General features: G+C 39.7%; 2 protein-coding genes across 15 annotated transcripts in view; one reads left to right on the top strand and one right to left on the bottom strand.

The window, feature by feature from the left end:
- Positions 1-41,813: 41,813 nt before the first annotated feature.
- On the top strand, positions 41,814-110,796 carry meis2a (Meis homeobox 2a). Of its 12 annotated transcripts, none has more exons than XM_083545585.1 (15): positions 41,814-42,528; positions 42,762-42,810; positions 43,178-44,052; positions 44,597-44,829; positions 45,488-45,629; positions 45,976-46,026; positions 46,597-46,647; positions 47,195-47,344; positions 54,394-54,508; positions 70,619-70,761; positions 89,193-89,269; positions 104,653-104,711; positions 105,823-105,933; positions 106,253-106,350; positions 108,997-110,796. In XM_083545585.1, the coding sequence occupies exons 3-14, from the start codon at positions 44,041-44,043 to the stop codon at positions 106,309-106,311; spliced, it is 1,203 nt and encodes a 400-aa protein (XP_083401711.1). In that variant the 5' UTR covers positions 41,814-42,528; positions 42,762-42,810; positions 43,178-44,040; the 3' UTR covers positions 106,312-106,350; positions 108,997-110,796. The 12 variants fall into 12 exon arrangements, with proteins under 12 accessions (XP_083401711.1, XP_083401720.1, XP_083401718.1 ...); XM_083545593.1 differs by lacking the exon at positions 41,814-42,528 and adding an exon at positions 58,925-58,957 and having other exon boundaries at positions 42,583-42,810; positions 70,616-70,761; XM_083545594.1 differs by having other exon boundaries at positions 41,814-42,810; positions 70,616-70,761.
- Positions 110,797-124,580: 13,784 nt separating this feature from the next.
- Positions 124,581-144,179, bottom strand: part of cdin1 (CDAN1 interacting nuclease 1) — a 69,614-nt gene continuing 50,015 nt past the window's right edge. For all 3 annotated transcript variants that reach the window (XM_083545615.1, XM_083545613.1, XM_083545614.1), the window contains exon 12: positions 124,581-125,248. In XM_083545615.1, the coding sequence (XP_083401741.1) occupies positions 125,113-125,248 (136 nt within the window). In that variant the 3' untranslated portion in view covers positions 124,581-125,112. The remainder of the gene's footprint in view (positions 125,249-144,179) is intronic.

Here is a 144,179-nt window from a genome sequence, read left to right as displayed (position 1 = left end):
AATAATGCTTGGTTTAAATGCAGTTAATCAGGAAGAGAGATCAGGGTAAGGTAGCTGACTGTTTTTGCCAGCAACATGGAGTGCCAACTTCTGTTATCACGTTATGTAGAATCGGCTTTATTAAAGACTCGTTAAGTAATTTGGCACTCAATCAATTACATCATCAACATCAATTAACACTTAATAGGCGCATGTAAAAATTGTATCAATAGAACTTTTGTATCACTGAAGGATGCCACAAATACTGTTGTTATGAATTCACTAATATTTAATAAGAATATATAATGAAATCAAATTCAGAAATCAAATAATATATATATATATATATATATATATATATATATATATATATATATATATATATATATATATATATATATATATATATATATATATATATCCAATTGACCCTGACACTTTTTCCATTGACTACAGTGGCTTAACATTTTTTAAATTTATTTTTATTTGTTGAGTTTTTATATATATATATATATATATATATATATATATATATATATATATATATATATATATATATATATATATATATATATATATAAAAACTCAACAAATAAAAATAAATTTAAAAAATGTTAAGCCACTGTAGTCAATGGAAAAAGTGTCAGGGTCAATTGGATTGATGTACACTGATGGCCCAGATTAACTGAGAGTGTTAAATAGTTAAAAGATTGGATGACGCATAACTTTCTGTTGTTAAATTCTGATAAGACAGAGATTTTGCTCATCAGCCCAAAAACCAGTACACAGAAGCTCCAGCATTTAAACTTTTAGAAGGATGTACTGTTACTACTAATTCAACAGTAAAAGACCTGCGTGTTATTTTAGACAGCATTTTAAATGCATAATGCTAGCAGGATGTCCCCATTAATAAACAAGCTACCTGTTAAGAATCAAATCTACTACAAACTATTGCTACCAACCTACAAAGCCCTAAATGGTTTATCTCCCATATATCTATACAGTCGTCTAACACGCTACAATCCGTCACACTCTTTGAGATCTTAAAACTCTGGACTTCTAGTAGTTCCTAGAATAGCAAAGTCCACAAAAAGGTGGTAGAGCATTCTCACATTTAGCTCCTAAACCTTGGAATAGTCTTTCTGACAGTGTTCATGGCTCAGACACACTATTCCAGTTTAAGCGCAGATTAAGACGTATCTTTTTAGCAAGTCCTACACATAACACACATCATATATCATAACCTTGTGCTCCAGTACATCTGATCACATGCACATTATCAACTTGTGCTTGTTAATATTATGAACATCAGCTACACTAATTCCTCTCCACTGCTTCTCTCACTTCACCATCCTGAGGCATCGTGAGGTTGCGCCAGCTCCAGTCGTGTCCCACCTCATAAAAATTATAGACCTTCAAAGAAGTAAATGCCGACCCCGCAAACATCCCGAACCATCTAGAGACGTACCAGCGCCATTTAAATCACACTTCATGTAGAGTTTGGCATTTGACCTTTTCGAATTTTTTAAAACTCTGGCATGGAGAAGCTGGTGTTGGATCTATAATTATCTCAAATGTTGAGCTATTTTATGAGTTGCTCAGTAGCTCCTGGTTCCACAACATCAACTGACTGTATAAGACTGTAGAAAGGACATTACTCATAATCACACACACTCATAATAGTTCTCACTCTCTGGTGTTTTGTATTGTTTTAAGATAATCACACCCTTGATATCACCCAAATGAGGATGGGTTCATTAGGAATAAATACATGTAATTCTTTTATTTTTAAATTCTATAAAGCTGCTTTGATACAATGTCCATTGTAAAAAAAAAGCGCTATAGAATTAAATTGGAACTTGAACTTGAACGCTTAATTGTCATTACATTTAGCAAAGAAACCCATGTGCAATTGGAGCAGTGAGATAGCACACAGCCGTAACTCGATCTTGATGAGGCATTTTATAGACTAAAACTTACAGCTAGAGGACTTTTGACCTGAAATTGAAATGAAGCAAAAAAGCATTTGATAGGATTGGTTACATTTGCAACCAACCTTACATTTGGCTACTGACAGTTAGCTTATTTCACTATTATCGTATTATAGTATACGATAGGTGTCACTTTGACTACTGAGTCTTATATACCTATGTGCCTATATTATATTTTGCCTTGCTATCTGGCAATACAGAAATGAAATGTGTATAGCAAGATACCTATATGAATGCATATTAGTATAGTAATTTTGGACTGAATGAAAAGAGAGAGCGAGAGTGGGAGAGAAAGAAGGCAATTTCAACAGGTAAAAAAGAACAGCTGATCAACCCGTGGTTAACATTGCTAATATTGCTAATATTGTTAGCGCATTCTGAGAAGAATAGTATTTAATATCTACTTTTTTTCCACTTATTTTGCTTCAGCAATTTCTTTTTTATACTTTTCATGTGAACCTGGAGAAGTGATTCCTTAGTGAACTAGATTCAAGTGTTTTGCATCAAAGTGAGCAGATTGCTCAATGCACCGACATGCAAAAAGGGAGATCCTGCAGCTATGCACTGACACAACACACAAAATTGATTATCATAATATCCAGGGTTTCATTAAGACTAAAGGGTGTTAATAAGAATCACAAATAATGAGGACAAGAAATAATATAAACTGTACATAAAGTTTTATTAACTTTTCATAATATTTCAATGGCCTTGTTTTCTGTGGATTGTGTGGTATTTCTTTATATTTAAAGATGAATATTCCAGGGTGCAGTTCTGTGCTGACTGTCAGGTCAGATTAGACAGCAAGGCTGTACAGAGACAGCCTTCGTATAGTATCAATATTGTGACGGTTGAGGAGTCACCCTCCCATACGTCTCCTTCAAGTGCACAGACAATTGGAAAGACGAGCGTCACAAGCCTGACACCACCGTCACTTCAAGGAATCCCTTTCAAGAACAAGTCAAACCCCAGCTGACAAAGCAAAGCTATGGCACAGCAAAAGTAAATAGCATCAAACACTGCGGGTATTCCCCCTTTGAATAAAAAAATCCACTGTATGGATAAAAATCTGACGCTGTGGACATTTTTTATCTTTGGGGTAAGAAATTTTTTTATTCTTTGTAGTTGGACGTGTGTGATTTAATATTATCCATAAATCAACTTTGAACTGCAAGGATTGCTGACAAGAGCGCTGTGGTGTTCTTTTTAGTCAGCTTTTCTTGTAGTGAAACCTGTAAGCCAAATAAAAGTAAGTAAGTAAATAAATAAATAAATAAATAAATAAATAAATAAATAAATAAATAAATAAATAAATAAATGAAAGTGGGGGGAAAAATGTATGTTACAACATATCATCAAGTGACACTATTCGCAAAATAAGGCTGAACTGACATTTCAAAGCGGGTTGCCCCCTTTGATTGATTTAGTCTCTTTTTTCTCTCCACATACCCACTCTACACTTGATGGCCCTTATTTTAAACAATACCCCCACTGCTTTCACTACTGAAGTGCACACTTATTTTGACATCTAATTTGGCCCCGCTGCTTGTGAAGCCCCTGGATGGCTGACCTGCAGTGTGTGCGCATCAAGGCCTGGATTAAAGACAGCACGATGCAAACACAGGGGGCATTGTTTGTGAGGCCACTTAAGACCTCCTTATACATGCTAAAGGTCCAGACAATAAAAACAGACCAGAGGGAGAAAAATGCATGGCCCGAACCCTGTGGTGATTACTAGATTAGCATGGCTTTGTACAATTACCATCACTTTGAATTTTAAATGGCCATTTAAAGGGCAGTGGAGCATCTTGGAAAATTAGGCTGGAGCCTAATTAGCACACTCCAACATGACAACCGCTGAGCTTTCAGCCTGGGTAAGCAGCCTAGTCAAGCAAGAGGAAGTGAGTGAAGGACTGGAGAGCATGGCACCCTCTCTACTTATTTGTGTCTTACTGTCATACAATCTTATTTTTTTCTCTAAATATCACATACCGATATAAATACAGAGAGACTCACTTGTTTGCAAATTCTGTTATCTTAGCAGTAATTGTCAATACATTCTGTGTATAGTTTTATTGCAATACTTTAATCAAAGTAGAGCTTCATCTAGTTGCGGCATTCTAATCTTTTTATATAAACTTATGATTGAAATACCGATAGAAAAACATGCTGCTCTAGACTCTGGTAGTTGAGAAAGACAAAAAACACACACTGAGCCACTTCCCAGGTCTCTGACTACAGTTCATTCACAACTTCTGCACTCATTCTGCCAGTAAGATCGAAACTCTAAAATAACAACAAACTACTAAAACAGGGAAGCATCCATGGTGCTGAAGAGATTTCATCAGTGTGGGTATCTTTCTGTGCACTTTGAGAGACATAGAACACAGTCTTACAACCATGAGTCTCCATTATGGCCAGACAAAAGGCATTAATTCAATTTTACCAAAATGTGAAAGAGGGGGATTTCAAACGTCATTCAGGCCTTGACAATCGTACTGGATTTAATTAACCTAAATAATCTCATTGTAGCTGATGACAAAGAGGTCTGAGAATGAATCATTCATGGGTCATTGTTCTGTGAGCTCATTCTGTGCAGCTCAGTCAACGTCTGAGCCGAACTGTCAATTGAGAATAGAGAAGTAAATGTCTGACTTGCAATGACAGCATTTTACAAGCACCTGAAAATAAAATTCCTGTCTGTCAGGTCAGAGAGCCAAATGTATAGCTACATTAAATGAAGGCATCTGTTGTACCTTTGAGTTTCTCATGACATAATGATTATCACGACTTCAGATCACTTAGAATGTGCTTTATACAGTAAAGGCACCGTCACGATAAACACAAAGTTTTAGGCACAGTTTCAAACATTAACCAGCACTCAATTCTTACTCTATAGCAATCTTCTCATGAGACCTTGCTTTATCTAAGAAGACAAGATCTCATATTGTGGCACTTGCTGTAATTGACAAAGCCCAGGCGCACTTGGGCATAGCGCATTGAGCTGCTGTCGCAGCAAAGAATACAAATTCGTTCCATATCTGAAGCCCTCCAACAAAACTTTCCAACCAATTATTTGGCTCCTTGTAAATGATAACTCCGCAGTCACTCAGGCATAAAACAAGAAGATGAAGATGAGTCTCATTCTCACATCATTCCATTCCATTTAATTGACAAGCTCTCAGTCCGCTGTTAAATTTAGAAGATTACAAATATGAGCTGAATCTCGAGCACCCAATCCACCAACCATAATCACATGCAGCACTGGTCACAAATTAATCTGCATATTTTAATAAGCCGGGTGTTACGGGGGAAGGTATATGCAGACATTTAACGGATTATCATACGCTGTCCCTGGTGTTCAAAAATTGAATAAATATCTGTAAAGCAAATGCATAGGAATTTGCCATGATAGCACTGAGCTTTGCTCCATTCTTTATTACCACACTCCCACTCCCCTTGGATCTCTTTTTCTGTTTCATTCACTCCCTTAATTCTTTTTACCCAATGTGCAGCTGGGATCCAAGTAGTTTGGAGCAGAAACCATGAGCACTGCTGGTTCATCTTTTCTAATGCTGATTAACAGTCCGTGCACTAATCAGAGCAAAACCTCTCACTTCTGAAGCTTCTAATGCTCATGGGCATTCACTTTCTTTTCTTGCTTGTAATCTTAGCTATTACTTTATTCCCTAAAAGGAAGTTGAACTTATTTCACAAAAAAAAAAAAAAAATTGTAGAAAAGAAAGGAGGACAGGAAAACACAAGTAAAGTAGTTCTGTAACTAATGTCAGAGAAAAAATATATAAACCTACAATTTTATATGGTGTCCTACATTATTATATGAAAATTATTTACCAGAAATATTATACATTCTGACAAGCCACTCAAATAGGAGTTCAGTATTAGCTGACAGAACTGAAACCTGCTGTGGCCTTATGCTGCATCACATAGCGCTTCATGAGATATACACGTTAAAATGCTTTTCTGATTACCGTGGTTGCAAGAAGTGGTTACTAGAGAATCATAGCTTCATGTCAGTTTGAATCCGTCTGGCATGTCCTACCACAGAACATCAGCTCACTTGATGTTTATAGTTGTGTTTTACACACCATACACTGTAAACTTTCAAGATTGCTGTGAATGAAAGACCCACAAGATCAGCATTTTCTGAAATACTTAAACCAGCCTGTCTGGAACCAACAAATCAACAAGCAGTCAAATTTACTGAGACTTAAGTTCTTGACCTATATCTACATGCTTTTATGCTTTGCCTTATTGCTGTATGATTGGAATGAATGTGCAGCAGTACTGGTGATCATTAAAGTCACTAAGGTTAATAAAGTAACTTGTGCTAAATGGTAAAATAGATATAAACAACAACTTTTTGCTGTAATTAGTTAAAAACTACATTACCTTTACAATTAATATTTTTTAAATTTGATCTAAAAACCTGCCTTTAAACAAGGGTATGTAAAGAAAGCCAGTTCTATGATGAAGTGATTTGTCAGTCTACTGTGTTGCCACTCTCCCTTCCTTTACACTGATAGGATAGATACAATGAGAGAGTGAGATGTGGCTCGTAGAGACAGCGCTGATGGACAGACCGCAGACATGATGGTGTGTCTGGAGCTCTTGCATTAGCTGCAGGAGGAGATAAGGGTAGCTGTATGTGTAAGCTAGGATGTAAATGGAAAGAAAGGTCAGCAGAAGGCATCAGATATTATCAGTGGCCACTGCTGGGTTTACCACCTCTTTAACACCAGACGCAAGCCAACTCCTGACCCAAGGATGAACCTGTGTGTGTTTTAGCAAAAAAAAAAAAAAAAAAGCAAAAATACACCCATATAGACACATTAATTATCAATATATATATATATATATATATATATATATATATATATATATATATATATATATATATATATATATATATTTATGTATATAACTGTGTTAACTGTAATGAGGTGCTCAATTATTGCAATAAAAAGAGTACTACAATCCTAACACAGAGTTTTAACATTTTACCTCTATCTCAAAACAAATAGTGTCAAATGGCTTAGAAGGAAGTGAAAAGTATTTTTATCAGCACTCCACCACCTAACATAAAGTGTATCTCTTTCTTGAAGTGGACTCACACAGTGAAGAATTCCTTAATCTGATTTCCTTCTGAAAGCAACCACACATTTGTGGTAGATTTGTGTGGCTTGGGTTTTTAATTCTTTTTTATCTCCCTCAATCTTATTATTTGGTTTAATACAAAAGCAGGTGGTCTTAAGTGTGTGTGTGTGTGTGTGTGTGTGTGTGTGTGTGTGTGTGTGTGTGTGTGTGTGTGTGTGTGTGTGTGTGTGTGTGCAAAACAACAACTTCAATTTAAATGGACATATAGTCTGGCTTTACTATCTATTTTTAACAGTGTTGCAAATATGTTGCCAATAATAAAGGTAGGAATTGTTTAGTAATGCTGTTATCCAGGGACATTACTGGCTCAGTCTCATAGTAAAGCTGTTTGGGCTCCTTGATAGAGTGTGCGTTCCAGACAAAGTAATTTGGAGTTAAATCACATTAACAAAATGACTAATGATAAATGAGGTAGAAGAAGAAGAAAAGATTAGTTTTTAATTGAGGAGCCTTAAGATTACACTACAAATCTTGTAGATTACACTACTCAGGCAGCCTACTTAGAAAAATGATCAACACCTTGAAGTAAATAAGAATAATGAGTAGAAATAATAAAAAAAAAGACTGGCATTTAGACTACAGTTACCCATATCTTGATGTTCACCTTCCTGTTCACCCACTTCACTTCAAGAACTACTACCAGTTTACCCCATAAGCTCTCATCTGTGTTTAATGGAAGAATCAACTGTGCAAGTTTTCTAGTAAATAGCAGGTACCTGTACATGTCTATGAGTGTGGGATACATTTGGAGAACCAGTCTCAGTGTGTGGATATGAAGGCTGTTAAGTCTGACTGCGTTAGCTGTGGCATGGTGGGGAGCTGATAGGATTGACTTCCTGCCCTGTGAGATTGTCTTCGCAGTCTCAAAGGCCATTAGAGGCAGCTGTAAAGCTCTACAACTCTGACATCCTGATATTACTTCAAAACTGTGTCACAGCCTGTCCACACCTATCTATAAGTACAGGCTGAATGAGGTCATGCGATAAACAGAGGCCATTTGGACAGTACGAGAACTCCAGCAGGAGATTTCCAAGTGCTATGGATTTTTTTAACAGGACGTAAGCCATTCACAGCTGTGGCAAATAAACTAAAATCAAAAGCAAATAAAAGTCTTGAAATGACAGATAAACCTCATTCATCTTAAAAACAAGACAAAATCAAATGTTACTGAGAGTGGTCCAAAATAAACTCCACATAAGTGGCAGTCAAAGCAAGGGAGTTGCACATAGAACATAGACATAGCCATGTGTTTTTTTTTCAAGAAGATACATAAACTATTAGGGGTCAGACATTGTGATGTATGCTGTAGAGTAGAGAACTTTTAAAGCATAATGTTAGGGTGAAAAAAAGAAGAGAAGAAAGCTTGAGCTATTATCACGATCATTGAGTGGAATAATGGGACAACAAAAAGCTGGGTGGGTGGGTTAGAGACACACTGACAGAAAGAACTGCCTAATCGACTAAGCCTGTCCAATCTCTGTCAGTGACCCAGAAGTCTGTGTTCCCCACGCGCCCTTTTACCCCCCAATGAGCAAACCAGGCAAGCATTAAACACTCAAACATGTCCGTAATCGCCATCTTAAATGCCTGTAGTGCCTTTTTAAAATGCCTGTTCTAACAACAAGGAATCTGTGCAGCAAGGTGAAAGAAATGTGTTCTTTGTACTATTATGGTTAAAATAAAAACCGTGGCACTATATTCAGACCATTTTGTGACAAGCTATTGAATCACATTGTCTTACACTCATAATATGAAACAATATCAAATATTGAAAAAAGAAATTCCAGGTTGTAAATTCCTGAATGCATAAATTTTGTAAGATTAAATACTCCATTCGCAATGTCAGCTACATTTACTGTACATGCGCAACACACACATCTCTATTTAAATACATTTTTCTTTTTTTTCTATTCATGCACATATAAATAGAGCTTGAACACCTGTGGTGACCTATTTCTGTGTGGTGATTGTCTCAGGAGGGGCAGAGCCTCAAGCCAAGCAGAAGCCATCTAAATTTATTAGCTGAATTGTTTCCACACAATTAACATGATCACATCAACATAGTCGCAGTCATCTGTAATACACTATCAGAAGCGAGAGTGGACCTTTCAGAAGTATTAAGTAAGGTGTAGTGCTAAATTCAAACTTGATTTGAATTTAGCCATCATGTAGCCAAGGCCTCAACTGTAAATACAATCAAACATTTTTGTGAGAATAATAAGATTGTCTACAATAAATGACTAATTTAAGTGGCTTGAAGAGGAATTTTGTCTAGGTGCTATTGACAAACCAGGTCCCTGATGTTTCTACTCAATAAAATACAGGCAATTTCAGAACTTTTAATCTGAACTACACCCAGGTAATTTTAATTACTTATCCAATTATTCTAAAAGAGTTGTTTAGAAAAGCATCTGTATAGCACCTGTATAAACAGACACTATTATAAATATATCAAATATTTAAAACAATTGAATTTTGCTTACATACATAAATTTCAATTTCAAATAAGTCACAAATTCCTCACAAATTCAATCCATACATAAACGAATAACATCAAGAATATCCTTTTATTGGCTGTTTTATGTTTCCTAAGCAATAAGAAGAGTTAAGTACAGTATAAATAACCCTGCACTTGTTCAGACAATTCAGGAGGAAGCTGCTATCTGTACAGTATTGAATAATACTGAGTGAGTCGCCACTGATTTATGTGCCCACATTCTCCTACTGTGCTTTTTAATTATGGTGGAGGAACATGGAGGTGAGTTGCGGAGAGCCATGTGGGTGGCTGGGCCATAGTGAAACAGTGTTATCATATAAATACCCCTGCACTTTTGACTCCAGGAAGCGGCTTCCTGAGAAGTGGGCCTGAGTCACAGAGAGGTCTAATTTACAGTAAATGGGATGGGTGGACATGCCTCTCACACATTTCTCCCTCCTCCTCTTTCTTTCCTCGCCTCCATCCCTGCCATGCATACACACGGTTCCTACTCTAATTTTAGGTCGGATATCTCACTCCTTGACATGTTTCAAGGCTGATTTACACCTCGGCCACAGGCACAGCTGTCCCCACTATCACGAGATGTTCCCTTCCAATGAAAAGTATCATTATCCTGCTCCATTAAAAAAAATCAGCCACAAAAGTGTAATAATTCAGGCAACGCAGCAGTTGCACATGAAAAGATACAGCACTTAACTAGTTTATTCTTACATGTGTTGGTTTAAATTATACCTCCTCATACCACATGAAGAAAATAAATTCAAAAAGAAATTTTGCACAGAGCAATTCATCTGACAACCTTCCAAAACAATTAGAGTTAAAAGACAATAACAACACTTTCAATGCATTCAAAAAACTAAAGAAAGACAAAAATGGTCTTGTCAATCAAAAGGCCTGTATTGCTGAAAAGGGGAGAAAACTGAGTTTGGAATCAATAGATTAAAACAAAGGCTCTCTCGTCCACCGCTTTCTGCCTACATCTTCACAAACACTGCAATTACACTGTACTCCTATAAGATAATGCAGAAAATTAGACCCTGAACCTATTATTCATATATTTTTTTTGTTTAGAATACTCAAGCATTAAACCTTCCAAAGTAAAAAAAAAAAATAGCACGATATAGTCAGTAAGCAGACAAACATTTCAATTTTAAAATTGAAAGTCTTTAATGCTTAAACTTTCTGTGTCGGCAAAAAACAGAAGTCGCATTACCATTCAAATGCAACACTGCTTTTCCAGTGGAAGTGGATAATCCCTTGTTTCCCCTAGTGACTTCTCTGCACCCGCACTGCTGCTAATTTATTACAAGAGCATGTGTGATTAGAAAAACCCTCCTAGATTACTGGATCACACAAATGGTATAATTAAATTAATATTGGATGTAATAATTACTTGGTGGATTCAAATTTTTTATACATGCAGTTACTATTGTTGCTAAAACCATTAACATTTGTCTGCTGCAATTAGCGATTTCTTTAATGAGATTCCTCTGTGTGTGTGTGTGTGTGTGTGTGTGTGTGTGTGTGTGTGTGTGTGTGTGTGTGTGTGTGTGTGTGTGTGTGTGTATGTATGTGTGTGAATGACATACAATGAGAAAGAAAAAGCAAAGATTAAAGAAAATATATATAAAATGTGCAGTTTATAGACTATGCTGTTACTTATTTACTGAATATGAAAATAAGGAAGAATAGGTAGGCTGTGGGTTAGCGCTAACACTGAGATATAGGTGGTGCTTCATGGTCTCTCCAAATAAGAAAAAAAAAAAGTTTTCTTTTCTTTCTTTTCTCTTATGCCTCATTGTAAAAAATGTGATGTAAAAAAATGGATTGTGAAGTGGCAATTAGACATAACAAAAATGTGTGTAACCCCAGACTTGAGGTTGAAGTCCCAATAGTGCAATATTATTGGTTCAAAAAACTGTTTAATCTTATTATGATAGTGTAGCATTATCTCATTGTGGCCATATTTACCACTCATTGACACAGTTTCTGCACAATGCATGCTGAGCTAAGCCGGTTATTATGAGAAGACCAGGTGTCAGTACTAAAACACATTTGACTGGCAGGTGCTGTAGAATGGGCTCGCATAGAGAAACAGAGAAAGAGGGGAAAAAACTCTTTCTCCTTTTCTAAACCCCATCTAAACAAACCCGGAGCTGGCGGTGAGATAGAGGCACTCTCACACCCACTCCTCTGTCAGACGGGATGGAAATGTTCCTGCTTTATCGAGGAGTGTAATTGCTGTCTTGTTTGGTTAAGAGATTAGGAGACTGAAACTCTTTGTGTGGTCTTGCTGATTGGACAAACAGCGAACAGAAAAACTCCAGAGGAACTGTTCCTCAGGCTCCATGCCCAGGAGAAAGAGAGAAAGCGAATTAGAGAGAGGGAGTGAGTTCAACCACAGGAGGGCTTCACAACCATTTTGAACAAATTTCCTTTCAGAGCTTTCCAATGTATACTCTCTTCTCTAATTTCAGTATTTCCTTCACAAGCCTTGGACACACACACACACACACACACACACACACACACACACACACACACACACACACACACACACACACACACACACACACACACACACACACACATAGAAGCTGTCTTGTCACTGCGCCTGCAATCACTGTGGCAAAGCTCAGGGATCATGTTTGATATTGTCAGATGGCCTGGAAAATTAAAAACCCAATTAAAGGAGCTGTGCAGGGGTCGACTTCTCTGCATATCAAAAGCCCTCCTCTGGCTATTCGGCACAAATTATATCCCTTAACAGCTCACTTTGCCCAGGATGCAACCCCACAGCACTTAGGGAGTAATAAGTGCTTTCCAGCTCAAGACTTGCTTCAAATATAAACCTCTTCTGAGGCAGTGAGAAAAAAGGAAGGTCGTAATCAAACTGTCATTTTTAGCACTTTTCTACCAGCTAACCTCTTACAAAGGTCTTGTGGGAAAGAATTAATTTAGGAAATCTGATGGAATAAGAAATGAGAAAGCAGTGTATTTGTTCTGTGCCACCGCAATGACTCTTTTTTCCGTCTACGGAGAAATATGACGTTTGGTCATTTATTCATTTGTCAAGCTAAATTTTAAAAAATCACTAAAAATCTCTCTTGTCCACTAGCTTTTTTCCCTCTTGTGTGTTACCCACATTTCATTAATTCTTGTACAGTGGTGAGAAAGGACAGAGAGAAATGACCAGTCAGGCTTAATGGTATTCGTCTCGCTGTGGGACATTAATATTCAGCCTAATGTTTCTGATAACAGGGCTTCAGGCCATAAAGAGCTGGCAGGCCAGACAGCCTTATTAAGCTGCTGGAGTGGAATGATGCTCGCTCATGTTGGGGATCAAATGCTAGAATACACAAGCTGCTTTCTTTTTATGGCAGCCTCACACATCAGGCTCAGGCACCAAATAATACTGTACCATGTTTTTCAGTTTGGAGTGTTTAAGCATGTCTGCATATTTAAATTTTCACCAGGTCATTGTTTTCTGTTACATTTTGTGGTGCTTTAATATATATATATATATATATATATATATATATATATATATATATATATATATATATATATATATATATATATATATATATAAGACTGGTATATGCTACTGCATACGCAACACAATAAAAAAAAGAAAAGTGTCTTAAGGGCTATCGCCATGGCTCTCTGTCTTTTCACTGCTTTGTGTATCTTTTCAAGCAAGTCACAAGTCTTCAACTTCAGGCCTTTTAGCTCCATCTCATTTACATCTAATGACATGATAATACACATTAGTGGACTATTTTAAATAATTACATCCTTACAATTGTTCCCCTCTCAACCTTCTTGACTAAACGTCCTGTTACGTGTCTTTTTTCCCCCTGAACTTTCATATTTTTTATGGTAATAATATGAGAATGCTTTTTCTAAGGAAACAATATATAATAATATGTCACGGAGGGAGAAAAAAAAAATGGAGCAATTTTCGAATGGTGACAGGGGTGAATAGGACATTAAGTTCTTTTCTCTGGTGCTGGTGGGTATTTTTATCTGTCAGATGACAGGGTTAGCTTTGAGCAGGTGGAATCTAAAGGCCGACTCAAAGAGATATGGAGTGACAGCTCACCTGTCAAGAGTGCTCCAGCCTTTTAAAATAAGATTTATTTAATTCTGCTAAATTCTAAAGATCCAAGTCATGTGAGGAGACAAGGGCAGAAATCTGGCTACATTGCCAAAACCTCTGTATATGAGTAGAGCATTCCCTTATTTACTTGGTAAAGAAAAGGACTGACTGAGAAATGGGGGTGCGAAAGACAGAAAGTGTAAAGGAGGGGTTCAGTAGTGAAGAGACAGAGAGGAAGAGTGAAGGACAGATAGACAGAGATAGACAGGGAGAAAGAGAAGCTTGTTGACAGAGGCAAGTGCTTGACAGTATGCTGATCGCTGAGAGGGACATGAACCTTGTTAAACAAATTCATGCATAGCTAAGGTGCATATCAGAAATGGTGTTGTCAAGATAAGGACAATACAGTAAATATATCTAAATTCGAAGAAAAGTAACAACTTTAGGTTGTTATTTGGACTGACTCAAAAAAATGTAAGAGTAAAAAAATTGCATTCGGTAAAATTAAAGCATAAAGTACACATTTCTAAGTAAATATTGCATTATTTTGAGTACACTAGATACCAACAACTTTGCCCTATTAGTAGGAGAAAGGCAGCAAGACTGCAAGTGCAAATAAACACACAGAATAATATGACGACCTATTTAAATCGTTGGAAATGTTTGTCATACGCACCAGTCGAGACTGCGGATGTGACTGTGTACGGCAGGTGTGTATGAGCAAATGTTCATAAATAAAATCAGGATTTTTATACTGTCACTATTGTTCATTTTCTCAGGGTAATATTTAGAGGGAAAGTCGCCCATCTGGAAGAGTAAGCAGCTCTCCCCCCTGAGCCTTTCTGAATCTATTCCTCACAGTTGCACAGTACTGGTCAAACAAATTCAATTACTGCAGCAGTATGTAAGTAATTTTATGTAAATTATAGTGTTAATGTTCTGCATCGCCCTGCTGCCGGCAATGGGTTGCTCTCTCTCTCTCTCTCTCTCTCTCTCTCTCTCTCTCTCTCTCTCTCTCTCTCTCTCTCTCTCTCTTCTTTCTGTTCTGGTGCTTCCTTGTCTGCACTCTAGCAGTCACCATCTGTAATGAACATGTACATTTTAAGAGACTAGACTAAAATCTATTCCGCTCTCCTTTCTTCTTCTTCTCCTTCTCTCAACATGCTAATAAGTATTCACCCACTCGGACGGTTTGGCTCAGGGTTAGATGTTGTGGGGAACACAATAGTAGGAGGAGTTCAAGATGTATAGTCACAATAATGTGAACTCTCATACTGCCAGGCTGAAGCAGGATATTACTGTAGCTTGTGGCATGTTAACATCCCAGTTCACTAGCAAATTTAACATTGGCTTTGTCCAGTAGGAGTCATTTCTAAATGCATTAGAGTTTAACTTTTATTATAATTACTGTAATCATTTTATGCTTTGGGTCAAATTGCACTGGCAAATATGTTGAGATATTTTGTAGGCAGTGTAAAATGCATTTGCAAGCTAAGTATTGATGAGCCAGACATTTTTGGTGACGCTGAAACACTTACATCATTCAGCATCCTTTCTGGAATCACCTTTTTGTCATGCTTATTGAAATTTACACTTGCCTTTTTGTAATCTGTAAAACTGAGCAGTGTATCCTTGCATTTCATTAACTCTCAGCTAATGACATTAGTGACTTTCCCTAAAGAGGCTAATGATGGAGTGGTCCTGGTTATGGTGCAGAAATTAATTTTGTAGGGTTAAACGCTGGAACTAACTCATGTTTCAACAAAAGCCCCTACCCAGCAGTTACATTAAGTGGCATAAATACTTTCAGATCTGTCTCGATTTTACGGCTTTCAAATCCGGCAAATCCTCCATCAGCATGGCGCATTCTTTTTCTCTCCCTTTTCTATCGCTTTGCTTTATTTTATTTTCAGCACTATCCCAGTTCAACTCATCCACTATAAATGCAACAGAAAAAAGAATCAATATTTGTTTTAGATAATGTGCTAAATGCATATCTGGAAGGATTGTGCTGTAACATCCTATGAGGGATAGATTTAAAGAGTAGAGTGTTTAAAAAGAAATGTTGTGTGTGTGGAAGAGACAGCTGTTGAAGACCTGTACTTCATTATAAGAAGTGCAGATAGTGAAATTCTTTTAAATGTCTGATCGGCGTTTTCCACCGCAAGAAGAGCAAGAACTGAAGCGCTGCAGTGATAAAAGGTTTGATACATTTACTGCCAAAAAAATTATATCATGTTAATGAGGTGGCTTCTAGGGCTCGTGCATTTTCGAACAGGCATTTCCTATGTATTAGTTTAATTACCAGTGATGAGAAAACTAACTGAATTTTCTATCGTGAGTTCATTTGAGCTCAGTGAAATTACACCACATGTGAGAGAGGAAATTACCCAGTCTTCCAGAGAGGGCTCATGCCTGATTTGATCACAGCTGCTAATTGGATGATCATTTTCATAAAGCCTTTCAAATGGCTGACAGTGTCTGTCCTTCACTTCCCTCTTTCTTTCTCTGTCCATATATGTTTTTTTTTGTTTTTTGTTTTTTAGAAAATGCACTCTGTCAATGATAAAAAAAAACAAAAAACAGATAGAGGTAGTGTGCAAAAAAAATAAAAAAATTCGAAGGATATTTTAAACCAAAAATCCACAGGTGTAAGCGACTCATTTTCAAGCAGTGCTTGTCCCCCTAATTAGCCCCCTCAAGTTGTAACAAGGACCCTAACGAGAGTGCCTTTTTCCCAATAATAATCGCCATGGATACCTGCAGGGTGAGATCTCACCACTGTTCCTCATCCTGTCAGCCAAACTGTGGAGCACTGGGGCTTAATGAACCTGAAAACAAGACTGGGGGTGAGCACACCAGCCAGCCCTGTGTGTATGTGTGTGTGTTCTGTGTGCTGAGATTTTTGCATACATGTGTGTGTATGTGTGTGTGTGTGTGTGTGTGTGTGTGTGTGTTCCTCTCTCTTAATCGAACTCCATGTGTGTGCACAGCTGGATCAAACAGCATAACAGAGTGTAACATAAAATGAAAACTCAGCAATAAGGCTTGAAACCATACAATAGCAAAATGTTCTAGCATAAAGATTTAAAGCATAAGGCCATTTATTTCCAAGGTTTTACTGCAACACTCTACCCAGTTTGTTTAAATGTTATATTAAAAACGTTTCTTGTGCTTTTTTATTCTGAAACCTCAGCTAATTGTGTCATTTTCAAAGATAAACACATGAAGCATATTTAATTTATGTGTTTACATGTACAGGTTCGCATGGGTGTATGATGTATAAAGTAAACAGTCATACTTCAATAAAAGTACAGATAACATTCTTTGACATGTTTAACCAAAAAAATGTAATCTGCTTGAGGACATTCACATGTACAGAGCATATGGCAGATGCCCTTAATGCCTAGTCATCTACCTGCTAGGTTACTAGATCATGCACTAAGTGTTCTAGCAGTCTACAAGGGGAGGTTAGTACAGTATGAAACACACACACACACACACACACACACACACACACACACACACACACACACACACACACACACACACACACACAAACACACACACACACACACACACACAAACACACACATAATGCCAAAGTACTAATTTAAGTATTAGGTGAAGAAGTACAAAATCATAAAAGTATGAAGTCTAAAAAAAAATAAAAATAAAAAGGAAAGGAAAGGAAATCCATTGCTAATCATAACTTTATGTACAGTTATATGCATGTCTTACAGCTCAACATTTGTACTGATGGTTTTGGTTTCTCTGGGTGGAGCCTACACCGAAATGTCTATTCTATAACACTGTTTCATCTGGACATCTAAGTGAACACAGCATGAGCGAATTTCTAACAGCTTTCCTTTAATCCCGGGCCAGATGTTTGAGTGACATGGTGATTTGATTACATATTATATATTTATTTGATGAAAACTGCAATTATTATGGCTAACATGGTGGTGCAGTGGGTAGTTGTGTCACAGCTCCAGGGTTGAAACTTAGCTCGGGTTACTGTTTGTGTGGAATCTCTCATGTTCTCCACATGTTCGTGTGGGTTTCCTCGTTGTGCTCCATTTTCCTTTCTCTACACAAAAACATTCAGGTAGTTGGATTGTCTACTGTAAATTGCCTCTAGGTGTAAATCAATGTGTGTATGTGTGTCTAATAGACTTGTCTTACCTAGAGTGTATTTCCATCTCATGCCCAGTGTTCCTGGGATAGGCTCTTATAAACATGAGACTTAAACAATTCAAAATATAAGACTTCAAACCAGGTGTAGCAGTCATTATAGTGGAATTATAATTTAATCAGGATGTGAGACTGCACCCTTTGGTTTACTTTCTTCTTCCTTTGGGGTCAGTAACACACCAGTAGGTGATGTAAACTAAGATCATTTGGTTATTGCTGGAAGTATTTTAAATGCAGATGACTAAGACTTTAGTGTAAAAATGATCCTGGTATCTCACTGATATTAGCTTTTTATATAGATTTATATAAATCCAGCATCTAACCAAGTTAATAAATGTACAAAAAATCTATCAAGAAGCATGCTAATTTATCTAATACAGTGACTTTCATTCTCTATAATGTAGTTAGCACAATAGCTGTCTATGTGTGCCTAAATATGGATGATCCAATGCACTGCAGTAAGCACCCCTGGCCCTAACTTAGTAAAAATAGCTGGAATAACCACAGACCCATAAACTATAGTGTTTGGCTCCCTTGAAGGCATAAAATCCAAATAATTTGAAAAGCATATCAAGGTAAGTTTTACAAATTTTCCATTGTTAAGTGTCTAGATTAAACTATGTTTAGCTGTTTTCTTTGCTGATGAGAGCTTTGACTCATAATGATTCCAGTAGCTAACAACATGGGTAGGTAGCAATTCAAATTCTAGCTAACAGTAAATAGGTTCAAGGTTCAAAGTTCTTTATTTGACACATAAATATTACAAACATATGATGTAATGTAGTGAAATGTACTTCTCTATTTCCTCATCCGACAGTGCAACAATAAACAGAGCCAACAACAAACTAAGGACATATACACACATAATAAAGGCATAAAATATTGTATGTATTTTCCTTTTCACACATTCTTTAGCAAAATACATAAGAATTGTCATGTATACAAGCAGCTTGCATAGTTGTTTATAAAAAAAATTTGTTAATGGGTACTTTGAAATGTGTACTTTTATTTTTTCAACTCACATTTTAATACTTCAAATACTTTAGTACTTTTTCAAATAGCAACTTTTTTGATTTTGCTTCACTACATTTCTGGCTAGGTACTTACTTATTTAACTGCATAAGATTTTTTCATATTATCAATGCTTTTACTTAGCATAGAACCATGGCAAACCGGTTTTTATAAAGAACTAATCGCTTAAGCTTTCAATGCAACGTGAGCTTGTTATAACTATGCTAATATTAACTAATCTATTTCAAGACAGATGTTATTATCTACCTACCATATTAATGTAGCCGAATGAATTAGCCATTTATAAATTTATTTGATTTGTGATAACTAAAGAATTTTAGCTCAGGTGCATCCCATTTGTCTGGATCATCTTTGTTTCAACACTTTGATTAGAGTCCACCTGGGCAAGTTTTGACATATTTTGGAAGGATACACATGTTTTAATAAGGTCTAACAGCTGAAAAGGCATATCAGAGCCAAAAGCAAGCAACAACCATGAGGTCAAAGAAATTGCTCAGTGGATTGCAGGTTCAATAGATTCTGTTGAGACAGAGATCTGCAGAAGGAAACAAACCATTTCTGCTGCATTAAATGTTCCCAAAAGCACATTGGCCTCCATAATTCTTAAATTGAAGAAAATTGGGACACCCATGACCCAGGTTTTAGAGTCAAACTGAGCAATGGAGGTAGAAAGGCCTTGGTAAGAGAAGTGACTGAGAACCCGAATAGTTGAGCTCTAGACATATGTGGAGATGGGACAAACGAATAAGGTCAACCATCACTGTAACACTCCATTAATCTGCACTTTATAGTATAATGGCCAGAGGGAAGATGGAAAAACTATAAGCATTTTAACACATAGCACAAGAGCCAAATGTGGGGAAAAAATAAATAGAGTCTTCTAAGATGCAGTTTACTAACTCGCTCATTGGACAGGATTTGTCTGAAAGGGTTTGCAAAATATACAAAATAATACAAAATCAGTTCAATTGTAATCATTGATTACAAACCAGATCCGATGATGCTAGCGTACAGCTTGCAGAAATGTGTGCCTTTTTCTGGCATCACTACTGTATCACTTATAAAGCAACTATATTAATAAGTTGCATGATTGTACTGATACATGCATTTTAGAAATGATTTTCATAAACACATGAAACAATATCAACTTGGGACTAATTTTATCATCTTTAGAAAGATGTAAATGAACGTGTTTTTATGATAAGAAAAGGCTAATACAAGTTTACCATTAGCTTGAAAAAATAAAAGGTGAGTAATAATAATACAATATTATTAATAATAGAGAGTAAAAGTGGACAATTTTTTTTTTTAAATATAGTAAAGTTAAAGTTTTCCTCGAACAGTTATCTCCAAAAAACTCACACAAAAAGAAGAAAATCTTTCTGCAAAGTCCACAAACTAAAATGGCTCTTATAGAGAAAATCTTATAGAGCTCTAAATGTAAATCATGACCTGGAAGATTATTTCATAATATAACAAAAGTGTTAAGCCAGTTATAGCAGGAAGATATGTGGCAGCGATGTTTCATCTGAGTGATGCACAGACTGAAGGATGGAATGGATATAGGCATGAAGAGATACTGAGAGAAGAGAGAACAAGAGAAGCACAGATGTGGCTGAGCCCCAGGCGAAAAGAGTCATTATTGGGCAAATTGCTCTAGTGGATATGTATGGAGAGGGGTCCTTATGCTGGGGTGTCACTGATATACTGAAAGAAAAAATGCAGAGAACATCTGGATATGTGCCACTCTCTTCTCTGACAACAACCCACCCAAGCTGGGCTTCTCTTTTATCTAACTAGCTTCTGCACACTCCATTCTGCACTGCTGAGGAGGATAAAGAGGGATAAGGCATGCTCTCTAAATTATGCTCTCTGTAGGATTAAGTGCTTAAGTAAACAGTGAATATGCAGAGTTAAAACAGAGGCTGCTAAATGCACATGGCTCATCTTCATTCTCCCTATCATTGCCTCACAGTTGCTGGATTTACTAAACAGTGAACAAATTGGAGGATTTCATGCAACTTAACAGTGACAAAGACAAACAAAATCAGTAGCATGCCACCCTTTCTGTGTCAGAGGTTATTTAAAGATTTTTTTATTTCATCATAAAGCTTTTCCATGTGATGTGATGTCAAATAAAAAAGTGGAAGAACAGAAGTGCTTCATGAATTCAGATCTAACGCAAAAGACTATATTTAGGGTCTGGGGATTTCATGGTAGAATTTTATTTCTTGCTGACATTTAGCATTAAAAAACAATTAACAACAAATCAACGAAAAACAATCAGGAAATGCAAATGTCTAATCGGAATTTATTTTACACGAAGGCAAAACCAGCGCTCTGAAATTGGTCTCTATCATACATTAATGGTTATTATCTGTTATGAGGAGAGAAAAAAAATTTGTGGGTGCTAAGTATCAACCATCTGGCTCCAACCCAAGCTAGCGTGCCACAGAACAATTGCATTCATTAGGTTAATTTATCATGGTGGTAAGCTCAATTTACTTTTGCCTCTGTGAGACTAACTCATTAACATTCTGCGCAGCATTTCCTCAGGCCCACTTGTGATCATTCACACTAAGTTCAAGCTTAAGGATTCATAGATAGCAGGCAGTCAGTGGGTTATCTGCCTGCTCTAAACTATCTAAATGGAGGAGGCAAAAAGGGGACGGATTACAGCAGTAAATGAGTGAGAACAAGAGATTTGAAAATGCCCTTGGAGGAAGAGAGGAGAAAGAGCGAGTAAAAGAGAGAGGAACGGGCTCCCAACTGACATAATAGAGGAGCAGGGGCCGAGCCGAGGGGCACGTGACTAAATGTATTCTGATAACAGAGCAGCAGATGTCTTGCATGGAGGCCCTTTGTTGCCTGAGCAGCAGGAACCTGCACTTCTGTGGGTTCACTTCACACTGAATTCATTTGCCTGCCAGCTGCCAATTTAGAGAGAGCACACGGCGACTTCCCAGCCTCTCCTTCGGCATGTCTCAGAAAATCCCAGAGAACGTTGTAGTCATCGTGCCGCACAACTCGTCTCACAGTAAATACTGAAGGGACCAAAAGTTCACCAACTGTCTTTTCCAGGTTAAAATAACCTGCAGTCATGAATCAAATTCAATATTAGATTATAGTACATAGCTCATATAAAAGTTAATTAAATAAATGCAGGAAAATACTGTATGTGACCTATACAGTGTGTCTGTTTCAGCATATGTCTTAGTAGTTTTGAAGTCTCAAATGTTATTTGCATTGATCTGCTTCTTAAGAATAGTAAAAGTAACTAAAAAGTTTTTCTGATCTTTGACAAACATCCAACCAATATCCCTTGATTCCAGGAGGTTCAAGTAACTCACTGCTTATTACGTTTCTCCTGCTATAATGACTCCTGTTTCCAATGATTCATCACTGTTAGTTGAAAATACTTCAGTTTCGACACTATTAATATCGTCAATCAGAGGCCAAAGTCAGTAGACGATGCAGTCAGTGTAAATGGTCCAATGTTTGACAGAGTAAACCGACAGTGTGACTCATACAGTCACACACGCACTGTACTGACACAATCAAGTCAACTGCGGTCTTTGAATCCAGTTGAGCTCTGCACTTGCTGCCATCAATTCATTATCACCTTGATGGAAATAAATTCACAACCCAGTCATAGTCTGTTAGCTGCCTTAACATAGCTTGCTGAATCTAAAAGCCTCCTTTAGTAGCTCAGTTCTGCCTTCATGTTCACTGATAATCAGATGACAACAATCTCAGACTGAAAATATGTTTAGGATATATTAGAGGTAGGAGCAGAAAACTTGTGAAACGGTTAACTGAAGAAGTTTTGTTTAAATTTTCTTAGCATGTTCTTCTATTAGCCCAATTTCTCACAGCATGCTGAGAAAATTGACTGGAGTGTAAGGGCATTTGCAAAGAGTCAGGCGCTCATTACTGTGCTTGTGTAACACATCAAGATGGGGGCTTTGTTCGTTTCTGGAGAAGAGGATAATGCTTGTAACAGCAGAGATGAGCTGACTTTGCTAAATTGTTCTGGCTTTTTCTAGAACAAAAGCAAAAGCATACCCCTCCATCTCATTTTGACTTACAAGCAGAGAATATGAATATCCCATTTTGCAAGTTGGTGAATGATAAAGAAAACAGTTTTTGATTAAGGCGAGGGATGTTCTCTATTTCTCACACATACGAAAGCAGTGCATGGAGGGCAAGGGGATTAATCTTAAGGCATTCTTTTTACTGCCGCTCAGTGTTGCTGTCGTCCTCGTGCCTTGTGAATAAGTGGTGCCCTGTGAATAATGGTGTGTCCATCAGGCAAGAGCCCAGATGCAGATTGGGATTTTCTTGGGGGATAATGCAAGCAAGGGACAATGGATGATTCATAATGTACAGTTTTAGCCAAGCAATTTTAACTCTTGTAAGACGTAGGGTATTAGAGCAATCCTATACCGCAGCACAGGGACATGACAGCAGCTATTGTCACACTGTGTCTCCGAGGAGAACTATCCTCAGGTTATAAATAAACGCACAATGACTTTGAGACGCCTTATGTTCAAACACTTACATCAGGATTTCGGAAATGGTTTTCATGCCACGAATTACATATTTAACAAAATTTCCATTTTGCTAACATATTGCTTGGATCTGCAGAGCATGTAGGGTAACTTGGTTGAGTATGCTAGGAGTACTTATTAGGTTGTCTGTGTGTGTGCATGTGGTTTCATGATATTATATCTGTGCTGAACAGATAATACCACCACTTACAGTGTTGTCTGGTTTGCAGTCATGTAAGCAGCATTTGTCTGTGGGATTTAATGTTGAGCGTCATCCATCAGTGGTTCAATTTGATATTTAATTTAGACTTTTATGGACTGAAACCATTTCCCTGTCATCCATCAGTCCATAGGGAGGAGTCATAAATTTTCTCTGATTGTAGCACAGCTCTAATCTAGATCTAGAGAGTATTCTGGACAGTGGCCTTGATCCTGACTTGGTCTGTGTTGGCACCGCCATTGTCTGTAAAATGTCAACTTGAATTTGGCTTATAATGAAATTTGATTTAAAAAGCTCACTGTATATTTCTTCTCTGAGAGAGGAATTTAACAACTAATTCTGATACATAGCCTAGGTTACAGTGTGTTTAGTGCCAAACTAATAAACACCATCCTAGTGAATGTCATCACGAATAACAAAAAGTTAGCTTGATCAATTAACCTGAACTTAATCATACGCTTCCGAAATATTATGCGAAATCATTTGGATGTCTGTAATTTATGGTTGTAGAAAGATCTGCAATATTCACTAAGGGTAATTTTTAAGGACCAGCACATAGCTTTATAAACTAATAATCTCCTAATAGTCCCTTTTAGTGTAATTTATAGGCTCTTGCATTAGCCTTTTTGTATTAGTAATTATTTCTAAAATACCAAAGAGCCATCTTTTCCTTCTTGGTCTTTCTCTGCTACTGATTTATAGCTCGTTTTTTAGCCTGGTACTGTCTTGTCGAGGTGTGACATTTCAAAATATTTATAGCTCTGGAACATTAAAGGCCTGACTCTGAAGGTGACCGGCTCCTCTTCCTTGGCTCCTTAATTAATGGAATCCACTGCTTGCTCTTTCTGCCTTATTTACCCGCTTGCTACTAATAGACAGGGTGACAGACATGCTGTTAGCCAAAAATGTCTCAAAAACACACAAGTTTGCCATGCAGCAGGATACTAAAGCCCATTCCACACTGAAGTACCCAAGCTTTAATATTTTATTGATCCGAAACTAAGCCTCCTGCCCAAAGTGGCAATTAAAATTCAATTAAACTGACTGAAAGCATCATATTAAATTTTAGCTCTTTACGAGCTCCCAGAAAAATGCCTCAGGACAAATTTCAAATATAATCACACCCTTTTCAAATGACATCTTTCCAGTACAGTCTCCATAAAAGTGACACATTTGGGTATACTTCCAATATTTTTAAGTATAACCTTCTAATGAACAAAGTTTATAGCCTTTAAATCAATTATTATTGGATTTTTAGCACAAGCCTTTGCTTTTCATACTGCAATAGAATTTCTTAATATTTTGTGCTTTTACTCATTTCATATTCACAGAAAACTACTCCCTCATGAAGAGTTAGCATGGACTGTACTTGCAGTTGCCTAACTAGAGTAGAGTTTGCAATACTCAAGTATTGTAATTATTATGTACTTTTTTGTTTCATTTACGGATATTTCAGATTATACTGCTTCAGGTGTGTATACAGTAAATGGAAGCTACACTTGAGCTTCATCATTAAAGTGTCTCATTCACATCTGATCTTAATATGGAAATGATATACAATCAGTGATTCATTTTAACACCTGTGAGTCACTGAGGTTAATGTATCTTTCAGTTTCTTTTAAAACTCATTTTCAGCGGTCTGTACCAGCTTGCGTTAATTTAGTGTAATTACAAAATAATTTATGAAGCTCTTGATATTTCCTTCACTTAAGGGAAGCATGAACATGAACGTATAATCGTAATGTTCCAAAACATGATATATAATTATGATCTAATAACATGTTTTGATAGATGATTGTATCGAAAATGGGTTCTGAACTCTTCAGGTAAGCTGCCAGTTTAAGCCATATGATATCAAAACATTACCAGTATTCTATGGTGTTTGTGCAGTATGCCTGCTCTCCATGCTAGAGCTATATGTACTGTATATACTGCTTAACACATGGAAATGAGAGGTCATTATTGAAGAACATTTTTGTCAATGCTCCAGATCCATAGATATTCCCAGCTCTTCCAGCAGCCCAACAGTCCTCATGGAACCATAAACACATTAATTTATTCATGTATACAAATGTGGCAGTCTACTTTAATTTGGTTTGCAATGATTTGATGTGGAAAATTCTGAAGGTGAACAGAAAGAATAGGCAACTAACAAATATATTATACACAAGTGCTTCTGAAATTTCAGATCTGATTGGTGAAAAGGCTTTCAAGGTGAATGTTTTTGTATAACTACATGGCTTAGACAGTAAATTCATTTGTATGCAAACAAAGTTTTTTTTATTAATGTGCTTGCACTAACGTTATCTTTTCTGTAGTAACAGGGAATTGTATAACAGATAATCCGCTCTGTCTATGAGTATTAATATACAGTATAATTGTTGATGTGTGTGTGTGTGTGTGTGTGTGTGTGTGTGCGTGCGTGCGTGCGTGCGTGCGTGCGTGCGTGTGTTTGTTTGTTTTATAGTTAGGAGACATTTATTTAACATCCATGGAAGGAGCTTTGGTGGTCTGAGCTTTGTAATGGCCATAGTTTTTTTTGCTAGTTTTCCCTCATGGTATTAATAGAATTACACATTTCTTTTCACTAGGCTATGTCATACCCTCCTTTAATCCAGTCAGAGAAACACCAAATGGATCAAACGGCAAATAAATTGGTTTTTAGCCACTCAGTCTGTCACTTTTTTGATTATGAAGCCACTATAGTGTTAATGATCTATTTAAATCAGAATATATTTGGCAAAATATTGGCCCATTGTGCACCATCTATGATGGTCTGAAAACAATAATTACATTTTCTAAATAGTGCACTAAATGTATTATATTGTGTATTATATGTTCTTGAAATCAGTGGACAACCTCCTAAACTAAATCAGTGAATATGATCATGGTTAAGATCATCAAGTGTTTCTTAGATGGTATTCATGTGGCTGATATTATTTCCGTTCTTTATATCTAGCAAAGATGAATTTATGTAATTTGTTATTTGACTGTTATGTCTGAACATTAATATTAATTATTTACTAGCAGCATCAATGCATTCTTCCATATTTTCTGAGGTTTTGAAGTTACGTGTATATTAAAAAGCCTAGAGAATGTCTTGTGAAATGTCTTACTAAAAAGAGATTTGGTTTTGCATTTGTGGCACAACCAAGACTTGACTTGAGAGAGATATGAATGAAAAAACTTGCAATGCAAGATTATAACTGCTCCTTTCAGGCAGCCAGGGTTTGGCAATTCCTTCTAGGCACCTTAATAGTTAAAAGGGGTGAAATGAGATGTGTGCAGCTTCTTGTTTCTCCTCGTCACATCTCCAGCCCTGTCTCTATCTCCTCTCCCTTTAATTTTGTTTGAGTATATGGCTCAGTCATCTTGGGTTTTATTGACTCAATCTCAGGGAGCACTGTCGCTCTCTATAATGCAGTCACCACGGCTGCACATCAGGCGCATTCTTGATTCTGTACTCAGTAATTTAAAGCCGTTATGGAATTGCAATTTCAGGGCTCAGTGCTTGTTTTTCTAAAATGTACTCAAGGAATTAGTAAGTCTGGCCACAAATCAGCTGAATTTATGCACAGTTGTAACACAGACTATGGCCTTGTGGTATATCGCTTCAGAAACAGCAGATGTGAAATTATGATAAATATAACGAGGGATTTTTTCCCCCTCTTCCTGGATGATCTGCTGAAGTAGAAAGGGTCATGGAGCGTGTTTACTTACCCTGTACAATACATTTAATGTCTCAGTCAGGGCCACTGACAAAACCTGATTAATGCCTTTCTCCCTTTCATTACAGATAAGAGTGGGACTGCAGTCAGGAGATAGAAAGCATGCCATAAATCTTGGCTAAAATGAGCAGTCAAATGATCACTCATCAGAAATGAAATCTACATACATTAACACTAACAGCCAGCCTCGTGTGGTCATAAACACGAGAGGTGAGTCTAATGTAGCTGGTGTGTGTATGAGGAGGGGGGTGATCTAGCATGTCGGGAGGCTCATTTCAGATATGCTATTGGATAAGGTTAAGGGTGTTGTGTATGTGTGTGTGTGCATGTGTGTGTGTGTGTGTGTGAGTGTGTGTGTGTGTGTGTGTGTGTGTGTGTGTGTGTGTGTGTGAGTGTGTGTGTGTGTGTGTGTGTGTGTGTGTGTGTGTGTGGGAGGGGGGCTTGGAAGGGGGGGGGGGGGGGTTCTCCCTTAACCTGGGGAGGGCACACACATGTTCCCTGCTCACCAGACGGCCCATCATTACTATAAGAACGATGAGCTGGGTGGAGGGGCACAGACAATTAAGAGGCACCATGGAAGGACATAATGTTGATCCATTCGTACAATTAATCAATGTATGTATTAGACAGCGGTGGCTAAAAACCACGTGCCTCTGACAAAATGATATTTCATTGCGTGTTTGGGAGCAGTAATATGCCTCTGAGGCTGTGCCGCAGAACCCTGTCATTTATTCTGTCTGGGGATTTGACAGCCTCCAACCTGGCCTCAGTGAAGCAAGAACATTATCTGTGCTCCTGAGTCGTTTTGCACCGGGGCTAAGCTTATGAATGACGATAATAGGCAGGCAGAAATGTAAGACTATGATAATGTTCTTGGTCTCTCCCTTTCTGTCTCACTCTCCCAGCAACAGCATCTCTTTTCTTTTCTTCCCCTCATTCTCACTTATAACTCCTCTCTTTTAAAAGCATGTTCTGAGATAAAAAAAAAAAAACATGCATGGGAAATTAAAAAATAAACACATAGTTTAATTGCTCTTTGTTTTGGAACTAAGGGGGAACAATTATATCTTCATAATGCAATGAAGCATTTTAAACAGATTTTTTTCTCTGTCGCTCTTCCTCTCACAGCTTGGCATATGGCAAGAACAGGATGAGCAGTCAACTTTGAAACGGAAATGAGACAACAGGATTTGAATTCTCTATAAAAGTACAAATTTGAAACACTCAAGACGGACGAGCCTTCAACTACAAGAAAGGCAAAATAACACAAAGACATCAGTTCTAACTTTTTCCTCTTTTGCATTTTTTTTTTCAGATGGAGACTGACAATGAAATTATAATAAATAGTATATAAAAACATTTTATTTGTTAGAGACCAAGTTTTCTTATGCACACGCACTGCCCAAATGCAGTACGTCAGTCATTGCAAATGCAGTGCAATCATTGACACTTCTGATCCACCTGCACTGTGTCCAGCTGTATAGAAAAAGTACTACTGTCCTGATTTTAAATGAAGGCACAATATGTTCACTGTTATTCTGACATCATTTGCATGCAGGCCTTTGCAATGAAGTCATCAGCTTTGGCTAAAGCTCATTTGCTCTCAATATGCTCTCATATTCTCTCTGATCACAACCAGGAACTATAACAAAGTAATGATAATTATGGACACCTTATGGCGAATCGACTCATTAGTGGATTTGTCTCAATAATATTCTGGGCTTTTTAAACAGAGCGCATGTAGAAATTGGAAAATTGAATGGGGAAATTCACTGTACGCCTCATTGAAATAGAAGGTGCTGGATGATCCTTGGACTCTCGAACAGCAGTGATTTTACGCTGTGTTGATTTCAAGGGGAAATACATGAATAAAAGTGAAAAATATGAATGCATTGCTCTGTTACTTGGCTCCTGTAACAGAAAATTCATTAGCAATTGTGTGGCACATCTTCAGTTGATAGTTATTATTTGAAGAGTGGCTGTAAGACAATAGGAGAATTTAGGTCTGGGAAACTAATGCCATGGTAGATGAAAGAGGATTGGGAAACTAATGCCATGGTAGATGAAAGAGGATTATGAGGAAGATGGCATAGGGATGGAGAGCAAAAGAATTTGATATGGAAATCATGGAGTTAAGTATTGGATATTAAAATAGGAGCTTTACATGTGGCATGTTTGTAATAAAACTAGTTTATTTACTTTTATTTAACCATAGCTGAGGATGCTATATAAATAGTCTTAAATATCACTATGTACGTATAGATCATCCAGAAATCTCTATTTAATATATACATAATCAATAGGCTTTAATCATTTGCGCAGCATCTACCAAACCAGATTTCAGTGGTTTAGCTAATTGCATTGTTTAAGACTTTTCTTACGACTTCTTACGACGAGGTCAAAAGTAGCTGTCAGAGTTATTTTTCTTCAGAAACATGTATTGTAAATGCATGTATGTATGTATGTATGTATGTAAGTATGTATTTATGCATGTATGTATGTATGTATGTATGTATGTATGTATGTATGTATGTATGTATGTATGTATGTATGTATGTATTTATGTATGTATGTGTGTATGCATGTATGCATAATAGGGGTATGATTTTTAATGTTACTGTCACTTATATTATGGTTAATAATGCCCATATAAATATTTATGTCTATTAGTAGATGGTCATTAATAGCATTGGCCATTACTCACCTTTTAAAATGGCATCCAGTGAAACAGATCCTCAGTGTGTGAATGGGACACTGTTCTGCTACTTCAACACTAGGCTATTTATACTTGCATTTTGCTAATTTCAAGAAACCTTTGCAGTGTCACCCGACCTAAATTAGTAAATTTGTCATTTTCTATTGATGGCAAGATGGAGAGAGAGAGAGAGAGATCCTTAGGGTTCGAGTGAGTTACGTCACACCACTAAAGCACCTTGAGGAAAGACATGTTGTCAGAGTGCATTAATCTTTCCACCATCTAATAGAGTTTCCTTTCATAAGCAATTTCACTCATTAGGGAGAGTGTGCACACAGAGCAGCAACCACAAATTAACAAGGTGAAAATATTCAAAGTTCAAAGTAGATTAAAGACAGATCCTCCATCCTACTCTACACAAAAGTGCACCCCAGTGAGCATTTATATCACCTGTAGATTATCACATTAGGTTACATATTTATAATAATAATATAATCTATTTATCATTTATTTTATGTTCCTAATAAATTAATTGATCATGGTTTGCTAGGCAGCTTAAAATGAAGAATATCGTCTTTTAGTCTAACTATCATACATTGTGAGGGATTCTCTTTTGCAGAGAAGTTGAATTTATTTTGTATCATATAAGTGTATTATTTCAATATATGGCTTTGTTTTATTTATGTATGTCATTATAACCGTTGTGCCAGTAATAAAAAATATGTTTTGTTACAACATGTTGTACAACATGTTGTGTAACATACTGTAATAGAAGCTGAATTTTTGGAGTCTGCTGGATCTATTTATCCAACGCCAAACATTTGTGCCATATTTAAAACAATAACATTAACCATTTGAAATAAATATGTATTATCAAGCTGTAAGATGCTCAATGTTCCTCCATCCGCGCTGACTGTCTAACCTGAGCAGTAGGTCAGTAGGCTTGGTGGTTTCTTATAAAGGCCTCTGTTGGGGTTACTCTGAGGGATTAGCTGGATCACCTAGGCCTTTGAAGCCATTTATTCTGCCGCTGGCTGTGCCCTTGCTGAAGAGAGTTGCAGGCCAGCCTAGGGTCACAAACAAAACATTTTACACCTTCATAGAGAAGAGAGGTACTAAACAGAACAGGCCCTGCCTCTGAAAGCAGTTCCATGACCACAGAGGAAGCATCAAGGTTACTGGTTAATTTTGATCTTTACACATCCCCTGTAGGTTTACAGTGTTTGCTCAAAGTGGATTTTGTGTCTCTATGGAGAAATTGAGAGACTGACTACATGTGCATGATTCTTTTCTTTTCTTTTTTTTTGGCATCTTCTCTCAGGTTTCCCATCCTGCTCACACACGAGAAGTCATTTTGCAGTTCAATCAGGCTTTCTAATAAACTGACCTGTGCTTTAATGACTAATTCATTGTCTCCTTTATTACCTTCATGGGCATAAACTGGATTAATGGCTTGAGCAAGGTTAAAAACAGAACCACTCTGCTTTTCCACTATCCATTATCAATCATTCCTTAGCTTCTTCAAAGGAAAAAAGCAGCGGAAATTGAAAGAAAATTAGTCAGCTCCTTGATAGAGGTAGGTGGGTGAATATCCTGTAGATAAGGAGAGAATATCCTTGGGTTTTACCATGGATTAAGCCAATAAGCAGCTTTTTTTTTGCAGCGCATTGAGCTTGTAACTGCAGGTCAGTAAGAGATTACCCATGTACAATGGCCATTTTAAACCCATACAATCCTCATATTTTCATTCAGTATCAAATGCGAATAAGGATATGCATGTTCAGTACTGTGCAGGTGAAAATATGTCATGGCATTGAATCCTTGAACCTTTCAGGAGGAAGCCCACAAAAGAAAAAACTATATATATATATATATATATATATATATAGATAGATAGATAGATAGATAGATAGATAGATAGATAGATAGATAGATAGATAGATAGATAGATAGATAGATAGATAGACATTGTATATAGACATTGTATATATATTGTATGTATTAAGTTTTTGCTTTTGTGTAAATATACAGTTTTTATATATATATATATACACACACACACACACACACACACATAAAGTTAGAATTTTATTGAAACCTGAAAGGAATGCCAACAACAACGCCACAAAGTTTTTCTTCTTTTTCTATCCACAACAAGACAGGGATAGAAAGCTGAATTTAATATTGCATCTAAACTTTTTTATCTGGATGTTTGACAGTTACTGTAGTGTCCCTTATCCTGCAACTCTAGTATTTTATTCATCAATTGCAAAGAGAGAGTGAGGCACAGTAAGAGGAGAAAGAAGGAAGAAAACATGAAGTAATGAAGTGAGAAAGGCTAAGCTTAAATTGTTCTGAATTTTCTGCACACACACACACACACACACACACACACACACACACACACACAAACACACACACACACACACACACACACACACACACACACACACACAATGTGTGTATATATATATATATATATATATATATATATATATATATATATATATATATATATATATATATATATATATAAATATATATATATATATATATATATATATATATATATATATATATATATATATATATATATATATATATATATATATATGTATATATACTGCACAATCCATGGGCCTTCTCTCTAGCAAAGTCATTTCTGACACAGTTAATGATTCACTGTACTGCATGCCATGCCAGATGATTGGTGACAAGCAGGATGGTTGAATAGGGGAGCACCAGGCATCTTTCTGAGGGGAGTGTCTGGGATTCTGCAACGCCTTGAAGATAGAAATTCATTATATTTAAGACAGGTATGACATCCTTCTTCAAGGAAACAGCACCCATACGTATCGAAAGGGGATGATTTTTTTTTGTGGTCATAGCAGGGAGGGGTATGGGAGTACAAAGGAATGCCTGGCTGTTTTTTGGAGATGACATAAAGATAGGAAGGCAGGGAAATGGTGGCGGGAGGCTGCAAAATAATGGGTAATGGAAGAATTTAGCCTGAGGCTATATGCCTGCTTTGCCTACTTCTGTATAACTAGTATATTTATAATTCAAATACATACCTTTAATAATTAACAAACCATTGAATATTAAAGGAGAATACAAGATATCACGAAGAGACATAGTTGGGAGAGAATGCATTAAATTTAAATTCGGACTGCATGAAGGAACAAAGAGATAACGGGGCGCAAAAGTTGACAACTGTTTTCGCCAATTTTACACTCTCAGGCAGGACGGACAAGCAGAAAATCATATGGCCTACAATTATTCTGAGCTATGCCATTTAAAATGAGGATTCACTATCATGGCACTATGCAATATGACAGCACACTGACATGCTTGCTTAATTTTGCACCATTCTTATGCTGCGATTAGCATTCACCGGACACTGTATTTCTGATGAGCTGTATGCTCAGGCTGAGCTTGCTATACAGTGGATAAGCAACAACAATAATCAATATCATCTAATCAGTTTTTGTTGGTTCAGTTTTCTTTTGGAGTTGGTTTTGACTTTTAGTGGAACCAACATCAGCTCAGCTTTGTTTAATGCTTAACAATAGGTGTGTGATCAACACATGATATCAATTCCAGAATTTCCCAAAGCATGACTTTTATGTAGTGTTTAGTTTGATAAAGCTTAAAGCTTACCAAAGAGCCTGTGGTGGCATTAAATTGGGATTGCAGGGAAAAAGGTACTAATATTTTAGTAATATTTTTATTTAAGTAAATGTTTTGAATGATCTTACTAGGAAATAATTAGATGCAGTCTATACTGAGCTTTGCTATCAAACATCTGTAGTTTAGGATTTCTTAATTCTCAAAGGATCCCATTGTGCTTTCTCTGACTTTTACAAATGCAATGGAATTAAAGAGACAGAAAAATGTTGAGCATGCAATGAGACCAAACTGCAGACACTGATATGTTTACCTGTAAGAAGAAATCCTATGGATCATGTTTACGAATTTATCCAAAAACCAATGACCAAATCTTTATCTGATACTGGTTTTCTTGCCATGCAAAGTCACACCTACAGATTAGAATGGCTTTTATTATATCTTATATTTCCAGATCACTTTTCACAGTAAAGTAAAATCTCAATTAATTAAGACAGATGCGCCTTATTCTATTTCCAAACCTGTCATAAAAATATTGAGAAGAGATTTTTAAAAATATGTTTTAATTTGCTTAGTACAGGACTGGATGGAAATTTCAGTGTGTGTGTGTGTGTGTGTGTGTGTGTGTGTGTGTGTGTGTGTGTGTGTGTGTGTGTGTGTGTGGTCCGATTATAAAATTCATTTTACCTAATGAAATGATTTCAGATTGGCATCAATTTTCATATGTGCAATAAAAAAACAAAGCTAGGTTTTACAGGCTACATTACATGATCATCCTTTCTGATGTAACTCATGCTATTGATCCACGAGTTAAATCACAGTAATTGTTTTTTCATAGAGTAAATTTCCACCTTCATTTTGCATGTATTTCTTTAGTCTTGCATTCTGTCCCCAAATGTGTCTTTTCTTAAGTAGCTTAGAAAATCCTCTATTTTATGTATGTATAAAAAGAGAAATTAATTAGTAAAATATCATTCATAGAATGAATACACAGATACATTTTATGTATGTAAAAAAATAATTTTATTGTCAACATATATGTTACCAGACTTTTTTTGTGCAATCGTTTACTCTGTATTTAATTGGTGAGCATACCATTTTGAAGACTCTCCAAAACTTTGCATTCAATAACTTTTAAAAAATCATGGAGGAGAAAAAAAAAAGCATGCTCTTCAGGGGGATTTTTTTTGCATGAGATTCCACATATCTTAGTTCTTGCGAGTTCTTTAGGTTTTAGGCATTGTTACATCTAAAGCACAGTTCTCATTTACGGGACATTCCAATCACACCGGTGTGTGAGTGCACTCCTTCAAGGGCTGATTCACTGACAGGCTCCACGGCACACCCGGAAGTCAAACTCCTTGTGCTCTTAAGTGCCACCTTTCTAGTGTCTCCACTTGAGTCCTATCACCTTGTGACAACCTGTCAAGAGCTCAGCCACAGGCCATAATGTAACAAAGACGATGGGTGCCAGAATGCAGCTTGGCTGGCCATACATGGGGAAAGTTCAACTCAAAACTTTTGACAAGTATGAAAGTCTTTGGCCATATGGATTCATATAGCACATAGATTCATGTAGGCGTCAATGCCAAGCTTTTGTCTTTGAATACTCAATGACATCTCAGTCAGCTCATCCATGAATGTTTTATTCATGTTATCTCTTGGTATATCTTTAACACTGATATTAACAGGTACACCAGGGACACATTGAACATTACATTTGGAAAAAACAATTCATAGTGGGTTTACCCCAAAAACACACACACACACACACACACACACACACACACACACACACACACACACACACATGTATATATATATATATATATATATATATATATATATATATATATATATATATATATATATATATATATATATATATATATATATATATATACATATGTGGGGTTTTTTTTTTGGGGTAAACCCACTATGAATTGTTTTTTCCAAATGTAATGTTCAATGTGTCCCTGGTATATATAACAATATATATATTATTCAATCATGGTTCAATAAGCTTACCTATTTTCAGAAGAATAAATATATGGAGTAGACAAGCTATTTTATGGCTGTTTTCATCATCTCATCATCATCATCATTATAGACAGAAACCATTTTTTAAGTTTTTAAAAATCACATCCATTAACTGAATATGAAAACAATGTTAGATTGCTGTTTGATTGTGCTCCTGGTGAAAAAAAATATATATATTTTTTTTTTTCGGCTAGCAGTAAACCTGACCTGTGATCTGAAAACCCCAAAACTCGAACAATATTACACTGAAAGTCCACCATTTTGTTTCCTCCTAGCTAATTCCCAGACTATTTGAAAAATCCTTCAAGTTCATCTTCAGCCTCATCTAATGAGATATCAGATGCATGTGTTTAACTCTGAAGTATTACACTTCTTTTTGGGTCTTAATAATTAATGATCTGGCTTTTTTCCTGACTGAATATTTACATGTAAAATAGTCCTTGGAGCTGTCTGTAAGCTGGAGGGAGGGAAAGTGTATTTAGAATGTTAAACTCTCACACATTCTTGGAGGCCAGATTTTGCCTCCAACCATTTCACACACCAGCCACAAGCGTGTTTCTTTCATTGCATCATTATCTTACATCTTAAAGTAAGATAAACAAGATCAAGCCATTATATCTCATTATATCAAGCCTTATATCTCATATATTTGCATCTAAGTAAATATCCCAAGTTAAAATAGTGAAAATAATGATGTATGGTAACTTTGTTTGGTACAGTAAATCTTCATAGAATTCAAAGTTTTTGATCTTCCATATCATGAGCAATCAACGAGAAAACAATCAAATAACTCTTAACTCTTAACAGGGAAAAAAGCTCTTGTGAAGTTTGTAAGATCCTGAACATTATAGTTTGTGGTATATACTTACCATATTTCCGGCATAATAGTTTTTACACCCTAATATTTTTCTGTATTCATCTTCATCTGATAATGTGACCGATTTTAACAATCACAACAGTTACAAAATAGAAAAATTGGTCAACTAAATGTATTTTTTTCAACTGCTTTACATGCAATGTTTTTACTGATATTAAAACCACATTTCATTCGACAGTGATATTCATAGTGCTGTATATACAAGCTGAGGTGAGACTCTGCACCTACGTAAGGGCAGTGCAACACTTCTGTGTGCAAAACATTGTTGTGTGTAATATTCGTAGTAAGGAGTCTGAGCATGTTGTTATCAGAGGCTGTGTGAGTGTCCCTGTGGCAGTCGTCTCATTGCTGTCTCCTGTGTGGATAAGTACCTGGCTGCAAAGGGAACACCGTTTCTTTGATATATCACTCCTCATTTGAATCAGCAGCCCCTTTACTTTTTGCCTTTATTTGACAATGTACGGTAATTACCTGGGTAAGATTGCTTGATCTTGCAAATGCATCCAGGACCAAGGGGGAAATGCTGAGACAGGAAGAAAACATGGCGAACAAAACACAGAGAAACATAGCAACAGCATTTGTTTGGATACATTTCAAATGAGTATGTGGGACTCAAGCTTTTATTTTGATCTGCATGAAACAAAGACAATCGCATGTTGTTCAGATGTAAAAGTGTGGGTTGAAATCTTGCACCAAGGGCTGTTTGTTTAATAAATAGAGAGGTCAGGAAACATAATAGGAGATTATGGGCGTCTCTGGTATTGACTGACCAGCCCTGGATGTCGCAAATGAAATTTACATCCGTTACTTACATCCAAAAAGACTCCTTTAGGTCTAAAAAAAGGATGGCACATGAAAATCTTTTGTACAATTAGTATACAGTTATGATCATGTACACTGCAGCTTATTTGTTTCTTGACACATTTTTATGTATCTGTTTCTTAATACAGTTTTATAATAACATCTTTGGTCCCACATTTGTATACAATGATAATAAGAAAAAGCTTGCAGTTGGAGTATCCAAATTCATTAATCGCCTTTCCAAGACCATGTTTTTCTTTTGTTAACGTTTTGTTTTCTTTCCATTACAATTGCCAGCACACAAAAAAAAACAATTGTAAACAAATTGTAGAGGGGAAAAAAGTTATTTCAACCTATAAGTCATTTCAGTCACCTTGCTGTGTGATATGGCCTTTTATATAATGTTTTAGAAGACAAAAAAACATACAAAGAAAATATTTGCAAGTATTTTATTCTTTAAGGAATAATGTACATGATCATTCCAAAAAATATACAGGTTTATTTCAGTCAGCAATGCACAAACAGACATACAACTTCAATATCATTTAATTCTGAATTTACAGTGGACATAAACGATTCTACAGTACATTTAAGTGATAGGTAAAGGATAGCAACATTCAGCTCGGATTTATAGATACATATACACAAAAATATTGTGTGCCCTATTTCAAATATTTCAACTATACACACACACACACACACACACACACACACACACACACACACACACACACACACACACACACACACACACACACACACACACACTGTCTCACGTATAGGAGATAATATTCCCCAGCTATGGCTATGCGAATTCTCACGTGTGCACGCATTGAAAATGATGGTTATTATGGTGTTTCAAATAGAAAAATCTCATTTCAATAGTGTCCATTTCGAGTGTAAGACGAGACCGCAGTTAACAGCGCGCACTGAGCCGTAGATGAAAAGGCGCTAAATCCACACAGGATCGGTGTTTTGCTCTGATCAGCAGGGGAGGAACTTCACCGCGCCGGGGTTTTGACGCAAAAAAAAAAAATCCGCATTAAGGTCACGGATGCGCTGTTCAGCTCAAATGTGGGCAAGATAAGAAGCAAGGTGGTGTGTAATAAAATCAGACTGATATTAGTGCTTTAAACACCGTTAGCTCAGTAAATGCTGGGCGACAGAAAGGGTCAGTGCAGTGATGTGCTCTCTATCTCGACCCCTCTCACACACTCCGGCCAATTACACGCAGTAAAGAGTGAATGCGCTCACTGAAAATGCCTGATAATGGTCCATCCAGACCAGTAAGGGGTTTTTATAGCCACTTGTTTCCACAAATCAGCCAACATTTATTTACAGATGGATCAGCTATAACAAAACCTTATTCCGTGGCACATCATTGACCAAAACGCGCGCTATTGAAAGCCATATAACTCTTTTTTTTTTTTTTATTTATTTATTTTTTTTATCACAAAATGAACAGAATATTAAAAAGGTGATTGTTTGAGATGATAAATAATTTCGCTAAAGTTTGTTTGCTTGCCTTATTTTTTTTTCCTGAACCCGAAGGACCAAAATGAATGTAATCCATTAAACGGTTTAAAGCGCTTTATTGAAATCCACTGAGCGTAGCGTCATTTAAATCAATTTTTGCTTCTCGCAGTGAGCTCTTTATTATTATTATTATTATTATTATTATTATTATTATTATTATTATTATTATTATTATTATTATTAAGAAAGAAATATTACAAACCTTAGAAAAAAAAACTAACGTTTTGAACGAAACTGCGAAAATAATAATAATAATAATTATTATTATTATTATTATTATTATTATAATAAATAATAATAATCATAATAATCATCATCATAATTTGTTTTCAGAAAAATTATAATAATAAAGTTGTGTTCTTATAATGATCATCATCATCATTATTGTCGTCATCATCACAATAATAATGGCTTGAAAATGGCACAAAAATAAAAACGCTTTACGCTGTAAACGCCTAAATAAATTATTTACTTTGTAAACACTGACATTTATACTTTTCTAAATTAAACTGAAATTTTGTTAGGTTCGAAATACTGTGCTCGTGTTGGGGTATACTCTGCAAAAGAGGAAAAAAACAAAGATTTATTGCAGAGGTTTGAAAAACACTACATTTCTTTCCGATTAACAAAAAGCCCTCTGCATTTTTGCCTTGCAGCTGTTATTGTGCATTTTACTGCACGAAACAACAAACGAAAAAACGCATTTTTAGGCTGACATATAACAATTTTAGGAACTCTGTAATAATCGTTTATTGCAATATCTCTTGCACAATAAAATTATTTTTTTTACTTTTTTTTTGCTTTAATTTTTATTATTTTAGTATTAATTTAAATATTTTATTATGGGTTTTTTATTGCCTTTGGAATGCATACTAAAGAATTTGATTAAACTCGGGTTTTAAGCGTGCAAATAAAAGTTGAGAAAATGGATGCCGCTGCGAGCCGCCAGATGGCGCTAAAGAGTTGCCTATTTTACACAGCGGGCCAGGCAAAAGACACAAAAAGATCTTTAACATTTCCATGGGAATGCCTAGGTTACAGTTTGCGCCCCCCACCCTACCACACACACACACACACACACACACACACACACACACACACACACACACACACTTTTCAAATCCATGCACTACGAGCGAAAGGAAAATACTCCATTCAGGCTGAAGAATTTACAGTTAGCCGCGAAACTTTTACAAGTATTTGAGTTGCACAGTCTACTTGCAAAGAAACTAGTCACATTTCACTTGAGGTCAAAGAAAGTTCATCCTGATGAGGTCATTTAGATCATTGCATGATATAAAATATCAAAATAAAAATAAAAACACATTTTTATAAAATGATTCACTTTGATAATAGTTTAAAAACATGGTTTGACATCAACCTGTGGTGGACATCACTCTGTGCGTGTGTGTGTGTGTGTGTGTGTGTGTGTTTTATACATATAAAAAAAATCTTAACCCCGATCGATCTCTTTGTATTATCCGCATATTAAAAATCATAAATAAAATATTATTCTATTATAATGCGTTAAAAAATTATTACATACTTTTATATCTATATCATATTCGCCTTTATTAAATTGAACACTCTTTGCACAACCCAAACCCGGTGATTTGGGCTACATTTATGCGCCAAATTTCAATCATATAATTGATGTTAATGGGAGAAAAAATTGGGGTTGAAAATTTAAATATCGGAGTTGGGACTTTGAGTCTTATTGAGAAGTACAGTTGTTTGTTCCAGCACGGAACACATGCGGGATATGCGCGGTTCCGTAGGCTCGTGATTGTCTCACTGTTTTGCTTGAAATGGATCCCATGCCTCTAATGAATCCAAACGCAGCTGGCCATGTCCCACACGGACACCGATAGCTTTAACCCTAAACTGACCTCAATTTGACACCACGAGATGAACATCTACCGCCCGGTAATGTCCTCTTCTGCGATCTGCATGTTTTCCCGTCAAACTGCGTGTGTTTATTTTAGCTCTCAAGAGGCTTAGACTCTCTACTGTATCCCAAATCAGCCTCGATAGCAATGTCCTAATAATCTCTTAAAAGTCAAAGAAAAATGTGTCTTAATCTTTAACGCTTTAATGCAAATAAAAGGCGATTTTTGTCCAAAAGGTTGTAATAAAAATATACATAATTTTATACATAATTTGTCGGGAAAATTATTCTTAGTATATAGGAAATATAGACTCCCAGCTAATAGAATTTATATATAGAATTTATAGAATATATATAGTTTTACCATAATTAGTTTCAGTAGACGAATTGAAATTCGAAACTAATAACCTGTCATAATTAAACCGAATTACAACACCGTTCCTATTTGCAAGGTGAATGCAAAACGCTTGAAAACAATCCGAACACTTAATTCCCGATTAATTCGAATCAGCAAGCATCCCAGAAATGTTCTGCGAGCTCCCACATCTCATCTTCAGTAAGATTTCAACTGTTTAGTAAACAATCAGCGCTGTGACTGGACTCGCCTCAGCTGGCATCTAACGCACAGATCGCATTTTCCCCCCACACCTGAATCCGGATTAATTCTAGTACAAGCGAATAGAAGGGATATGCACTCACCAAACCTTTTTTTTCTCCGAGAAAAAGCCCGACAGGCGTGTGTGTGTGTGTTTGTGTGTGTGTGTGTGTGTGTGTGTGTGTGTGTGTGTGTGTGTGTGTGTGTGGGAGAGAGAGAGAGAGAGAGAGAGAGAGAGAGTGAGGAGAGAGAGAGAGAGAGAGAGAGAGAGAGAGAGAGAGAGAGAGAGAGAGAGAGAGAGAGTGCTGTGTGCGTTGCAGTGCTCTGATCGCGGTGTGGAGGGAGAGGGTCGGCCGCTGGAGTTTTCCCCCCGTCTAGCGCGTGAGATCCGCACAACACACTTCGCCCGGCTTCCACTTTTCCCTTTGCGCTTCTCTCATCTTTCTATTCGCAGAATCTTTTTTGTTGTTGTTGTTGTTGCTAATGTTCTCTTTTTTGTTTGTTTTTGGCGAGAACATTCTAAAAACTTATCTCCCTCATCTTGCAGTCCCACAGCCTATAAAAGCCACACAAGTGACGCGTCTTTAAGGCATTTTATTGAACCGAATTCATCCTACACTCCTACATGAGCGGCTTCTCTCCCTCTTCTATAAGCGGTGCAATTGTTAATTCGGAAACAAAACATGTCACGGAGCTTTAAATGTAGCCGCTTAGATGCAAAAGCCCCTATCAATAAGGCGATGATGTCACGAGCGCGCGCGCGCGGCGGTGTGGAGGCTATTGTCACTGATGTGGCTAAATATTAAAAAAAGGGATGGATGACCTCTTTGGTTTTTGAGCCCCCCCCCCAAAAAAAAAAAAAAAAACCGTGCTTGGCATTAGGGAAAAGGGCCAGCAGTATTGCAATCGATGTCCCAGTCATTGCTCCTCCTCTTAACTTTCAAGCCTGCCTCGTGATTGATGATCTTTGGGGCGCTTTGATAATTGACTACTCCGAGGTAAGGCACAGATTTCTATCCTGAGATGTGATTGGACGAAAGACACATTTAAACACTTTCCCTATAAAAACATTTTTTTCCTGCCTGGGAAAGTTCATTTTTACTTAAAAAGGGGTGCTCACTATGTCCTAACAAACAAATACCTCATACTTAGAAGAGCAACTGGATATTAAGCATTTAAGTCATTTACATTTTGACTCGGAAACTGAAGTTATTTTTTATTTTTTTGCAAGAATCCTGGAAGACAGACTCGGCAAAGTGCACGGGGTTTGCAGTGAATTTGTAAGTTATATTTTATGCAAACTATTTTTTTTTCTTTCTTTAATACAGCCTTACTAAAGAATCTTGCAATGGGTATAAACTGCGTGAAGTTTACAGCATGCATCAATTATTTATTATTAATGAATAAAATAATAATAATAATAATAATAATAATAATAATAATAATAATAATAATAATAATAATTCTCTTCAAAGCCGTTAGGCAATACGTGAATTTTATCTTATTATGTTAATCTTTTTATTTTTCATTTGACACATCTATTCTGTAGTCGAATCAGATGTCAAAGAAGTGTGGACTAAAATGCAATGCAGATTAACGCGCAAAACGAGTTTGAGTGGTTTTTTTCTATCTTTCTTTTCTTCCCAGATACTTCAGTCCACTGTGTGTGTGTGTGTGTGTGTGTGTGTGTGTGTGTGTGTGTGTGTGTGTGTGTGCTGTTGTTGTTTGGCTCCCCCCGTGCGGAGTTGAAGCCGTCCTCTCGTGCGCGCGCTGCGTATCGCAGGGTTTGGTCTGTTCTCTGCGCGCGCCGCGGGGACTGGCTGTGGCCGGCGCTACTTCCGGGTTCCGTCATTCCACTGCGCGCCGCTCCGCGCTGTGAACTCACTCTGTTCTATAAGCGCGCCAGCAGCCAACCTGCCAACACTCGCTGACACTCACTCATCCTCAGACCGCGCCGTAGACGAAATACCTGCCGGGGGGAAAGCAGAGATCTTGCAATGGCAATCTTTTAATTTTTTTTTTTCCTCGCTGATTTTTCCGTCTTTTCCTTTTCCACAGCCCTCATAAAACAAGAAAACGAAGCGGAGGCGTGGGGCAGAACGCGGAGTTGCTGGATGAAAACGGACTAAAAAACATTTCGTCCCCTCTTTTGAACATCATCACCGACCATCATTCATTCATTACCTTGACAACCTCTGGCTTTGATTGACAGCCGGAGTGGCAAAAAGCCATGAGACACGACAGTTTAGTTACATGCAGGTTGTTGATGGGCCGATTGTAACCTTCAGTTTGCTTCTTGACATTTTTTTCGACTTTTTTGGGGGGCGAGGAGGAAAACAAGAAAAATTGCCAAACTCTTCCCGATGCCTGTGCTCGGTCTGAACTGTATTGGAGAATAGGCGAATTCACGAAGTTGGTTAAAAAAGGGAATCTTACCACTAAATCACGTTCTTACAGGACTGGGATATTAAATATACGACACGTCCCGGAGTTTATTGGAGCGCAGCCTGATGGCGCAGAGGGTAGGTTTTAAATCTCACACTCACCTATACACACATTCACTATAGGAAGGGCCGAGTGTATCCTTCTCTTCTCCACTTTGACGGCTAATATTGCAACTGCTCCTATATAAGGATTTTTTATTTTAATTCACATTTTCCACGAATCTCCACGACTCGCCCCGTGACAGCCCCGCGGTGTAGCGGTGTAGCGGTGGGCTCCGAGCCTTTCTGCAGCAGTGTTGAAGACAACCTTAAACTCAAAGCTCCAGCTAGAAGTAGCTCAACACTGAACTTTACCATGTTTCTGGTAATCCACAGAATAATTATGATCAGTATTTTTTTGTTTTTTTTTACACTTTTTGCGCTTTAAAAAAAAAACAACACTTCCACCACGCACAGCGCGTGCGAACAATTTTACACTTCTTCCTTTAAAGCCGTTCTTTCAGTTTTCTTTTCTATTTTATTCACACACGTGACTTTCTTTCTCTTCAGGTTGTGCATTTCTTTTATATTACTTGTACGTGACTTTTCTGTTCGTTTGTTTGTTTGTTTATCTTAATTCTAGTACGATGAGTTGGCCCATTACGGCGGTATGGACGGGGTCGGAGTTCCGGCGTCTATGTACGGGGACCCGCACGCGCCTCGGCCGCTGACCCAAGTGCACCATCTGAACCACGGGCCGCCGCTGCACGCGAGCCAGCACTACGGCGCCCATGCCCCGCATCCCAACGTAATGCCCACCAGTATGGGCTCAGCTGTCAACGACGTTTTAAAGCGGGATAAAGATCAAATTTATGGGTGAGTGAAATATTAATATCGCGCATTACCCGCCGCTTATTTTTGTTGCTGATCAGAGTTCAGTAAAAAACAAAACAAAGTATTGTGTTGCTGAAGCCGCATTTTTCCATCGTCCTGCATTCACTTATTTACAACTGAGTGTAAAATTAATAGAAAACGGTGCGTTTGGAGTGTGCATTGTTTTTTTCGTTAAATGATGAATAAAATAATGACAAAAAAATATAGTTAAAAAATAATTAAGTATATTTCCATTCGGTATTTTATAATAAAATATTTGCTTTTGTGCTTGGAAAATTTACACTGCATTAGTTACAAAAAAGTTACAAAACTTAAGAGCATTTTATGGATTATAGGCGAAAACAAAACTCTCGGTAGTACAAAGAAAATAAACAAACAAGGCTATTGGTTGAGAACAGATGATCTTTGGTGTCTGTTTGTATCTTTGCACGGTTCTGACATGAGTTTATAGGATATTGCTCCCCGCGCGCTTCAGAGCAAACGCTAAAGGCCGAATAATAGCTACAAGTACGCGTTTAAGCTCCAGTGTAAACAGGCAGGAAAAGCACGGGGAAAACTTTATCACAGCCGGTTGCGGCCAGTTACTTTGAGGTATTGTGTTTAGACTTGTATTTACGCTCGTTTTCCCTTCTCTTGGCAGTCACCCGCTTTTCCCTCTGCTCGCGCTGGTGTTTGAGAAGTGCGAGCTGGCGACGTGCACGCCCAGAGAACCAGGAGTCGCGGGAGGAGACGTGTGTTCCTCCGACTCCTTCAACGAGGACATCGCCGTCTTCGCCAAACAGGTCACTACTCACCACCAGTCCATGTCCAGTTTCTTTACTTTATGTCACCTGTCAATGAGTTTCAAATAAGTGAGAAAACAATTCATAGATGAAAAAATTGCACTGCATTAATTATGGAGCAAATGCATGCAAATTTTAATATATTTTTATTATATAAAAATTATTGTGTTTGTGCTGATTTTTTTTATGATTAAATAATGCATGTTATGTTATAATGACCGTGTGTGTAATGTAATTAATAGCCGACAGCTGCCAAAGTGACAATTAGTGTAAAAAAAAAAATGTAAAGGGAATAAAATGAAAGGTGGCATGCAATTAATTAATTATAAATTTAATGTTTTTTTAGGTTCGCGCGGAAAAACCTTTATTTTCTTCAAATCCAGAGCTGGACAATTTGGTAAGTTGTCGTTTTTTGTGAATTGTTTTCTAGTTCGGCTGTTTTGTTTGCTGGTGTGCTGATGAGTCCCGTGGATATTATTGTGCAGGTTAGCAAAGTAAATACGAGGGGATTTTTGATTCAAAAGCACAACCCTGATGCTGGACAGCTTTTTCTTTGAAGTGAATAAGAGGGGAAGCTCCAAGAGGTCTCGAGTGGCAGAGCATTAGGCTACCACAGGAGGCCGTGAAGGAAATCACTGATTATGCGCCTCGACTCCACACTGATTCCACCAAAAGCCTAATCACGATTATCTGAAGTGGAGTGTAATTTGCTGCTATAGACCACTGCCCTCATATCAAGCACACAGTCGTTTCCCAGTGCACACGGCCATATCACAGCGCACACACACATGCATTTGGGATTTTTTTTTATTATTATTAATTTATTAATTTGTATTTCCTTTAGGATATTCATATTATTGCGTTAGAATAATTTTCACCTATTTCACTATTATTGCACGCCATTCAAACACTTCGTGCATATTGATTCTGATGAAAAATAAACTGATACCTTTTTCATTTTTCGCAGATGATACAGGCGATCCAAGTATTACGGTTTCACCTTCTGGAGTTAGAAAAGGTAATTTCTGCTTTTACTGAATGCATTTGCAGGCTTATGATTTGTAGGTTTAAATTGATTGTGATTAGGAAATTATTAGACACCGTGGTCTTTTTTTTTGTTAGAAGAAAAATAATAGTTTGGCGTCCATGCGGAAAATGCGCAACATGTACTATTTCAACGTTGTGTATTATTTTATCAATATATATATTTTTTTAATTTATTATAATATCTATTTTATATAATATATTATAATAATGCACGACGGCGGCAGAACACACATTTAGTCAAGTCGACACAAATGCAATAGTTGTATTTATTTTCCTGTATTATTATTATTATTATTATTATTATTATTATTATTATTATTATTATTATTTGTTTAACTTGTTGCTCTGGTCCCCATGAGAATATTAAGCGACGCAACTATTCCACTATTGTTTCCTTGCCCTGGTGCGATCGTGTCCATTACTGCGGGTTATTTTTATCCTGGCTGTAAAGTTTTTCCATTATGCAGGGGGGGGAAAAAAACACAACTTGAAAATATATCTGTTCATGTCTGCTTTAGGTGCACGAGCTCTGCGACAATTTTTGCCACCGGTACATCAGTTGCTTAAAAGGAAAAATGCCTATAGATCTGGTCATCGACGAGCGGGACGGCAGCTCGAAATCGGACCACGAGGAACTCTCGGGATCTTCCACCAATTTAGCCGATCATGTAAGTAACATGGTTTTTTATTTGTCCTCTTCGACGTTATTGTGTAAAGGATAATGCGCTGGAGTGCCCCTTCACTGCCCCCCAGCCTATAAAACCGGTGCTGTCTGAGCCCAACAGGCTGCTCGAAAATGCCTTGAACTAATATGGAGCCAAGTTGTTATTGTCTGACGCGGTTGCTGAACTTTCGTTCACCTTTTCCTGTGAATAATAGCACGGTCAGAACATGAGGAGATTTTTTTTTCTTTCTGCCAGAATTGACGCAGGAGTATGTGTTGTGCGCGTAATATCTTTTTGTCGTTGTGCAATTTTTTATGCACGTAAAGAAGTTTTGCTTTGGCCTACTTGGAAATGCTGGCGTCCACGCAAATCTGTGTTGTGCATTTTTTGTGTAATAGCATTTAGAAGTGGGATTGTGTACTTTGTGAAGATACTGGACACGTGATTAAAGACCATTCACTATCATCTTGCAGATAGTCTTGAACTGCGTGCATGCTTGCTCAAATGATTGTAGGACACTAGAAATGAAAGTTAAGAGATGAACGTGTGTAGGACACTGAAAAAAAGTTAGGAAATAATCGTGTGTGTGTGTGTGTGTGTGTGTGTGTGTGTGTGTGTGTGTGTGTTCCCATGGCGACACTGACCATCAGGTTCATAATGTTTGATCTGCTTCATGGTTTGGCAGCGGTCTTGATGGTAATGTCTTTAATTGTTTTTTATTGATCGCCTTGTGGTTTCCTCTCACGCTTTGCGCCCGGTTTACGGCCTTTAGGCTGCGCTATATCCTGCCTTCCATTTATGTGCACCTGAAGTGTAGTAGCACTGAATTTGGAAATCGATGTCGTGGTTTAAGCGCGTTTATTCGGCGGTAATAAACGCGGCGCGCGCGGTGAGAAATGTTGCGCGGTGTGTTTCGCGTGCGTTAATGCGTTTTTATGCCTTCGGTACAATGAAGCAAAGTAAAGTTGCCGCATCGGGGGGAATGCTTAATATGTATCAGCACAAGCCTATTAGCAGCTCGAGCAGATCGGGGTGGGCTGGAAAGTCAGTGCAGTGCATCTGTCGGGGTCTGGCGTCTTTTTTTTTTAGGTGAATGTACACAATGGTGTATCAGGGGTATAAGCTAAAGGAATGGTGAAGGTCGGTGGGTTCCAGGATGGAAATTGAAAAGAAAAGGGAAAAAAAAGTGGGAACTTACTTGGAGAAGAAGTGTAGAAATGAGGCATGCTGTTGTTTATACCGAGGAGATTAGATAAACTAGGCGCTTTGGCTTCACGGCGGCAGATGGCTGATAGTCCCTCTCTCTTACTTACACACACACACACACACACACACACACTGAGCCTGTGGCACTGGGCTACTTATTAGGGATATAGTTTTGATAATTAGGAACATAGGTTTATAAGACAGATCGCTCAGTCTGTGGTCATTTACACCGACCACCTCATTACTTGTTTTAGTTCTGAGCGATTTATTTCTTTCCTTTGGCAGGAGTGGCGTTTTACAACTGCTAAATTGAGCGCTTAGCATTATTAAACCTGAAGTTTTCAATGTGTTTTAAAGTTGTATTTTATTTTTTTAAAGCTAAGACAGTTATATTAAAGACACGAATACAAACACGATTAAATTAGTATGTAACATGACTTTGTTTATTCTTGTATCATATACTGCAATCTTAGGTGGCATTTATATTAGCATGCTAACTACTAATGTAAGCATGCATCATCTTAGAGGAGCATATTATTTTCTCAAATTTTGTTAAAATAGATAAAAATGAGATACGTTGCCTTCAGCTAATTTTCTTACAATGTACAGTAGGAAAATGTCAAAATGTCAGGTTAAGAAAAAGAGTTAAAAAAATAGAGTTAGTGTGTGTGTGTATGTGTGTGTGTATGTATGTGTATGTATATATATATATATATATATATATATATATATATATATATATATATATATACACACAGCAAAAGTACCCAGTTGCTTTTTGATTAACTCATGTCATTAAAAATGGTGTGCATTTTTGTTTTTTTTTCCATTCATTCTTATTCCTCTTTTTTTTTTTCTTTTTTTTTTTTTTCTTTTTTTTTTTGACTAGAGAGGGACAGGCAATTTTATAGTTAGATATGCTAATTTATTTAGGTAGAATCTCTCACGTCCATTTTTCTTTGCTTTGCTATGCATTTTTAATATATAGCCCAAGGCTACATCTCATTTGGCAAAAGCTGGGGATGATGAGGCTCTTCACCATGAAGAAGACAGCCCGCTGTAATAGTCGCACTCCTTCTGCAGCTCTCTCGCTCTTCCATCTACCTGACACAGGCACTAATAAGCAAACTATTTTTTCACACCCAAATGCTATTCTTCTGCTTAGTGGATTGTAGAGTTGTGAGCGCAGATAAGGCCAATTTTAATTTCTTGAGCTTGCTTAAAGAAATTTCCTGTCAGTCTTCGCCCACCAAAAACACCCTAAGCAACGTTCTTAGCACCCTAACTTCTCACCAGAAAAAAGGAATGTAGTCAGTTTTATAGGCTTCATGAAAAGTGAATGTAAAAGGGGTAAGCCAGTCGGCTTCAGTAATCAGGCCGCTGCTATTAGTCATCAGACTTTTGTGTTTTAATTACTACAATGTAATTTCACTCTCCTGTATGCTGCGTCTAATTAATATGGATGAAATGCATTAATGCTTTCTAAGTATAATCTGTGCTAATTAATTTGTCTTTGCGTCTGCTGCTAAGATTTTTTTTTAAATATTAATATCATAGCAGTGTTCCCTCCCATTGCTCCTGAAATCATTTCAATATTAGTGTGTAGTTAGAGATTGCTGAATGGAAATATTTCAATGTGTGTTTTGAGGCTTACTCGTTCACTCACACTTGTGCTTCCCGCCGTGGTTATAGTATATCTTAATCAAATGCATGCACATTCCTTAAAATCTGCATTTCTCTCGTGTGTACTGGAGTGAATTATGTGTGGAGCAATAATATTTCAGCTCATCTCATGCAGTGAATTTCAATCAATTCATAAATCAATTAAAAGTGCCATACTTCTCTTTTATGGAGGCTATTTACATGGTCCTTGCTCTGTGATCGACTAGTTCAGGCCGCCGTGTTTGCATACATATAGCCTACAGGGCTTCTAAAGTCAGTGAACCGTGCATTTACTTAGTTCTAGGGGTCTTCTAAATTAAGCAGCACGTGCAGATGTACTCCAATAGGATTTCCCCCTTTCAAGTAACATGTTGCACGATAGCATTCACCACCCCTCACAATTGTTTTGTGATGGGATGATGTCTGGCTCTACATATCCTATTTGATTAGTGTAAGAGAGCTCAGGCCTGTTGGCAGGCCTCCCCTATGAGCCCCATAAGAAGAGATGGCTGCGTTTAACTTGTTGCTGTGTAACCTAAAATGCCACTTTATTTTCAAAGATCTGTTTGTGCAATATAAAGGATGTTTTTAAAATCCAGGCTTATTTTTGTGCTATCTAAAACTATTGCCGAGCATGGTGTTTTGTCCTGGTATATGTACATTTAGCTTTTTAGGTTTAAATCCACTGATCCTAGAGGTTCTGATCTAACATTCGTACAATACCTCGGAAAATGAACCTTGCAAATAGTCACTAATGAACCATTATCTGTCAGTTATTTGATGCACAATTGATACTTTATTTTTATACTTTTAAGTTAATTGATGGTCTTGTAAATACACCATGGTTGCAGTCAACCATTTGTTTAACATCTTTCAAAGCACCTGTATAATTATGTGTTAAATTCTACAAAAGTATGCTAGGAGATCTAAGCGCAAGATGCATTTGGAAATGTCAGGGCCTGAGGATTTATAGGGTGATATGTTTCATGCGTGTCAGCATGCTTGGTGATGTAGCTGTGATTCCTTTCAGCAATAGTATGCGTTCTTTTACATAGCACTCGTCGTTCTCAGCCTGTCCTGTCCCTACATGCATTTTTCTGTAAGTACATCAGGTTTTCTAAGAATCGGTACATAATCCACCGACAGTGCTAAATCAATTTTATTTGAAATTTTAAGGGATATTGAGAGGAAAGCCAGCAGAGTGAGTTGATAGGCAGGACAGGTGTGTGTCAGTGAGAAACAGCAGATAGCGACGGTATCAGACGTTCTCCTGTGGCCTGGGCCTCTACAAGCTTTCCCCCATATTGTCTCCTGCTTTTATATTAATTACAAGTTACATTATCAGCCATGAGTCGGTAACCTTGGCAAATAGAAAAGGCCGCCCCTAGAGACAGGCCTTCCTTGTATCTTATTTTTCATCTACTCCTATTGTGCTGCACCTCAGTGTTTGCTGGCTGCTACACTTCTCTTCCTGGTAACAGTGCTCTTTAACACAATTAGGGAAAAGCACGGTGTGAACCATGTTTGACTCCTAATTATACCAAACTACAGGGAATAGTCACATGAGCTTTTTTTTCCCTCTAAAAGATGGAGGGGGGGTGCTTCCGTAGTGAGATTGACGAGGGCCGTTTGGGTGATGCTCTCGCTCTCTTATTCTCTCTTCTTTTTTTTTTTTTACAGCTTGTTTGAACTTTAATGGACTCTGGGGAGTCCTGACAACTGTTTTGTTGTGTTGCAAGGCCTGTATCTGTTGAGCAGCCCTCTGACTGTGGCACAGACAGAGAGAGAGAGAAAGAGATAGAGAGAGAAAAGAGAGAGAGAGAGAGAAAGAGAGAGAGAGAAAGAGAGAGAGAGAGAGAAAGAGAGAGAGAGAGAGAGAGAGAGAGAGAGAGAGAGAGAGAGAGAGAGAGAGAGAGAGAGAGAGAGAGACCACTGCATTATTCATTCCAGAGGAGAAATACTGTTGCTTAAGTTGCAGAGCTGAATGAAGAAAGTTATCGCTGCCTGGTATGACTGTTTTTATATTGGTTGTGTTTTTCAGGACATGCATAGTGGAAATGTGTCTGTCTTGTTTGTTTGGGTTAAAGACCATGTGCTGTCTGTGTATTGAAGTCTGTTTGGTGCTTAGACGGCACAGTCATGCTGCTTGTTGTCTTACTTAATTTGGAGACTTATAACAGGCCCAAGATTCTCTACTCTGTTTAACTCTTAATTATGAAAGCATCATGTTGCACAGTTTTGTAAAGTATGCTTGTTGAACAGTGTAGTAAATTAGAAATGTTAAGATTTCTGTTGTTTAAACATATTTAATGCAACAGTTTGACATTGTATGGTTTGGACTGTATTTTTGAGGCCTGTCTTGCCGACAGTGGGTGTTTCACCACCAGGAAGTGGAACCCAGTCATTTTCTTTCCTTAAAACAACAAGGCCCATTCTAAGTACATAAGTCTGGCTTAGCTGAACGACATTATACATAGTAATAGGTTTTTTTTTTCAGTCTTTACTGTCTCTTTTCTTCAGCCCTTTTATGGCATTTATTCTAGAGACATGATGGAAATGTTATGACCAAATAATTGACATTTTTGCTGCTCTGATGTCACTGAGAATGACTAAAAGTGTGACTTAGGATAAAGGCCATGTTTTTGGAAAGGTTTCTTTTAACACTTGTTTTAGTTAAATAGACTGATATTTTGTCGTTGGATACTAGTATGTGCTACAATTGTCTTTTTCTGTAGCTAGACATTTGTAAACGTGTGAACTCTTCCTGTTAAACAGCCTATGTTGTGCCACAGTCCAGGCATGTAGTCATGCCTCGGATGCACAGGATAATCTTGAGTGTAGCTAAAAAAAACAACATGGGCAACTGCTGGTCAACAAATGCCTTAGCCCTTTTTCTTTCTCTGTGTGTTTCACGTTTGTGCAGTCAGCTAGACATGCGCTTGATCGCTTTCAGATTAAGAGTTCAGCTCTGACTGTAATGAGCTTACACCACATTGCAGCTCTGTATCTGCAGACACTTTGCAGAAATGTTTTTATTACTGAAGAGTATGTATTTGTGGTGCTGTGTCTGCATGCAAAGGAGTGACACATGGGATAAAAGAGAGCAAAAGAGTGGGCTGAGGTTTGCGGAAAGCCTTGATGCAGGCCTGAGTTTGTTTGGCTTGGGTTCTTTTCAAGGGGGCTGCTCTGTGGCGCAAAGAAAAAAAGTCAGACTGCTCTTTGACTTTTTGGTTCATCCAGTGCAGGTGATATGTTGACTGCAAACTACCATGTGTTTTCCGTGCATTTGTAATATATTGGTGGTGTGTGTGCTGTGAGGTGACGTGGTCAGCAAGTCCCTCTCCGGTTTGAGTGGCAGAGGAAATTCCACCTCTGGTCTGCCTTCGTTTTTGCACAGATAAAGCTTTTCCTGTACAGTACAAATCCTGTTTCCCTGTGCCGAGCACTCAGGCAAAGAGAACGACCAGGAAGGGTGAGGAGGAGAGGCCACTCAGAAATGACAAACTCGCCATTTTACTTGTTCGTCCACCTCTCATAGTGTGTGTGTGTGTGTTTGTGTGTGTGTGTGTGTGTGTGTGTGTGTGTGTGTGTGTGTTTGCTGGCATCTTTGTTCATGAAGAATCTTTTTGCCAGATTAGAGAGAGAGAGCCTCTCATATCTTATTTTCACTCCTGACAGTGCTAAAGATAAATGGAGCTTGTGGTGTACATCAGCTTTTTAGCCCTATATATTTCTCACTTGACACGGAAGTCTCAATTGGTTACGGTATAAACTAACTTGACATTTTTCCGCCGCATGTGTTTAGACAGTTCTTTTGAGCTTGCTCAGGATAGGACGCTACATTAAATACAGTGGTGATGGACTCTTAGGCTGTAATTAAGCTGTTAGGCTCATAGTGTTTGAAGTGAGTGCCTGCCAGCCTGGGATAGAAGTAAATATGAGCATGGAGCTGTCGATTTGGCATGTTTGTTTGAGCGCCGTACTTGTCGAGAGCAAAAGGAGAGCTAAAACAGGCAGACCAGAGATCCGCATAGCACTCCAGAGCCTCACTCATGTCCCTCTCACATTTCCAGTGTGTTCATGTGGTTTTTCTCTCTCCTTCTCCATTCATTCCTGTGCTCTGCTCCTGGTTTGCGGTTTGGATGGGGAACGTGGATGGATGGATCCCTTCTGTTGGACCCCAGAACCCAGCTTCCTGGAGAGACCACGATGACGCCACCTCCACACATTCGGCAGGCACGCCAGGGCCCTCCAGCGGAGGACATGCCTCACAGAGCGGAGACAACAGCAGCGAACAAGGTGAGCACGCATAGTGTGCTGATAAACACACACAGCATACACACATGGATATGCTATTTAATGCCTAATTAAGCACACACAATCACATGCATGTGATTTATTTTTAGACTACTTTTTACATTTTAAATAAATAAGTGAATTGACTAATAGTAGCTTGTATGGAAGTCCAGTGTATTAGATTTTCGGGTCATAAATTTAAGCATTTAAAAAAATGTGAACATTCATTCTGGATTTTATTTACTTTCACTCCTTTAATAATTTATGGGATTTACTAGAAAATAAATTTTAATGCTCAGCATTTACACCCACTCACTCACACAACAACAGTACACATCCACGGACGAGAGCATGTTAATAGCTTGAACCTGTAACTGTTCCAAAGCACAGAGTAACCCTTATGATTAATTGCATTTTTCTGCCAGCTCTTAGTAAAGTGTAAAAAATATTAACTCTGCTCAGCTCTGAAGCAATAACAAACAGGCTTGTGTTTTCATTAAGCACCAAACTGGCCAAGTCAGAGTAAGCATTCAGATGACTTTATGGCTACTTTTTTCTCCTGTCTTACGCATTGCACTCAACCTAAACGCCAGCACTAACTGGAAATAAACAGTTTTTTTTTCCTTCCGTTCATCAAAAATTATATTATGTTTTTTAGATTTGTTTAGTCTTTGTTGATGAACAATGAATGATTACTCCTTCTCTGCATCGGCCAGCAAACCGTGTGCCTTTTGCACTGAATTTCATCACAGACGTGTCTGGATTCTTTACACTTTCCGACACTGATTTCACGTCCAATTGCAGTCAGAGTCTCACCAATGAGCCATTGCAGTTATTGATGGAGCTCTCTACATCATAGAGGTTTAAAGTCCACTCTCCAGAGGGATGGGTGTTTTAAAACCTACACCAAACCACAGTGCCACATTCACTACTGTCTCTGTGGTTCACTCATGTCAAGTGCAGTAGCATCACTGCTTAACCATCTTGTTCATCAATGATGCAGCTTTTACATGTTTTCCAAAGTGTTTTAGAGACCAAAATAATATTCCACTCCTGTCAGCAATTAATCATGTGTCTAAATATACTGCCTTACATTGTCATATATCTTCCTGACTAATTGTAGCACACAGGGCTTGTAAGCTAAAGAGCGAATAATATATCAGAATGCAAATAGCACAGTGGTGCAATGTAAGAGCAAATATTGGTCTCCTTATTTGTTTCTTCTCAGTCAGGGCAGGGAGAGAAATGCACTGCCTATTGATTATCTTACACACATAAGTACAAGTGACCTGTAATCTACAGAGCACTTATCGACTCCTGTGCACCAGATCCAGTAACGGCTGATCGATACAGGCCAAGATGGCTACGGAACGGTGTAAAGTGCTCAGGCCGGACTCGACCCAGCCGAGCCCAAAGGCACTTCAGCATGAAAGCACACCTTCTTTTCTTCTGAATGATAGAAAAAAGAGAAAAAGAGGGGGGGGAAAGAGGGCAGCTGATTTACTGCTCTAATGAGGCTGTCCCTGCAGCCAGTTGTTTTGTGTGAGGCTCGCTATGACCTTTCGCTCCGCTCAGGAGCCCTGCCGCCTCATTTTTCACATTCTTGCAATTACGTTAACGCTTGAAGCACTCACTGACTCTCAGCTCCTGCCCGGGCCTGGCTGGACGTAGCTCCATTGCACTAAACGGCTCCGGCTGCTTCCCAGCGGCCCGTGTTACTCATCAGTGAAGAGTTTCCACACACTGCTGAAAACAGGCCAATGGTACATTAGGAGAACAAAAATGAAGAGAAATAGCTAGGTAGAACAAAATGTATGATTTCATAAAAAATAAATAAATAAATAAAGCTTAGACTTCATAGAAATAGGTCAATAGACACAGACGCTTCATGACACTTGGACTGTTTCCATCAAACCAATCGTCATTTTAATAATATTTTCACTAAACTGGGATTCCTATGGTTTTAAGCAAACCTATTTTTTAAATAAAAAATCTTGGTAAAAATGTAGTAAGTTAATATTAGTCAAACAGGTAAAGTTTTCAAACCACCTACAGCATTTTCTCTGAGATCTCTGAGACAAACTCCCAGAAAATGTACTGAGTCTACTGGTGCATTTTTCCTAAGACAGGAGAATCAAATTCAGTTTGATGCTGTTTACTGTTTTTTTTTACAGATTTTTTTATACATAAAATATTTGTAATAATTGTAATTAATGCATTACTGTACAAAATTTTTTGGGTGCCTAAAACCTTTTCACAGCACTGTATAATGCACACATATACACACATATATGTAGTGGCAATTAGCTAATACATTTGATATTGTAGGGTTGTAATCGGTCATTCTGTTTGCTGTCAAATACTTTCAGTGATTCAGATAATTTCAATGAATAAATGTAACATTACTTAAAAGAGCATATCTGCTGACAAGTTATTTCTAATTGGAATAATTGGCATTAACAAATGTGGCTACTGAACATGCAGCCCTTTTAGTTTTCCTTTTTCGCAAATCTTGAGTTTGTAATAGTATGAAATAAATTGACAAAATGTTGAACTGTTGAGAGCACCAGCTAGCAGGCTCTACTGTAGTTATTAGATATAAATATATAAACTTAAATAGAAGCACACTTTGCAGATTTTTTTCAGCAATTGAGCATCCCTGATGACAAGGCGAGCGCACCGATTGTAGAAGCGCTGTGTGGGTGCATGATTGCACTTGGGCTGCTGAGTGCGTGGCAGGCCTCTCCTGGCCTAAGGCCCCTCTCTGCAGGGTCAAAGTTTCTTATAAGTAGTTATTCCTGATGAGGGCACAACTCCCAGTGTTAACTGGGCCTGTTGATTTGGCCTGTTTCTAGGAAGAGAGTGCATTTGCCCTGTTCTCTTTTGCAGCAAGCTTCCAACGTCTGTGCCACAGAATGTAAGAGGGCAGAACAGGAGAGGAAAACATAGAAAGGATTCCAGCTTCATTAAAAATCAAGATGGAGGCTGTGTTGTGTGTTTGTTGTTGCCCCTGGCTCACAATGAAATCTGTTAGGTGTGTGTGTGTGTGTGTGTGTGTGTGTGTGTGTGTGTGTGTGTGTGTGTGTGTGTGTGTTGCTGCCTGTCCCTCCATGCCTGTTAAGAGTATAATTTAGGGGAATAATTAAAACCGAATACTGCCCCATAAACAAAAGATAAACTATAAAGCGGCAACATTGCCTGCTGTTTCATGGCCGTCACTCCCAGCTGTTGGAGGACTGATCATTTTTACACAGTGCCCAAGCTCAGTACAGCCCAATGGTCCAGCAAAGTCTAAAGCCTTAATCACAGTGTGCAATGCCCTGCTAGGCAATATACAGTCTCTCATGCACAAAAGGGCTTTGCATGGAACAGGTGTTTGGAGAATAGCTTATATTTGAGCCAAATGTGGCCCATTTACATCAACTACACTAATTATCTCAACTGATATTTGATTACAAAGTTTGTTTTGTGATTGACCATACTGTCTTTTGATTTAGAGCGGACTCAAAACATCACATGATGCTATAGATCCCTGTCCATTGAGTTATATGTATAAGCAATACAGTAACTTGGAGAACATTGAGTAAGGATGGGCTGGTTGGGGGGGAACAACATAGCGGATACTTTCAGACTCCCATTAGCATAAAACTGAGTAAATTATTCATGATGAATGCTTAATCTTAAGGGAAAGCTCTAGTTAATGTAGATAGTGCTTTGAGAGCGTGTTTCTTGCTGGATTCAGCATTCATAGGTGCTTACGGGAAAAGGCCTCACCACTCAGTCCTCTCTGTTCCCAGCTGTTTCAAGGGTCTGCTCTTTGAGGCTCTCTTCCATTCCCACTTACATGCTTTGCTCTGTCTCCTCTACCCCCCTCTAATAGACTCTGGCCTTTTTCCAGAGAGCGATTAAACGAAATGATCATCTCTCTCTCTCGTTCTCTCTCATGCTCTATGACTCTCTCTTGATCACTCTACATGTATGCCTGATTAGTGTATTAGAACAAAAACACAATTAAAGGCAAAGAAAGCAGAGTACTGTTAACGCTTTCCAGTATGTTAGTGAGAGTATTTCTAATAACACCATCCTTCCTTCTCCACCCACTTTTACCTATTTGTCACACCCTGTCTTTTGTTTTTTTCCCCCCTCAGGCTCTCTCTCTCTCTCTCTCTCTCTCTCTCTCTCTCTCTCTCTCTCTCTCTCTCTCTCTCTCTCTCTCTTTCTCTCTCTCTCACTCTCTTGCTCTCTCTCTCCCTGTATGGAAGGCCCTAATTGTGGCAAGCCGGTACATTTTGAAATTGTCCAGTCCAAAGTGCACATTTAAAGAATAGCTGTAGTTATTTTAACTATTGGCTACATATGAATAAATGTTGTGCACAGTTGGAAATTTCTTTTTTATCATTCATACATTTTTTTTTACAGCAGGACAAGACAAGAAGAAACTACACAAAAAAAGTAAGCAGAAAATGGACAGTGAAAAGCTGGTATATGTAGAAATTGCACCATTTAGCCCCTTCATATCCTGGTGGTGATTTTGAACACACAAAACCTGATGTAATATGGCTAAAAGGCATTTGAGACCACACCTCCGAGGGCTTCGGTGTGCACCATTAAAGCCACTGTATTTTTTACAAGCATGACAGTCTGCTGGCCCTTTAAAAAGACACCAGTTTGCACTGGAATTTCTTCAGTCTTGTTTTGGCAAGCCATGCCTGAGGGGGTCAGCTAAGAAGTCATTCATAAGGGGTAATAATCCGATCACTCCTGTCTCAACCAGATTTTGTTTCTCGCTGACTGCAGGTGTTTTTTTCTGCCTGTGCTCTGTGTGAGTTTTCTTCAAAAGTGGAACCAAGAAGAGACAAGGAAAGAGACAGAAGTCACTGCAGTTGTGTCGGATTATGACCTGTGTTTGTTGCTGCGTTTCCATTAGAGCAGTCAAAGGGGTTAGGGAGGCCATTGTACTCAAAGACACACCTGCAGGGAAACTGCAAAGCTGTGCCTAACTGCTCATCCAGGCCATTTAAGGTGTACTTATTTGGGAATTAACACTGACTCCTGGGCCCCCCTCCCATCAACCCCTTTGTGTTTGTCCGATGGGCCCTACTCTCGTTCCACTTTCTTCTTTCTTCTTCTTCTGCCTCTCTTGGCTTTCTAATCCACTCTGCCTCCTTTTCCCTATGGCTCTGCTAATGTCAGAGCCCCAGTTACAGGCTGACTAGCTTCCTGGTAGAAAGCGAAAGTTACTGAACCAATGGTTGAGTGTCTTTAGCCTGTGCAGGCATGGTGTGGTGGAGCTGGTGCTAAGCAGAGCAGCCATACCCTACAGGTACCTGTCAAACTGAACAGTTCACGTCCAAGAGAGTGGGAGGATGAGAAAGAGAGCATGGGTAGATTTGAGTTTGTATCTCCCCCGCCTGCTTCCATCGGCACAGCTAACACATTTATGCAAATCTTTTTTGGGCATTATTACAGATAAGCTCATTTTATAGCCTGATTTTCACTCTCCTGTGTGCTATAATGAGTCTCTGAGCGTGGGGGTGCTTGTTTGGGGAAGAATACCGGCCTTGTGCCCTGCAGTCTCCACACAGTGGAGAGCTTTTGTTTTTTCATTTGAAGAGAGAGGGACGGAGGAGGTGTTGAATTTGACAGTAGTTAGTGCCATTAGCTCTTGTTATTGGAGGCAGCAGTCTAATAATTTCTAATTACCCCAAGGAGGTATTAGGAGTGTTAGGAAGCAAGGATAATTTCTTATTTACACGCCTCAAGCAGTGAGCACTCTTAAAGAACGGAGGGTAATGTGAAACAAAACAAATCAACATGCCAAACAGGGCTACAGCCTGGGGGGAGATAATGTTCATTATGCATTACGATAATTCATTTAGAAGGTTATCAATTTCAGAATAGAGGGGGCTGTTTTGAGGAGTGGAGAAAAAAAAATACACATACGTACACACATGATTTCAAAGAAAGTAGATGAAAAAGAAGGACACTATTCAGAAATGGCCTGGCTGGTGCATTTCTAAAGGCTTGTTGCAATTAGTTTCCACGCTTCCAGGCGAAGCATGTTTCTTAAATGCACCCAGTCTTTTCTGCGTTCTATCCCTGGCATTGTTTTACTCGTTCAACATACAGAAGCTTGATTTGCTTTTAATGAAACCCTCTTGGCGAAAGAATTTGCTTTTGATGCCGTTTGTAGTAAAGCTCTTTTTAAAATACTATAACTGCTGTTAATGCGAATTTGGTAATGAACTGGATATTGCATTTTTCATGTGTGCCATATTTTGAGTTTGGTGTTCTGACACCACGTTGCCTCCCTCCCTTTTTTTCAAACCCATCTTTCCTTGACAGTAAAACAGGAATGTGTAAGGCTCCATTAGAACAATTGCAGGAATCTTAGTAAAAGAAGAGTTGGAAAGAAGACGAAATGAGTGCCTAAAGCTAGCTATTTCCACCAAAAAACAAACATATTAGAAGATGTTATTTAATGTAGATACTGAAAAAGAAAAGCACACACAAATCTCCCTCACTGAGGGTTGAGCTGCATTGTTTGGGCTGAATACTTACTCTCTGGGATGCAGTCCTTAGACAACTGCCTGGCTGTTGGAGACATCTGTGGAGGCTGACCCCCTGACCCCAAAAAAAGAATGCTGTGAAGGTGGGGGAATGCTGACTTTACCCCTCACATGGCCCGGAGGACAGCCGAGCGGCGCATGAGAACAAACTACGCAACTATTTAAAAACTACACAAAGAAAGACAGAGGGAGAGAGAGAGTGAGAGAGATAACAAAAAAGAAAAATGCTAGATAAGGCTAAAGCATATAGGACTGGTCTTTTTCTTTTTGCCCCAGAGGCCTTGCTGCTACTGCTCCTCCTCAGACCCCCATGAGATCATTTTCATCCTTTATGAGTAAAGATGAGCCGGGTGGAGACGGAGAGCAGGAGAGGTTATGTAGCCGAAGAGCTCCAGTTTGGTGGGGAGCTGCTCCCTGCTGCCATGGCCGCCTGCTATTCAGTGCACCTGCCATTGTGTGGGCATCCGTCCAGTTCCATTGTTGTAACAGAAAATGAGTCGTGCTCCCTGTGGCTCTGAAGGCATGCAGGAGAAGTAACTGCCATCGCTGCTCTCATTTGCGAAACCCCCTACATCTGTACTCCTGTTGCTCCTGATTTGATATTTTATGTACATTTTTCTCAGGATTACCTATTCACTTTCAGATAAGTGTTTCTCTGTTTGTCTTTCTGTCTGTCTCTCTGTCTAGATAAGTGTACATTCAAAGATATACACTCTGCCCAGGAGCTTCAGGCGACTGCCTCAGCTTCTGCTTTTGAGGTCTGATGGGAAGGAGAAATTGTAAAGTCAATAGTGAGGGCCAGAAAAAGAAAGAAAGACGCAGAAGATACACAAAAGAAGAAAAAAGAGACTAAAGCAAAGAAAATAATGGTCTTAAAGCAACATTATAGTGGTGAGGTATTGCATCAGATGTTTTCTGACCATGCTATTACTTTAAAGGTGCCTGTTAATGTAGCCATTAAGAACGTACCACATTATAATGATATCTCCAGGAACCGGTTCAAGATATTATAGTCAATTCTCTATAAGTTACAGTGCCAAAGCACACTTACGATATGACTGTCATCATCTGCTACTCTATTTTTCAATAAAGATTTATTTTTCTTGAGGAAAAGCCTGGGCTCTCCAACTCCTAATGTCAGGCAGCTAATTTAGGAAACACGCGAGTAATGTGTGGGATAATTCATTTGGGCAGGTCAAGGTGTTAGAGTGGCAATAATTGGAGCCCTGGACTCCAAACTCTTATTTCTCACTGTGGTAATAAGCACCTCGCCATCTTAGCTATGGCCCGAGTGCAATTTTTACTGTCAAGAGCTTTCAAGGCTCTAAAGTCAGACAGAGTGCCAGCACTGGACTGTAATAAAATGACCTGCTGATCTTACCTTGTGGACTATAGATGCTGGAAGCTCATCAAAAGCTGGCAGTTGCCTCTATTAACAGAGGAAAATTGTCTCATGTCAAGGCATTAAGCCAACTGTGCATGGTTCTGTTACGATACTGCTGTCTTAATTCATTCTTGTGGTGTTTAAATTTCTGTAACGTTCTACTTGCGCTTAAGCATTCCTGAGTGCAGTGAAGGAAATCAGGAGAGGGCTTTCCCTTTAAGTTGGACGAGAATAAAAAGAGCGCATGCTTTTTTTTTTGGAAATGATAATTACAGTCAGGAATGTCTGTGGGGAGGACAGCAGGCCACGGTTATTGACTTGTAAAGGAGCCGTTAGGTGAGTCTTGACAAGATGCGAGGCAGGCCCAAATCTTGTAAAGAAGTATCTGATTTCTCTGCTAGTTGGGTCCCTAGTGAGGTCGCCATGCTCTATCTCTCTGTGTTAATCGCGGGCTCACTGCTGTATGGTAAAACGGCAGATATAAAAGAATGCAAAATGACTTTTTTTTGTCAGAGAAGTGTTCTTTGCTTCTGCAAGGTACACTGGGATGAAGGGGGAAAGTGACTGTATTGCCCTGTATGTGTGTGCGCGCGCGCGCGTGTGTGTGTGTGTGTGTGTGTGTGTGTGTGTGTGAGACAGCAAGAAAGGTCAAGTGGTAAAGGGAAGCAAGTCAGCATGAGGGAAGACAAAAGTGGTGATCAGCTAACATGGCTGCTCACAGACCTGATTAATTTATGAAGGCAAACCGTGCAAGAGAGGCAGGTGGAATTGGAAGAAGTTTATACTGACTCCAGTGAGCACACACCACCCAGACCCAGGGGGGGACTCTTTTCGGTTTGAACTTTATCAGGGGCTATGCTTAATCAATAAACTATTGGAAAAAGAATTAATTACTAAAGCAGAATAAAACAGCTGCATTTTAAACTGAGGATTCATCAATTCCGTAATCTCTCAGTTTCAACTCAGGTGCCAAGAGGATCATTCTGACTTCATGTAATGAGGAACTGTGGGAGTTTAGCTTCCCTGCAACACCCTTTCCTCAAACACACACGCACACACACACACACACACACACACACACACACACACACACACACACGCACACACTCCCACGATGCTCTCTTTCTTTCCTACAACCATGCCTGATGGTTAAGGAATTCATAGTAGTCTTTCTCTCAGCTGTTTGTCATCACTGTCGAATCTATGGACCAAGAGAACCTCCTCTTCCTGTTCTTGCCTCCATTTGGTGTCCAGTGGCTTCTACTCCCCCCACTTTCTCTTCTGCCACATTCCCTTCCTACCAAATTCCTGTCTTCCCAGGGATGGCGAAAGGGTATTATTGTGAAAGGCTTCGATGCTGGGGCCAGTGAAGCGCGTTTGTCCCTCTAAGGGAGAAGCGGACATTCCTGAACATAGGGACCCCCCCCACCCTGGTCACACCAGCAGGACCCACCTTTTTTCTGAACCCAGTGTACTGAATTTCAAGGAGGGTTGAAAAAGGGTTATGGGTGATGAATTGGGTTTTTAGTGAGCTCATTAGGAAGCCAAACAGAGTTTAGCCGGTGGAGCGGAGTGGAGTGGGGCCGCAGCACAGTAATCAGTTCTGCTCGCTTTGTTCCCTGCCTCCAGGACATTTTCAGAGCAAAACTTCATGGCAGTGAGCTGATGAGAGGGTCGACCGAGCAGAGGCTACAATCTGATGGTTGACTTGTTGATTTATAAACCTTTTAATTCATTTACTTTCTCGTCTCCTTCCCGTTGTTCATCCAAATGAGCGAGGCTTCAAATCCGCCTTCGTGAGCACCGTCTTTGAAGACAATGTACGGCGTTGTGCGGTGGACCCTCTTCTGAAAACCACAAGGTTCTTTATGTATTTGTTTGAGTTTGAAGTGTAATTGAGTGTAAAGAATAACCATAAACAGTATTATCTGCTGGAAGGATGTGTAAAATCTGAGTCTTACAAATGGAATGAGTGAACCTTTCTCTCTCTCTTTCTTCTCTTCTTTCTCTCTCTTTGGAGCTTTGCTTTCTTTTCTGAAGAGGACTTTGATATTCCCTTACCAGGAATGAATAAAGCCATATTGCCGTTAGCAGCCAAATCCACACATTTCTCTCCGCCTCTGTTTTCTTTCAATTCGGCGCTCTCTCGCTCTCTTGGCTCTTGGTGTTCTTCACAGTTTTTCCCTTATCATTTGCGCAGCATATGAATCCTGTTTTGGTGAGAATTTATGTAATTTGCTCTGCTAATTATTGCCGTAATTAACACTTTAATTACTGCAGTGTGAAACTGCTCTGCTCCGCAGGTCTCCGCCTCCACCAATAGCAGCAGCTCAAGACAGCGCAATGAGGCATGCAGGCTCAGTCGTTATTTGTTTTCCATAATAATGCCGGCATCAAAGTGCATAGGGACAGAAAATTGAGAGAGAGAGAGAGAGAGAGAGAGAGAGAGAGAGAGAGAGAGAGAGAGAGAAAGAAAGAAAAAGAAAGCGGGTGAGAGAGAGAGAGAAAGCTGAGAGGCTGGGTGCACTTCGATAACCTCTGGGACCAATTAGTACAATTTGATTTAGAAAAAAACAAGGAGGAAGAGCTTGGGCTGTGTGCTTAGTTTAGGGAATGGGGAATGGGGTGGAGTTGTCAGAGAGTCAGTGAGTGTGAAATCTTTGGTCTAGACCCAAGGCCCTTCATTAGGCTCTGATCCCTGTCTCTGGAGCGAGAGGCAGTCATGGGCATCACAGTGCCTTTTAGTTCTCCCCAAAAGGAGTGTGAGAGGAGGTGGGGTGTGCGCTGTTGCTCTCTCATCCTCAGCAATTTATCCCTTTACAATTCATGCAAATTGGAGCCTGACATCTACAACTGCCTGATTGTTTCTCAGTCTCTTTCTCTCTCTCTCACACATCTTTATTGCATTTCTTTGTCTGTTTTTAACTCGTCTAAATGAACTTTCCTGTTTCACTGGGATGTAGATGCAACTCTCCTTTCCACAGACACTGCTCCTTAAATAGTTTTGCTCAAGGCGACAGTACATCCACTGCATGCACATATTTGCACATATCTCAGTCATTAGAGATTGTTTTGGCATCTTAAAATAAAACATTTTAGTTTCCTCGCTGAGCCCTTGTGGCAGTTGTGAGTACTTGTGCACTCTGAGTCGGTTAAATTAGGCATGCATGCAGCACTGATCTAAATGAAAGGTTTTGTGACTTATGAAATCATCAGCGGTGCTGAGTGATTAACAGGCTAATGAGTGGTAAAAGGGAGGGGTGGGGGTGATGGAAAATCAGGGGCACAATCCGAGGCCGGGAGCGGCCATTGTGGGCCTCTCAAAGGCCCTATTTATGATGTAATTAGATAATTGTTGTTACAGGTAGCAGGTTAATTACACTTGTAATTATCCAGCCCAGAGCCTTTGATAACATCCATAGATAGGCTTCCCCAAACATCAGGGCTATTGGCAGATGATTATTACTTCAAACTGATGGCGAGAAGGACACTTCTTTCACGTCTTTTCTTACTCCTTTTTGCCACCTCGTATTCATTTAAAGAAATGGAAAGGATTGGTGTGGACAAACACAGATCTGACCGTGAGCTTTTCTGCTTGTCCTGGGTTTGGGTCTGTGCTGCAGGGTCAGGGCAGTGCCTTAATAGAAAGGTTGATAGTTATCTACAGCATTCCTAGGATGTTAGAAAGCTATATTTATGATGGCAGGGCTAGGTGGGGGCCTCGAAACCCCCCTAAATGCACTGCATCCTCTCAGTGCAAAAAAGACATCTCATTAAATCTCTTATTCCACTTCATTTACGGGCAGGCCTAACTACGTGTTCTTCAGCACAAACAACCACAAATTAGTGCTGCAGTTTAAAAAAACGAAACAATACACAGATAGAGATTAACACTGAGAGAGGATGCAGCTGTGTGTGAAGGCAGTGCAAGTTTATGTAGAGTAGTTTGGTGTGTGTGTGTGTTTTGGGGGGAGTTTTCCTGGTTTACACTGAATTGCCTGTGTGGAGAAAAAAAAAGTTTACCAGAGCTGCTAATAACAGTGTCTTACTCCTAATTTGTGAGCACCGTGTAGTGTTCATCAAGCTGTTGTTTTATAGGCTAGAATGTACACTGCTGCTCAGGAAATAATTGCCATAAAACATCGGCCCTCTGGGACAATCTGATTCTACACTCTGTATTCTTTCCACCTGAGCTAGATTAAACTGTGACCTAAACCACGAAGCAGAGTCGAACCCAGCCTTTAGAGACTGCTAAACTGCCGATACAGCAGTGGACATGAGTGTGTGTTTTGTGAGTGTGTGCCTGTTCGATGAGGCCTGCTGAAGTGTGAATGGAAGTGCTCTGTGTCAGGACCATGTGGCCCGGGTGCAGGCGAGGGTCCCTGTGTGAATCCTGAGTAAATAAAAAAAAGAGGAGGGGGAACAGTGGACAAAGAAAGCAGAGCTCCTGCTACAGCCCACGTTGGCAGCCATTTGGGCTCTTGAATGTGCTAAATGCTGCTTATGTCGACTGAAAGGTTCAGGAGAAAAGGAGGGAAAAAGAGGCTTAAAATCCCTTCTTCTTTTTTTTTCTCCTGTTCTCGGCGAGGGAGCCTTAAAGGAGAATTGGCAAAAGGGAGGAGGGAGCTGTAGGGGCAGTGCTGCAGGCTGAGGTGAGGAGATGGCGTAACATGATGGCCTGTGTTGTTCCCTCTGTCTTTGAGGGCTTGAGGGTGAGCACTGTGACTGGGGTCACTGCTCTCTACCACGCACCCCTCTGCTTTCCTGTTTAACCACGATGGCTGCAGCATCACACAATATCCTTGCGGTTTCCTGCTGTATATGGCGTAGTCTTCACAAACATGGCTAAGTAGCATAGCCCAGCGGGTGGGGGAAAGATTTAGCTCTACTTTGGCCTAAATTAGTCACTTTAAGCACAGCCTCTGGAAGGCACTGCCTCCGCATTTATGCTCCATTACACTAAAACAAATGCCCAAGCCAAGCGAAACGCGAATCCACTACTAAGTCAGTCTGTGAAGACAAAGCTTGGCCCCTGAGAACATAAGCTAGATACACAGCATTATGGAAAGCGTGAAACAGTTTTCATCCGTACCTAGTGGCAAAACATAACTGTCTTAAAACTAAAACTTAAAAATGTACTTTTACATTCGGAAGCAAATCCAGTGACATGTTTGCATGACATGAGTGTGCAGTGGCAGACCACCTTTTAAAAGTGATCTACAATGCCCTTAACGTCATCTCTTTTCACTGACCATGGAGCATGCCATGACCCTTGCCATGTAGCCAACACCTTTATATCTGCAGGACTTATTTGTAGCATCTTCCAGGAAAACATAGTCACTACACACTTCTCTTAGAATTCAGGACACACATCTCTGGGCTGTATGTCAACAGGCAGACAGCATGAGTATTCAAATTTTCCAAACTTCTGTAATATACGAGGGTAATATTCACTGACATCCTACATGAAAATTATTACACATTCAAATATGGGGGTAAATGTTTAATAATCCAGGTTTAATAATGACTTTATCTATTTGATTGAAAACAGTTTTTACTAAGCTATAGGATCAGCTTTACTGTCCGTACATGCATGCTTACATCAGGGACACATTTCGTTGAGATGACACAAAGAGAGATAGAGTGAGGAGAAAGAGGGAATAAAGAAGGAGGGCAATAGGGCCTGGCTTTTTTCATCCTTCAAGGGCATTGCTTTTCCACAAGTGCCTGGGGCTATACTCCAGCATCTCTCCTCCCTGAGGCCTTTCGCCTGCCTCCTAATAGCCACCCCCATCTGTGTCACACAGGCAGATGATGGGATGCATCCCCTTCTCGTTTTTTCCACTCTCTCCCTCTCTCTGTCTCTCTTTTTTAGCAGATTGCACATCCACACAGGTTAAAATGCCAGAGTTGCCAGGGAACAGTCAGAAGCCATTAGTGTTTGGGACAATTTGCCCTGCAGCACTTTTTCTCTGGCTCATAAGAAAGGAGTGGGGGCAGATGTAAATCACCAACTCGCCTTTAGATGTAATGAGGGTGTGCAAGTTTGTCCTCCTTTTCTTTCTTTCTTTCTTTCTTTCTTTCTTTCTTTCTTTCTTTCGTTCGTTCGTTCGTTCTTTCGTTCTTTCGTTCGTTCGTTCTTTCGTTCGTTCGTTCGTTCTTTCTTTCTGTCTTTCTGTCTTTCTTTCTTTCTTTCTTTCTTTCTTTCTTTCTTTCTTTCTTTCTTTCTTTCTTTCTTTCTTTCTTCCTTCCTTCCTTCCTTTATTTGTCCCACATTTGTATTACCCTGACTACACGCAAACGTAAACTTGTTTCCACTTATACATATAGATGTTGCTGAGAAGCAGGTTGCTCATTGTGTGCAGTGTAGGAGCATGCGTCTGTGTGCGATTGTGTAAGGGAGATAGAGAGTTGCTGAAAGCCTGGGAGTCTGATTTCACCCTGCTGGGGAGGCAGACTGAGCCTACTGGAGCGACCAGAGCTGGAGGGTAATGAAGTGACAGGTCAGTCTGTAAATACGCATGGGTCGGCCCGGCCCCGGTGAGGGGGAGGCTATCGCATTGCAGTGAAAATGGAAACGTCAATAAAATTAATCTGCCATCCTTTTGGCCAGGGCCACGCAGCCTCTCTATGTCTGGACTCTACCAAAGTGGCCGTGTGGCCAACAGCAGGCGCAGCATATGACACCACCACAACAACACGAATTTGTACTGCTACACCCAAAAACAACATGTATAACACACCCCCCAAGCCCTCACACACATACACACACACGTTTCTCCCCTCCTTGGGTGATGTTGTTATTATTATTGAAGTGAAGAGCAAACTGCAGAATTAGCACGCCGTCTGGGTCGCATTTCTCAGGAAGCCACACACGGTCAGGCTGAGGCTACGGCTTGGCTCCAGTTTATTGTTTTAGGCTTTCCCGAACAAGGGCTTTTACTTACCCTGGATTTATGGCATTTGCTGCTAATGAATTCCCATTCTACAATTACAACGCTCACAGACCCTGTCCACTATTCCCATATGTGTGGGTCTGTAGCAGCAGTTTCTATAGGTTTGGGCAGAAAGTAGAGTGTCCACATGCCTTTTGTTTCACTCTTGTCTGTGCTTTTGCACTAATGATATGAAAGGCATACACAGGACTTGATAGAGAAGAAAAGGAGAAGGAGAATGAAAAAGGAGCAGAAAAAAAAGATGTAGAGAAGGGGTACGTCTGCACTGTCCTTGTATTCTTCATGTATTTTGCATGTGATTACTCCTGCAGCCGGATCCTTTTTCTTTCCCCCTTTTTAATGTTATTACTTCAAATATTTATGTGAGATTATGGCTTGTGTAGGTGCATGTGATTGATGTTTCCCCAAAAACAGGAAGACGTACAAGTCTGGATTTGGAGAATGTCAGGGTCCTGCTATGCCTTAGTGGAGAAGTTTTTCAGATACATAATTTAGATGCCCTCAAGGAAGGCTTTCAAGGCATTTTCGCCCGAGGGCAAGAAAAAATAACCACGACTGCTAAAAGTAAATCATTTTTGCTAATGCACAGTTAATGGTGCAGAGGAGGAGAAAGAAGGCGCGGGGTTGGGATTAGAGCTTGGGTTTAAAGGAAACCAGGCTGCCTTGATATGCGCATGTTTCCTGCCCAAATCAAACTTTGACAGGCATTAATGCAGCACAAAGCTGCTGTGCCCCTATCATGCAAATGAGCAGGCGGGAGGGGGAGGGACCAAGGGGAGATGGACTGCGCTCTATTATGTGCATCCAAGTGCAACATTGAAAAACCACTGCACACTTCTCACTTACACTCCAACTATTCTTAAGAAAAAATAAACACTCAAGTTTTTTCGTTTTGTTAGTATTTGTATCGGTGCTCATTTTTACATATTTATAATTAGGTTTGAGGTTAGCTCCTCCCTCTCCTGTTTATGTCAAGCATGCAAATTTAACCTAATTAATGCCAGTCTAGAAACAGTTGCTTTTACAATCATCATTTTTTCTTGTATACCAACCATTCTTTTAATGGTTCAGGAATTTATTTTTGGTCAAACCCATATCCACTAATCCTTGATCTCTATCCATGAGTGGGCTTACATTATAAAAAAAAGTGTGTGAAGCTGTGGGAGATGTTCAGTTTCTAAAGAGCTCTCGTTTTGACCAGGAGACGGCTTAGACAACAGCGTGGCCTCGCCTGGTACAGGTGATGATGACGACCCAGACAAAGACAAAAAGCGGCAGAAAAAACGTGGCATCTTCCCTAAGGTGGCTACCAACATCATGCGAGCATGGCTCTTCCAGCACCTCACAGTAAGTGTTCCTTTTACTCACTTTTTTTTGCCCAGTTATACACGGTGCCACACTTCCAATAATACACACAAGCCACATTCATAAACAAAACAGCTGTATATTTCCCTGAACACGCACAAATCAGAGTCAGATTGATTTACATTTACATCGATTTATATTGATATTTTACTGAGGTCAACACAATCACCTGGCCTGCTTTCCCCCTGCTGAAAATGGACTTAAACCACTAAGACATGTAGCCTGAGCCTGCACAACACTCAAACCATCCTTCCTATCCAACCACAAAGAGGCTTCCTAAAACCACAACAATTTTCTAGTATCTCATTACCTTTCACTTTAAAGTTTGTGGCTGACAAGAACTTAATACTCATTATATTTTTGTCAGTGAAAATTTAAACAAGCTTTGGTTAGTCATCTTTTATATATTTATAAATCTTCCACATATCTGTTTAGTGCAGCAATTACATTTATTCTTCAACCAATTAAATATTTAAAGGATGCATTATATATAGTGTGTTGTGATTAGGAGGGCATATGAGCTCCTGAATGGTGTTTGGTGTGTCTTTGTGTGTGGGTTGCCTATGTAAGCCGGGTAAGAGCAGGCCATAGGGGGCCATGCTGGTGGGGGTAAGTGAGGGGCCAGAGATGGTCATGTTCCGTTGCCCTCTCTGATGTCAGGACATGATCGGAGACTAGAAACTGTATTGATCTGGACCCAGAAGGTCAGGTTACATGCAACTCTGTTCCTGAGCAAGCAGCTACATAAGGCACTATGCAGGAAGTTGAGCCATGTGTGTCTATATCTGTCGGCCTGTGTGTGTGTATATATATATATATATATATATATATATATATATATATATATATATATATATATATATATATATATATATATATGAAGCCCTGTAATCTGTATGCTTTACAAAGTCATGTGCCCCGATAGCCATGCTGGCTGTAGCGCCTCCATTGCTAAAGTGCTAACTCCAGTCCTGATTACCTAAGCAAAGCCCAAATAATGAGGTCCTGCAAATACAGCCTAATTGAAAGGCCTCTAAATCCATTACATATTGGTCAGGGATAATCAGGAGCTGTTTAATCACTTTTCCCTATTCAGGAGCAGTGAAGCTTCAACAGCCGAGCCCTGAACCTTGCCATGTGCTTATTATTCCCATCATTATCAAAATGACTTCACAGCTGTTCATGGCTATATCTCCTCTGCTGGAAATATTCAGCAAATCACCAGAACATGTTTCATTTGGGAATGGCTGTTGGGGAGAGATAACATCACAGGAGTTATTTTTTCCTTTTACGTGCTCTCTACCTTTTTCAAGTTTAAAGTTGGTTGACAAGTGGGAAGAAAAATTTAGAGGCCTCCTTTGAGCCACCTACCACGGTGTTTCTTTTTTTTTTATTTCTAACACACACGCCTCCTGGTTAATTTACTTGGCTCACACCATGCAGAAATTTCTTGCTTTATTGAGGGATCATTAGGCGTCTTTCCTGGCGACTCGAGGAATGCCTATTGTGCGCTTCTCTTAGCTCCTGAGATTGCACTGCAAATGAAGGCTGATTCACAGAGAGCTATACAGCCTTTTCCACCAATTTTCTTTAGAATTGTTTTAAAAAAGTGAATGAGAAGAGGGAGAGAGAGAGAGAAAGAGAGAGAGCGAGAGAGAGAGAGAGACAAAAAGAAGAAAGAAGAGAGAGAATAAAGCCCAATAGATTAAGCCTCTGAGTATTTTTTTAATTCATGGAAGTACAGCTTTCAAGACCTAATTTTCCTCCTCTTTTAGTAGCTCCTTTGCTTTTTACATGTTTTCTCCCATCTTTTTTTGCACCCTTTTGTGAAAACCCCTGGTTAGACTTGTACAAGCAATAATCCCTTCCTTTTAACCTACCTTTATAGTTTTTTCCTGTGAAAAAAGGGCCTAATTGAATTATCCTCTACTACTCACTGCAGCCCCTATACAATTGCTTACTTGGTCAAACACATACCGCACACTAGCACATCCAACTCTTTTACTTTTTACTTTAATTTGTTAAGCAAATGCATTTCCTATTTCAGGATGCGTTTGTGTTCAGGAGAATTCTTGGGGACTTTGGCCCCTGAATGGCCTATTGGGGCATTCTGGCATTCAGGCATTCATTAGAGAGGGCAGAATGAAAGGAGTAGGGTTGTATTTTCTCAAATGCTCAGGCCAGCATGGAGCTACTCTTCCATGAGCTCCAGGGGTCTCTCTACATATGTTCTCAACATCCAGCCATTGTCACCTTTTCTGAAAGGCTCAAAAGGACAGCCCCCCTACCCGTGCGCAGAAAAACAACACAGGCCAACAGTAACAATTGTTGGCTTTTGGATTCAGTATAACAAAATCGATGGCCCTCCCCTCTCCTGCCTCCCCTGCACACTTTGACCCCACACTTTCATGGGAGAAATCTCACTGAGCTTTTTGCCATTACAATTGTCTCTGCTTAAAAGGACCGCTTCAATTGGCACCCACCAACAGCTTCCTAAGGGATGGGAAAGATGCCTGGTCCCACACCATGCTCTATGAAGAATGCAAGAGCATAGTGTGTTTAGTTTAATGCACTCTCAAATAGCATGCAGTAGCACATAAACCAGTGTCTTTCACCATCTTTAGCAGAGATCAGCTGGTGTAAACTGGCCTTGCACACTCAGAGGCTGTCTGTCTTTTCTCCAAGCTTTTCTGGATGTTTTCCAGTAACATTAGGAAAGGGGAAATCCCAGTGTGTTGCTATAAGCTTTCCCATAGTGCAGCAGGCTTATGTTATCAGGAAGGTAAACTTCTCAGCAGGGTAGATTCCTCTGCCAGGCTTTACATACTATAAGAGTGAATGAAAGTAAGATGTGGGGTAAAAAAAGACAATATGCAATGAGGAATTTTTACAAAATGTGTTAGGGCACGTTTTTAGTAGAAAAAACACTTTGAAATCTCTCATCCTGTTGGTGCCCCTGTCCTCCCTCCTCTAGAACAGCCCTCACGCCCCTGCAAAGACAAGGGTCGGCCTTGCAATAAAAACAGGAAGCACTCAGATACAAAGATACCACTCCAGGCCTGGCCTGTCTTTTCACTAACGTAAACCTTCAACTATCAATGAATATAAATAGGCCCCTTTGAACAGTCTAGGAACAAGGCTGAGTGGATTTCTACAAGAGTCTAAAGTTGGTAAGATGGTGGAATGGTAGTCTCTTTCTGAGATCAAGCCTCTCAGGTTCTGTGCCATTCTGCCTCCTGACCAGCTTGATTGGGAAGTGCTGCTAAGCTGCAAAGCCAGGTGCATTGCTCCCCTGGGGTCACTGAAATAAGTGATATATCCCATGAACATTTTGGAGGTCTGTGAGAGAACCTAATAGCACATTAGCACGTCTTTATATGGGCTTATGTTATAAGGTAACTTACATCTTATGGTGTAAGGGTTCATAGCAGCTGCTGATGGTCTGTGCTAAGCGGCTGCTTGAAAGTGAATTATTGATTCTTTTAACATTTGTTTTTAGAAAAATAAAAATACAGTTTTTAAACCAGAGTTTTGGAAAGTTTGTTGGTTGCATGCTGTTGTTAAAAGGGTTTAACAAACATCCATGAGGACTTAATCTTAGTATTACCTGATCCTGGACACACAGGGCTACAGCATTCACTGCCCCCTGAGGAACAGTAATTGCCATAGTAACCCAGTGTCACCTCCAGGTCACTCCCCTAGAGACGTGATTTTAAAACCCTTTGGAAAATGAACCGATAAGCAAATAAACAGGTTAAGCCAATAATACGCGTGCCCAGGTCCGCTAAGATGACAGTAGCAGACTAACCAGTTATGTTCTTTCCCTGCATTTCTAAATATTCCTAATCCAGATGTATAATTGTATCCTTCTGCTGTTATGCTGCTAGAGCACATCTGCTAACATTTTTAAAGATTGGGCACATGTTCAGATGCACACATGACTTGCAAACACACATACATGAATGTTCTATGCCTTTCCACTTTAAAATGAGCTTATCCCACATTCCTCCTTCATCAGTTTTGTTTCATCTTGGCAATGCAGCCATGCTGAGAGGCCTATTACTTTGACCATTCATAAGACACGATTTCATTTAGTTCCTGGTTAGTGCTTGTTTTGTGTGTGGTTAGAGGTGGGGTGAGGTGGCTGTTTGGGTGCCACTGGGTCAGAGGGGTGCAGGGCTCAAGGAGGCCCACACACTAATCTGTCATGTGCTCATTTGCTTCCCAACCCAGAAGTCAGCTCTCTAGTCACCCGTGGCAACCCAGGCAACAGTTCGGTTCAGTGCCAAAGCTGTATGTTTGTGTGTGTGCACATCCATGTGGCTGTTTATGTTTGTGGCATTCTATCAGGAAACGCACACACACACACACACACACACACACACACACACACACACACACACACACACACACACACACACGTGTTTATGAGTTGCTTATGAGAGGCTTTTGTGCAGCAAAACTAATTGTCAGCAGGGGTTGCAGAGTATCTGTGTTTTTGAAGTTGCTGAAGTAGGGGTAATTACCAAAGGGGCAGGTCTGCTCTGTGCTTTTGTCAGAGAGCGTGTTCTAGTGCAGACTGTTCAATAGACCCATAACGATGATGCAAGTCATCCCTGTCTGCCATCTGTTCTCTGATTCCCTTGTTCTCACATAGAGCTGTAAACCGGGGGGTTATGATGAGGCTCACTGTTAAACACACACTCTTTTATGAATTGAAGCGCCATGACAATCAAAACATGGGCTTTGCACATGCAGTATGAATTATGGAAAACGTTTGTTTTGTAGACGTGTGCTGTCTGCCATGTTTGGCCTTAAATGAGAAAGGAGTTTACTATTGTTGCAAGTAAAAAGAAAACTGAAAGTTTGAAACCATTCATAACAAATACAGAGGCTTTCTGTGGACTCTATAATTATTAGAAAAGTCACACCAATTTCAGCACTTCATGTCAACAACCTTAATGTTAATTCCTGGATCTGTGTGACTGACAAAGGCTTGTTTACAGTACACCTATCATAAGCCTCCAGTAGCTCCAAGTGTTACAGCAGCATTAGAGCAAAGGACTCAGGAATTGTTTCTCATTGAAAGATCAAATCTGTTGACTTTGCTTTCTAATCCTGCTGTCATACTCTTTAAAGGGTTGACTCTTCTGTGGGACTCTAACATGCTAAAACATCCCTAAGTGTGGTTAAGAGAAGAGAGTAAAAAGGAAGTGCTGCATGAGACTCTTTGGAATTTGTGGAATTATTATTAGTTTATATTAGTAAAAAATGTGTATATATATATACATTTACATTTATGGTATTTGCCAGACACCCTTGTCCAACCTTACAATTTTAAAGTCTCCATCGATCCATCTATCTATCTATCTATCTATCTATCTATCTATCTATCTATCTATCTATCTATCTATCTATCTATCTATCTATCTATCTATCTATCTATATATATATATATATATATATATAATGGTAATACTGGCTGATTAGGAAACAGACTAAGAATACCATCTGTCTGAAATTCTACCTACACATTTTTTTCTGCATAAGAGCAGGGTATCCCTGAAAGTAATTGCATGTGTAATTTGCTGCTGGAGGTTACTTTGCTCTCTGTAATTTCTCCACTAGTCCCTATTGAATAAATGAGCAAAAATGAGAGGTTTTACAAGGCGATAGAAACTGTTCATGGTTTGTGAAGATGCTTGAGGTTTCTCAAATTTGAACCTAGTTGCTAAGCTAACCCAGTGTGTTTAAACTATGGTTCAGCCCCAGATGATAATGCTGGATGTTAGAATGTGGCAGTGCTTTTTTTTTCTTCTTTTTTTAACGTGCTTGGTTAGTGGAGCATGCCACAGAGGCCGCATAGATGGGCGATTTGGCATTCAGAGGTGACTGCATCTCCTTTGACCTGAAGAGAAGCCAAACGGAGCAGAGAGCATGCAGAGCATTGCAGTCAGATTTATAAACTCCAGACCCCATTAGAGACTCCTCCTACAACCCACGCTTCAGCAGCAGGAGGCCCCAAACGTCCAAACCTCAGTCAACCATCCACAGCAATAACACTGGTGTGCACACTATGAAAAAGGCCTGGCCCTCTACTTCTCCAAACACTACAGTGATGTAATGGGCTGTGGGGGCAATACGAGACAAACACTCATGTTGAAAAGCTAAAGCTGACTGAAGACTTTCGGGGCCAGATGTGTATGCTCTTTACCATGCCATTTTTTATGTGGATTTTCCCCTCATGGCTAAATCAGAAACATGGTGGAGTTTAAAACCTCTTTCCTCTCCCTTAGTCCCTTTCTGTTCCACTAGTCAGTGCCAGAGGTGTTAGAAGGGCTGGACCCTGGCAGGTCATGGGCAGACTGTGGCATTAATCAGCATGGTGGCTCTGGATCTGAGGAGGGTCCTGAGAGATGGCTTTGTGTGCTGCAGGCCTCTATGCAGCCCCTTTGATATTCAGCTCACACCAGGAGAAGGGAAATGTATGGGGAAAAGAAACAGCACAAACATGGAAATAGCAAAAAGAAAGCAGGCAAAAAGGAAGGAAAGGGGGAGCTGAGAAAGGGGAGTGGTATTGTAATCGAAAACGGTCTCCATTTATCTGTTTGGTTTGCCAAAGAACCCCCCAAAATCTATTTTGTGTTGTGAGTTTTTTAGTCTTTCTTTGCTTCTGTTTTTGTAGTTGTGTCACAGACACTTAGGCACAAATTTGGTTGGTCAGATACCCTGTTTAGCTAGTGAAGTTTTAAAAAGTTTTAAATCAAGATAGGAAGCATCTGTCATGTTATAAACTGCCACAGTAGCAGTCATGACAGCCATGGTAAGAAAAGCGTACACTTGAGTGTTAGAAACTAAGGAAAGCTAATATGAAATAACATTTTGTGTGCTATATTGTCATTGTTTTTTCTTTACAGTAAATACTATAAGGATTTCAAATTTCATACTGACCTATTTAAAATTTTCTGAACAACCAAAATTCTATCAGATTTTGTTGGTAAACGTTGCACCAGTAGTATTAAAGAAAATGGAAAAATATGTACCACATCTCCTGCATATGTGCAAACAGTTTTTAGACCAGTAGCTTTCTCTAAAATTGCATTTAAAAATTTCACATGATATTTTGTTTGCTGAAAACATTCTGTTTAGCATTTCCTTTAATTTTTTTTAAATCTATAGAAAAGAGGAAATTAAATTATTAGCCAAAGTAAAAGATTTTCCCAACTCACAATTTTAAAACTGCTGCTTAAGGTGTGCCCACACCCCTGACCACATGGTTTTGCCCTGTTTAAATGCTTGAAAGATCATGTGATATTTTGGCTCCGGTTCTCATTAGTACCACTATTAGCAAGTGCATAGCAGAGCCTCCCTGGTAGTTGTAATTTGTGGAAGCATGTATGGCAACACTAAGAGGCACAGACTGCATATTATTTAAAAGGAATCACGTTTAGGGTACAAGGAACATGGCACAGTAAATGCAAATCTAACTAGAGCCGGCTTTGACTTCGGATAAGAATCTTGTGAAATATTGATCATTGTGTGCTAGGCCCTGTATCCCCAGGGCTTCTAAGGTTCACACACAAAAGCTTACTATAAAGCTCACAAACCGAGCAGCTACACTGATTTAGATTAAAAAAAAAAAAAAAAAAAAAAAAAGGCCTGGCACGATGTGGCATGATTCTGCAGCCAGAACCACCTCCCTGCTTCTCCTCCTCTTCCTCTTCTTCCCCTTCTTCCAAGAAGCACAAGAAAAGGGGGGAAAACCTATAATTATCCACACTTTTACGAATCCCTCTTAATGTTCATTATTTAAAACCAGCAGCAATTACAAGTTCAAAGGGGTTTAGAGGGCCAGCAACCCGCATAATCACCAGCAAATGAAGTGCAGCTCATTCGTCACAGCAGAGTGCACTGGCAGGGGTGAATCATACACATAGTGACAGCAGTGATTTCCACACAAGCACAAAATCTCTGCCACCTCAGGGCTACAGCATGTTCTATCCCTGCCTGCAATCCTCTTAGGCATGCTGCATTGTGTCTGTCACCCCCAAGCAGCCCTCCCTACATGAAAAACATATCAAACTTCACCCTGCTTATTTCTACAATCATCTGCTTGTTGTCCCTGTTTTGGTGGCTGCCAGGCCGCCCACCAGCTTCTCCAGATCCCTTCAAAATGTCTCCCACTGCTCTTTTTCTCTAATTCCCAAGACATTCATTTTAGCTCTTTACCTAAAGTGTGCCTAAATCTTTTGCCAATAGATGTTTCACATGTGAATTAAATTTGCTATGAGGTTGAATTCCACCCAGATAGACCTGTGTTACCTTTGTGCCTGGGTCACAGTGGCTAATCCTGTCTTCAGGTGCGTGTTTACCAGGTCTCAGAGAACCAGTTTTAGCTCCAGTTACAGCACACCAAAAATGCACCTCACCTACTCCACTACAGACCCAAGTGATGGGCTTGTGCTCTCATATCCTCTTCCCCTCTCTTGTTATATCTTTCCGCATTTTCCCTTTCCCGTTTTTCTCTTTCCTCCCCCATATCCCCCTATCTCTCTCCTTCCCTGGCTATCTATCTGTCCTTCAGCTTTGCTTCATTGCTACAGGTCACCTTTCCTTCCATGCCCTGTCTTTCCTACTATCCTATTCCCAGATCAGCTGAACTCTTGTTCACATTAGGGATCCTTGATAAAATCTCCATGGGGACTTGCTCCAGTTCTCCCACTGTTTCCGGCCTGCTGCTCACATTGTGCTGCTTGCTCGCATGGGGCATATTTGAGTCTCCACTGAATTCAATGTGTTGTTTCCATCTCTTCCTTTGCCTCTGTGATGCGCTGAAAATGCTGGATGACTCATTTTTCACTGAGAGGAAACTCCTCTGAGAAGGCAAGAGTTTGCTGTTTCATTAAGTCACCCATCCAGGCAGACATGTGCATTCAACAGAGCCCATGTTTGCCCATGCAAGTGTGTGTATTAGAATGGAATCCACTGGGAGATTAATGGCCTACTGCTTCTATACCATTGATTATCTCCATGCCATTTTCCTTCTTCCTGCACAGATATTAAAAAGTAATGAAGCCTATGGAGAAAAAGGAAGGCAAGCCTTCATGCATCATTTTAAGTTATTTGGACTCAGACCGAGAGGGATCTCTTTAAGGCGCAGTTTGAGTGGAATTAAGTAAATAAATGTGGGGAGTGACATTGGAGAAATATGCTGTGAGTGGAAAAGATATGTGTTTAAGCAAAAACAACCTCTGACACATGGAACAAGCTTTGCAGATGTTAACAATTCTTTCTTGTAGCATTCCTAGTGTTGAAACCTGCTTGTAATTGCTATAATAGATGTGGTAACCATTGACAGTAATGGAATTGTGGAGAACCATCTCAAGCCCCCAGAATTAGAGTGATCTTCGAAGCCATTTCAAGATGTGTGCCGTATGTCTTTAACCACAACAGCCAAAGACGCTCCATCCTAGCTTTCTTGGCATAGGCCCCCTTGTTGGTTTGCCCAAGGTGTAACTGGACCCATTGTCCTCTGGTTTCTACAGCCACACTAACCACCTCCACCCCAGACCACAGAATGGTCAAAAAGACTTAATGTTCCTGTCCATAGTGGCCCGGGTGTAAGGCAGCAGGGTTCACTCACAAAAAAATGACTTCCTGAGACATTAATGTCAATCAACAAATTGAATGGGCCTCCCAGTCCAGGCCATTGAGACAGTCTAAAATATGAAGGTAAATTTAAGTTGTTTTTGTAAACCTGATAGGAAATGGTTTTCATGCCTTGCTTTACCATTGAATAATGACTTTGGTTATATCTTTCCCTAAAAGAAAGCAGACCTTCATGCCGTCACAATAGAGCTGCACTATCAATACTGCAAGCACTACCGAAGCACTTTAATACGGAATTATAGTAGTATGGACTCTGATTACTGCTGATCAAAGTCTACTGTACTATTCCTTGCTTGATTGCATCGTGAAACATTAGCGGAGGCAATCGTTGTGTGACGGAGTGTGAAATGTAAGTGCATTAAAAAATTCAACAACAGCTGTCTTACACCTTACATCAGAGTGATGCAGAAGTGGAGGGCCTTGGGTTACGAGTTTGAGGTTGTGTTACATTCCTGACGAGGGAACGGGCAGTGCTGATGGTGGGGGTAGCTTAGTAAGTTGTTGAAAAGAACACAGATGCTTGTCAACAGTTTTTGAGCCAGGGAGTCATCAGAGTGCATTTTAGCCCTAGAGGTTAATAGCCTTTCCCTGTATTGCTAACCTGCTCTAGTCCAGAAGACTTCTGCACTCTCAGGCCTAGACTCTCTGCTATGCTATGGCTAAGCAGCAGACTTGAGCTAAGAATCTCCTGTTTGTGGCATTGGTCAGTCCAAAAAGCTCTTAGTGGATCTTTAAATCTTCCTTTATCTTCTCTTCTAAGACAGCACGTGAGCTTTGTGAATATGTGGCTCTGTTTGGATTACTTGAGCTCTCTTTGATGCTTCAGTAAAAAGTATAGTTTGGGGAGAGGAAGAAAGTGGAAAGTGGTAGCTTGTAATTTCTGGGAAATGTACTAGATGTAAAGCTAAAATGTCTTTATTAACTTTATTAGAGGGCATTATGATGTAAAATAAGTATTAAACAAGTTAGTTTTATGAAGCTTGTATGTGTGTGAGGGAGAGATCGAATGTTTCAATGTGCTTTGTGAAACGTTACACAGATGAGATTTAGACTGTCTGTCAGGTCCCTGGACTGCTGCCTGATAGGCGCTAACATGCGTTGCTGATCGGGTTAGCAGGAGACAGGAACGTTTGTGGCTTCCAGGCTTTTTTCACGTTTCATTAGTTAGAAAAACTGTCGGCAAGAAAAAAAGGTCAGCCACGTTTCTGATTTAGCCCCCGCAACAGTCCCCTCCCCCGCCCTGCTCTTCCTATAATAAGTGGTAAGCTGAGCAAGCTGATGGTCATCCTCCCATGGGGCTGTTGGGCAGTTGCCAGCTTCCTGCCTGCTTTGTCAGTGGATAAAACCAGTAACAAACGAGGATTCTATAGCCAAGCCGACCGACCAGGTCAGGGGTCAGCAGGCCTAGGGGCAGGATTGAGCAGAAGAGCACTACATGCTAAAGGAGCTACTGGAATGCTCTTAAAGAAGGCTGACATGGCCTGCCTAAATCCCTCCAGTCCTCTATTTGCCCTGTGCCTTTAAAAGCCATTTAAAACTGCTCTTCTATCACAACATTGAAACATGGAGATTGTCTAGGCCTCCAAGGCACTTCAATTAACAACAAATACATTGCCTGTATGTGCATTTTTGAATGCAACATTTTTGAATGCAACATAGCACAGGTACTGCAGAAAGACTGAGATTTAGCTCAGCTCCGTCATCAAGAAGTGCTCCTGCAAATGCTAATGGAGTGGCTTCAAGTTATTGTAGATTCTGTTTTATTGGCTCAAGTGTCTATGCTTTCATATGGATGAGAGAGAGAGAGAGAGAGAGAGAGAGAGAGAGAGAGAGAGAGAGAGAGAGAGAGAGAGAGAGAGAGAGAGAGAGTGAGAGTGAGAGAGTGAGTGTTTGTGTGTATTTGTAGAGGGATTTGGCCTCTCTGCTGAGATGTTGTTTAGTCCTCTCTCAGAGCCAGCTAAATGGACGCCATGCTTGACTTCTACACTTTTAGCATCATTAACCTACAGGATGTGGCCCCTGCAGCTGTTTGCAGCCTGCCCCACATTCCCAACTAATGGCTAAATGTTGGGCTTACTCTTCTGAGAGTTCTGACCTTAAACCAAGTTTGACATCACAGATTTGCTCCCGTTTTTTTGCCATTATTACAGCACTACGTTATTGTTTGTCCTGCTAGTTTGACAGTGGAAATTTGCTTGAGTCAAGTTGAGCCATTTTTGGTTAGTCTCCCTAAGCAAATATCTTTCTTTAGAAAAAAAGAGATCTGTTGTGTATGTAAATAGTCCTTCACATTAGCTTTGTACTTCGAAAAAAAGGAAAAAATGCAAATGCCACTTCTAGTAGTAAGCTTTGTGGACTAAACACATGACATTATTGGTTCTATAGATAAGCCTCTATAGTCTTAGATCAGACCCTTTCCCCATTCTGGTCTCAATCTCAAAGCAGAGCAGTGCCACGATGGAAAGTAGAGCTTGAGATTAGCTGCACACTACTGAGACCCTCTCAGACATGGGGATGGCTGACTGAAGGACTCTGGGCTCTGTGATTAGGGTGATTAGAGTTTTTTTTTTTTTTTCTTCAACCACGAAGTTATGCTATATAGGAGAATCCAGTTCTTTTTAGCATTCACAAGTGAACAATAACCCCCTATTCTTGTAGTGCAAGCAATGTATATGAAAGAAAAGCCTTGGGGATCTTGGAACTAGGGAGATTGGGATTGTGCTGAAGCAGTAGTTGGGGGTAGTTAGATGCCTAATGGTGTAATGCCTGTGCCATGAGGAATCTAGAGTCTGTTGCTTATTGGTGCTATCCAGACCGATAAAGTCATTACAAAGTCTGGTGTAACAGAACAGGGGACTTTGCTCGAATGTGTGTGTGTGTGTGTGTGTGTGTGTGTGTGCGCGTGTGTGCGCGTGTGTGCGCGTGTGTGCGCGTGTGCGCGTGTGCGCGTGTGTGTGTGTGTGTGTGTGTACGTGTGTGTGTGTGTGTGTGTGTGTGTGTGTTTGTGTGTGTTTGGGGGGGGTTAATGTCCTGAGATCTTAATAGTAAATAAATGTCTACATAATGGAAAAAATACAATAACATTTAGATATAATAGACACATTTAAGATATTAAGATACCGTAACAAAATAACATTACAAGATTGGGTTATATAGAGAGAAAGTACTAGGGTTCTCAGAAAATAAGGGATAAGAAACACATATATATGATAAAATTAGTTTGTTTTAAAAAATTTAGCAGACCCCAAGTTCTCTGCTGACCTATCCCATGTGCTGCTTTACAATGTGTGCCTAGGTCTTTAAATTGGTGTTGATGTTTATGCACTAGACTGGCCCAATTTAGCTTCAAGCATGAATAGTCACTTTACTTTATGACAGGCAATAGTGATAAGTGCCTGGGCTTTGCCATGCCATCTGACCCAGCCATGGGCTTCTCCCTTTCACTTTTACACCCCTGGCCTGGGTTTGACCACAGTGTACAACAATGGAAAGCCCTCAGGCGTTATCCCATTACTGTTCCCATAAACAGTAGTGACCACCTATTTCAAAAGAATATGTGAATGAAGATAACAATAAAAGCTTAAATAAGCCTATTGTCAGGCGTTTATAATAAAAAAAAAAAAAAAAAGGCCTGGACTGGTGGGTTTAGAGAGTAGGGCAGCACGACTAACAAGTTACATCAACAGAGTGAGACACCTAGTTTTAATGAACTATGTTCAACTCCTAGTTTGTAGGATGAGTCTTGGAGAGACAACTGAATTAGGTTGAATGGGTTGAATCTAGTGACTGAATGGATCAGAGGCAGATTCATCGTCTCTGCCTTCTCCTTATCCCTCGTTCCCCTGCAAGGACATGCATATCAGGTTTCTCCTCTTGAAAGGGCTGGCCAGCCATGGTGGAAAGGGAAGCCACGAACTTGATCTGATGATTAAACAGCCTCATCATTATGGCTGCAGGCCATGGCGCAAGTTTGCAGTGAGAGAAACAAAGAGGGGCTTTTGTCTCCAAGTCATAAGGTTCTCCCTCATCCCTACTATTACTGCTGCAAACACACACACACACACACACACACACACACACACACACACACACACACACACACACACACCACACACACACACACACACACACACTATATTTCATGAGTGTATTTTAGGTTGTTTAGGGGCTATATAGTATTTGAGATGCATAGTTTGTTACCAATTTGTTTGAGCATGCTCAGTAATACAACTTGTTAATATTTTGGTCCTTTCAGAAAAAAATGTATATCAAAGTCAGGGAAGCCCAGTTCACTTAATACGTTTGGATTTGAGGGCAGCCTTTGCTATGAACCACAGTTAAAGACTAAACATTGCGGTAACTGTCCACCGGGTGTTTCTTGGCACAGAGTACTGTGCATGTGTATGTTGCCCTGAGATAGCCTTGGGTAAGAGTGTGGGAGTGATTGCTTTTTAGCCCTAATGCATGTTTGCCCTCAGCAGCCCTGTTCTAGGACATCCTCAGGGGCTGACTCACCCCCTCTCCATTACCCCTCCCCATCATGCCATGCGATTTGCACTTTTTTTTGCAAGGCAACAGTTTGCTTGGCAAGCGAACTGATAGCCAAAGTTGTTGGAGAACCTTGCACCTCTTCAGTGAACATAAATTAACAATGTAGAGCAAAACAGGGGATTGGCATTAAGCCAGCATTGCAAAATAGTAGTAGAAATAGTGATTGTTGAAGGGGCATAGCTACTGAGAAAGCAAAAGATATAATGAAACACACACACAGACAGAGAAAGAGAGAGAGAGAGAGAGAGAGAGAGAGAGAGAGAGAGAGAGAGAGAGAGAGGCTGTTCACCATCACTGTGTGGCTTCTGTGCCCAGGCACCACTTGGATATGATTCACCTACACAGAAACAAGTGCATTAATACAGTTGCTGTGGCTCTCTAACCCTTCACAATGTGGAATCCCAGGAAAGTGTATGAGTGTGAAGGACCATGATACACATTCTGGGATACATATTCTGGTTTTAGGGGGCAAGCATGTGATAGCTCAAACTGTATCATAAAACCTAGGTGCAAGTAGGTATGTGTGTGTTTGTGTTTCCAGGGGTTGGGTGTGGCAGTTCAGTTAGCAGCCTGACTCATTGAGTTTTGTTGCATTCTTGCCTGTTTTCACCCTGTTGTCAGGAAGCAGCTTACTCCCAAAAAAAAATAAAACAAACACAAAACTTGAACCTCTTTTTCACTTGTACCCCCCACACACACATATGCCAAGCTCCACATAAGGAGATGTTGTCTTTAGTTTAAACAGTGCTCGGCTTTAAGTCAACAAAATGTCACACTCAAGTGACAGGTCACACATTACTGGGATACGCTAACAGCTGAGCTGTCAGTAGATGATTCTGCAATTTTTATTAAATATCAGAAAAACTCTTTTTCATAAATGAAATTTTATGATTAATATATTAAAGGCAATATTATAAATATTATATTACCATTCATGTCATCTATATGGTTTTATGAAAGTCTTGTCAAAATAGGATTGTGTGATCTATGTCAATAATTAGATCATTATCAGTGGGCATGATTTTTATTATTATTATTATTATTATTATTATTATTATTATTATTATTATTATAAAAAAAATAGCATAAAATTTGCATGAAATACAATGTATGATATTTCAGGCACCTGCTGTTAAGAAATTATTTGGAAGACATGGGGAGCATATATAGCGTGTGTAGTGTAATATTTATGGTTGTGTGTGTAAAAGTAAGAAAGCAGGTGATTTGCAAACCTTCATTAGCATGAAGAAAACGGCAGGATTCCTTCTCCCCCTGACCTGCAGCCTGCTCCTCCGCTGATGAAGTCATCCATCAGCAGCATGGTCAGCCCACTGCTCTTGAGGGTGGTGTGTGTGTGTGTGTGTCTTGGGGGATTGCACTGTATTAGTGCGGGTACATGGATGTTGTTGGGGGTGATGTTGGGGGGCTGATGCTACAGCGGTCATTATGTTCGACCGCGGCACTCTGTAATTTAACCGATTGCAAGACTGCAAGCACGCACACACATATACACACACACATGCACTTTGGGAAATAAAAAATCCTAACATGTACTTGCAGTGGACTGCATGATCCAATGGTGTATCCCATGAGGCACTTACAGAATGAGTAAGTGAGAATGAGCTTGTGTGTGTGTCTGTGTGTGTGTAAGAGTGAGAGAGGGAGGGAGAGACAGATAGAGTGTTGCGGGGGGGGGAGAGAGCAAAGCGCCAGTGCCATTAACAGGCCGCAGCATAATTAACAGAGTTGTTTCGATCGGAGGCTAGCGCTGGCCTCTGCAATAAAATAACCTGCTCATTTCTCTGCCTAATTATTTATAGACTGCACTTCTTCACATTTTGTGGTCAATCAGTTTCTCAGGATATTGGACTGGGAGTTTGTAATTCGCTCTATTGATTGGATTTGAAGTGAGCAAGGAGATTTTCAATCATTTCTGTGATCTCTTAAAGCAAGTTTGCATTTCAGCCATTAAGTAAGCATGTTCTTCAGGGGCACTGAGGGAGAAGGCTAGAAAATATATATTTTTTTACCTCTTTTTTTCCACAACAAACTCCAGCCTATTATATGTAGTGCATTCTAGCCTCCCTCAATATATTTTGCACTTTGCATCACAACATCACAACATGTATTTTGAAGGCATGAATGTAAAGTGTGGGTGGTCAACTGTCGGTAATAAAGCAGGGTAAGACAGGGAGTGAGACAGGTGAGGAGGGGGAGTCAAATGGAGAGGGATAGAAAACACAAACCTGCATTTACTGCAGTGTGCAGAACAGAACTGATGGAGTCCTGCTAAATGAAACAGGATTTCTTTGTGTGTCATGTCTCTGTGGTGACAGAAAATATCCTTACTCAGGGCTTTTTTTGCTCTGTTCTTTTTTTTTCTGTATGGAGTTTTAATATCTCCACTCTCCTTGATGAGACATCTTTCTTGTTTGTTCAAACCATTCATTTTGTTGCAGGCAGAGAAGCATGCATTTATCACCAGGCTGTGCTGCGCCACAGCCTGCCACAGGCCGATTGATGACCCATGCCGGGCCCAAGCGGCCCAGGAAGCCTTAATACAATGTAAATGACTGAGGACCACATCCAATCTGCTGTTGTCCTCTTTCTCTCTCTTTTTCTCTCTCTCTCTTTCTCTCTCTCTCTCCCTTGCACCAGCACAGTATCCTTACTGCCTCTGCACGTATCATGGCTCAACCCAGTTAATATGAGGAGGCTAAAGCAGAGCATCCAGACAGTCAGCTTTGGTTAAGCATTGTTGTTCACTGATGAAAGGGGAAAGGAAAGCACACACACTGCTCATACAATCAGACATGTGTCTGTGCAGGGAGGGAAAAAATTTGATCTCCTTTTGCCAACAAGATGTCATCACCCAGCAATCACAAAATGCATTTTTATGCAAGTGTTATCATATTTCTTAGTTAACAATTTTAAAATATTATAAGCTGGAGTATATACAAATTATGAAACATTTTTTGTAGCCCTTTCATTATCAGTTTGATCTTTGGGTTGTTTTCGTATTAATTAGAAGCATTTTTTGAATTTGTATGAAAATCAAATCCGAATAGGCTACAGGATAAAAACTTTCCCCTTCATGCTTGTATGTGGACACATGTGCTTGTATTATGCAGCATTTCTTAAAGTATATTAATGCGACAGCAAACAAGGTTGTACATTTTGCACACCCTCATTTTACTAAATACATTAAGATTTTAACTCACCATCACACTGAATGTGTGTATACGAGTGCCATGCTTGTGCAAGCGCTTGTGTTCTTGTGTTGAATATGAAAGTGAGGTATGATGTTTGTTCTGTTGTGAGCTTTGAGCCCTAATCTGGCTCTTAAAGACATCTGTCACTACAGATCTGGGTTGTTTTGTCATGCTTCACAGCACAGACAGGCAAGAGAAGAAGGAAAAAAAATCGGGCCTGTCATTTCTGTTGTCTTGTATTTGGCATATTGAAGCTGACACAAATTGTGTCATTGCATCCATGGCTGGGGAATTTTATTTTCAGGTAGAATTTGCAGCAATGAGAGATCTTTCAGAAAAATGTCTTGCTTTACTGATTTGGCCAGCCTTCAGGAGCGGTGGATGAAAAGACACCAGGGATGAGAAAAATTAGCCTCATATGTTTTCCCCCGTTGTTGCAGTCTAGGAACAGGAAGATTTATTCTGTCCTTATTCATTCAGGCCTGAGCTTCATTCAGCAGGGGAATTCAGCAGAGTTCAGAGGAAGTGCCAAGTGGAATGATCAGCATGTTACAAACAATCTGTAGCTGTAAAAAGTGGAAGTGTGCGGTGTGTGGATTTGTGGTTATCTACTGGGGGGTGGAGCAGCATTGCTGCTACTGACAAACTTGTTTTACTGCCCGTAACAGGCATACGTGTGTACGTATGTGTGTGTGTGTGTGTGTGTGTGTGTGTGTGTGTGTGTGTGTGTGTGTGTGTGTGTGTGTGTGTGTGTGTGTGTGTGTACATATTAGCACTTGAGTAGGGTGGAGGTCATGACTAAACATGCACACCATTCTGTTAGTGTAACTAAAGTAAGGTTCTGTGTTACACAACTGACTTGACATAGACATACAAACACTAATACTGATCTGGGTCATACAACAAAAAGGAAGGTACACATTCCTACAGCTTGAGTATTAAAAAATAAAACCCGAAATCTCTTTTTTTTTTTTTTTTCAGCACCCGTACCCATCAGAAGAACAGAAAAAGCAGCTAGCCCAAGACACAGGCCTAACCATTTTACAAGTAAACAACTGGTAAGTCAAGTCTTGATGTTGCTATCTCTGTCACCAGCATAGCTATGCCTTTCATTTTTGAAAGGCTTCACATGCCTCTCCCTTCCAGCCGAGGCTAGGCTAATGCTCATAAACTGTGAAAAACATTTTATTTATCTACCCTTTCCTCATCTTTTTTACCCGCCTGATCATTCATGGCTAGCTATCAGTAAAGCATTTAACGCCAAGCCACCACCCTGTGTTTGATATATATTTATTTTCTTTGATATGTTTAAGCAAAAAAGGAAGATCTTACACCTCCGCCCCTGCTTCCAACCATGATCCCGCTTCCTCTATCAGCTGCAGTACTGAAACCATCGCCTGCCCCCTCCCAAAACCTTTTTCCATTTTTACACATGCTATAAGGTGGATTAAGGCTTCAGTGGCCTGGCCAGCACTGCCTTTGTACATGGCTTAGCACATAACTGGGGGTGGTGGATTAAATAAAACGATCACAGAGGCAAGGAAATGATACAAGAATTACTTATCAAAATGCGATACCCAGTTTTATCTGCAGCTTCATTTTGTTCCGTACATTTTGTCAGTGATGTTCAGATTAATCGAACTGACAGCTTCTTTTCACAATTCTGGGAAAGGTATTTGCACGGATTTGGGGTTTTTACACAAACTTTATTACATGGAACCCCATTTTATCATTCTAATTCTATGTACAGGGTTTTCTATTTACAAATGAGAAGTCCCCGCCTTTTATTTGCAGCCTTTCTTAATATATTTATCAAAGCTGGTTCATTTATGGCGTGCTCTATCTGTTCTATACAGGCAGGCCGACATTAACCAAGCTTTTAGGTTTATCTGCCTTGCAGGCTCACATGCCACCTGAGGGTCAATTGATTTTTTTTTTTTTTTGGTTCTGTGATTCATTTTTTTTTTTTTACTTTATTTTTTCTGGATCACAATGAGGGACATGCCTGGAGAATTAGCCTGGTTTGTCTGCCTTATCTGGCAGCCAATTTTTTTCCTGGGGAAGTCAAGCTACTTAAATTGACCACAGGAACTGCTGTTATCTGCCTTTAATGCACCCTACAGTGTGGATAGCATTTCAATTACACTAGTAACTAAAGATTAGCCCCCGCCTGGCTGTTTCATGCTTCTTGCTGCCATTTCAGTGCCCCATGCACCTTAGCTATAGGAGCAGAAAATTGAGTTGCCTTGCCTGTGTCATGGTGATTAATGCAGAAATAGACTGTTAAACTAGGAAGCTGGAACAAGACAGACAGAGAAGTATGATACAGACAGACAGACAGACAGACAGACAGACAGACAGACAGACGATGCAAGGATTCAATTCATTTTATGCCCTGAAACCTCAAAAACACAGCATGTTGCTAATACTGTGAAGAGGCTACAGGAGACAGGTTGATAGAAGCATTCTCATTATGACTGTGGGAGAGAAGAATGCCCATCGCTTGCTCTATTCCTTCATCAGAACTCTTACCCATATGAAATACGGGTAAGCAATATTCTTCTGAAGCTTTGAAAGATGAGCCATAGACAGGATACTGTTTTTTTCAGCAGTCAGGTTGAGACATCGAGTTAAGCATGTCTTTGTTCAGACAGACCCCCTCTTCTTCTGGTGTCTTCTTGTCCTGCTGGAGGTGGTATAGGAATCAGAATATGACAGACCTTTGCCATATGAAATTCCTGTTGATAGGCCAAAAAGGCTCCTGAATTCCTGCTCTAAACAGGCATTGTGTATGGCCTTGCTTTGATATCGGGCACTGGTGTGGATCTAGCCAGCAGCACAAAGAGATAACAGTAAGGAGAGAGAGACAGGGAGAGGGCAAGTAAGAAGGTGGGGAGGGGTTGGGGTTAGGGCAACGTCTTCAGTTTCCAATTGTCCCTTAGGGGAGGATGTGCTGAATCACGGCTTTGTCCTGAGGCACAATTGGCCCTGGAGGATGGCACAAGGGCACTCTGTACACATGTCAGTAGACCGGGGCATCTCTTGCTCTCTCTCTATCCTATGTATTGCTATGCCAGCTTTTCTCCCTTACCTGTCCATGTACCTGCTCCCACCTAGGCTACCCCTAGACCAACTCCAGCTGTGTGCTTATGTGTGTGTATCTGTCATGCAATCCTTATACACTTCCTTACCGTCTACTACTTACTATTTCTCCCAATGCCTAAACACACCTGCATGAGAGAGAGAGACAGATAGAGACTGCACAAAATTAATACTGTAAGACACTCCCACAGTGTGGGTTAAAGTACAATGTGTCTACAGATGTTTGTGTGGGAAGGTGGGGCATTAATAGCTGCTCAAACAATAACCTGGTTTGATTACTTAAATGACACAGCATCCTTAGATATAAAGGTTGCACTGAAGTGGCTATTAGTTAGCCTTTATTCCAGCTATGCTTATTTACATTTTGAAGGTTTTTGAAGTCAGGTAAACATTGCCAAAATGGTTTGTTTAAGTTTGCACATGATAGCATGCTGTTTTGTCCTGGGTTAAAGAGAAGCCAGAGAGAGAACAAGGGAGAGAGAGGAAGAGAGAGTAAATGGGATGCTCCAGCTGCAGTTGTCATTCTCAAAGCCTGTGTGTTATTCTATCAGTCTGGACTAAATGGGGCCTGACCGCATCCTTTCATGTCCCAGCATCAGGCTCAGCAAGACATGCCTCTGTTTTACTCCCGAAACACCCCGACCAAGCATTATTTACCCCCTCCTTTTCCCCAGCATAGCTTGCCTGGCACACCACTGTTCCACAGTCTGAAAGATGAGTCTGATGACAGACAAACAGAGAGAGAAAGATACTAAAAAAGAAGGAAATCAGCCCTTGTTGGGTTGTTGCCTAATGTGTAAGCGCTGGACCATTTCCCTGCCACCAGAGTCAATGCTGCTGCCACGACTGTGGATCACTAATAACAATAAGGAGGGCACTGTGCCATTTTCTATTTTTACCCACTCTTCCCTTGTTGTCTTGATTATTTGTGAAGGAACAAACCAATATGAAAGCAAATGAGAATGTGAAATGGAAAGCAATAGGTAACTTCAAATTAGGCTTTCAAATTGGGGCCCCCCCCAAATCCCAGCTGATGAGGTGACAAAAGGGGAAGCATAACCTCCCGCTGAAGCTGCAAAACAGGCACTATATTTCCCCTCCACATGCTCAAATGCTTAGATGCTTAATCTTAATGCAGCATCTAAGGCAATTTTCATCTTGCATTCGTGTGCACAAATTAACACGACCTGACAAGTTACAGCTGAACTGCCCTTCCTGGCCTCTCTCACCCTTTGCCAGTCTGTACCAGCACAAGTGCTCCCTGCACTGTCAACTTTGTTAATAGCTTCGAAACTTCTGCTTCCTTTAAACACTCAAGTGAGATATGCAGAAACAGAGCTGCTTTCTAAATGTTTTTATGTTTTTTTTATGACTAACTTATTTGGCATGCACAGCTCTTATTAAATTCAAAATAATAACCAACATTTTCCAAAAGTAAAATACCATTTGAATAGGCAAGTTTGCATATCTTTTTTTTAACTCCTGATCAAGAGCATGGGATCTTTTTTTCTTTTTTTAAAGCAGGGTCATTTGTGGCTTTCTACCTTTTGTACACATATATGTATAAGATATCTATCTATCTATCTATCTATCTATCTATCTATCTATCTATCTATCTATCTATCTATCTATCTATCTATCTATCTATCTATCTATCTATCTATCTATCTATCTATACACAAAACACATCATCTAAGGTAGACAGCAGTGTAGTTGACATTGCTGGTTATCCATTTAACATTGACCCACATGGAAATGTCAGACCTTTTTTAGGATCCCACCTGGGAGTCCGAGCAGCAACCATGGTGCATCATGCGCTTTCTAAATATACAGCTACAGTATAAAGTAGAAGAGATGAGTAGATGAGAAGAGGCCTGGCTAGGGAGCAACTGTGGCTGGCTGGCAGAGCAGCCACATCATCATCCCCCTCATTTAGGACCCGCTAATTGGCAGTTAATTAGCAGAATTGACTCTGTTGTCAGATCCCAAGTGCCTTACACCCCCCAACACACACATTCATACACACTCCCTCCTCTCTAGGATCATTTGATCTGGATATCCCCCATAGTGCCACAGTGATAATCCGATTTCATTGTGCAGTGAGTCTCCAGCACTTGAGTAAATACGTATCTCACATTTTGGAATAAATACCAGTCCTGTCCTGTCAACACAACAGTCTGTTAATGAAGAAACATTTCAGTATGTATCAAATATACTTTGCTTCCATGTCTACATTTTCCCCACACAGTGTGAACACATTTACGTGGGTTTATATTAGTGTGCATGTAGCGATGCCAATGCTAGGTGCTGAGCACTCAGGTGTCATTTACAGGACCTGTTAAGATGGGTGGGTGGTAGCTTGGCAATATTTTTATGCACTAACTGTGAGTGTTGCCACTCAGTTATGACCACCAGTTTGGCAGTCACTGGCTAATAGTTTGAGTACCTGTTCATAACATCAATAGTAAAAAGGATAATCTTAATATTTGGAGAATCAATTTGTAATGTAGTCAATAGGATGAAGAAAGTTGGGGATGTGTATACGGGAAAAGTAAGAGTGCATGTTATATACTCTTCCAGTGCTTTTGTTTCTCAGTGGCTTAGTTTCATTGGTGAGTTGCCTAATAACAAGGGCTACAGACATTTATGTAGGTTTTTTACATCATCATTTCTGTTTGAAGGGAAAAAAACTGCAAAGGGCAAAAGGTTGGGGTGGGGGAGAAGGAGAAGGAGAATACAAGGGCAAATAAGTGGGTTAATTTATTTCATTTCCAGGTATGGCGTGTAAAGGGGAGGGAGCCAGAGAAAGAGAGAGAAAGAGAGAGAGAGAGAGAGAGAGAGAGAGAGAGTCTAAGAGTAGAGGATTGCAGTTTTCATGAATAAGCAGCTTAATGTGTGTTGGCACCCTTAGTGAGCCTCGCTGAGTCTCCATGCGCCTCAGGCCATCTGTGAGCAGAATAGCAATTTTATTACGTTGTCATTAAACCAATTTCACAGCAGTATTGTTTGTTAATGAGCAGCCGCAAACGAGCAGAGATGTCACGTACTGGAATAGCAGCAAGATTTGTGACTTCTCTCTCTCTTTTCCTCTCTTCTTTTTCTTTCCCTTTTTTTTCACCATTTCCCTCTTTTTTATGTATGCCGGTCTTGTTCTTACTCATGTTCTCTCTCTTTCTCTCTCCCTCTCTCTCTCTCTCTCTCTCTCTCTCTCTCTCTCTCTCTCTCTCTCTCTCTCTCTCTCTCTCTCTCTCTTTCTTTCTTTCTGGATTACAGGGAGCAAAGGCCCATAAAAGGGAAAGTGCTTAAAGATAAAATGTAAAGTCTATACAGTCAAGGCTCTGTTTATGAGGTTCCATTTCACTTTAGTGCTCATTGGATGGAATGGTTTCTCCATGGTTTTCCTCACTGTACAGCGGTAAGGGCTGTGATATTGGTCTTGATTTGTGCCACTAACTTCAGCCCCACTTTTGTTCGTTAGAGATAATGGGTATCTGCGTGCTTCATTTAAAATTAGGACCAGAACATTTTAAATGCTTTCTGAACAAGAGAGTAAAGTTTAAGCGTGTAACCATAGTTTGATTCACATTGTCGTTAGGTTAAACATGGAAGCACATTAATCAATGAACCTTCAGTTATACCACAAAAGGTCCTCATTGGCTATGCAAGCAGCCTGGTAGTGCTGGGATGTATGGGCCTTGTCACTGCTGAGCTTCCTGTCTGTGTACTCTGGCAGTGCTACTGAGGAGGAAAGTCGCACACAGATCAATTGGCTTTTTCCGCAGCTGACATTATTTATAGGGAGCTGTATATCAGCTCTTCCTTCTAGCCCAAGCAAGGGGTAAATACAGCCCACATTAGAGAAATAAAGCCTACAGGTGTGGAAAGGCAGTGAGAGTGCAGTGAGAGAGAAAGCGGGAGAAAAGAACGAGATGAAGAAAGAGGGGTGGGATTGAGGGAGCGTAGTGTTGTGTGGTTGCATTATTCTTGCTGACATTGCAACAGAATAAAAGGGCATTAGAGAAAAAGAGAATGTCTAAGGGTGTGGGCTACGGACTGAAGTGCGAGCAGTGAATTGAGGAGTTTATCAGTATATAAGTGTGGTAGGGTGGTGAATGGTAGGTTTAACAGGTGCATATTGCAGAGCCTGGGGTGTGAAGAGAGTGAGAAGGGGTGTGGGTCACAACAGGCAGCTCCTGACATGACTGATCCAAAATATAGTGCTCCAGCATGGCCATCCGGCATTCTCACCTTGTTCAGACATGCTCTCTCTCTCTCTCTCTCTCTCTCTCTCTCTCTCTCTCTCTCTCTCTCTCTCTCTCTCTCTCACACTCTGGTGCTTGTTTCTTCCTCGCTTATGCACTCACTCAACCTCATAATCACATCTGCAAACAAGGCCCTAATGTATTTCTAGTACCTGTTTGCTGCTTTCTTTAGAGTCGGAATTTTATCGCCGGTGCCCTGTGGTGTCGAGGTGCATGCCAATAACCCTATCATGGAAGACGCAATAAATCAATAATCTGTTTTAGTTTCTGTAAGCACTTCATGCCAAAGAGCAGGGCTGTTCCAGATGAGGTACCATCACAACGAGTGCCAGAACACTACATAGATGTCCCCAAGCTCTGGGAAACAATCACACTCTGGAATGCATCCCAAATTTGCATGGATACCAGGGTAGTCATTTGCCATTTTGCAGAGAGTCTACAAAATAGAAAAGTAAACTACCACTGTTGCTCTTTATTCAGCCCAGTTATCAAAGCATCCAGGCCACTATCGTGACCATTCAGCATGGCCAATTTTGGAAACACAATAGAGCTTCATTGCCCACATAATCCCCCACACTTGGCCTTATGAATATTTATTAAGCCTTCACAAGAATGATGTTTCAATTCGAGCATGTGCAGAACAACTGTCCCTCGCAAAATGTCAGAGCTTGGGTGCAGATATTATTGGGTGTTTTTAGTGGTTACATACAACAGTTTTGAAGTTCTCTACTGAGCACATGGTGTTTTTTGTTTATAACTTTGATGGTCTCCTTTTGAACCATCTTACTAAAAGAGGAGAGAAGCGTATCTCTCTTCCTATTTCTTAGCCTGTGTGCACCTTATGGGTCTGATGTTAAGGTAGGTTGAATGCTTTGCTGCAGATTTTTTATTAGTGAGAGTAGGATTGTGTGTCAGAAGATGAATGGAAACTCTCACTCACTACAACACTTCTAGTCTCCACCTTAACAATCTGTCCTGTTGGTTCACAGGGCCTCAGGTGGAATATAGAGGGGAAAATGGGAACAGCTTTGTTTTTGGAGTTCTATTTGACTCATCCTGCTACTACTGAGTTAGTAGTGACGCTTGAACATGAGCTAATAAGAACTGTTCCTGAAGAAGATCCAGTAAATGGCCTAGATGGACAGATGCCCTGCTGAAGTCACTAAGGGGTACATTTATGCTGTAAGGGGGAAATGCACAATCCCACATGTACACCTTAGGGCTGGACTAGTAGGGGGTCATGGGTTCAATCTTTTCAGCACACTGGACTATTTATACTGGTGATGTGTTGTTTAGCTTGTCACCGTCAAACATGCCTGGAGGTTTAGTGTGTGTGCATGTGTGTAACTACTGAGCCGAGTGCTACATCAATTATTCAAGAGAGGTTCCAGAAAAGCATGTTTAACTGCTGGACGTTACTGTCTCTCATTTGAAGGGATTGTGTAGTGTTCATAAATACTCTTAACAAGCACAAGTGCACATTAACTATATGGTATTTCAAGCCAGGACTATGTTTAGGAACCTAATAACCGTAGCATCCTTGTTTTAGACATTTTGGTCTTTCTCTCTCTTATTCTCTCTCGGTCTTAAGGTGTCTTTTTCTAATTGCTGAGATGTTGCATTTTCTCTGCCCTACATTCCCCACTCTGTCAGAAGACAAAGGGAAAGAAAATGGGGGCAGCCATCTACCTACTTTGTGTTTCTGTCTCTTCACAACCCTCATGTGCAATTCAGCGCTATTTGTGTTATGTAAGAAGTATGTATTTGATGTCCCTCTATACAGGCTTTCCTCTCTCGTGGAAGCAGCCTATTATATTCCCTGCTACAAGCTGAGAGAGAAAGATGTTTGATATGAAGCAAAAGAAATAGATTGGCCTTATTTCCTGTCTCTGACTGTAGCCACACCGGCACTCGTGTTGCCAAGATGATGCAGTCAATTGACGTTCAATTTTGTTTGAAATGTCACGCCTCCGTGGCGTCATTATCAGGTTCCCCTGGTAATCCACAACGCCGTCTGTTTAGTTTCTGACAATATGAGGAGTCATGGAGCCTCTGTTACTCGATCACTAAAGCTTGGGGATAAAGAGTAGAAAGCAAAGAGAAAAAGAACCCATATTTCTGATAGCTTGAGGAAAGTGTGAGGTGAGGGTGATGGGAAATGGAGATTATACCTGCCCTCCCTGTTATGCTGCACAAAAGACTCAAACACAGCTCAATAGAAAGTGGTGAGGGCTGATCAGGGACAGGCCTTGGGCCCTTCTACACTAAATAGAATGGGTCCACTGACCCCAATGCATGACCTTCTTGTTTTCTGGAGGTGGCGTAATGATAGATATTCGCAGCCTCTGCCTGGCTTTGGTCAATGAGAGGCAGATAATTGAAAGCATTAACGAGTGAATTGAAAGACTCTGCAAGACCCCCAATGGCCCAGCTGCACTGACCTGCACCAAGGTCCTGGGCAACACCTGCCCTCACTATTTAGCCTCAAACACTCTTGTCCTGGTATGTGTGTTTATGTTGGTCTGCTTATTGTGTTGTATGTATGAAATAACCACAGGAAAGACGAGTTGAAATTCTTTTTGAGGAATGACACTACCTTAAGCGCTGGCCACTTCTGTCAGTCTCTATATGTGTAAGGCAGACATACAATTGTGTTGTCACACACAGGATATTCCAAAATTCACTTCAGTAAGGTAAAAAAAAAAAACTCACTCTGGTACATGAACTGCAGGGAAAAGAAAGAGAATGGCTTATGTACTTCTATACACCCTCATCAGAGGGGGCTTTTTGGGGGGTATGGTGTGTGTAGGGGGGATGAGAATGTGGACAGACTCCTAATACTTCTTCTGGCAGTGATAATCAAAAATAATAGCACTGGTAAAAACATTCCAGAGCAAAGGTGCCTGCCTAGAGAAGAAAGGGGATTAATGAGGGGGAAAGATTAGGTGCCTGAAAGTGAAAGCGCAAGAGAGCAAGAGGGAAAAAAAAGTATATTCTCTCTAGGGATTTGAAAACTGTTAGTGCTAGTGTAGGTTAGCTTTGCTTGGTTGCAGCAAGAAGAAGGCCTTGTTCACACAGGTGTGTTGACGCCTGGGGCTGCCTTGGCCTCAACCCATTCCATTCACAGACTGATTTGAACAATAACTACTGTATATGTTAAAGCAGGGAGTGGGGGAGCGTCAAAAGGAGATGCCTGTGAGCTGTGTTGGGGCCAAGAAAAACCTCAGCGCAGTTGTCAGAGCTTGTTGATATAGCAAGAAAAAGCGAGAGAGGTTTTTTTTCTCGCTCGGCCCCTTCCTTTCCACCCCTCACCCCCCTATCAGCTCATCTCCAACAGATTCAGCTGGTTTTGTGCCGCAGGACAGAATTGGGAGAGCAGAATTGGAAGAACAAAGTCGTGCTGTACGAACCAGCAGCTGCTGCTTGCAGGATCAAAGGCGCGACAACCCGGGCTTCCTGGACTGCGCCACCACACAAGGTGTTTGACAGACAGTTAACAGCTGGGCTCGCTCCTTCTACACAGTGTAGTCTTGGACTGTCCAGCAGACTGGGGGTGACATCCCTCGGCGGGGTGTTCCCTGCCTATACTCGGGTTGGTATCTAAGTGAGAATGTGCCACAGGTGCTGCAGCTCCACACTGCCTCCCAGTCGTGTTTATATCTGTGTAATTGCTATGGAAGGGAGAGTTATAGAGAAGAATCTGTTTGATTTTCTACAGTTTTGGCACACCAGACCTCATGACTGAGTGAAAAAGTTCCAGTGCTGCAGTGACTTTTATTTTATTTATTTTTTACATGGAGCTTGACTGCTCTGAAGGATGCCAATCTGGAATTTCTGAAATGGATTCAGTCATTGCAGCATGCCTGGAGACAGAGCCAGAGACATTTCTTTGCTCTGACTGCATCATGATGCGCCAGGGAGAGACAGAAACAGAGAGAAAGACTCAGGGTGCCGCAGTGCTATTGATTTATTTTAATTAGCAGCTCATTAAAACGTGTCAGTTTGCAAAACAAATATATAACTCTTCGTCTGATTTACCACTTGGATCTTAATGACTCCTGCTGACACAAAACTGGCGCAGGAAAATAGCTCAGAGAGACAAAGAGCGAGAGAACGAGTACAAATTCTCTTCATATGTGACAGAGAGGAATGCAGCAGGAGTTGGGGGGAGAGCTAAAGTCTGTGGAAAAAAAAAGTACAAGAGGAGAGGAATGGCAGGGCCAAGGGAGGAAATGAAGCGGTGAAATCGGCCAAGGTAAGGAAAGGTGAAGCACTTTTTCTTGTTTAAGAGGAGCAGCAGAGAACTATGTAAACACCACAATGGTCTGAACATAGGCTCCACAGCATTCGTCCAAAGGATACACGCATACACACACACACACACACACACACACACACAATCCTACTCAGCTTGCTCCCCCATCTGTACTAAATCAAGCGACAGACTGAGGTAATGCATGCCGCGTTATGTCTCCCGACTCCTGTTTTAAGTTTAAGAAGAGAGAGATCTCATGGGCTGGAGGACGCCTCTGCACACTCCTCCCATCTTTCCCAGTGTCACTCAGTTTTTTTCCACCCCTCCTCTGCTTGGCTCTGAATAGATCCTCTCAGATAGTTTATGATAAATCCACAGATAGGTGCAAGCTGGTGACCAGCTTAAATAGTTACTTTGTCTGCCCAGCAGGCCGATATGAAATCTGTATTTACCTCATAGCAGATTAGAGGCTGCTGGTGGCCTGCAGACACACGTCTGACCCTGTTAGTGGGTGATAATTGGGGCATGTTTGCTTTTATTAAACCCACGCTTCCCAGGTTTATTCTGTGTACACTTCCCAGGTCAAAGTTGAAACTGAAGCTATTTTCCCTATTAAGACGTTAACAAAATTTTTGTCAAAGCTGACTTATTTAATTTTGTTTTGAGATTTTCTGTTGGAAGTGAGATTTAATTAAAATTCTGAGAGTGCTGAATTTGTTTGAGGAATGATGAAGAATTTTACTAGTATATACTATATCTTCCCATAGTCTTTATGACTGGAATGAATTTTACTTAATGACACTATTTTTACACATTTGTTCCTGCTCCTGAAAGCTTCTTAGTCTGACTGTTTCCCAGTTTAAACCTCAGCTTTCCTCTCTTGCACCATGTTTTACCAGATACCACCAAGCAATGTGGTCATGCTGAACCTGACCCTGGCCCTGATTGGTTAGGCTTTCAAGACTGCCCACCATGATTGGTTGGGGTACAGTCGGAGAGTGTCGCTTTTGGCTGGGCTCCAGGGAAAGGCGGTTTGCCGTGGGGAAATTTTTAGAGAAGGAATGCTGACGACAAGAGCTAGTTACTAGGTGTGGCCGCACAACTCTACAGAGCCTGTCATTCAGTCTCTCACGCTCTTTCTGATGGGAGGTGGGAGGTGATAGCTCAGTGGTAAAGGCATTGGACTTTGAATCTGAAGGTCACAAGTTCAAATCCCACTACCTTCAAGCTGCCACTGCTGGGCCCTTGAGCAAGGCCCTTAACCCTGCTTGTTCGGGGTGTCAGCCAAATGCTATAAATGTAATCCATACACTGGGCAGTCTGGTGATTCAGCTGGGCAGCCATTGCCTTTCAAAGATTCACGTGTACTGCATCACCGCATGCGATGTGACATAGCAGGGTGAAAATGTAGTCAAGAGTGCAGGAGCCTGCTGCATAGCCTGTTTAACACGCTTGCTGGCCTAGATGATCCCCTTGGGCTGTTTGAGTTAAGATTTCTGGTGGGGCAGAGAGTGTTGATGCAGCTCCATGCTAGAGTGATGTCAAGTGGACTCCTGCAGTTCTGGCTCCATTATTCTTATTTGCACTGGCAGGGGTTTGTGTATAGCTCTGCTCTAAATCTTAATGAAAATGATCCACTGACAGAGCGTCAAATGAAGTAAGGGAAGATCGACATGGTTCCTCTGTGGAAAGAAGCAATTGAGTTGTTGTTTTTCACACAGCACACTTACTAGCTAGACCTCTATGCGTTTTTTTTTTCCTTTATTTTGTTTTAGCTTAAGTTAGATTGTTCTTTTAACTTTTCCTGTAACTTTGAATATTTTCTAAAAAAAAATGGCCTTCACACTTTTCCCTTTTTTGTCCTTAACTCCCTGATTGATTTGTAAAGGCTGTCTGTCTTCACATTAAACACAGCCATAGTACCAGGCTTTTTTTTTTTATCTCCTGCAGTAATGTACACATTCTGTTGAGTATCCACAGAAATGACCTTTCAATGACCCCTTCACCTAGCCTTTAATTATTTGTTTGAAGACAGCATGGAGTTCCCATGCTGGGTGTAGAGGACAGGGGGAGGGGTGATAATACAAGTCAGTATGCTCAGAGGGGAACATTCAGCACTGTTTGTGTGTATGTCTGTGTGTGTGTGTGTGTGTGTGTGTGTGTGTGTGTGTGTGTGTGTGTGTGTGTGTGTGTGTGTGTGTGTGTGTGTGTGTGTGTGTGTGAGAGAGAGAGAGAGAGAGAGAGAGAGAGAGAGAGTGAGGGACGGGTGGTATATAATGTTATGCAGGCTCAGGCTATAATAAGTACTCTACCAGATGTAAATAATAAAAATGGTAGTAAGACTTTGGAAGTACCCGTCCTCATGGCCGGACTCTATACACATTTGGGACTCACACAGGGAGGTAGCAGTTGCGGTTAGGTCCCCCTGGTCTGTGTGTGTGAGTCTGAGTGTGTTTCGGCAGGCCTCTGCTCCAGTGTGCCTGCTTAGGCTGTTTTCTCTGGAGGCTTGGCATGGGTGTTGTTCTAAGCACACCCCATTAGCAGCTCATGGGAGGAGGGAAAACAGTGTTATCAAGCCCTGGTCTGATAATCTCAATTGGCTTTACTCAAACTGATAAAAGGCGCTTTGGGGGCAGAAGAGGGCCCTGGTCAGCCCCCGCTGTGTTACTGTGGCAACAGTTTGGAGAAGGAAAACAGACGCTGTGGTGTTTGTGTGTATGTGTTGTATTGTGCAAAGATGTGTCCAGTTGGGACGGCACTGACATGAAGAGGTCAATCGCGATGGCAGCTGTTTAAGAAATACATTAATAGCTTTGAGGAAATGTTTATGTACGGCATGTTTGTTCAGGAGCAAATTTATCTAGCTCTCTTTGCCAAAAGGCACATAATGTAATAGAATCATATAAAAGTACACTAATATAATAATGTGTTCTGGTTTATTAAATAAAAAAGCTGAATGATTTCTAGATAAAACTCTGCTTACTGGTGTGTATAATTATTTGTCTTATTGGCTTAATATGCTGCGATAGTAAACAGGCATATTCCTCACGTGCGAGAAACATTCCTAACATAACGTGTTTATGGTCCAGTTCTGGGAGCATGGCAAAGGGGGAGGGTGCACATGGTTTTGATTTGAGCCTTCCAGAGCTTTAAGGCAGTGAGTTAAAGCTCTGTAGAGCTTGGCAGGCCTCGTTTTTTTGCTGTCTGTCCAGAAAATCCTGACAGGGGGGATTTTTTTCTTGTGTTTACATGCCAGAGATTAAATCTCAACTTCACTACAGGGATAGTGGCATTTTCTGACAACAAAGACAGCCCTTAGAGAGGACATGATGCATTACTTTGATTTCAGTTATCTCTAGGGATCATTAGGAAGTTGTGGTTTAAAAATAGATTTAAGGGCCTAATATTAGACTATATATATATATATATATATATATTTTTTTTTTTTTGTAATATATATATATATATATATATATATATATATATATATATATATATATATATATATATATATATATATATATATATATATATATATATATATGTGGGTGCACCAGTCGTTTTTCCTCAGTTCAATTGACTGTGCTAATACCATCTGATTATTTTTTTCTGAGTTGTTCAACTCTGAAAGTAAAAAAAAAAAACATTCGGTGCATTTGGATCAAATGTTTCTTCTCTTTTTTTCCAGCTGTGTATTTTGTAAATGTAAGCCTGTCACTTTGAAAGCCCAGATTACAGGCGTTTAAGTTAATAGGAGAAGGTAAGGGCAGGTATCAGTGGTTCATGAGGGATTAGGGGCCCAAATTGATTCCAGTTCTCCTTTGCATCTAATGACCAGTCCTGTAGCATTGCTCTGAGAACATTAGGTTGTGTATCCCACCGCTGTTCGTTTAGGATAGCCTGGTCATGATTGTAACCTCTCTCTAATATCAAACACATGTTGGTGCATATAGCCCTAACATCTTGGTACAGTCCGAGCGTGTTAAAAGAGCACCGTTTCATTCCGCAGAGTCTTTGACTTGACACGGCCTTGGGCGTCCCGTTCTGCCAGAAAGAAAGGGCTTCCCTGGCTGGCACTAACCTTGTGGTGACCCTGCAGGCTTTACAGTGCAAAGCGGCAGGAGAGAGCAAGGCCAGGGTGGCTTTGTGGAACTGCACTTATTTGCCGCTGTGGTGGTGATAAAACTTCAGACAGCCTAATTGATGGGCTTGCTGACATAACAATACCTCGTGAAAGCACAGAGGGGCAGTGCCTGGTCCTCGTTTAAAGACATCTGGGAGGGGAGCAAAAGCCCCCTACAATGCAGCCAGAAAGGGGGGCATGAAGAAGGCGAGTGAAAGACTGAAAGGAACCATTTGTGTCCAAGCCCTCACAAACTTTTAACTTATTCTGAATTTCTAATGAGCGATAACCCACTAAGAGTAACGTTTATGTGCACGAGAGGACCGGTGTGAAGGTGCAGCATGAGTAGCCCCAGAGTGTCAGATACACAGTGGCCTCACCACAACTACATGCAATGCTTGTGGAATGTCTTTTGAGTAGCCATAGTTACCAAAAGTAATCAAAAGCTTTATTAAGCTAAAGGAATACATCATAAGGGACATTAAAAGGATACCACTTTGGGCTCCCAAGCCTGAGCACAATCGCTCTTTTGTTGTTGTTTCTTGGTTTTGATTGCTTTTCGAGGAGCTAGCCACTAATGCAGCCATAAAGTCATGCAAATGGCTTTGTCTTGATTGTGCTCTGTAATGAATATTTGTCTCCTTTAATGGTAGGTGATTTAAAGTCTCTGTTCTTTCCCTCTGTTTTGTCTTTTCCCAGGTTCATTAATGCCAGAAGAAGAATAGTACAGCCCATGATTGACCAGTCAAATCGAGCAGGTAAAACCATCACTGTTTCTCTGCTCCCTATTCCAATCAGTTCTTTGGCAGATGAACATTCTCACACAGTCCTCCATTATGGGATAAAGTCCTCCTTTTTTCCATCCTCTGCTTTCCTGCATCCTCGGTGGGACATGTGCCAATATGACCAAGCATGTTAGCTGATGGCTCTAATTAGATGTTCCCAATCTAGCTTGTTAGAGGTACATTAGCACACATTCTCTGCGAAATGCTAATTGGCCACATGAGTACTTTAGAAAAATGTATAGAGCATTTAACCATAATATGCTTCTTAATATGCTTCTTGTAATTCTTAGTAATGAATTCGTTTTGAAACTATGAAGCAAGAATCCAGAGGGTTTTGTGGTTATTGATTTAGTTCAGATTTCTGCTTCTGGGTTTCAGGTATAGACAGAGCTGCTATTTTTGTGAAAGGATTAAAATGACTACACATTGTTAACTGATAAGATGTTACTTCTTCTTACTACTGCCAAATCTTTTCAAACCACAAAAGATAAAAAAAAAAAAAATAATCCAATAAGATCCAACTGGGATTTATGAGGTATAAAATGATCAGTTTAGTCTTAAAGACATTAAGAGGTTCCTTCAGATTGCTAAGAGAATTGTGTAAATGCTGTGAAACTTTAACTGAATTAGGATGTTCTGAAATGGCTCCTCCTGGCAAAGGGGTTGGGACCCATTTTGAATATTCCGATGCACGATGTCGCAATCAGCAAACTTTCCAAATACAGCATGACTAATCACTTTGCATAATATTCTGAAGATAACACACAAGTGCTCATAATAACAGCATGATTGTTTAGTAAGATAACAGACACTAAAGCTTTGTGGGGCAATTTGTTCCTAAAAAAATGTTCAGACAATTCTTTCTGTTTTTACTTCATTGGAGAGTGTGTTTAATTTATTCTTCTCTTGTGCACATGTGCATGTGTGTACTGGACTGGCTCTGCAAGTTTGCATACTAGGTCTTTGACTCATGAATGCATCAGAATGTCTTACAGTGTGTTTGGGCTAGAGCTGGGATATTTGCTCATTGTCTGGTATGTCTTCTCTTCTTCTCCCCTCCTGTCCACGTTTTGACTACAATCAGGTTTTCTTCTTGATCCTTCAGTGAGCCAGGGAGCAGCATACAGTCCAGAGGGTCAGCCCATGGGCAGCTTTGTACTCGATGGCCAGCAACATATGGGAATCCGGCCAGCAGGTAAGCTCGTATCTGACCCACCAGTAACCAGTTACTAACAACTGCCCTGCCTGATCACTACTCACTCCTGGTTCCATTCTGGTTTAGCTCTTGGTCTGCTTTGCTTCATCAAGCATGCCATCTCAGTCTCTCCATGCCTGCCGCCTGTTTAATCTCATTCATTATTGATCTCAGGCACAACAGGTGTCAACAGGTGTCTCTCTTTGGTAGAATATTCTTCTCTGTCTTTCTGCTGCTGTACTTGTACCTCTTCAGTGGTGGGCTCTGTTCTTACTGTCTGTGACTCATATCCTTCTCTGGTGTTTCTCTCATCTTCCAGGGCCTATGAGCGGAATGGGGATGAATATGGGCATGGATGGGCAATGGCACTACATGTAACCCCCACCTTGTAAAACAAAACTCAATGAAATGGGGGAAGTAAGTACACCGGTGCTTTTTCTCAGCTTTTTTCTTCCACTTTCTTTTTTTTTCCCCCTCTTTTTGGATCGCTATGATACCAAACCTAAATAACAGCAAACACATTCCACGCATAACCTCCAAAGCCCTGGTGCACAGTGTGTTGGATGAGCCTGCTATGGGTTTAATAGCAGAGAAGGAAGTATTGCAATGCCCACCCTGGAGGAGCGGACTTGTGGCGCCAGAAGCCAGGGGAAGAAAAAGCAAAAGAGAAAAGCACTGGCCACAAATTTATTTATCACAACAGTGGCATTGCTCTCCCCATCTCCCCAGCCAATGCAAATGTTGGACATTTAGGGAAAAAATAACATCTCCAGGGGCAGGGGCTGACGGGGAGAAATTAAGCAGGCTCCAGTGAAGCGATAAAGAAGGAGAAGTGAAACTGTCCTCAGAGTGACATAAATCTGTCTGGGGAAGGATTGATGCCCAAATTATCTTATATGCAAAGCCGGGAACGCCGCAGTACATTATGGTTCCTCTGTGAGATATACGGGCCGAGGGTGACATGACCGATCCTTCACTGGGAGGAACCCGTGTGTTTTGATTATTTTTTACAGGAGAGAGGGGAGGGGGCAATGGATCCCAAACATAAGACCCAGAGACAGGAGAGATGCCGAGATAAATTCAAAGGGATGCAGACGTTAAAGAATGGCTTCATATAAAAAGGGGGATTTCTCTTCTCTCGTTTTTTCTTTCTCTCCAAGGCTAAATGGTTGTTGCCTGATTAAGACACCCATTATACCTCCCGTCAGCACTGTGGCGCTGACATTTGAGAAATCAAGACATATTACATCCCAAAGGCGCCAGAGCAGAGGAAATTTTATTTAACACCTAAACTCCTCTGCTCAATGAGGCACAATATAATAACACTTACCTTGATTAAAAGAACCCTTTATATGTAAATAGGCAGTGGATTTTCCAAAGGGTCACCATGACGATTCTTCTGACAGCCTATTTCAGACCCCCCTTCTACCATCATCACCACCAGCACCACACTGCTAATGGAGTCAAAAATGCAGAGAGCAATGTTCCCTAAAACAGCCACAGAGAGACAACATTTGCTCAGCTTGGATAATTCTTAATATAGGCTATATACTTTCTAGACTATTTAATTACATAACATATTTTATGCTTCATGACCAATTACATTAATAGCTTAATACAGAGGAATATTACCCTCTCTTGATTTGATTACGCAGCCACACAATATGGTATATTTGGTAGTTAATTATCATCAGCCATTGAGCAGACTGCTCTGCTGGAGCAGGCAGAGCGAGTAGGCCGGTCCAGGCAGCATTATTGTCCTCAGATGGTTTTACCACTCGTGTTAATAAAGAAGGGGGGGGCACGCTGCACAGATCTACTAAACAGAATGACTGCAGCTTACAAGACTTGAGATTACCAGCTTACAGTGTCAAAAACATCTGCTGGGCCTTTTAACAGGAGCCGATCTAGGTTATATGGAGGTGGGTGCACTCCTGCTGCCCTCTCTGGCTAGATTGATTTACTTTTTATGGCTGTGATAGCTGGCTTTTAAAAGAGTGCTTTAGCGAACGTGCATTTGAATGAAATGAAGTAAGGTGGAAAGCAGGTATACGAAAATGACACGTCTTTTAACAAAGGAGTTTCGTTCATTAATCTCACCCTCAGATGCTCTTTTTTCTCCTCCGCAAATCCTCCTGTGTAATTTCTTAATTGCAGGGTACCAAGGTAGAGGAATGCAGCACATGAGCATGCCTGGTGACCTTGGGGTGACCCCCACTTCCCCCGCCTCAACTGGTCGTTGCTAATCCCCTTGGGGTTCACATTACAAAGTAGTGCAGTCCAGGCTTTTGCTGTCCCTTGGCCTGCTCCACACCCATACCTGCAAACCCACAGTGCTACACAACGGCACCAGTCACTGCCAACAGCCACCAAATATACACACAAGCTCCAGGAAACAATATATATATATTTACACATTTATATATTTTTGTGTCTTCACAACCTTCATGTGTTATGTTTTACTCAGAGAAGTTTCCAGCATTCCAGAGTTTTCCTTTCTAAAAAAAAAAAAAAAAAAAAAAAAAAGCTCCCTTAAGAGGAAAATATCTATTATGTGCAGTTCTCATGTTGTGATAGTTAACTGAACCCCAAAATTATTTAATGCTTTAGTAAAAGGGATTTAAACAGATATGACCACTAGACTCAGCAGAGGATTGAATGTATATGCAGTTTTCTTTGCATCTTGCCAGTTTGCGATGTCAGTGCATGGATGTGCAGATCATTTTACAGTATGAGAAGTGAGCAGGAATATATCGGGCTGACTACATCCCACAAGGCCCTGAAATACTGCAGTGTAGTTTTTCATGTGTTCTACACACTCGGTGCGCTACATGTGCAAAACGACCCGGCGATGTGGATTTACACTGCGTTTAATCAAATATTTCATTTAATGGTTAGCATACGATTAGGTATGGAAAAATATAGAACAGGGACCTTTAATGCATATTTTATTCTATACAGTATTACCCTTATTAACGTTATTCATGATGGTGTGAATGTGTGTATATAGTAGGAGTCTATGCAAGTTTGCTGAACCTTTTTTGCTGTTTGTGTTTTTTGCAGGTCTGCAGGGCATGCCAGGGGAGTACGTACCTCAGAGTGGTCCTATGGGCATGAGCATGGCACCGTTACCTTATTCTTCTCCACCTCCTCCTCCTCCACAGATGCCACCACACCTCTCTCAGCTACGACACGGACCCCCGCTGCACTACGTTCCGGGCCACGTGCCTCCTCACCCCGCCATGCTGATGCACGGAGGACCTCCTCCTCATCCCGCCATGAGCATGTCTGCACAGAGCCCCCCTATTTTCACCCCCATCGACCACAGCACTGGTGGACAAGGCCTGGACATCCACGCCCAGTAGTGTAAAGGGAACCAGACAAGTGCAAGCGAGAAAACAACTCCAAACAACTCCCCCCTGCCCACTCCACTAAAGCGATTTTGTTTGTGACTATTTTTAAAGAACAGAATGAAAATGGAACAATTTTGACCAGAATTAGACTCTCAAAGTATGGAATTCCAGATGAGCTGTGATAATTTTTTTAATCTTGTCAAATTTGTTATTTCATCGATGGAGGACCAAGCTGACAAGAACACTTTGTAAAGTCTTGGGCTTTTGTTAAAGATCAACAGAAGACATTTTGGACTTTTTGCACAATTGTGCAAACTGAAATAAACACACATATACACACACACACACACACACACACACACACACACACATTCACTGAAACATGCTCTCGTTTGAACCATTTTAAGAAATAATTCTGAAAGATAAAAAAAAAAAAAAGACAAAAGAGACTCCAAGAGTTACAACTACTGTAGTATAAAAGTATAGACACTAAGTTAAAACTTGTGCATTTTTAGTTGATCACTCGATTTTATGTTTCCAGACCTAGTGCTAGAATTAAAGGTTAACCCCCTGCTTTTCACACTGTGCGTGCTGTTCCCTGAGGGAGAGGTGGTATCATTGCAGCAATAAAGAAAATAATAAAACCAAGAAATAAATAAAGGAAGAAACATCTGTAAAAAATATTGGCACTAAGACCTGAGCAGGCAGTGGACTCGTCCCAATAAGGACCAGAAGTAGCACTCTACAGAGAGGTTGCTAAGTGATGCCCGCTGATTCAACACAAACCTTTATTTCACGCCCCTCTTTTTGGTTCATGAATGAATGTTTCCCTGTAGCTAAAGTTCTTAGTTTGAATTGCCCAAGCACTGGATTGTGTTGGTTTTATACATTTTTATTTTGTTATTATTTTCTTTTGTATCACGGACTCTCTATCACTGAAGAGCCTATTGAAGGAAGCATATCCGGTGAAAAGCAACATCCCACAGTAGTTTCCATGCCTCTGGATCAACACGTGCACCATATGGACAGCACACACACACACACACACACACACACAAACACACACAATGGTGGATTCTTTGGCACTTAGAGAAGCTATCGGTGGTTGATGCACCAAAAAAAACTTTAAAAAAAAAGAAGAGGAAAAAAAAGAACTTAAATTATGAACTCAAAGCTTGGAAAAGAGCTAAGAGAATATTGTAACAAACTTCGTACAGAGTTCAGTCTATTAATTGTTTCCTGTTAGATATTCTATGTGTTTACCTCAATTGAAAAAAAGAATGTTTTTTGCTAGTTTCAGATCTGCTGTGGCATTGATATTGTATGTCCATGAATTCCTTCCTTTTTCAGCACGTGTTCCTCACTAGATGATAAAGATGCTGCCCCCCCTCCCCCTTAAGCTTTGTCAAAAAAATACATTAAATACTTGTATGAGGACTGTGACGTAATGTTTCAAAGGTGTTCAGTCACAAATGCTGTAATAAATATTTCATTTTTTGATTTTGTTAGATTCCAGTCTGCTCAAATGTGTGTTGATACTACTGCATGTTTTTCAGAGAGAAAATAATAATAATAATATCAACAACAACAATAATAATAAGAATATCAATGATAAAAAATATTATTATTATTATTACTATTTTTATTATTATTATTATTTCTACTACTATTGCTACTACAACATACTACAGATTAATGTATTTTGGCATCATGTTTGTTTTTTTTTTAAATCACTTTGTATTTAAAACATTTTTATGAGATTACACTTTTGCTGTGATTTATTGATAGCGCTGAGGCGGTAAAATGTAAATGATGTAGTAAGAGCATATATAGCTGTCTCATTAGTATTAGGCGAGTCTGTTTTTATCGGGGATTTAGCATTAGCCGAAACAATAGCTTGTGTGTGTGTGAGTGTGAGTGTGTGTGTGTGTGTGAGTGTGAGTGTGTGAGTTGCTCTGAAGCGCCCCCTGCTGGCACTGTGCTTTTGAGTCTTTGAAAGTGTTGGGAGTGTTGGGCGTCCTGAATGTTCATCACTCTCACAGCTGCAACACGCACACACTCACACATACACACACACACACGGAATATATATATATATATTGCTATAATAACGGTATAGAATTATATAAAAATAACTATAGATAGATAGATAGATAGATAGATAGATAGATAGATAGATAGATAGATAGATAGATAGATAGATAGATATAAATATATAGTCATTTATATATAAATATATAGTTATTTATATATAAATTTATACCGTTATTATAGCCTATAATAAATATAAATAATGACGTCATTGGTTTATTCCGTTTAAATGCAATTTGTTATAAAAAAATATTGGTAGTATTTATATGACAATTTATTATACATATAGACACCACTAGCACTGACTATAATAATATTAAAAAGAAGACAATTATAACAATTTGACAATAAAATGTAATAATAATAATAATAATAATAATAATAATAATAATAATAATAATAATAATAATGCAACGAATATAAGAAATACAGATTTTAGATTTATAAAAAAAAAAAAAATCCAGAAAAAAAACAAATATTAGAAATTGCAATATGAATGAATAATTATAGAGAGAGACCAAAATGTGTGCTTTTTGTCCTGACTTGTACATTGTTCACTTTCGTTCGATGTTTACATCTGTTCGTTTAATTATTTATTTAGTCATTATTATAAATGACATGGAGTTGATTTCTGGGCGCTCAGTAATCATGTACATAAAAAAAACCCGAGAAATATTACACGTTCAGTATGTTAAATGCAAAATCTTCGTCACACTGAACAGATTCCTCACATCTCAGTCCTGCTTTAAATTCTGCCTTAACAGCTTCTGATGAATGATTGCTGATCAATCACAAGGCAAATAAAATGAAGGCAAAAGGCGCAATTGTGTGAAACTTCCTCTGCAGATCGTCGCGTGTTTCGTTCAAATAAACAAAAAACTAACAAAATAAAACACTCATTCGATTTTTCCCCTTTACAATTATTACCTACTATATTTATATTGATCATTAAAGCTTTATCACAATCATTGCCATAAATAATAGGAGAAAATGGAAGTAGAAAATGAACGTATCCTTTTATTGAACATTTCTGCAAAACAGATAGAAAGAAGCCTGAGATTATAAAATGCAGAAGAGTTTTAATATTAATAGTTTTTTTTTTTTTCCTTTCTCCTTTTCTTTTGTGGGCAGACAGGAGGTAGATTGCCTTTGCTGCCTCTCGTTGCCGATTCGGGGTGACAGGGATGATGGATGATCCAGGCGAGCCGAGCAACCCCAGCCCTCCATCTCCTCTGTGGCAGATTCCCCCCCAACCCCCCCCCCCCTGCACACACACACACACACACACACACACACACACACACACACACACACACACACACACACACACACACACACACACACACACACACAATAAACAAGCGGCACCGTGAGCGCACAAAGACGGCGCGTTAATCCACTGTTAACCCGGAGTGTGTGAGCGGATCAGCTTTAACATGCGCCATTACATGCGCTCAAAAAAAAAAAAGGATGCGAGATGCAATCTCATCTTCAGATAGAACTAGTTTCATTTGCAATTATTCAGCCATCTTTTTACTTTCCAAACGTTGGCATTTTCATAAGCAGAAATAAATAAATCCATTTATTATTTCTCCTTAAAAAATACAGAAAGACCTTACTGTACATGCAGCTGATAAAGCAGTGCATTATTATTATTATTATTATTATTATTATTATTATTATTATTACAAAAATAAATAATCGATTTATGATCTACTCTAATTTATTATTGAGATATTTTGCATTGTCCAATAAAAGTAATTTATCAGTTAAGTAGTGCTATTATTTAGGGGTTGTTTAGGAAATGCATTCACTAGGAAAAAAAAGCATTTTCACTCTCCTGCCATGAGGTGTTTCTGTGTGTGTGTGTGTGTGTGTGTGTGTGTGTGTGTGTGTGTGTGTGTGTGTGTGTGTGTGTGTGTGTGTGTGTGTGTGTGTGTGTGTGTGTGTGTGTGTGTGTGTGTGTGTGTGTGTAAAGGCTAGGGTGGGGGGGATTCCTTAGAGAAAAGGCCACATTTCGGTGATCATTTATCACTGTCAGCCTCATAATGATTCCCCCTGCACTCCCCTATTGATGAGGATAATTACATTAGCTCAGAGTGACTGATCAATAAAGCGCGGGGGGAGAAAGAAATGCTTTATTATAAACCAACCTAAAGTCTCTCCACGACGGGAGGTTGTTGCTTTCTTTCTTCTCCCGTTTTCTTTTGTCATTACAAAACGAGCTTGGGGCTGAATTCGGCTCTAGAGTTATATGCTAAACCAAATTTCTTTCTTTTTTTCCTTTTTTTCTTTTATATATATTTTTGTTCCTGCTGGTTGCATGTGCATTCAACAAGCCAGATGCTGCTGCTGCTGCTGTCCACTGAAGAGGTCAAGCTTTCTCAGCACTGATTCAGTCACTGCAGCTTTTCCCCACACACTCCTCCACGTTCTACCATAGCTTTTCCCCACACACTCCTCCACGTTCTACCATAGCTTTTCCCCACACACTCCTCCACGTTCTACCATAGCTTTTTTCCACACAATCCTCCACGTTCTACCATAGCTTTTTTCCACACAATCCTCCACGTTCTACCATAGCTTTTTTCCACACACTCCTCCACGTTCTACCATAGCTTTTCCTCACACACTCCTCCACGTTCTACCATAGCTTTTCCCCACACACTCCTCCACGTTCTACCATAGCTTTTTCCCACACACTCCTCCACTTTCTACCATAGCTTTTCCCCACACACAATCCTCCACGTTCTACCATAGCTTTTCCTCACACACTCCTCCACGTTCTAACATAGCTTTTCCCCACACACTCCTCCACGTTCTACCATAGCTTTTCCCCACACACTCCTCCACTTTCTACCATAGCTTTTCCCCACACACTCCTCCACGTTCTACCATAGCTTTTCCTCACACACTCCTCTACTTTCTACCATAGCTTTTCCTCACACACTCCTCAACTTTCTACCATAGCTTTTCCTCACACACTCCTCCACGTTCTACCATAGCTTTTCCCCACACACTCCTCCACTTTCTACCATAGCTTTTCCTCACACACTCCTCTACTTTTTACCATAGCTTTTCCTCACACACTCCTCCACGTTCTACCATAGCTTTTCCTTACACACTCCTCTACTTTCTACCATAGCTTTTCCTCACACACTCCTCTACTTTCTACCATAGCTTTTCCTCACACACTCCTCCACTTTCTACCATAGCTTTTCCTCACACACTCCTCTACTTTCTACCATAGCTTTTCCTCACAAACTCCTCACACACTCCTTCACTTTCTACCATAGCTTTTCCTCACACACTCCTCCACAATCTACCATAGCTTTTCCTCACACACTCCTCCTCTTTCTACCATAGCTTTTCCATGATGGCTGTGGCAGCCGCTATTAGACTGTAGCTGCTTTTTTTTATTATTATTATTATTTTTTTATGATTCGAGACAGAAATATATTATAACGCATCTTGTGTGGAAACTGCATTTTATCAGTCTGCTAAAAAATGGGAAATTTCTTTTGTGGAAACGAAAGATGAGCTCGACTCAGCAGATAAACACTTCTTGTAATGATCTAATGAGTTCTGAAAAAATATGAGTCTCATACACAAAGCAGGCGCAACGTGTGTGTGTGCGTGCGTGCGTGCGCGCGCGCGCGTGTGCGTGTGCACGTGAGTGTGCGTGTGCACGTGTGTGTTTCACTTTTCAACAATTTATTTCCTGTAGGAATGTTGCTAACGCAAACGTTATAAGAATTATTTGTGGAATAGGTTACCAGCCAAAACTATTTATCATCATTCTTCAAAACAAAAATTTATTTCTCCTGGTGATTGTTGTTAATATTATTATTATTATTATTATTATTATTATTATTATTATTATTATTATATTTTTTATTATTATTATCACCACTAATATTAAATTAAATTATTTTTTTTATGTAATTAATATTACTGCTACTACTAACAATAATAATAATAATAAATATAATAATAATAATAATAATCCGTTCATATACTAACAATAAAATGGATATTGTTAATATATATATATATATATATATATATATATATATATATATATATATATATATATATATATATAAGATATTTATTCTTTTTATTTTATATATATATATATATATATATATATATATATATATATATATATATATATATATATATATATATATATATATATATATATATATTGTTATTATATTGTTATTATATTTTTTCTCTTCCTTAAAAGTGTATATGGCCGTTTTTTTCTTTTTTTGCACTTGCGCCAAAATTTGGCGGTGGTCGGAGACTAAAACCCCAAAACATAAACTCTAGATTTCCCCTCCTGTATTGTAGATCTCCTGAATGTGTAATTTGTAGTATTAAGATTAATAAACTGTTGTTTATAAATAGGAAATGCTCCGAGGGTCAGGAAAAAACCTGTGTGTAGGATAAGTCTCTCTGTATCTGAACATCAGCTTCACATCATCAGCTCCAGAACGTCAGCGTTAGAAGCAGCAGGTTCTTGGTGAGGAGCTGCTCTTTTCCTCTCAATTTAGCCCGATTTCATCACACTGTCTGTCTCAGTCAGAAACCGTGAGCGACTCCTTTCCTCTCTCCCAAGATGGAGATTTTTTTTCTCCTTAGTTAAGTCGCGTCGCTGAAAACCTCCACATTGACCCACAGCGAGAGAAACGACCATCACAGCTTAAAACCCACAAGAGGAAATGAACAGCACTGAACACAAATAAAGCGGGATTGAATAGAACAGATTGGAGCTGAGTGAAGCCTCGAGCAGGGAGAACGTCCTTCTCCAATCAGATCAGATTAAGGGGAATTAGCTGATATGCCCTCATTAGGTGCACTTCTTAGGGTGAAAAACCCCGCAAAAAAACCCCCGCAAAACATCCAACAACTGAAAGAAAGGGGGAAAAAATATCAGCTCATCTGAGAAATCAGCAAAAACCGGGGGCTAAACCAAAGGAACTAAAAGACACAACACAACACAAAAGTACACAACACAATATTTATACTTGTTTTTTTTTTCTGAAAACAAGATCCGAAATATGTTGCAGAAAGCTCAAAGTGAGACATTTCGCAAGAAGTGTAAATAAGAGTACATGCTGGCAGAGAGAAAGAGAGAGAGAGAGAGAGAGAGAGAGAGAGAGAGAGAGAGAGAGAGAGAGAGAGAGAGAGAGAGAGAGAGAGACAACGTTCTGGCGACCCCTTCTGGAGGAGAATATAACTGTGTGCACCCAAACTTCACACCGTCTTCCAACAAATTATAATTATTTCATTATTTTAAAAACATATTGTGCTCCATTACAGACTAGAAATAATTGCTGAATTTGCATGCACAAATATTTGTGTAAATTAAAAATATATATTTTATCTGAGTCCAATAAAGTTAGAAACCGCCTTCTCTTTACTGCAGTTAGTGATGATTTGTTTGCTCTGTATTATGTGATTTAAGATGATCATTTTTATATTGCTCTTTACTACATATAGACATAAAAGCGAGAAAAAGCTGTCAGATAGAGTGTTGGAAACTAACAACGTTAAATACGGGTGTGTAACCAACATTAAAATGCAGAGCTCACTGGCTTCATGTCTTTGGGGCTGCTTATAATCTATAACCTCTTATAGGTAACTTAAAGCGTCTGGTGTGAGAAAAAAAAACCCCATCCTACTTCTGAACCAGCTGATTATCAGAAAGCGAATCGGTTCACACGAAAGGGTTTCGGTGTACACTGATGTGTTAAACATGTTCATGTGAGTGGAAGAGCGATTTATCGGCCAGGGTTAGAAACACTAGTGAGTCATGCAGCAGGCAGCAGTGGGCTACAGAAAGGAGCTGGTCATTAATCTCAGCCCACTTGAACATTATGACTGAAAGAATGGGATCAGTAACCATTATCTTCTCGGATGGCAGGGAACACTACACTTCACTCCTGATTTTTCCCAAACAAAATAATGTACAGAGGCCGGGAACGGAGGCATGTCTCAACCCAAGTGCCTTATTTAGACTCGAATGCAGCCCAGAGCCATGCAAAGCAGACAGAGTGCACATTGTCATTATTATTATTATTATTATTATTATTATTATTATTATTATTATTATTATTATTATTATTATTAACAACAATAATTATAATTTTGCTGCTATAAATAATAGTGATTGTAACAAGAATTGTCCATATATATATACACACACACACACACACACACACACACACACACACACACACACACACACACACGCGCACACACACACACACACACACACACACACACACACACACAATATGTGTGTGTGTGTGTATATATATATATATAATATGAACACTTATAATATTATATGAATAATATATATATATATATATATATATATATATATATATATATATATATATATATATATATATATATATTAAACTAATAATTATTATTTGTATTTTTTTTGGCGTGTGTGTAAATAAATGTTCATAATTCGCCGAATTAAAACATTTTAAATAGAGAACAATTACTAGATTAAAACAACATTAATAATAATTACTATTATAACCACATTAGAAAACAGTTTTGAATGCTAGACAGACAACAGTTCGAATCCTCATTTAATACTGCGTACTGTCGTAGCGAGATAAACATACAAACAACAACAACAACAACAACAACCCCTATACTATATAATAACAGCGCTACAGGAAAGCACTGTTGCTGTATATCATGCGGCTCACAATAAATTTAGCTTTTGGGAATTAGCAGGAAGTCCGAGGTTTTTTTTCCCCGAAAGTTTATTTTTGCTGCTTAACGAGAAGTAAATAAAATCTCCTCGACTTTTACAACCTCACAACTGCTTTAAATGCAGGAGATGATGCGTAAAATAATCACGTGCACGATTTACAGCGGAAACACGCGTATTGTTCTGTATACATTTATGCAGATCTAAACAAACAAACAAACAAACAAACAAACAAACAAACAAACAAACAAACAAACAATCAATCAGTTAGTATGTTTTTTTTTGTTGTTGTTTTTTTTTAGAAATATCCCATAGTTTACTACAGTTTAATTAAAAGAACAACCTGCATTAGCGGTTAATGTTCCGCTTTAGTGGAATGAAGTGATATCCGGCTGAACATTTCTCCTTCTTCAGCTTGAGCGATACACAGCAGCACTGAGGATCAAACACTGGGAAGGAGTACAGAAGAGTATGAAGAAGTGTAGAATGGTATAAAGGAGTCAGTAGGAATATAAAAAAAAAACAGTGTAGAAAAGGATAGAGGAGTGTAAATGACTATAAAGCTATAAATAATTCTATAGGGAATATAAAAATCATATAGAGAAGTGTAGAAGAGAATAAAGAAGTACAGAGGAATATAAAAATGGTAGAAAATGATAGTGGGGTATTGAAGAATATAGAGAAGTAGAGAAGAGAATAAAAAATAGTATAAGCAGATAGAGCAGTATAGAGGAATAGAAAAATTGTAGAAGAGGATAGAGGAGTATACAGAAAAATAGAGGAATATAGAGGAGTGTAGAGGCAAATTGACGAATATAGAGGAGTGTAGAGGCAAATTGAGGAATATAGAGGAGTGTAGAGGAAAATTGAAGAATATAGAGGAGTGTAGAGGAAAATAGAGGAATATAGAGGAGTGTGGAGGAAAATAGGAGTGTAGCAGAATCTAGAGGAGAGTAGTGGAATCTAGAGGAGGGTAGAAGAATATAGAGAAGTATAAAGGAATATAGAGGAGTGAAGAGGAATATAGAGGAGTGTAGAAGAATATAGAGAAGTATAACAGAATACAAAGGTGTATAAAGGAATATAGAGGAGGGTAGAAGAATATAGAGAAGTATAGAGGAATATAGAGGAGTGAAGAGGAATATAGAGGAGTGTAGATGAATATAGAGAAGTATAAGAGAATATAGAGAAGTATAGAGGAATATAGAGAAGTATAAAGGAATATAGAGGAGTGAAGAGGAATATAGAGGTGTGTAGATGAATATAAAGAAGTATAAGAGAATATAGAGAAGTATAGAGGAATATAGAGAAGTATAAAGGAATATAGAGGAGTGAAGAGGAATATAGAGGTGTGTAGATGAATATAGAGAAGTATAAGAGAATATAGAGAAGTATAGAGGAATATAGAGGAGTGAAGAGGAATATAGAGGAGTGTAGATGAATATAGAGAAGTATAAGAGAATATAGAGAAGTATAGAGGAATATAGAGAAGTATAAAGGAATATAGAGGAGTGAAGAGGAATATAGAGGTGTGTAGATGAATATAGAGAAGTATAAGAGAATATAGAGAAGTATAGAGGAATATAGAGGAGTGTAGAAGAATGTAGATAAGTATAGAGGAATATAGAGAAGTATAGAGGAATATAGAGGAGTGATGAGGAATATAGAGGAGTGATGAGGAATATAGGAGGAGTGTAGAATAATATGGAGGTGCATAGAAAAGAATAAAGTGTACAATGGGATAGAGGAGTATAGATAAATAAAGAGGAGTATACAAAAGTATAAAGAAGTATATATAAGGATAGAGGAGTATAGAAGAGTGTAGAGGAGTATAGAGGAGTATAGAGCTGCACAGTTGTGTCACTGCTGTAACAGCACAGAGGTGGGCACACTGTTAGCAGGTGGGAGTGCTGGTGTTGAAAACCAATAGCTGGTGTCAAGAGCTTTTTTAGCCTATCCGGACAGCTCATTGCAATAAATAGCAACAAGAGGTGTCCAAACTATGACAAAAGACAGCTCACGAGTTCAGGCAAGAAGTGTGGAGCAGATCAGGAATCATCCATTCTGCAAAAACAGAGTGAATCACAAATTCAGCAACTGCTTTCCCAACTCTGTGCGTTTCACCAGCCATAGTTAGTACACAGATAAGCTCACTTTAACTAGTAATGTTGCATATCTTATCTCTAACACCATGTAATTAATGGATGTGCAATGATAAAATGAGGGAGTGGGGCGTCTAGACCAGACACACCTGGAGACAGGAAGTCATCATAAAAACGAGCTGGTTTAATGTAAAATCTTACCTTCCTTTTTAGCTGATTGTGTCAGTTTAACTATCAGTTAAGGTGATTATGAAATTCTGATGAGAACACTTTTAGCCCACTCTGCAAAAAAAAAAAAAATAAATGTCATTATCTTTATCATGCTTCGATTATACCTCTATTATCTTTAATAGATAATTTAATAATATATATATATATATATATATATATATATATAGATAGATAGATAGATAGATAGATAGATAGATAGATAGATAGATAGATAGATAGATAGATAGATAGATAGATAGATAAAATGTAATAAATATAGCTAAAGAAAGAAACATGTTCAATAATGGCAAATGCTAAAACTGTAAATTTATTGAGGCTAACCAAATTTCTTTGCAAATGATTGTTCTATTTAAGTCTCTTTAAGTCATTTCTATAATCATGCAGCTGACAGAACTTTATTAAATATGCTTCAGGTCGAGAAATTTCTCAAAATACTTCACTAAAAGTATAAAACGGGCTGACGGTAATTTGTAAGAAAAAGATAGAACATGTAATTATTTATCAAAGCACAACCTAAAAGACCTGTTCATAAAGCAGAGGGGTGGCTTGTCACCTTCAACTTCATTCCTCCCCCAATAAGCATGCCATCCTCCCCTGGCCATCATCATACAAAAAATATTATGTTGCCACTGGCAACAATTTAATGAAATAACTAATCACATCTGCCTCCTTAAACATTTGTAAAAATGAGGCAGTGGCCACATGTAATTCCGCATTGTCTAATCATTGTGTTGAGAACCATAGATGGTTTATTTTATAAAGATGAATGATGATTGGGCTTGTATGGCAAAAAAAAAAAAAAAAAGGTCACTTTTGAATGCCTGTCTAAGCAGCCTGCAGCGTTCTGATATCTCTTTGCTATCAGCAGGAATGGTAGCTCTGGCTGTTTTGGAAAAAGCTGGGGTTAAGTGTGCAGACACACTCAAACATGCGCACACAAACACAGCAATCACTATCAACCAAGAACATTTGTTTCATAGTAACAAGGCAGTGACAGCTCTCATCAGGAGATCTCACTCACAATTGTGAACTTGCGGCTTGGGCGCGCCACAGTTTGTTTTCCCAGTATCATATTCATTCTCACTTTCCTCACCAACTACACAATCACATTTTCCTCGACTCCGTGTTTTAGTCACACATTTTTCTGAATGTCGTGCCATCTCCTGCTTGCCTTCCAAAAGTGTCCAAAAGTCACTCAGGTCAATAACCTTTAGGAAGCTACAGCACAGAAACCTCCCCCACCTGCCAACCCCCCCCCCCCCCCCCCGCACAAGGTTAAAACAAGGGGCCCTTTATTTGAGGCGGCCCGTCATGTCTCAAAAGTGTTACTGTAAAACAAACAATTCAAATGTATGAAAGGGTGAGCTATTAGAACAATGTTCCCTTGTATTCAGCAGAGCTGTATATTATGGCTGCTTTCTTGCAGAACAAAAATGTATCTCCAAATATGCAAAACGTTTCATATACATGTCTCCATCTTTGAATTTTCTTTTTGTAAATTTTCACTCATGCAGTAGATCATACTCAGGGATTGTTATACAGTTGACAGCTTGAAGAAAACTGCAATGAAATACACCTCGAAGTTCTATAACATAATCCTAAAAAAATGTGCCATTTAATATGTATTAGAAAAATATTCGCAAATTATATGAGGACCTCCCAAAAAAAAACGTTCACGTAAAAGAAATGTAACTGCGACCTAAGAAGCACAATCGAGGCCCTAAAAGAAGAAGATTCCCCGGTAAAAAACCTTGCAAAGCATTCTGATAGTAACGATATTCTCCCTCACAAGTCTCTCAAGCCCTGGAATCGGATCACAGAAAGATAGCTAATTGTTACTAAAGAATGTTAGGTCAGATCTCTTTTGCCTGTCTGTAAGTACCCCAGTGGATCCGAACTAAATCTATAGCAGCTCATGATCGCACACCTGCTGTGGCAGTGAAAGATAGATATGTTAATGGTGGAGTGCACACAGCTGTGCAGAGTGCTTACAACCTCAGCCAAAGTTAAACAACAGCTGAAATGCCATTTCGTGCCTGCACATACATCACATCTGATTGTAATAACAATCTGGATCTATTCTCTCCTGAAAGATGTCTTCAAGCTTTTATTCCCTGATTCTGTTTTTTTTTTTGTACTTTTTTGTCGAAAAAACTGGGCTCTATTTTCATATCCAAACTGTAACTTCTTTTATCAAATGAAACAGCTGTAGAATTAATAGATTCTCCTGAGTACAACTACACAACCAAGGATCACAGGAAGCTTTATGGCTGTAGAGTGGAGAGAGAAAAAGAAAGCGAGAGCAAAGAAGAAGAAGAAAGAAAAAAAAACCTGATGATCTTTTACATTCGTTGCCAAAAGTGTGTTTTTAATGCTCTGGTGTCATGAGTCATACGACACTATTGGTTTTTGAACAAATAAAATCGAATAGAAATGAGCAGCATGTCTTTGTCTCTAAGCTTCTAGAACATGCTTTCCATCGTGTCTTGGCCAGTCTGCGGTGCTGAACGGTCTCCGTGCTTGGCCAGAGTCGGTAATGGAGAGAGCATGCTGAGCGCTGCTGTAGCCCATTACGTGAACCTCTCTCCCACATTAATAAGCAAGCGCAATCCTCTGCGGATGGCTATTCTTTGGCATATTGTCTGAGTAAAGCTTATAGCCGCATGCATTTGCAGGCTGTCTGGCTGTAAGAGCACAACAGAGGAATGGACTTGCATTTGATGAGAGGTTCTTGAGGATACCGAGCCTCCTCTATTCTCATCTCATCTCTTATATATATATATATATATATATATATAAAAATATGTCAGAAACCCTTTTTTTTTTTTTTTTTACCTATTTGTGATTGTGATGACTATGAAGCAAATACATGCAAAGGACTTATACTCATGCCTGTGAAAGAATAGCTGGACACAAACAACAACATGAGGCAGCCCTTATTTGGAGAGCACTTTAACAGGGAGATTGTTGTGACAAGAACAATGAATCTAAAACTGGAGATTGGAGGCTGCTGAGGAAAAACACAAAAATAAAGACGCAGTGCACTTTATCATTTATTGGAAACCTGCAATTGCATCATGGAAATCTTAGTACCCTTGTCTCATCCATGACCTTCCTTTGTAGTGACAGTAAAAAAAAAAAAAAAAAGCACTATTTGGTTTGCATTGTATGCAGAAACTAATTTATAGAGGTTGACCCGAGCTCCTCTTTTGTGCAACAGCCATCTTGAAAAACAATGGCAGGAAGCCGAGAGGAACTGAAAATGCTGTTTACTATTTTTTTTTTCGTCTTCTTTATTTCACATTGCATTTTGCTCCCTTTTTTTTTTTAAATGTGCTTTTTTCTGTCCAAAAGGAGCTGTAAAGTGATGTCTAAGCATTCCATAGCTGTGCAATAAGGCTCTGTTAACTGGACACTGGGGGGCCGTTGTTTTATACCGTGTGGAGAAATGGGCCCAACAGAGGAAATCATGGCCGCCCCGTGACCCTTCTCTGACCCCCGGTGTTTGAGGCCTAAACGGAGTAGGGGCGGCTTTAGGGTTAGAGGTTTAAGGGTAACAAATCATGTAACACTTTATTGCCATTGAAAAGTGGAGCGGCGAGGTCCACGTGGGCTGGAGGAGTGCTGTAAGCTCTGAAGGGTGGATTTTGAGAGAGAGAGAGAGAGAGAGAGAGAGAGAGAGAGAGAGAGAGAGAGAGAGAGAGAGAGAGAGGGGTCAGGGATGGGTAAAGCTCTACTGCACTCCTCCCTGAGAGGAGCAGGTAAAGAGCAGGTCTGGGCCTGATTAACAGTGAATACAGGGAGAGAGAGGGGAAGCTCTTGATCTTGCTCATATCTCACCATGGTACTGCAGCTCCAAGGGCCCACTCTCGTCTTTCATCCAGACAGCATGCAGAAGGAGTCCCATAGATGTTCCCTACAGTCTAGGGAGATTGTAAAATGGCTGTTTTCTTTTTTCTTTTTTTCTTTTTTTTTACTTTAACTATGTACAGAAACTTTTTTCTGACAAATTGTATAAATCTCAGCTTATTTAAAAAACAAACAAACAAACAAAAAAAACCCATAACATTTTCTTTTTTATCTCTATAGAGAAAAATGAAAAATAATTTTCCTATGCACAAATTCCAGATTGTTTGACTTTATTGTTTGTTAGTTTTTAAGGCAAATGTGACATACAAATATAGAAATAATAACAGAAAGCTTGAATAACACCATTATTCTAGCCTATGAAAACCAAAGAAAATTGGAAGAAAAGGTCAGCAAACAGAGTTCCTGAAGTGACCACACCCTTATCAGAGACAGAGAGAGAAAGTAAAGAACAAAAGCTGATAACAGGGGTGACCTCTTTACTGGCCACGAGTTTGCGTAGAAGCAGAATGACGTAGAGAAGGGTTGTGATAAGAGGTCTACTCCTTCCTGAAGAACCAGGAGGTCCAGGTCCGGTCCAGGACTCCAGGCTCCCTGGCGTGATTTTTTTTCACAGAGGTACGATTCTGTCCATGATCCCTGGAAGTTCAGCTGGAGTTCAGGGCAGATGTTTGCCAGTAGTTGTGCACAGCAGGAAAACTAAATTGCTTCCGGATTCAAGTCTCCACCAGTAAATGCCCTGTGACCCCCCACTCCCTCAGCCTCAGTATCACCCTTAGCTATAACGTCAGCACTGATCTGGACTATGGCACAGAGTCACGATGTCTGAGGGGAAACAGTCTTTGAGAAGGATCCCTCGGTCCCGCTGGCAGTCTAGTTCTGTTATAAACCCATACCAGTAGATGACCAGACCCGGGCCAAACCTGCAAAAAGAATAAATTTGGTTCAGAATTAAATGCAATCAAGAGTAGCTGCTTTAAAAAAAAAAAAAAAAAAAAAAAGGACATTTTCTTAGCTTGTTTATTCAAAAGAAAAAAAAAACTATGATCCACCCTTTTAGGAAACATGAGAGAGCATAAAACAAAAGCAGTCATCTGATAAGATCGGCAGACGATGTATAAGTGGGGTAACTTTACAATGAGACTTCAACAATAATAATGCTGAAGAAGAACAATGCTAGAGATTAGTGCTTTAGACAGAACGCTCACAGTGAGCACAGCACTGAGGCCACAATGGAGGGAGCAGTCTCGCTCTAATCGTGCATCTGTCAGTGCAGTTGCAGTACAATCCAGCTGTTTCATTCACATGGACACTTAAAGTACAGCCATTTTGGCTTGGCTCACGTTGCACTTCTGGAGAGCTATAAATAACAGCACTCACCCACTCGCTGAGAAAAGCTGACAGTTTTCAGATACCTTTTTTTTTCCCTCCCTGAACCCTTTCTTATTCCAACTTGACAGCTTTTTGTATTTTGCAAGTCACTTCATATATCTACATTCTGCTCTGAAATCACACAGGTAATTACAGCTTTTAATTTCCAAAACCGTACTGAATTATTTCACACTTCTCCTGTCATGCTATAAATCATTGTTGGTGATTTTTACTATACCCCGAAGAAAAGTGAGGAGTCCGTCCATCGAGGAACGATCACGGCTAGCTCTTTGAACTTCATGATTCAGATGTAAAGTCGTGTCAGAGTTATGAATCTTTTTAGGTGAGAGCAGAGATGCACACGAATCCAGATTATTTAGTGGAACTGACTGCCTAGAGATAATAAATGGGGCTTAGATGTCCCTACTGAGGCAGACAGGAAGCCGCCTGACGGGCTATGCGGCACTACAGGAAGTTCAGCCCTGAGGAACAGTTCATAAAGTCCCAATTGTGATCAATCATGCCATCAGCATAATACGGTCTCAGTCAACATCAGAGCCACTATTAGATGCACTACGCCGCATTTAGCTGGCACACACCTCCATCACCGCAATCATCATCTACACTAAGGTTATTACAACTTTCATCATTCACGCCCTCATCCACACTTTCCGACTGATACGTCTTGCAACATCTATAAATAACAAGCTGTTTGACCTGCATCAGACAAGTCAGGGCAACTGAACTGTGTAAATAATCCCAAGCCCCAGCAGAGGTGCAGAGGATTCAGCTTGAAAAAATGCGAGTACATGCGACGGCGAACCGGCATTCCCTGTTTTACAGGCTGTGATTTACAGTTCAGTATCTCTGGGCAAACACTCCAAAACTAACAGCCCTGGAGAGAGAGCGAGCCCACAGATGCACTGTAAGTTCACCACAAAGTCACACATAGCTGAACTATTCAGTAGAGCAGTCTACAGTGCAAGCTTTTTTTCTTTTCCTTTCCTTTCCCCACTCCATCTCCTCTTCCTATTCTGCAAGAGCTCCATATTCCTTTCCATTGCTGTATGGATGGCCATTCTTTTTATGGAAATGTTATGAAAACAGAATGTAAACATTTACATTAGATAACTTTGGAGCAAGGTTAAGACAGACTTTTATTGAGCATCAGTGTGTATCGCTCTTTTCAGCCGGCGGGATCGTGGGGGTGCAGTAAGAAAAGAAAAAAAGAAAAAAAGCAAGGAGGGTGTAGAGAGAAGGGAAAGCAACCTTCTGAAAGGTTAAAACTGTACATCAACAGATAAGGCACAAGTCTATGATACATCATGTCCCTGGGATGTCAGGTGCGTCCAAGCACAAATTGAAACAAGCAAAATTATAAACACTGGGGAACAGTGTCACCAAGGCTGCACCATGAGGAAATAAATAGAGTTTGAATTCTATTTTGAATTAATAAAGTCCATACCAGGAGGACCTTGAAATAAATCCCAGAGCTAAAAAAAAAAAAAAAAAAACCTGGCAAAACAGCGAATGGGTTGTTAGCAGTAGAATGGGAGGAGGCGAAGGGCAAACAACAGGGGTCTCGGGTTAAGGAGACGGGTTTGTGACCATATCAAAATAAATAAAAATAAAAAAAAAACCAATGAAAGGTTTCCATAAATAATGCGGCAAACGACACCAGGTTCAGATCATAATTGTGGTCTATTATGCGGGCCAGTGCTCCATCACCTAAAGCTGGCACCCGCGACGCTCCGGGAAAGTCGGTCATCTTCCAATAAACATCTAACTGCGTAACGAGTTGGTGAAATTGTTTGTGAAATGTAGCTAATTTGGAGCGTGCTAGCTTTGGCGGGTGGAGTAAGTGGGATGCCGTGGAGAGCGCTGCTGGCAGACACACTGCCATTAGCCATAACGAGCGGTCTGCATTTGATTTTGAAGCAGGTGCCATGCTGGTTAAAACGGCAGCTTAATGAGAGCACAGCACTTAAGAACAAAAACCCGAATGGAGGTGCTGAGAGAGTAAGCTGCCATTAGGGCAACCATCCCCAGCCCAAACGCCGACCCCCCCACCCCCCACCCCCCCGCTTCCCCCTTCTCAATGCACACGTGTAATCGCAGCGTAATTAAATAACTAATTACTGCCCTTCATGGCGTTGTCTCCAGATCACGACAGCACCATTTAGCAGTTTCTATAGAATACCTTTTTAAAAAAATCATAAACGTACCCAAGGCCTGAACCAAACTTCCCGGGATGTGAACCAGGAGAACATAGTTCTGTTGCATGTAAAAATGTAGCACAATACAAAAAATGTTGCATAATAAACTTTTTAGGTGGAGTGAAGACGCAATTTTAGGAGTTTCGTACACAACTACAGCTTTGTTAAAAAAAAAGTCCATACATCTGGCAAAGTGCTGACATCCGTTGCAGCGATCTGGACTTTTTATTGTTGCACTACCAACCTGTACCATAACCCGTGGTGACAAAGTGTGAATTTAAAAGAGAGAAGAAAAAAAGAGAGCGAGAGAGAGAATGAGAGAGAGAGACCAGGGTTTGTGCTGTCACAGCTTTGGCCTGGCCTGGCTTTCGGCTGGTGATTAATTGGTGTTTATTTATAGGGCTTGAACTGGGTGATAGGGGCGGGGGGGCGACTCAAGGCTGCAAGCAAGGCGATATCAGCACAGAACCTCCGTCTCGCATGTTTTATTCGCCCAGCCTGGGGCCCTGGATACAGCAGCCCAGTGATAACAAAAAGCTTCCACACAAACAGGATATTTGAAGAGGTATGGCCTCGCCTGGACAGAACAGTGAAGGCGGTAAACAAGAATTGTGCTCTGGTCCACTCTTCATAAATATCACAAATAGCCAAACAGCCTGCCATTAACATCCGCCCAGCTAAAGACAAACTTGTATTGTTCTGTAAGCATTCAAGTCTCTCAGGTATGTAAAACACAAACACAAGGTTGTGATGGGCTACGCTTGGCCTTCAAATGAGCCCCAGATACCAGCAATGTAATTAGGCGAGAACAAACTGCCATGAGAAAAAAAAAAGTCCCGTCCTTGTCCAGGTGTAATTTTTGAAGACGTTTTTATGTCTGCTTTCTGCCCCTGTCAATGAGGTTTCAAAACACGATGTGACGCCAATGCCCCTACTTGCTCCTTGTTTGATGGCGGCGTCTAGGTGAAATTTACACCCACAGGCATGGCTTGTCAATGCAACAGGGGAGATTAAAGAGGGACTTAAAACAGCATTTTATCAGCAAACCTTGGGCCTCCACAACCCTGTGGACAAGAGCTACCTTTAGTTTCGGATCTCATTCAGCCACTGACCATGCCAGCACCAGCCAAAGGCTGTGCCCGTCACACATATTGATAACCTCATTAATGCGAGAACGTAAAGACCCTCACCCCTTATCCAGCATGTGGCTATAATTGTGTAAAACCGCACAGCGCTCATTATCCTCCGCTCATGTATTAATGACCACCGTGCTACTGGTGAGGTGAGATCCAATAAACGCCTGGCCTGTCTGTGATAATGACTAAGGAGATGGCACTTCCACTTTTAGGCACTTAATTTCCTTTGAAATGACAGGGTGAAAAGCAACGAAGACATTGGCCATTGCCGAAGGGTCAGCAATCAGAAAATTCTGCAATGACCTTTATCTAAAAATATAAAAAAAAAGAAAAAAAAAAGAAAGAAAGATGTAACAAACGCTGTCTCCTGGGTATTTGGTTTTGATTAAAATTCAATGGATAAATGAGACAGGAAACCACAGATGCATTTTTTCTCCATTTTAAGAGGCAACTGTATGTCTTTGAAATAGTGCTGCCATGAAACGCACGGCTTAGATCTGCAGTGTCACGCGCTGACTCACTCGGACACATGCTCGCCTGCTTTGACCACATGACAAAAACAAACAACCAGCAGGCAGGTGTATGATCTGTTGGGAGACCAGAGCAAAGGGCAGCTCAGAGCAACCTGCATCATCATTTTCTTATACTCTAAAGCTCTCCAGAACAACAGAAAGAACACATGCAGATCTTTTACCTGGGAGCAACCATGCCACCTCCTTGAATAGGTTCCTCTGAGGAATGTGCCCACATAGAAACTTCTAACCCCTGCCCTCTTTCTCATACAGTGTCAGGAGTTAAATCTTGGTCTGTTCTGTATCACAATACATTTGTCCACTTTCAGATGGACAAAAACATAAAATAAACTTCAGAAAAGATCCATTTAGACAATGATTTTTAATATAGATGTTTGCAGTAGCATAGTGGTGCAGGTAGTGTTGTGTGTTGTGTAGCTGCTGTAGTGTAGAGTTGTCAGCTCATTGACACGGGGTCTTCAGTTCGATTGTGACCTTAGTTAACTCTCTATGCAGGATGATTTAAATGTTCTACAATGCATGGAGGGTTTCCTTTAGGTTCTCTAGCTTCTACCCACTGTCCAGAAATATCCAGTGGGCACACAGGTGACTATAAACTGCCCTCGGGTGTGAATGACATGAAATTGTGGATTTACACCAAATCTGACCTGGATAATATGATGATTCGTACAAATCAACATAAGCACTGAATATTAGACTATTTTGGTACATTTAACCTCAGCTAATGCACAATAATAACAAAAGCATCAGCGAGGACACAGAAATAAAAGGGTAATGTATGCCTATAAGGATGAAAATAGGCGCTTTTTGTGTTAATTAGCAGATGGGCTCATGTTTTAATGATTAACAGGTCTCTATGTAGCATGACAAGGAAGAAGTTAGCAAGATGATGAGCATCAGTGGGATTTTAGTGACAGTGTCAAGGGGATACATGTTCCTTTAACCTGTTGTTCTTAAATCCCGGTAGCTCTAGTCAGTAATTGGCATATCTCTCTTGAGGGAAAGGAACAAATCCTCCATTTTGTTTTTGCAAAGGCCTGGCTACAAGACATGTCCAAATCCCGTCCTTAACCCTGCCTGCTAATGTGTTTCCAATTTATGATGAGCCCCTCTGCAGCCATGCTGGTAATCAACAACAGTTTGGAGTGTAACCTTAGCTGGGTCTGGCTGGGTCGACCCAGGCGCCTCTGTGCTGGAGTGTCCAGCATCTCTGCTACACTGAGACCTGTTGGAGGCTTGTTTTGTTCAGATAAACAAGTCTCAGTCTCCCAGGCTGCTAGGTATGACTCTGGAACTTAATGGCTTAAATGACTTGATCTTGCAAGCACACACATGGGTGAAGGAAACTTTAAATGCTCTCACCACAGAGTCAAATTGTTCTTTCCTCCCTATTCGAAACAGTCGGATGTATCTTTTTTAAAACTGATCCTTAGCTGGCTGCAAATGATCATTTTTTTTCTCTAGATATTGAATTTGTATAGACAAAGATAAAGGAGGACAGATAAATTACTTTTGCTTATAAATAGGTGTGCAAGTTGGTTGCCTGACACCCAAGGTAAAAAAAAATAAAAAAAATAAAAATAAAAACACATGAGAAAGAAAAGGTCCCCCCCCAAAAAAAATAAACGCAGGAAGCATAAAGATGGCCTGCGTGAAAACAGACCTGGCTTTCATCCAAATTGCCACCTTTGGAGGTGCACAGTGGTGTTACCGCCTCTAAATCAACATGTCAGCACGGCTGCATCTGAACTTTACCTTCAGCCTATATGGCTCACAGCTATTCAGCAGCTGTAATGAATTGTAACTCCAGTCACCTTGGTGCAAAAAAACAAACAAAAAAAAAAACGAAAGAACAAGACGGACAGAGAGAAATGTGCAAAGAAAGAGAAAAATTTTTCACCTGCAGACGGACAGGACTTTAATTTTTTGTTCACTGACAAACAATAATAATCACACTGGGCCATTAAGGGTGAACCTGGTAGACTGAGGTCAAAATTAGGGCTCAATTCTGCCCTGTATGTTGCAGAGTGGATTTATAAGAGAGAGCCGTGTGCTAACTCAGCACCATGTTTACATTCTTGGGGGTAATTTTAGCCCCAAGGGGACATACAAGGGCCACGGTGTCATTTAGCTTCATCACTAACCAGTTGGCTTGGCGTGGGACCAAAGAGTTTGTGGGTGGTATAGAGAGAGACGAGGTGCACCAGCACACACACACACACTCCTACATACATACATATATACATATAATCATATTACAAATAAAGACAAAAAGAGATGAAGAAAAATTTTGGTCTTTGAAATGCTATCTGGAAATTTTCTGAAATCAGTACCAGTAAATGAAATTTTTCATGACTTGAATTTGACTTGTAAGAATATTCCAGACCTTTAATAATTTTTTTTTACTACAGAAAAGAAAGACATTTTAGATAATGAATGAGCAGTGCCTTAATATTAATGACATCCAGATTTTGATTCAGAATATCTTCAAAAATCTTCATGCTTTTCCAGGAAATTGGAAACTACCTCTTCAAAAATATCCAGTCTTGAACTAATCCAATATGTGATCTCATTTTAAACGACTCACTTATCAAACTACTGGCAAACCTATAGCACTTTACTGATTTTTAGAAAGTAAATAAAAAATTCAATCATTTCATTAATTAACATTTCAGTACACTAGTGTTTTTAACAAAGGGACTAGTGGTCAAATTGTTTGCTCTATTAAAAAAAAAACTTTTTAACCTTGAAAATCACAAAGTTCACATTTTTCTCAATGTGTGGTACGATATAGTACTGCAGCCGGATGAATTTTCTTTTGATGATCTGTGGTACAAATCAAATTTCGTTGTCGTTTTAAAAAATTTACAAAGCAAACAAAACATGAGTAGGACCCTGGTGACTAGGGCTTCGACTTCTCTCACTCACAGCACCATGGGGCTTCAAAAACACCACACAGACTCCTGCATGAGGACCAGCCACACTAATTAGCCAGGGGATCAAACTGGAAGTTAAATATTCCGAAACATGTAATAGAAGAACGAAAGGTAACGTGCTGGGGTCAGGCTGACGCCAAACACTGGTCCTCAGGCAATGTGGTATTGATTTTCACTCGGTCTGAGGGGTAGAGGGCTCAGTGTGTGTGAACAGTGTGCGTGTGTGTGTGTGTGTGTGCATAGAGGGGCAACTAGGCCACTGAGCTTATGGACTGTCATGCTGACAGTTTAACCCTGTTTTCTAAAAGAAACAAACAGAAGGACTTCCACGTCTGATAGCAGTGATCTGTGAATGACACCATGTTGCCCTGAACGATGTCTTTTTTTTTGATGAAGAGGCTCAGGGACATAAAACCAAAACATAAACCTAAAGCACAGCAGTAGGCCACCAGGCTGGACTACAACCAGTATAACATGCTGCTTTACAGGTGTTCAGTGAACCAAGACAGAACCAAGTCGAGTGCACACACTAGCAGCTTTCTGCAATTTTGTTTAAGGTCACTAAAAGGCTTTCAGTCTAAAAAGAAAAAAAAAAATCCTCATAAAATATATATATTTTTTAAGGAATATCATGCACGTTTAAAGGAAAAGAATCTAGTTCAAACTGATATGGTGTGATATTTTCCAATAATGGCACTAATTCAGTCCCGTTATACCTCAACAGTTTGTCAATCATTACAATCTTCCTTATGTTAATGAACACATCATGTTTTGTAACTTTAGTCATATTTATTCGTTATATGTATAAGTTATTCGTAATGCCTAAGAAATACGTAAGAATTCCTGTTATCACTCCCATCAGCTCTTAACAGACATTTTCTCAACAATTTTTCTATCTGAGAAAGAGAAAAAAAACCCTCAATAGTCATATCAGAAAACAGGAATGTGTACAGTGCATTGTGTATGTAGTGGATATCTGTGTGACCATTATACAGAGTATATATAGAGTGACACTGGAGACTCTTTTCGTACTAAATACACATCCTATGTATCAGATATATTTTGCATTGTCAGATAGAAACTCAATAAAAAGAAAATCTGCCTTATTGTAAGTAGAGTGAGATATATAAATGAAAATACAGATACTGCTAAAAGAAAAACAGAGAATACAGTCCAGGCTGTGCAGCAAGCATGCAATACCCTCAGATTTTGCATAGTGAAGCAAGATAAATATATAAAAAAAACGGAGCACTGATTCTCTCAAAAATGTGTATTACAGTTCAAACAGAAATAAAGGAGTGTTTAGTATAGTTGACTTTGTTTGTGCCGAGTGCTTTGTCAAGGGTGGAAGGTCTGCAGCTTTTGGTAATTTTTCCCCTCTGATGACTTGAGGAAAAACAGAAAGAAAAAAAAAGAAAAAAAAGAAAAAACAGCGCACACTTTTCTCCTCAAATTGCCTCATCTCTCCTTCAGAATGCCAAAGGGGACTCCATTAGCCAGGCCCTACACAGTCCTGACCTCTCCTCAACTCACACACACCACCATCACCACACTCAATTTAGCTAGCCCCTTCGTCCTGAGAAGCATGTCCACGTCAAATTAGAGCGGGCCCCCATTGTCCTTATTATAGCTTGGGAAAATGCCATCATGACTGATGCTACGGGGTCCCTCGCTTGTCACTAGTTGTCAGGCAGACGTGGAGTTTGGATACACATAGCTGACAGGTAATCTTAATGTCTTCAATTAGCCTAATTAGCCGCGTCATAAACAATTTGATAAGTGCTCGGCCAATGCAAACAGATAAACACACACACACACACACACACACCTCGCACAAACGCCCCGGTGTGTGTGTGTTAATGAGAAGGGTAATAGGTTTATCAGTGACGAAGTGCATGCCTTCTCCTTTGTCTCCATGTGTCTCAGCATGCTCAGCTGTGCAGGGCTTTGTGCTACCTGGTCACTTCAAATTGTACCATCTCCTTTCATTAGCACATCGCCCAGCGAGAATGTGAAAGGCTGTGACAAAATTCATTTAAAGGGAGTGGGAGCAGATTGCCTGAAGCAGGTGCTATAAGGGAGATAAAACAAATGCAGGTGACACTGTGTGCAAGTGTGTGTGTGTGTGTGAGAAAGAGAGATTGTGAGCGAGAGAGAACAAGATGCGGTATTTTCTTTATCGTCAATGGAGGAGAAGTGTGTGATCTCACACCCAAGATGACTTTAGAAAAAGCATTTGATATATTGCTATATTAATAATAAATGTATAATACAAATTTTAACAGGGAAAAAGTTATGTACTAAGTTAGTTATTATAGCCGGACTGAGCTGTGACTGGAGTCCATTATAAAACAAAGTCTAAATCATTTAATTTCAAATGTACATATTTTTGTTTACTTATTTATTGACCCTCATTAAGGATGCCCTCAGATACTCCACTGATCCTTTACCAGCATACACATTCATGCATTCATGAACTCACGGAAAAATGCAAAAGCAATGTTTTTGAGCCACAGCAAACCGAGACAAAAAAAAAGAGGAAGTAAAGAGAAAACGATGGGGCCTGGAGGTAACCTGAGCATCAGCGCCGGTGTCGGCTGTGTAAGCCCTCCAGAGCAGGTGCCGATGAGAGCTGGCGTTGTGCGCGTCACCGACAATTACAGGAGGAGGGACAGATCTACGGTGGACCCCTGTCTCCGCTCTTGACCCCCACCCCAAGTGACGACTCAGACAGCGAACAGGGTGGAAAAAAGGGTGAAAAAAGGAAAGAAGGCCCGTCACAGGAAAGTTGTAATAGGAAATTGCTTTTGGCAACTATTTGTTCAGCACCAGAATCATTTTTTTGTGCCAACACAGTGAGCCCCATTGGAAAACAGGGCAGGTCTCCCTAATGAGTAATCTATTTCAAAGCAGTCTTGTCTGGGCATGACAGTTTACTGAGAGGCTTGAAGAACTGGTAATTACCAGTGTTACGGGGCAATTAATGCATATTACACTGCGGCACTCACGGCGGTGACTGTCAGCTCCCCAATAAAAATGAGCACTCTTCAGCTAAAGGGTGACATTAATTGGACCTTTAATGACTATGCACAGGAACCAAGCCAAATAGGAACAAAACAGGGGACTCTGCCTGACTTCAGGAGTGGGGTGGAAATTGTACTAAAAATGAGATTAATTGCTGTTGAGAGACGAAAAAAAAGAAAAAAAGAATAGAGGAAGTATAAAAAAAAGGAAGGAATTATAGGCTTTGTAGAGCAGGAGGTTCTTGTTGCAATGACAAATCTTAATTATCTTATATATTCTTTATGTTAGAAGAGGGCCAGTAATAGCTCTGGAAGGGTTAGATATGAGGTGAATGTGTAGCATTCTCAAATCTCAAATCTAAAAATGTCCACAGGAATTTCTATTTCTATAGATATTTTTCAGATTATACAAAAAAAGGCCATTTATATTGTAAAAGAAAAGAGAATGGAAGCGGTAATTTGCCGTCTCTCCAAGGCCTCTAAAGAGGGGGTTTGTTTTTGTGCGGTAATGACTGAAGAGCCACTTCAGCAGAACAGGTTTTTTTTTTTTTTTTTTTTAAAAGAAAAGAAAAAAAGCCTATTGTCTGTGTTATAGTGACCGAAGTAGAAGAAGCTTAATTAGCAGGGGAATGAAGAGTCCTTCAGCTCATGACACCTCTGAAAAGACTCGCTCCTCGGGTGCATTTTAAACACCCGCAAAAAAACCCACAAAGTAGCCTGTTCTTTCATTAACACTGAGCAGAAATTGGTGAAACTTCAGCGCTTGACAGAGTGTTTATTTATGAGCAGATAGCGCCGGCCATATTAAGCAGCCTTGATTAATGCTGTTTATCTGCGCACGCGTCACCTGAATATGCAAGCGCACAAATCAAAAAAATATTCGCATGCAAAACATGCAGACATTTGCATGCATTTTTGATTTGGTGTTTCCACAGCACTTAAAATATGCGCTAGGAAGGAGAGCAGCGCTGCCTGGTGTGCTGTCACGCCGCACACTCACACTGTCATTGGTGATGAGAGAACTTCCCGGCTTCAAAGCAGCTTTGCGTTTCGAAAAGGAGAAGGAGCAAATATTTGAATTGCAAAACCACATCATCTTCCGACGGGAGAAAATTCAAGACAACTTCCAAGAGTTAAAGACCTACATTTCCCCCGAACAAGCGAACCCTCAGCAAACTGTTAAAAGGAGGGGGCCTCTAACGTATTCCGTATAAGCACCTTCCTCGGTAATTTAGCGTATCCAAATTTGTGTAATGGGATGTGACATATTTCAGAGGAGGGCTCAAGAAGAAATATATAAATATAATACAAGGAGAGCACCATAAAAATGTTTCAAGCAAGACTGGTATTAAGCAGAAATTCAGCTTATAAGTCCTGGGTTCTCCAGCGACCCGACACAGTTTTGATTATGGACTGAAGTGCAATTACTTAAACCATCCTTAAGGAGTGGGGGAGTTATGAACTCCATGATACTCCAGTGTCAATACTCTTCCATCAACAAATACTGCCTCCAACCATGCAGCAGACATTTGACTACAAATAAAGAGAATGTTTTCTCAAATCCATTTCTCGAAGCTCTATGCACATTTTAGATTTAGCATTTTTATATATTTGGGGGAAAAAAGCCATTTCCTAACATCAAGTCGTCCTGGGGAAACGAACAATTAAATAAAAAAAAATAGGAAATGTAACACCCAATTATCAACCAAAAAGATGGTATTTAAACATCAAAAGCATTTATATCCATAACTAGCTTCTGAAGAGAAGGGTAAAAAAATATATACTTTGTACTGAATATATCTGCCAACAAGGGATTCAAAACATGTTTTTGCTCTAAAAAAAAACTAGATATTTACCAATAGCTCTTTGCTTCTCTCTCATGATGTCAGAGTACTTTTTTACATGAATGAACAATCTTGAGTGACCCAGATGTACATCAGCAATTACCAAGTAGAAAAGAATAAATGAAAGACAAATTAAAGACTGCATTCGTGCCCGATGTACTGGTAATTGTGTGCTTTTGAAAATAGTGAAAAGGTGATGGGATATTTTAGTATTGACACAGTTACTGAAAAAAACAATCTTTAGGATTTTTGTAGATGCAGCCATTTCAGCAGATTCAAAATCACAAAATATTTTTCTGAAATTTATTTTCTAAAATGTATAAACTTTTTTTTTATCATTTGTGATGAAAATGAAAATGTGTCGAGAGTACAGGTCAACTGATCTATCCATCTATCTAAATCTACTGTGTATATATAGTGTATAAATAAATATAAGCCAAAATTAAAGCCTTTAATGAAACATTTATTCACGACATCCTTTCTTTACGCAGAGATATATATATATATATAAAAATAAAAACACAGAACATTTATTTTTAACCACTAAACATTTGTTTTACCGATGCGCCAAGTCTTAAATCAAGTACCAAAATCCGCCATGATGCACACATCCGGCAATTAAAACTGTCCGTGTGGAAACATAGCCAGAGTTCTGTTTGGTCTCCTGAGGGTTTACATCATTTAAAACACAATAAATACTTTTAAAAACATTTACAAGAATATTTTGTCTTTATGCTTTTATGTTGAGTTTGGTTTCACTAATAATAAACATACATTTGACAAAATAGATTTCTATTTTTAAGGCTGCATTGTTTAAAAAAATCTATTTTGATTTTAGGGGGAAAAAACCCCAAAACAATAAATGCAATGTACACAGACTTGGGATATTTAAATTCCACTTACAGGAAGGAATGTTTCTGCCACATAGCAAATTGAAGAACATGAGTTACTTAAGAATATATGGAAAATATTTCACGTGGCATGTTCTAAATGTCAGCCTACTGACACTGTCAATCAAAGGTGGTTTAGTCAAGCTAACATGGATTTATAGCTAAATAATATGAATACTTACAAGGCAGGGGTTATAAAAGTTTAGTAATAAAGATCAGCACGTTGATGGGGTTGCGCTTATGAAAACATCCACTTGTAAATCAGAGTCCCAGCACTAGTCCTTGGCACACAGGACATTACGGCGAGTTATTCTGATGTACACTTCCCCACCCTGCCCTGTATTCGGCGCCCAGCCCAGGCATAGACGCACTGGAGGCAGACACGGGGCAGAAATCAAAAGCTTCAATGATGGATAACTTTAGTACACAATGACCTCTGTCACAGAGGGTTTGCCCTAAATCAATCTGAGCGATAAGGAGCAGTGTGCACCTTGGTGTGTTCACGGGGGCGGCCCTTATCTGCACCAGAAGGAAGTCTGAGTAATAACTAAAGACAAGCTACGACGAAATCACTATAGCAAGATTGTCAAACACAATTTACAAAGTATATTCCCCTCCTCTAGCGCTTTTAAAACACTCATTATGAAAGCCTGGGTGATAGGAGCCTGTTTACGCCAAGGTTCCATGCATGTCCGGCTGAGAAAGGAAGAGAAGAAGAAGAAAAAAAGGTGGGGGGGTCACATATTGCTGCAGGGCCTCGAGAGAAATAAAGAGCCAAGGGTTTTGAGTCGTTCGCGTTGGGCCGCCATACTCTGCCTTCATTTGCAGTGATACATGCAAGGAAAGGTTGGAGGTTGAAGTTGAGAGGAGGGCTGACAGGAAAAAGGGACTGAGCGCTTCGGGGAGATTACAGCACTTAAAATGTTAAGACCTCTCAGGAGTTTCCCCCATTCATTCGTGCTTCTTTTCCTTTTTTGGACAGGGAGACTATAACTTTCCACGTGGTGACATCAAAACGGAGTAACAGACCAAACATGACACCGAGCAGCGCAATTACGTGACCCCTTTCTGTCGAGCGTTTCAGAAGTCCGGCCTTGGAAATGCTGATGAAAATATGTTTGCCTTCTCATTTGAAATGACATTTGACAATGCTGGTAATATTTCAAATAGTTGCAAAAACATTCTTGCAGGCCGTGACATTTTTTTCCCTTTGCTTGAACAGGCGCAGGTAACCTCTGCTGAGAGTTTCCCATGAACTCGAGGATATGAATTGAAAACAAGACGGCAGAGTAAAAAGAGGCCTGACATTTTGAGCCATAGTGTTTAGTTTCACTCAGGCGGCTAAGGCCAAATAGTTTGCAATCATTATTCAAGGAGGTTTATCCCTTTTCTGATTCAAACCACAACGAGTACTCAAAGCTGAAACGGTCATCTTTTCTGACCACAGCAGAGTCTTTAACCGAGACTCGAGAGAGACTGCGGACTGTCGGCAGGTCCAGGGATTTAGTTCCACTGGCCGCTAAACCCCATCACCAAATTAGGTGAGGTGCAGTCCTCTGGCCTCGTCAGAATGCGTGCAATCAAGGGAGCTTACATTTCAGTATGATTTAAATGGACGTTATATTAAAAAGACGACGTTGTGGCAGTTTTACTGCTGATACATTTACTTTATATTTCACATGTTTTGGCTTAGACAGAAGACCACAATAGGGAATTTTGTGTGGGAATGGAAGCTCAGTCGGAAGGTAATAGTTTTCACGTTTATTACAAGCACAGATAAAGAGAATGCAAGCAGGCAGGCAGGACGATGATCTGGCACAAGCTAACCACAGCTGGGGTGAAAGTGGCATGTGGCAGGTTGTGGCATGGAGCTTTCACCAGACCGCATCATTTTCGCACTGATTTTAGCTGACAGGATCTGACTATTTAGCTGACTATTGAATTAAAAGTGATAACAATAAAGTAGTAATGGACATCATTCTACAAGTGGCAAGTTTTAAAAATGTTAATTCTACATGGAAATAGCATCAATTCTGTCAACATGCGAACAAAACAAAAGGGAAAAAAAGAAACTATGATGACATGCACAGCAAGAGCACTGGATCTCTTCTGCCTACTGTACAAGCCCATGGGGTGCACTACGGCCATGCTTTATGGCACTGAAAAGAACAAAGGGCACAACGGCCTTTGAAGCTTCGTACCATTCATCTGACGGAGCCGAACACTTTAAACTGATTATACATGTGCTGTGTGTGTGACAGGAAAACTATGCCGACCTGACAGATATCAAACATTAGTTTGAATGGATGAGTGAAATCAAAGGTCACTGCTCAAGTTCTCATCTGTCTCTGATTAAGCTCTGACCAATGGCTACGAGGTTAGCTATGTTTAAGCGACAAGGCAATCGAGAAGCAAGAGAGTGACCTGAAACTTAAACCAGAAACATGGGCAGGCAGGAGCACACATCCAATTTTTCCTTGTTATAATGAACATGACAGGAAAAAAAAAGCAAATATAGATTGTATATCTATATACATATCTCTCATCTATCTCTATACTCAACATCATATTATATATATATATATGTTCAGTGTCACAAAAAATAATATTAATAAATAAAAAAAAATATTAATGCCTTATATATATATATATATATATATATATATATATATATATATATATATATATATATATATATATATATATATATATATATATATATATATATATATATATATATATAATGGCCTTTTCCCCATTAATGACCACCAGGGAGATTGTTTGGTTGCTGTTACTAATAGAAACAGATTAAAGTAAAGATAATTGAAATAAATATTCATAATACCATCTAAGGAGTGAAATTAATATATATATATATATATATATATATATATATATATATATATATATATATATATATATATATATATTCATATTCATAAGTTATATTTATATTAAGTTTGTAATCTTGCGTACCAGTGTAGATTTATTAATTACTGGAGACTCAAAGCACTTTTGTACGTCGCTCTGGATAAGGGCGTCTGCTAAATGCCGCAAATGTAAATGTAAATGTAAATGTAAATATATATATATATATATATATATATATATATATATATATATATATATATATATATATATATATATATATATATATATATTTGTAATACTTGATAAAATAAAATATAATAAAATATTTGTTCTTGTTTTTGGCAGGAAAAAGAGACATTGAAGTATTACGAATAAAAGTTGAGCCTAACAACAGTACACTAACACATTTATCAAAAGTAATGTTTCTTAAATATTTCTAAACAAATATTTACAATTCTACAGTTTTACTTAAAACCTAATATCACCTAAAAAAGATTCCTGATGGGAACACCTAACGAGTAATGAAAACGAAGAAATCCCTCCTTTCTGCTGCCACAAATGAAGAACACATTTCCCTTAATGCTGAGTGCAAATGCTGAAAGTGATTTGTATACCATGACATGTTTGTTATTTTGGAGACCTGTTTATAGATACTTAGCATGAGGTTGCTAATTGTGATATATACAGCTGCGCTCTTCGTAAGGCTAGCCGTGCTTCAGAAACCGCCTGTTTGCTTGGATTACCTCTTAACCTGAAACTCTCAAAGGCTCTGTAAAGAAACAAATCAAACTCAGGCCTTCACACTGCGATCATGTCCAACGAGGTCACCATATAACAACCGAGAAGGAAAAGGGGGGAGGAAGAAAAAGAGCCAGTCCCGACTGAATAACCGCACAGTGACGTTTATGGATACTGTAGCGCAGAGCCAATCCCCTGCACCAGTGTGTTCCCTTGATGAGGACTGTCGAAACGAGCCAACATCTGCTCCTCGATTAGGACGGCATGATGGCGGCCGCTGTAATTGATGGGCTCGTCCAGAAGTAAGAGAAGCCTAAGAGAGCTGGGCAGGAAAACATACAATGCTGAGAGAGGGACAGCGGACCTAAAAGTGGAATATGTCCGAGTTATTTATAAACAGCCGCTTGTCACGGACGTCCTGATTCTCAGTCTGAGTCACCCACCTACAATATCCGCAGCTGGAAAACTGTCTACTTCAAACTGAGAGCAATTCGCTTATCATTTTTGCGACAGGTTAAGCTAATCTTTTTTAAATTGTATTTAATAGATAATATATTAACAAAAACTCAAAACACAACAACAGCTCACTCTGAAGATCCACCAAAATGAAGAGCATCATGAAAGGCTGTCCTCATAAATATAAATGTCCTGGAACACAGAGGAAAAAAAAAAAAGAAGCTAATCACCCTCCAAAAGCAATCACACGCTTGCAATGGACCGTAAATATGCCGCCTTTTCTCTGACCACTGAATACACAAAAAGCCTCTCAGGCCATCCCCGTTTCTCCAGACCAAATGTCAGGGGCACGCTGGTTTACTGAGGAACAAAAGGCCAGATTGTTTCTATTCACTTGGCCACTTTAAAAGGTGTCTGTGGTGTCCTTGAGCCAGGCTGCAGCCTCATGCTCCAGCGCTCTCCTTAACCCTGCATCTACAATATCCGAGCCTTCACACGAGTCGTTCCCTTCAACCCAGCACTCCAATGTTTCACGCTTGACTTTGGCAAGTCATCTGACCGTTCTGATGGGACGCCTGGAAACGAATACGGCTGAGAATATTGCACAGTTCGGGAAAAATAAAAATAAAATTCACATTTCGTTAGCCTCTAAATAAAAACATTGAGTGCCTTATTGTGGTGGACTTGAGGACAGAGAATTTGGGCATTACGGAAATATTAAAAAACAAATGTATAAAGAAACAGAATGAGGTAATGATACGAAAGAATAACGCTCAATTCGACTCACATATTAAGTGTGACAGAAATTACCATATCTCAGATTTACTTCAAGCAACTCAGGGCAGCGTAGGGCCACGCAAACACAATCCCATTTCTGTCCAGACTCTTAGTACAGTGTCAGTGGCTTTTTGGGATACGCTCATTATGGTACACTATAATATAATATAATATAATATAATATAATATAATATAATACCATCATGGGAAAAGTATTCCTGGGGCATCCCCAGAAAGTTGGATAGTCAGGATTTAAATTGTTGAAAGACATACAAATACATTTCTCCTACTTCTCGCCACAAGTTTTTACACACACGCCTATACTGCAATTATTTCCTTTTTGAACACGCTATGCAAAACCCCCACACCATTAAGACCTCCAAAAGATGCATCACACCCAAAAAGATACCGTTCCAACATTTTCTGATGCAAGTTGACATCCCTGAGCACCAACTCTATTTGTTACAATAGATACCTTTTTTCTTGTTAGAAAAATACCCTCTCTTTCGTCGTTCTGCACTTCCAGATATCTCTGGGGTCAGAACCAGTGTGCACAACAAAAAAAAGAAACAGTTCAGCCATCAAAGGTCTTGTGTTTGATTGGGTTTTTACAAAGAGACATTTTAATAAAGTCGCTCTGCTTTCTGTGCCCCAAGACAAGATCTCACCAGGATGACAAATGTTGCTGACTTCTACCTGGAATGGAAGCCGGAAGGTCAATAAAAATGAGTGACATGTGGGGGGTTGGAAGGTATAGGGAAGCATGGAAAATCGTGCATATGCTTCTTTACCTTCGATGATGTATTTCTGAACTTTTAGGAAACCTGTGAGTGTTTGTGGGAGACAAATGAAAAAACTAACTTGACACTAAAGTTCCATAACTAAACAGGAATTCAATGAAAAGGCATGTTCTAGCTCCCAATTACGTGCGACTCTCTTTCCAAGCGTCGGATCGAGATTTCAGAAATTGCACCCGCGTTCCCCCGTGTGTCCCGCAGCTCGTTTTCCTGTGCGTGAAAGCCGTTCTTAACCTCAACTTTAAACGCCGAATTTGTATAATGCG

Source organism: Silurus aristotelis (assembly GCF_946808225.1).
Source record: "Silurus aristotelis genome assembly, chromosome: 6".
In the NCBI taxonomy this organism is placed as follows: Eukaryota; Metazoa; Chordata; class Actinopteri; order Siluriformes; family Siluridae; genus Silurus; species Silurus aristotelis.
This window is presented reverse-complemented; position numbering and strand designations above follow the sequence as displayed.

Bases quoted from the DNA above. Each gene is read 5' to 3' on its own strand.
- meis2a (XM_083545584.1), top strand. The intron at 44,830-45,487 runs GTGAGTGAAATA...TTCTCTTGGCAG, and splicing joins GATAAAGATCAAATTTATGG to TCACCCGCTTTTCCCTCTGC. The intron at 47,345-54,351 runs GTAAGTAACATG...TTTGCGGTTTGG, and splicing joins CCACCAATTTAGCCGATCAT to ATGGGGAACGTGGATGGATG.